The 137469-nt window shown below is 41.9% G+C and overlaps 3 protein-coding genes across 7 annotated transcripts in view; 1 reads left to right on the top strand and 2 right to left on the bottom strand.

Moving 5' to 3' along the window:
• Positions 1–16892: 16892 nt before the first annotated feature.
• LOC139374924 (storkhead-box protein 2-like) lies at positions 16893–81365 on the bottom strand. 2 transcript variants are annotated; one of them, XM_071116162.1, is made up of 4 exons: positions 80332–81365; positions 44997–45149; positions 32081–34505; positions 16893–18003 (listed from the first exon to the last, which is right to left on the bottom strand). In XM_071116162.1, the coding sequence occupies exons 1-4, from the start codon at positions 80651–80653 to the stop codon at positions 17799–17801; spliced, it is 3105 nt and encodes a 1034-aa protein (XP_070972263.1). In that variant the 5' UTR covers positions 80654–81365; the 3' UTR covers positions 16893–17798. The 2 variants fall into 2 exon arrangements, with proteins under 2 accessions (XP_070972263.1, XP_070972264.1); XM_071116163.1 differs by lacking the exon at positions 80332–81365 and adding an exon at positions 57505–58759.
• Positions 81366–94715: 13350 nt separating this feature from the next.
• Positions 94716–110615, bottom strand: LOC139374923 (ATP-dependent RNA helicase DHX15). The gene is made up of 14 exons (XM_071116161.1): positions 110416–110615; positions 108777–109113; positions 107885–108078; positions 107120–107279; positions 105769–105987; positions 105357–105524; positions 104976–105062; positions 98873–99022; positions 98488–98596; positions 98072–98263; positions 96278–96400; positions 95729–95919; positions 95402–95571; positions 94716–95191 (listed from the first exon to the last, which is right to left on the bottom strand). The coding sequence occupies exons 1-14, from the start codon at positions 110475–110477 to the stop codon at positions 95074–95076; spliced, it is 2280 nt and encodes a 759-aa protein (XP_070972262.1). The 5' UTR covers positions 110478–110615; the 3' UTR covers positions 94716–95073.
• Positions 110616–117998: 7383 nt separating this feature from the next.
• LOC139374921 (uncharacterized protein C4orf54-like) overlaps positions 117999–137469 on the top strand; it is a 33911-nt gene continuing 14440 nt past the window's right edge. For 2 of the 4 annotated variants that reach the window (XR_011627743.1, XM_071116157.1), the window contains exon 1: positions 117999–122972. Coding sequence is in view for 3 of the 4 variants with exons in the window: in XM_071116157.1 (XP_070972258.1) it covers positions 118360–122952 (4593 nt within the window). In the remaining variant the exon portion in view is untranslated. Of the gene's footprint in view, positions 122973–123162; positions 123179–137469 lie in introns of those variants that run through there. The other 2 variants (XM_071116156.1, XM_071116158.1) reach the window with 2 other exon arrangements.

The following is a 137469-nucleotide window of genomic DNA, read 5'->3' as shown; positions in this document are numbered from 1 at the left end:
GGCCAATTCCCACGAGTGTAAGGGGTTACACTGTTCCTAGGCCTTCATTGTAAATAAGAATATGTTCTTAACTTACTTGCCAAGTTAAATAAAGGTTTAAAAAAATTACCAAGAGTGTTTAAATCTATATTTTTCATAGTAGTCTATTTACCACCAGAAACCAATGCTGGCACTAAGACCGCAATCAACGAGCTGTATAACATCACCAACAACCACATCACCAACAAACTAGCGTGGTCCAAACACACCAACACATTCGTGAAAAGGGCACGACAAAACCTATTCCCCCACAGGAGACTGAAAAGATTTGGCATGGGTAATCAGATCCTCAAAACTTCTACAGCTGCACCATTGCGAGCACTGGGTGCATCACCACCTGGTATGGCAACTGCTCTGCCTCCGACTGCAAGGCGCTACAGAGGGTAGTGCGTACGGCCCAGTACATCATTGGGGCCAAGCTTCTATACCAGGCTTCTATACCAGGCGGTGTCAGAGGAAGACCCTAAAAATTGCCTAAGACTCCAGCCACCCTAGTCATAGACTGCTAATCAAATGGCTACCCAGACTATTTGCATTGACCCCCTCCCTTTTTTACGCTGATTAGGCACATTGTTACAGAGTACAATTTATTGTGATAGCAGTTTGCAGTTTATATTATCCATCTGAACTGTACAGTTCCCTTGATGTGCCATGTTTGAAGTCCCCATCTTGTGACTGTCAAATTTGTATAGTGTAACGGTTCTCTTCGTCATCTGAGGAAGAGTAGTCAAGATCGGACCAATGCGCAGCGTGGTATGTGTCCATGTTATTATTTAATAAATCAACTGAACAACAAAACAACAAAGAGCGTGAAACGAAACAGTCCTGTAAGGTGCAAACACACAAAACAGAAAACAACTACCCACAATTCAAGTGGGAAAAACAGGCTACCTAAGTATGATTCTCAATCAGAGACAATTATTGACAGCTGCCTCTGATTGAGAACCATACCAGGCCCAACACATAGAAAACCAAAACTAGAACAACACATAGAATGCCCACCCCAACTCACACCCTGACGAACCTAAACAAGGAACTAAGCTCAGGATGTGACAAATCATCACAATCATCACACACAACATCTTCCCAAACATTAGGCTACTGTTCTGGTCCTCACTTCTTTTTATTTTCAACTCTCCATTTTGCAGCTTTTCTCTTATTGAATTACAGTGTCCCATTTGTCTCAGTGAATCGATGTTAACTTTTTCTGCCCAAGTTTCCAAAAGCATGTGGAAATTGACATGTATTTAGTGCGTGTACAGTTAGGCCCAAGCTTAGACTAACATGCTGACCACACCACCCGCATCACTCTGCAAAATAAATGTACACATACATGTTATTCAAACATTGCACCCACACTGCTCACGCGCATTAACGAGCGTCAGCGTAGCCAGACGCTAACATAAAACTTGGTTGTATTTGTGATGCAGTTGAAAACAATTGAAACAAAGCCATGACCTAAGCACTGACTATTTATATTTGGGATAGAAATATGTAAACCGTCATAGCCTCTTGATCACATTTATCATACTGTAATCGTTTTGAATTTCACTTAGTTTGTGACTTCTCGAAGCTCCAACAGTCATTGTTACAGTTTTCGGTTCCTCTTTATAATAAATGGTGCTAGAATCATATATTTACATTATAGTCACATAGATAGGTAAAGCGTAACTACAGATTAGGCACATTGTTACTGCAATTTATTGTGATAGCAGTTTACAGTTGTGTCATTACACATTTGGATATTCACACATTAGATTAGCAAACATTGTATGATGTAGCGATGTGCATCCTAATGGTCAAAGTAATTAGGCCTACCATGTCAATAAATTATTATATTTCATTTTAAAGTAGGACCGTTTTTCATATTTACATTGTCAAATTTCATTGCATGAAGTTTTTATGGATTTTTGGTGATATGGTTGTCCATAGAGAAAAATGTATCTATTACCTTTGTCCATAAGCTGTCTCTGTACAACATGATTATAATGTTCCCTCTAATTTTTTTAATCACTGAGCAAATTTTAGGTCTGCTGAGCCCGAACTTTAACATTGAGAAAATTCTGTACATTTACTGTGAACACTGAGGCTGTACCCGCTTTAAGTTAGTTTTAACAGTGGTCAAGTAGGCTACTGTGGCTATTTGATCATAATGTAGACCTAACATGCGCACAGTTTAGAGGGAACATTGATCATGTCTATTTTACGCTAATGTTAGTTCTATTGAGTCCAATGAAAAATGACTCTGCTCCATTGTCATATAAACTGTGCCATCCTAATTCCATATATCATATTTTGTCTAGTCAGTACCACCTGCTGTCTTCAGAAAATAAAAGTAGTTTTTTGGAGTTTGTAAAATTATTTCACTCTTACTTCACCTGTTAAATGACCATGTGAATATTGTTTTTATTTTACCTTCATTTTAACATAAGACATATTGAGACCAAGGCCACTTTTTGAAATGTGTCCTGCACAATACAACACAAATTATACATATACATACATTAAAATACAAAAACACAGTCATGGGAAGTACAAGTAAAACATCCCAAATCTCTCAGAAAAACTAATAATTACCCAATCAATACGGAACGGCACAAGAATATTAAGATGGACTCTATTTCGAATTTTGTTCCGGTAATACTGTATTAAAACTAAAAGCAGATTTACCAAGCTTGGTGGAGACCCTACCCAGCTAGCAATAAGGAATCGGCACAGAAGTGGCCCTCTTCCGGGGGGCCGGAACTGATTGAATCGGCCCGGAATCGGGTGTCGGACTCGGCCCAGAATCAAAATGAATGACTGCCCAAAATTGGTCCAAGTACAGGGCCGTTTCCATCTACCAGAATTCAGCCGAGTTTGCCGGAATCCTACCAGAATCCCCCCAGAAGCGGCCCGATGCAAATTTTAATTAATGTATACAAAATTACCCGATTTAGTCATTTTAAATATTACTATTATACATTTTATACATAAAATCTTACCCATCCACAATTTATTTTGTCTCAGATACACCTGGTGACCGTGTCAGCGTGCATACGCCTAGCCCGCCACAGGAGTCGCTACAGCGCGACGAGACAAGGACATCCCTGCTGGCCAAACCCTTTCCTAACTCTGACGACACTGGGCCAATTGTGTGTCGCCTCATGGGTCTCCCGGTCACGGCCAGCACGGATCTCAAACTAGCAAATGCAGCTTGCACTGCGAAACAGTGTCTTAGACCGCTGCGTCACTTGGGAAGTTCCATCCATAAAGTTTTTAATGCTTATCAATTGCCTTGCACAAAGTACCAAATAGTAAAATATTACACAGGACTTCTAAAGAATTTCATTTAAACGTTCATTTTATTTTTTGATCACAGAAACAATGAGAAAACATTTTAATTATATAAAGCAGCCCGTGTAATCATCTGCCAGAGAGTAGCCCCAATCGGCTCGAGCCCCAAGTAATAAATATGGGCCAAATGAACTCTCACCAGAATCGGCCCAAACCCCAAGTAATGTATACATTTGGGCCAGATAACTCACACTGGAATCGCCCGAGCTCAATCCCCGCATCCTAGCCATAAGTAATACTGCCGAAGGCGGCCCAGACTCGGGCCACATGACGTCAGCCGAGTGCCCCGACTCTCAGCCAGAATAAGCCCAGATCCACTGTGCTAGCTGGCTAGCCCTCACGAGTTAACCAATCCTGTGAAGGGTTTAGGCAACTCAGGTGTCTATACGTCAAGAGCAAAATTAGATGAGACGGAAGTTTATGAAGTAGGGCCTTGTAAACAAAAATGGAGTAATGAAGAGATATTTGGGTCTTTAGTGAAGTCCAGCCAACCTTTTGATAAACCTACAGGATGCAGTGAGTATCAAAACTGTCACCTGTAACAAAACACGCAATATAACCCAACAGTAGGAATATTTGTGCAAAGTTTGGGGTCCAAACTAGGATGCGATTCAATCCGATTATGTTTGTAGACAATGCATTTTTAAAGGCAATGTTCCGACATTCGCGAGGATTGTATACACATTTAAAGGTCAAGCTCGCTATAACGCGGATCAGATTGAATCCTGGCCCTAAACAAAATACCTTTCTGATTTTGATGATAACAAGAGGGAACTGGTGCTGCTACTTGTGCCACAAGAGGTTGCTGTTGCTGCAATTTCTGTGGGCTGGAGTGAAGATTATGTTTTAACGGCCACATTAAATTTCAATACCTAGCCCCTTTGGTCTCCACAGATCTGATAGGGCTGGGTACGTGAAAGCAATATGGAGGAATCCCCACTCTGCCTACTGCAGGTCTAGGAACACCATCACTATATTGCTTACCCTTATCTAGTACTTTCCGGTCTTTAATACTATACAGGTAGGGGCAAGGGACTGAAATGGGACTGGACCCTCTTATTAGTTTAGTCATATGGTATGGTGACATCACTAACCTCTTACTGCAGTAATGGTTCATTCAAGACAACTAGGAACTCGGGAAAAAACAAGGTTGAATCATGACGTCAGTCATTTTCAGGTCGGAGCTCGGAATTCTAAGTTGGATGACCGTTCAAAACTAATTTTACCAGTCGGAGCTCGTTTTATTTCAGAGTTTCCAGTTGTTTTGAACGCACTGAAGTTGGTTGTCTGAGATTTTCCAGTTCTGAGTTGCCAGTTCCCAGTTGTTTTGAATGCGGCATAAAAGCATTCTGCTTCAGTCATCGGATAGAAGTACTGGAAGGAGATTGGATTTGAGACTGAGGCCGATATTGTTCATGTTCCCCGGCTCAGTCGCTGCATGCATCAACCAATGTCTGCATGCCACGTCATTGACTGTGCAGTTGGGCACCAACTGCACAGACTTTCCGACCTGAAGATCACTGACGTCATGATTTTACCTTTTTTCTGAGTTCCCAGTTGGTTTGAAAAGCGGAGTGCTATAACATATGGATCACGTTACCCTTTGGGACCTTGCATACATTAACCAATGGTTGCTTGCCACGTCATCGACTGTGTCATCGATTGTGTCATCGACTGTGATATCGACTGTGTCATCGACTGTGATATCGACTGTGTCATCAACTGTGTCATCAACTGACAAATTGCTATAACATAATGTGGTTAGCTGATACTTAAAATACCTATCCAGGTGTTGTAAGATATGGAATGAATCAGCAATGCCTGAACAGAGGAACATGAGGTTTAACTTTGAGGGGAGTCTGCTATTTTATTACAGTACCCAAAAAGCCTTATTCTAAAGTGTATTAAATTACTTTTTTTCCTTATTAATCTACACAGAATATCTTATAAATGACAAACCGAAAACAGGTTTTTAGACATGTTTGCGAATGTATAGAAAATAAAAAAACAGAAATACTTTATTTACATAAGTATTCAGACCCTTTGCTATGAGACTCGAAATTGAGCTCAGGTGCATCCTGTTTCCATTGATCATCCTTAAGATGTTTCTGCAACTTGATTGGAGTCCACCTGTGGTAAATTCAATTGATTGTACATGATTTGGAAAGGCACACATCTATATAAGGTCACACAGTTGACACTGCATGTCAGAGCAAAAACCAAGCAATGCAGTCAAAGGAATTGTCCGTGGAGGTGTGAGACAGGATTGTGTCGAAGCACAGATCTGGGGAATTGTACCCAAAAATATTTGCTGCATTCTTAAATGGAAGAAGTTTGGAACCAGCAAGACTCTTCCTAGAGCTGGCCGCCCGGTCAAATCTGGGGAGAAGGGCCTTGGTCACGGAGGTGATCAAGAACCTGATGGTCACTCTGACAGTGCTCCAGAGTTCCTCTGTGGACATGGACGAACCTTCCAGAAGGACAACCTTCTGCAGTACTCCACCAATCAAGCTTTTATGGTAGAGCGGCAAGACGGAAGCCACTCTTCAGTAAAAGGCACATGACAGCCAGCTTGGAGTTTGCCAAAAGGCACATAAAGACTCTACACCATGAGAAACAAGATTCTCTGGTCTGATGAAACCAAGATTGAAGTCTTTGGCCTGAATGTCAAGTGTCATGTCTGGAGGAAACCTTGCATCATCCCTACGGTGAAGCATGGTGGTGGCAGCATCATGCTGTGGGGATGTTTTTCAGAGACAGGGACTGGGAGACTAGTCAGGATCAAGGGAAAGATGAATGAATGGAGCAAAGTACAGAGAGATTGTTGATGAAAACTTGCTCTAGAATGCCCAGGACCTCAGACTGGAGCGAAGGTTCACCTCCCAACAGGAGGTGAACAAGACAACGCAGGAGTGGCTTTGGGACAAGTCTTTGAATGTCCTTGAGTGGCCCAGAGCCCGGACTTGAACCTGATCTAACATCTCTGGAGAGACCTGAAAATAGCTGTGCAGCGACGATCCTCATCCAACTTGACAGAGTTTGAGAGGATCTGTAGAGAAGAATGGGAGAAACTCCCCAAATACAGGTATGATTGTAGCGTCATACCCAAGAAGACACGAGGCTGTAATTGCTGCCAAAGGTGCTTCAACAAAGTACTGAGTAAAAGGTCTGAATACTTATGTACATTTCATATTAATGTTTTTTATTTTAGAAATGTGCAAAAAAAAAATTTTAAAACTGTTTTTACTCTGTCATTATGGGGTATTGTGTGTAGATTGATGAGGGATAAAACTATTTAATCCATTTTATAATAAGGTTGTAACGTAACAAAATGTGGAAAAGTCAAGGGGTCTGAATACAGGCTAATTGCCTGTGAAACTGAGACAGTCAGAATATGTTATGTGAGTCGTTAAAGGATAGTGCACCCAAATTAAATAAATACGTGTTGGTTTCCTTACCCTGTCAGCAGTCTATGGACAAGGTATGACAGCAAGGTATGACAGCAATCCATGCTTTGGATTTGTTTACCTGGCCACTGTTTCCAAATGTTAAATTAGGCCTAGATTCAATCAGATCAAGCGCGAGCGTTATCTGGCGATAGCCGACACCCGCATAGCTGATGTTTTGGCAGTGTCGGAGGTAGAACTGCGTTGGACCTGTCAAATCGTGGAGCAGCTGCTCTTGTGATCATTGTCACAAAGCCACACCCGCCCCACTCACGTTAGAAGTTCAGAAAGAGAAAGTGTAGGCTATATAGAAATAATGAAGCTCAATTGAAAATAAGTTATCAAAATAATAAGGATTTCTATCAGCCTAATCGAGGTGTATATTACAAGTAACATCAATAGGCCTTCTAGGAAAGTGCGTTGTTGGACCTTCACTTCATATCTGTACTTTTCTAGGACTTACCTCTATTTTTTGTAACATATTGTATGAATGGGAATTCTAACATACACTACATACACAAAAGTATGTTGGTACCCCTTCAAACTATTTCAGCCACACTTGTAGCTGACAGGTGTATAAAAATCGAGCACACAGCCATGCAATCTCCATAGATAGGCAGACATTGGCAGTAGAATGGCCATACTGAAGAGCTATGACATTCAACGTGGCACCACCGCAAATTTCTGCCCTGCTAGAGCTGTGCCGGTCAATTGTAAGTGCTGTCATTGTGAAGTAGAAACATTTAGGAGCAACAACGGCTCAGCCGCGAGGTGGTAGGCCACACAAGTTCACTGAACGGGACTGCCGAGTGCTGAAGCGTTAGTGAGTTGCAACACTCACTACTGCGCTCCAAACTGCCTCTGGAAGCAACGTCAGCACAATAACTGTTTGTCAGGAGCTCCATGAAATGGGTTTCCATGGCTGAACAGCCGCACACATGCCTAAGATTATGAAAGCGTCGGCTGGAGTGCTGTAAAGGTCGCCGCTATTGGATTCTGGTGTAGTGGAAATGCAGTCTCTGTAGTGATTAATCACGCCTCACCATCTGGCAGTTCGATGGACAAATCTGGGTTTGGTGGATGCCAGGAGAAGCTACCTGCCCGAATGCATAGTGCCAACTGTAAAGTTTGGTGGAGGAGGAATAATGGTCTGGGTCTGTTTTTCATGGTTCAGGCTAGGCCCCTTAGTTCCAGAGAAGGAAAATCTTTAATGCTACGGCATACAATGACATTCCAGATTATTCTGTGCTTCCAACTTTGTGGCAAGAGTTTGATTCACCATGACAATGTCCTGTTGCAGATGACAATGCCCTCGTGCCCATAGCGAGGTCCATACAGAAATGTGCAGTTGCAAACCGTAGTCTGGATTTTTTATGGCAGTTTTGGAGCAGTGGCTTCTTCCTTGCTGAGCGGCCTTTCAGGATTAATTCTATATAGGACTCGTTTTACTGTGGATATATATATATATATACTTTTGTACCTATTTCCTCCAGCATCTTCACAAGGTACTTTGCTGTTGTTCTTGGATTGATTTGCACTTTTCGCACCAAAGTATGTTCATCTCTAGGAGACAGAATGCGTCCTTCCTGAGCGGTATGACGGCGTGGTCCCATGGTGTTTATACGTGCGTACTATTGTTTGTGCAAGTGAACATGGTACCTTCAGGCATTTGGAAATTGCTCCTAAGGATGAACCCGACTTGTGGAGGTCTACAATTTCTTTGCTGAGGTCTTGGCTGATTTATTTTGATTTCCCCATGATGTCAAGCAAAGAGGCACTGAGTTTGAAGGTAGGCCTTGAAATACATCCACAGGTACACCTCCAATTGACTCAAATTATGTCAATTAGCCTAACAGAAGCTTCGAAAGCCATGACATAATTTTCTGGAATTTTCCAAGCTGTTTAGAGGCACAGTCAACTTCGTGTATGTAAACTTCTGACCCACTGGAATTGTGATGCAGTGAATTATAAGTGAAATAATTTGTCTGTAAACAATTGTTGGAAAAATTACTTGTGTCATGCACAAAGTAGATGTCCTAACCAACTTGGCAAAACTATAGTTTGTTAACCAGACATTTGTGGAGTGGTTGAAAAACGAGTTTTAATGACTCCAACATAAGTGTATGAAAACTTCCGACTTCAACCGTAAGTTGGAGATGTCAGCTTCATCCACCAACCAGCCTGGTCTCAGAGCATTTCATATTATTATGTACGTAAATTTGCCAACACTCCTTTTAGAATATGTTACGTTTTCATGGTATGGTTTAATGTGTAGACGTCCATCATCTATTCCGTAAGGTATGTTACGAATAACAATTTGTATGATATGTTACGAATTGCAATTCGTACAATATGTTACAAATTCCAATTTGTTCTGGCTAATGTTAGCTAGGTGGCTATCGCTAGGTGGTAAACGTTAGTTAGGCTAGTGGTTAAGTTTAGGGTTATTTTACCTTTATTTTTTTTATTTAACTAGGCAAGTCAGTTAAGAACAAATTCTTATTTTCAATGACGGCCTAGGAACAGTGGGTTAACTGCCTGTTCAGGGGCCGAACGACAGATTTGTACCTTGTCAGCTCGGGGACATGAACTTGCAATCAAAGTTGTACAAAAGTAGCAACAAGTAGTAACTACTTGCAAAGTTGCTAATTAGCTCAAATTGTCCATGACGAGATTCGATCACTCAACCTTCGGGTTGTTAGACATTTGCGTAGTACATCCATTCAACCACGCTCCTTTCATTTTTGACTTAAGTAACTTTCTGTCTTCTGTAACCCTACCAAACATAATGGATTTTTATTGATAATTGTCTTCCTCCTGTTGAATCATTGTGAGTGACCCCTCGGAGCTCTCGGCCTCTCATGTTCTCCCACCCTCTCCAGACCGGTTATATGTACAACACAGAAACAGGGCAGAAAGTTGCAATAGGCCCGTGCAACCCAAGGTTTGATTTCCAACATAAACATAAACCCTCTTAAACCTACCAAACGTAACATACTGTATCATACTAATTTGAGTGTCTGGGATTTATCGTTTACTATGTTACGTCTAGCCTATGAGAGCAGGCTGCACCAACAAGCTTTTCAAGCATTATCCATTCATTGGACACAAGACCCCACCTGCTCTTTATTTTAATTTGAGCAGCAATAGCTGCACAGTTGAAACAGGGGGGAATATGCCCCTAAAATGCATTCAAAACACAACTTTGGATCATCAGAGAGTGAATGATCCATACGCCGTAGTGGGAGGTTTTATTGAAATGTCTGTCATTTACAAAGTTCGATATTGATGTCGTTATATATGGTCACTCGATACAAGTTCATTTCTTTGCACTGAAACATTGGAGATAAACAAATGAAAAAACAAACATCATAGAAGAAGTGCAGTAGAGGATGACCCACACTGCAATGTCTGAAAGCAGAATTCCTCTTTGTCCCATCGTAATCATCATCATCATTCTTCCCAATATGCACATTTAGATACATACTGCCATATCTTCTGCAGTTGTCTAATGTTTGTGCCAATTATTCACAGGGGTGTTTATATTAAGGCAGCATACTTCAATGCAAGGGGGAAACAACGTAAAAATGTAGTTAGTTTTATGATGTTCAGTCTGTACAGTAAAATAAGTGGTTGATGTTATCAACATCATTTCCATATAATGTTTTCATTGGAGGAAGTGTTGTGCTCCTATTTGGTCTACTAAAACGTTATAGTTTATTGACAGTGCACAAAAGTCCAGGTCTGCAAATGAGGACGGTAAAGCAGAGATGCACTAAACTTGTCTAATTTATCACTGATGAAGGATTAGGTCACACTTCAGAAGAATGCTTGACCATAATAATGTAGCAGCTACATTATAGCTGGATTAACAAATGGTCCACTAACTATGAAAAAATGACTGTTGTAAGTGGCTTTAGTGTAAGTAAATGCATTTGATTTCCCAACTTACTCATGTAACAAGCCTGTCATGTAACCTAACTCCTTTGTCCCTCTTACTACCTTCAACTCTATTGTTGAGTAAGTAAAGGTTCATTACAATTAACTTCTTATTGACATATTCATGAATCCTGCGACTCCGTCAGTGAACTATTTGGTAATGTGTCACTAATGAGTTGTTGTCGAACAATATTATACATTTCCTTGGAGTGTTGCCTTTAAATGAGCTTTAAAGTGCTACGTGGTTTAAATTGAACTGAAACCTTTTCTTACTACGATCCAGGCCGTATCACAACCGGCCGTGATTGGGAGTCCCATAGGGCCACGCACAATTGGCCCAGCATTGTCCGGGTTTGGCCGGTGTAGGCTGTCATTGTAAATAAGATTTTGTTTTTAACTGACTTGCCTAGTTAAATAAAGGTTACATTTCTAATTACTACAGTGGGAAGAAAAAGTATGTGAAGCCTTTAGAATTACCTGGAGTTCTGCAAAAATTGGTCATACAATTTGATCTGATCTTCATCTAAGTCACAACAATAACACAGTCTGCTTAAACTAATAACACACAAACAATTATATTTTTCATGTCTTTATTGAACACACTGTGTAAGCATTCACAGTGCAGGTTGGAAAAAGTATGTGAACCCTTTGATTTCATAACAGGTTGACCCTCTTTTGGCAGCAATAACTTCAACCAAACGTTTTCTGTAGTTGCGGAGGAATTTTGGACCATTCCACTTTACAAAACTGCTTCAGTTCCACAATATTCTTGGGATGTCTAGTGTGAACCGCTCTTTTGAGGTCATGCTCAATCGGGTTGAGGTCAGGACTGACTGGGCCACTCCAGAAGGCGTATTTTCTTCTGTTCGGGCCATTCTGTTGTTGATTTACTGATTTACTGTCTTTTGGGTTGTTGTCCTGTTGCATCACCTAACTTCTGTTGAGCTTGTGGACAGATAGCCTTACATTCTCCTGCAAAATGTCTTGATAAACTTGGGAATTAATTTTTCTGTCGATGATAGCAAGCTCTATTTTGACAGTACCACTGTGGAACATCCAGGTGCTCTGTTGCGAACTTCAGACATGCAGAAATAGTTGTTTTTTTGACAGCAGTGGCTTCTTCCATGGTGTCCTCCCATGAACACCATTCTTGTTTAGTGTTTTACATATTGTAAACTCGTCAACAGAGATGTTAGCATCTTCCAGAGATTTCTGTTCATCTTTAACTAACACTCTAGGATTCTTCTTACAGTTTCTCATCATCTAGTCACTTGTGCACATCATTAAAGCAATTTCTTATTCCTTTGAACAAATTGCCATTGATAATGTACAAGTGTCAGCTTTTTTCCACATTATCAATTGCTCATGTCATGTTGATCAAAATATAGTAGATGGTTCTCTGTTGAATAGTCTTACCCCTCAAAACATCTAGAAATTAGTTCCTTCCATAAGCCTTCCAATTTGAGATTACAGCTTTCACTGCTGTGTTTTTAGATAATGTATTAAATACTTTTAGGAGTTAAGTGCTGAAAATACAACTATTGTTGTGACTCTAAAGGTAGCCAAAAGGTGACTTTAAAAAAAAAATTTAGCATAGTTTTTGTCTATGTGAAAGTGTGCGATGCATCACTGCATTTTTCCCCACATAGGACTGCAAGATTACCTCAAACCGGTGGCAGAGGACGCCTTTTCACACCTCAACAGGAGGAGGCTATTTGCACCATAGTCCTAGAAAACAATGCCATGAGACTCAGGGAAATACAAAGGACCATTATAGAAGACAACGATGTCTTTGAAAACATCCATACGGTTAGCATCTCAACCATCGACAGGGTGCTGCATAGAAACCAGATGAGTATGAAACAGCTGTACTGTGTTCCATTCCAAAGGAATGAGGACAGAGTTAAGGAGCTACGGTACCAGTATGTACAGGTAAAACATATATTTATGTAACTACTTTACAGCAACATTTGCTAGTGATACATAGCACAGTAAGCATAAACTGCACACATTTCCATTGCTGTGGAAGGAACATGCAATATATGTACATTTTATGTCACTCTTCCTTACCAAAACAAATTCAACTGTGTTCTGGGATATAGCGTATAATGGAGTTGGAATCAAGTGAACCCTCTCACAACTTTGTATACGTGGATGAGGCTGGCTTCAACCTGACCAAATGCAGAAGGCGGGGTCGGAATATCATCGGTCACAGAGCTACTGTGGATTTGCCAGGCCAACGGGGAGGAAATATCACCATGTGTGCTGCTATTTCGGAGCATGGTGTCCTAACCCATATCCCCCTTATAGGGCCATACAACACCCAGCATCTACTCAACTTTTTAGAGACTCTCTACAGGGCTCTCATCCCTGATGATGAGAGGGGTCTGTTTAGAGAGGATTTGCCAAAGTATGTGGTCATTTGTGATAATGTGAGTTTACATCGATCAAACATCATAAGGCAATGGTTTGTGACCCACCCGAGGATGCTCATAGAATTTCTCCCACCTTATTCATAATTCCTTAACCCAATTGAGGAGTTCTTTTCAGCATGGAGGTGGAAGGTGTACGATCGTCAGCCACACACACAGATGACCCTGCTGGCTGCAATGGATGCAGCATGTGAGGACATCACAGTAGACGCCTGCAGAGGATGGATAAGGCATTCCAAAAAATTCTTTCCACATTGCATTGGAAGGGAAAATATCCGGTGTGATGTGGATGAGAATATGTGGGCCGACAGACAGGAACATCTGGATGTGTAGAGACAGCACAACAGTGCTGCGGGCAGAGTTGTGCTTTAGGGGTGGTTTCCTGTGTTTCTTTCTAATTTAGTTTGTTTTCCTTTTTGCCCCTTGGGTTGTCCAGTCTCTTTCAATCAATAACCCACATACAGTAATATGTAAATAGTACTGTTGAAATTGATATATGCCATAGAAGTGCAGCCTTGTGCATTTTCAATACAGTAACTGTCATCCAAACTGTAGCCTAAGTTTACATCAGGTAATACTGTCAAAGTACACAGTTACATTGACTACATGCCTAAACATTTTGACGACCTTGTTCGTGAACAATGACTCAATGACTTATCATTCTGATGACACTGACATGATCATTGGCATGAATATTTACTTTTGAGAGATGTACTAAGGATTTTTAGTGACTGACTAGCTTTAGAAACATATCTATTGTATATTGCAGTTTGTACAAATTGTTCTGAGAAATGCACTTATTATTTTGCACATGTTAGGGATGATGTGAAAAATGCACCAAAGCGACTGAGAAACTGTAACCTCATTGAGCATTCTGCGCTGTGTTATTGCAGTCATCTTTGCAGGACGGCCACTCCTTGGGAGTAGCAACAGTGCTGAAATTTCTCCATTTATAGACAAATTGTCTTACCGTGGACTGACTTTTAGAGATACTTTTGTAACCCTTTCCAGCTTCATGCAAGGAAACAATTCTTAATCTTAGGTCTTCTGAGATCTCTTCTGGTTGAGGCATGGTTCACATCAGGCAATGCTTCTTGTGAATAGCAAACTCACATTTTGTGAGTGTTTTTAATGGGGCAAGGGCAGCTCTAACCAAAATCTCCAATCTCGTCTCATTGATTCGACTCCAGGTTAGTTGACTCCTGACTCCAATTAGCTTTTGGAGAAGTCATTAGCCTAGGGGTTCACATACTTTTCCCAACCTACACTTTGAATGTTTAAATTATGTATTCAATATAGACAAGAAAAATACAATCATTTGTGTGTTATTAGTTTAAGAACACTGTGTTTGTCTATTGTTGTGACTTTTCATCTGATCTTCATCTATGTCAAATTTATGCAGAAATCCAAAGGGTTCACATACATTTTTTTGTCATTGTACGTGAAAATAATGTAGGAATCTGGATCCAGTCATCCTTGCGCCCATGACTTTCCTTTAGCAGGTACTTTACTTTGCCAGATGTACAGTAATAGCTCTCTAATATGCCTTGGCCAAAAGCATAGCTTACCCCAAAATGGAGTACCATAACATTTGTCTGGTTTTCTTACTGACTTCAAAGATTTTCAACAATCCAAAAGCATCACTTGTAGATGTTCTCTAGTATAGGCTATTGTAAATGTATTTTCATTGCTAAATGTCTAACTTTGAACGTGGCATTGCATTCCCTTCTTTAAAAATAATTTAAATAAAAGGACATACAGTATAATTATCTCATTAACTTTGGCTAGTATAGCTTATAAGCCATGAAATAAATGTCTTTAGATAAGTTACCAGCAGTTTCACCTTAATGTTTTAGTTAGATAAGATGCCCATTAGACCTTCAGGGCTAATCATCCTAAATTATGTAGGTAATGTTTAAACATTTTCTGATTGTTGCTCCCATCACAACATTTATTTGTAAGCAGTTAGAAACTTTTACAAACAACCCTCGTTATCTATAACTTCCTAAATGTTGCGTCCTGCCTTTGGTGAGCAAGACTATCAATAAATGAGTATAGACTAAGGAAGACTCCTGTCAATCAAACAGGCTACCAAAAGGCCAGAAATTGTTCCCGTCCCATTTCTGATAGCAGACATCATACTAAAGACACGTCAGAAAAACAAAACTAACTATTTACGGCCACAGCAACTGGCTTGAATAGCAAGCTAGTTTTGTATGGTGGCTGTGAACAAAATCTCTGATTATACTGATTAATCTACATGATCCATTATTTAATCTTTCCCTTTGTCTCCACTCCGTCTCACTGTTATTAACTCGATAATATTCTAGGATTTCACATAATCTTTTATCAAGTGTGATCCTGTGATCATCCATTGGACTAAAGTTACCAGACATTGATTAGTGATTGACATAGCCTTTGTGATGTATGACATTCATGGGCATATTGATATGTCACTTGTTTTATAATGAACACATTTTTGTCATGACAAAAATTAAATCTTCTAGCCTTACGATCGTCTCAGCGGGCTAAACTGGTTGTATTGAGGTCAAGTCCACATTTTGTGAATTTGTGATGTCATAGTCATAATTTGTGATGTCATTAGCTAATGATTGTAAAATTATGTTTTTATAGTTTTCTTTAGCTACCATAAAAAGACGCCTTTACCTCGTATTCCGGTTATGCAGTCTTTCCCAGGCATCTTGATGTTAAGAAAAAGGTATCTTTAACTGGTTGTAATCAGGTTGTATGACATAACTTTAATCACATTTCAACCAACATTTTTGACCACTGGGAGGAGACTGCATAACTTTAAAAAAAGAGTTTCAAAGTAGAAGTGAATACAATTGTACAATTGGATGTGTAATTCATTAATTAACCACTATCATGCAAGATTGATAAACTTACTGTGTTTTATGGGCACCATAAATATTTAAATTCCTTCAATAATGCACATTGCAATTCTGCATGTGGGGGGTAATTAACTTAACCCCTAATGTAGCTTTGATACTTGTTTCAGGACAATTTACAGAAAAGTAAAGTCCTTTCAAACCATTGCCTTTAATTGTCAATCATGCTAAAAAGCAGATCTTCAGCATTAAGGATGGAATCGAGCGTTTCATATAGAAATCTTAGCACCTGTACAAGAAAAACAAATTCCCAAAACACAATACTTACAGTATTGTGATACAAACAATATTGTGAATAAAAGAGGCAGGACTGCAATAACTCTTCACTATTCTCTTGCAAGGTAGCCATCGCTATTCCGCATGCTCTAATATTTTTGTGAGATTTTGCAATTTGCAAGACAATTTAGTAGCTGGTCAATTTCATAAAACAACACTTAAGGAGAAATACAGCAGACATAAGTTGTATAAATGCCTTGATGGCTCTGACAATGATAGTGATAAACATGTTTAGGGAGACAAGGTGTTTGTCTGTCCTATACCCCTGGGATATATAGTTACAATTTGCACCCGCTGCAACCATTTTATGGTCCATCTATGCACACTCTGGCAAACATGTAGTGAAAAGGCAAACACATCTGAAACAAACAGAAAAGTCAAGTCCTTTCAAACCAATTACAACACTCAGAGAGCCACTGATCAGCAAGGCAAACTCCTCACACACCACCAACAAGATCACAGAGTGTGTGTGTGCGTGTGTTCAAGAGAATAAATTCTTATGACCTGAGATTATGTGTTGGATAAAGAATTTTTTCAATATTTTTTTTATTTAGTCATAAATACCACAGAAAAGGCACATTAGTGCTCCAGGATGGAAACTTAATAATTCAACTAACAATGTAAAACAACCGTTTCCCTTACTAAATTGTCATTATTCATTTGAATGATTTCGTTTCAGTCACTTAAATATAAAAAAAGTTTTGAGTATACATTATTGTACTTATGAATAAATGATACTGTATGGATAGAACTACAATAGCCTATTTTGCTTTGCACTACACAAATTGGAACCTCTGACATTTTGCCTTTCCACCTCCTTATCTCTTCCTTCATTATTTTTAATACTGTGCATCAACATCAATATACAAATAAGATAACTCTCCTGATAAATTATTTATAATTCTTGATAGAAAACATTTCATTAGACATGGATTGGAAATAACACGTAAAAGTATAGATTTTCCAAAATGTGACTACATTTCTCTAATACCAACATTGAGGAATCTGGAAATCTGTCCCAAAAACAAAATTAAGTCGATATAATCCAAATCAAGATAATTCCTGATTGGCTCTCTTGCAATGGGAGACTAAATGAATCAAGGTCAGGATAGTTTCTTTATTTTGTGGTTGTCATTTTGTTTGTTTGTTTTTTGCAGTGAAGTTTTGAAGCTGTGGGAACAGTCTCTGGAAGCCATGCCTGTGTGGTTAACAGTCCCAGTAGTAGTTGGATTTTCTGGGGGTTGGGTGAGGGAGGGTGGACATGTGTGTCTGGATGGGTGAGGAGAAGGTGGGGGCACAACGTGACCCAACTTCTGCCTTCTCCACCCCCCCTATTACCCCCAATGGTCCGTCCCTACCATAACCTTAATAATCCACGTCCTCCATTTCAGGCCTTGATGTATGTCTGTCTGTATGTCAGGTCAGACGCTGGTGATGGATGCCAGGCAGGTTGAAGACTTCTGCAGTTTCTCAGGCTGTGCGGCATGGGGGGGTTCTGGGATGGTGCGAAAGCTGAAAGGCGGACCGATGCTGGTGGTGCCCATGTGGCCCGGACTCAATGCTGGATTCTGTCGTCTATTGCTCTCCATGATGCTCGACGTGTTGGAAGCCAGGCTTTCACGTGTCCTGTCACGACAGTGAGACGGAGACACATCCGTGGAGTAAAGAGAAGGAGAGGACAGAAAGAGAATTAGAGGATGGGGACAACAGAGACTTGCAATAAGTGGGAAGTAAACTAGCCACTGCCACCAACAGCTTTTCATTTTCTAACCAAAAATTTGATTGTGTAGCTTTATGACTTAGTTGAAAGTTACTTGGGGAGGATTTGGGCATGCAATTTAAACCATGCTAACTTGGGGACATTGTGTTTTGGTTAGAATAATATTAGCGGTTGGTGGCTAGTTTATATAAACCAAAGCTTGGATTGCAGTCTCTCCTTGCCCAAAGACTTCTTTCAAGGTAATGTGTACATTTGAAATTTGACTATCTCAAACCCTGGCCAGATCCAGCCCGTGACACATTTCTATCTGGCCTGGGCAAATGATTTGGGTTGTCAATTCATTTTGGCACAGCCAACATGCTGTGCACCAATGGCAGTGCATTGCCACACACTTTTCTTCCTTGACCCACACACACACCTCCTTCCAGACCCACAGACACACATACACCTACGAGCCAGCCAGTGTGCTGTATCATATCATCACTAAACATTTGAACCATTCCCAATTCTTCTCCTTAATGGCACTGATTGAATCTTCTACCGGCCCGAAAGTTTAAGCGTGTTGTTATTGCTGTACTACAGAAAGTGTCATATTGGTTGACAAAAAGTTACACACGTCAGTATAAATTAGGACACACGTGAGTATGATGAGTTAACAGTTTATGAAATTACAACCTGATACGAAATTGTGCTGCTTAAGTGTGTCCCGTTTATAGAATGCATCGGAGGGAAAGTGCACAGACACATACCACATCCTAGTCTACTAAAATGTTGCAGTCTGGCTTTGGTTTTTAAAGCTTGACGATGAATAACCAAAAAACTAAACCTGCAAAAAAACACCATACAAAGGGTAAAGTACCTAAGTAAAAAATACTATAAAGTACTACTTATGTAGTTTTTGGGGGTATCTGTACTTTACTATTTATATTTTTGTCTCCTTTTACTTCACCACATTCCTAAAGAAAATAATGTATTTTTCCCTTACACCCAAAAGTACTCGTTACATTTTGACAGGAAAATGGAACATCCCTGGTCATCCCTACTGTCTCTGATCTGGCAGACTCACTAAACACAAATGCTTCGTTTGTAAATTATGTCTGAGTGTTGGAGTGTGCACCTGGCTAAAAATAAAATAAAAAAAATATGCCGTCTGGTTTGCTTAATATCAGGAAGTTGAAATGATTTCTAATTAACTTTAACTTTTGATACTTGAGTACATTTTAGCAATTCCATGTACTTTTGATACTTAAGTATATTTAAAACCAAATACTTTTAGACATTTATTCAAGTAGTATTTTACTGGGTGACTTTCACCTCTACTTTAGATATTTTCTATTAAGGTATCTTTACTTTGACTCAAGTATGACAATTGAGTACATTTCCCACCACTGCCATACAGCAATGCTGCATTCAACCGAACTGGTGATCCATGCAGCAAGACAAATGTAAAACATGTTTAAAGTTTAAATACTACAACAACCGAACTACATTTTTGTTTGTTTTTAAATAGTTTTTGATAGGGTCGTAGCATATTATGCACATCTGCAAGCATAGCAGCAAAGGCTGGACAAATATTTTTTCTCTCTTTTGTTTCATTTCTGTTAAAATGCTATATACAGAATTCAATGTACTTTTTTTAATGGACATTATATAAAAGGGGCATATAGGTTATGTCTGGACTGTGAATTTGTGTTTTTTCAATATGGCCCTTGGAGGTGATTGAGTTTGACACCCCTGACATAATACATTCATTAGTGCCACATCCATAAGGAAGAGTTCCAAACAACAGGACAAAGCAGCAGAGACTACAGCCAAAGTGTAGAGGCTTCAATCAGGGTGTATATCTGGTCAAATTAAAATCAGTTTTTTGGGGATAAGCTACATTAACAGACACATTGAAGTTTTATGTTTCAATTTGGCATCATAATCAACAGGACTCAAAACACCATTTAGATTAACGCTCACATCTGCTTTATGTAAATGATTAAAGCTGTAATCCTCAATGGTGAAACTGCCATGTCCATTTCAGATATTACAACAACACAGTTTTCCCTCAGACGTCATTGCATGTGAGATAGAACAGCGAATATGTGCAGCAATTGTTTTTACCATGATGCTCACCTCCATTTGGATGCTCTTCTCCTCCATTTAGTCAACAAAACAAAAAAACAATAACAAATGTACCTGGGGCGACCAGCGGCACTGTAACATTGACATCTGCAACTACCACTAAATGTCACTACATACCAGTAAAAGCAAAGTTTTACAAGTGTAAAACATAAAATTCTGCTCAACACTGCTGGTTAGCATTAACCTCTAAAATATTCACACACCTTGACTTTGTCCACATTTTGTTGTGTTACAAAGTGGGATTAAAATGGATTTAATTATATATATTTTTGTGAAGGATCTATACCAAAATACTCTAATGTCAAAGTGGAAGAAAAATTCTAACATTTGTAAAAGATTAATGAAAAATAAAACACTAACAAACATGTTAGAATCACCTTTGGTAGCGATTACAGTTGTGAGTCTTTCTGGGTGTCTCGAAGAGCTTTGAATACCTGGATTATGCAACATTTGCCCATTATTATTTTCAAAAATCTTTAAACTCTGTCAAATTGATCATTGCAATTCAACAATTTTCAGGTCTTGCCATAGATTCTCAAGCAGATCTAAATCAAAACGAACTCAGCCACTCAGGAACATTCACTGGCTTCTTGGTAAGATACAGTGTAAATTTGGCCTTGTGTTTTAGGTTATTGTCCTGCTGAAAGGTGAATTAATCTCCCAGTGTCTGGTGGAAAGCAGACTGAGCCAGGTTTTCTTCTAGGATTTTGCCTGTGCTTAGCGCCATTCCGTTTCTTTTTTTATCCTGAAAAACTACCCAGTCCTTAACAATTACAAGCATACCCATAATATGATGCAGCCACCACTATGCTTGAAAATATGGAGAGTGGTACTCAGTAACTTGTTGTAATGGATTTCCCCCAAGCATAACACTTTGTATTCAGGACAATATTACTTTAGTGCCTAATTGCAAACAGCAGATGCATTTTGGAATATTTTTTATTTTGTACAGGTTTTCTATTCACTCTGTCAATTACCTTGGTATTGTAGAGTAACTACAATATTGTTGTTCCATCATCAGTTTCTCCTATCACAGCCTTTAAACTCTGTAACTGTTTTAAAGTCACCATTGGCCTCATGATGAAATCCCTGAGCAGTTTCCTTCCTCTCCAGCAACTGAGTTAGGAAGGTCACCTGTACATTTGTAGTGACTGGATGTATTGACACACCATCCAAAGTGTAATTAATAACTTCACTATGCTCAAAGGGATATTCAGTCTTATTTTTTTACCCATCTATCAGGTGCCCTTCTTTGCAAGGCATTGGAAGACCTCCCTGCTCTTTCTTGTTGAATCTGTGTTTCAGGGACCTTACAGATAATTGTAGATGAGGTAGTCATTCAAAAATCATGTTAACCACTATTAATGCACATAAGAGTCCATACAACTTATTTTGTGACTTGTTAAACTTCTTATGGCTGCAGGGGCACTATTGAGTAGCTTGGATGAAAGGTGCCCAGAGGTGCCCAGAGTAAACGGCCTGCTCCTCAGTCTCAGTTGCTAATATATGCATATTATTATTAGTATTGGATAGCAAACACTCTGAAGTTTCTGAAACTGTTTGAATGATGTCTGGGAGTATAACAGAAACCATATGGCAGGCAAGAACCTGAGAAGAAATCCAAACAGGATGTGAGAAATCGGAGGTTGGTATATTTTCAAACCATTCCCTATTGAAATCCCATTGCGATATGAATGAAGACTCATTCCTAGGGCTTCCACTAGATGTCAACGGTCTATAGAAATTTGAATGAGGCTTCTACTGTGTTGTGGGACTGAATAAGAGGGGAATGAATCAGACTACTGGCAGAGAGCCAATTCCAGGTCACGCGCATACCACATGATATCTTCCTGTGTTCCGTTCCTCCTCAAGACACAAAGGAATTCTCTGGTTGGAACTTTATTGAAGATTTATGATAAAAACATCCTAATGATTGATTCTGTACTTACTTTGAAATGTTTCTTCAACCTGTAATACAACTTTCTGAAGATTTTGTACCAAACGCGCAAACAAAAGTAGCTAATTGGACATAAATAACGGACATTATCGAACAAATCAAGCATTTATTACGGCCTGGTATTCCTGGGAGTGCATTCTGATGAATATCAAAGGTAAGGGAATATTTAGCATGTAATTTATGGTTTATGTTGACTCCAACATGGCGGCTAATTTGACTATTGTTCCGAGCGCCGTCTGATTGTTGCATGGTTTGCTTTTTCCGTAAAGTTTTTAAATCTGACACAGCGGTTACATTAAGGAGAGGTATATCTATAATTCCATGTGTATAACTTGTATTATCATCTACATTTATGATGAGTAATTCTGTTGAATCGATGTGGCTATGCAAAATCACTTGATGTTTTTGGAACTAGTGAATGTAACGCGCCTATGTACATTTTTTTTATATAAATATGAACTTTATCAAACAAAACATACATGTATTGTGTAACATGAAGTCCTATGAGTGTCATCTGATGAAGATCATCAAAGGTTAGTGATTAATTTTATCTCTATTTGTGCTTTTTGTGACTCCTCTCTTTGGCTGGAAAAATGGCTGTTTTTATTGTGGTTTGGTGGTGACCTAACATAATCGTGTGTGCTGCTTTCGCTGAAAAGCATATTTGAAATCGGACACTGTGGTGGGATTAACAACAAGACTACCTTTAAAACGGTATAAGATACATGTCTGTTTGAGGAATTTTAATTATGAGATTTCTGTTGTTTTGAATTTGGCGCCCTGCACTTTCACTGGCTTGCAGCCCAAAAGAGGTTTTAAGCTAATTTTTACTCCTGCATTTATTTAGACTTGCCATAACAAAGGGGTTGAATACTTATTGACTCAAGACATTTCAGCTTTCATTTTTTTAACCAATTTGTAAAAATGTAAAAACTATTCCACTTTGACATTATGGTGTATTGTGTGTAGGCCTGTGACAATTTTGGGGGGGGACATAGACTTCCAGTCATTGCGCTAATGCTAGTTAGCATTGGCTCATGAAACGACCTTCAACTTCTTTAAGATATTACCTGTTAGATACTGCTGCGCTGTCGGATCTAGAAGCATTTACCATTCCAGTGTTTAATTGCTATATTGTAATTACTTCGCCACCATGGCCTATTTATTTCCTTAACTTACCTCATTTGCACTCACTGTATATAGACTTTTTGTTTTATTTTGTTCTACTGTATTATTGACTGTATGTTTTGTTTATTCCATGTGTAACTCTGTTGTTGTATGTGTCGAATTGCTACGCTTTATCTTGGCCAGGTCGCAGTTGCAAATGAGAACTTGTTCTCAACTAGCCTACCTGGTTAAATAAAGGCGAAATAAAAAAATAAAAAAAAAATAAAAAATAAGCATTTCACTACACTCACAATAACATCTGCTAACCACGTGTACGTGACCAATACAATTTTATTTGAATTTGATTTGATACTGGATATACAAACATAAGGATGGTTTGAATTTGAGTTTATTTTTACAGGAACAGTGCACATTAATCAACGTTTCAGTAAAAGTGCCGGTTTTAGCCAGCCGGCTAATTTTCAACCGCAGTCCCTTGGGCAGGATACCCTGGTCGTGGTATCCACGAGTTCATCTGACTCCAGGGAAGTAGATCGTTGGCAAAATCTAGAAGTATCCCTTTAATACCATTCTAAAGACAGCTGCTCCAAGCAGGTGTGTGTGGTAACATAATGCATGGATAGGATGGCCAAGCCACTTGCATGCTATTACTGTGTATATTGCTTGGAATGGAAATGTCTGTTCTACTAATGCTAATACCCTTGGAAAGAGGACACATCACAAACATCAAAATAAAACCTTAGCGGAGCCACCTTATCCTTTTGGGAGGCAGCATTAAGTTTGCTAGAAAATAGCGGTACATTACCTGACTAACTAAGTAAGTGAAATGTTTTGCCTCGAAGATAGTTAGCTGTGTCAGCTTCCGGTTGAGCAATGTAGAAATAAGCTGTACAAGGTCTCTCCAGCAACTTCTGTAAATAATCCTACGTTTCGCCTAAATTCATACTTCTTATTTATTCCTTTACACTTGTGTGTATAAGGTAGTTATTGTGAAATTGTTAGATTACTTGTTAGATATTACTGCATGGTCGGAACTAGAAGCACAAGCATTTCGCTACACTCGCATTAACATCTGCTAACCATGTGTATGTGACCAATAAAATTTGATTTTATTTTATTTTATTTCTCATGACCTCAAAAGTCATTTTAATTACCAGGTAATAGAGCGTACCTAAGTTAGCATGCGCAAACCAGTCACACGCTTTGGAAAATCGACGGAAAAAACGTCACACTCGACCAAATCAACTTCAGATATGATCCCAACTTCATTGAAGGCTTCAATAGCCACTCCTGGCAATACGGCTAACCCGATAACACTGGAGATCCTTGCCAGAGAGCTGGCGAAATCACGTGAAAGTTTGGCAGCAGAACTCACCGAATTGCTGAATAACTCCCTGGTTGCTGCACTGACTCCAATTCAGGCAACTGTGGAAACCATCTGGGGTTCTGTGGCATCTCACACTACCACACTGGCCGAAGTTGAGGCCGGGACACAGCGACCAACTCACTATTCTGGAAACCAGGCTTGACGATCTGGCCGCCGCCAACAAGTCTCTGCAGCTACAAGTGGAAGATTTGATGTCATGTTCAAAATGCCAGAATATCCACGTGATTGGACTGCCAGAGGATTCTGAGACAGGATCTTCAACTCAGTTCATGGAGGAGCTGTTCAAGGAAATTTTGGGCGATGAGGCTTTTCCCAATGTCCCTGAAATCGATAGAGCCCACTGCAGCCTTGCACCGAAACCTCGCCCAGGCAGCCGACCGTGTCCCATCATAGTGCGGTTCCATCAATACAAAGGAGCCTGTCCTTTGGTGGGCAAGGGAACATAGTGACATCCCCTTCCAAGGCCACAAGATCACGTTTTATCAGGATTTCAGTTCTAGCCTGGTGAAGTAACGGGCCGCATTCAACGACATCAAGTCCATTCTGTACAAGAAGGGAATCCACTTTGGGGTGATTTATCCTGCCCGTCTTCGTGTCACCTTTAACGGCAAGGTCCATTTTTCGAAACTCCTGAAGAAGCTGAGTCCTTCTACCGACAGCACATACATTGAATTCCTGAATTGGGATGATTTCTCACCTGCCTGTATTATGTGGGTAACATTAGTTCTAGTGACCGTGTGGACACTAGGCTACATACATTACCGGTCAAAAGTTTTAGAACACCTACTCATTCAAGTGTTTTTCTTTATTTGCACTATTATCGACATTGTAGAATAATAGTGAAGACATCAAAACAATGAAATAACACATATGGAATCATGCAGTAACAAAAAAAGTGCTAAACGAATCAAAATATATTTTATATTTGAGATGCTTCAAATAGCCACCCTTTGCCTTGATAGCTTTGCACAATCTTGGCATTCTCTCAACCAGCTTAAACTGGAATGCTTTTCCTTCACTCTGCGGTCCAACTCATCTCAAACCATCTCAATTGGGTTGAGTTCGGGGGATTGTGGAGGACAGGTCATCTGATGCAGCACTCATCACTCTCCTTCTTGGTCAAATAGCCCTTACACAGCCTAGAGTTGTGTTGGGTCATATTGTTCTGTTGAAAAACAAATTATAGTCCCACAAAGCCCAAACCACGTGGAATGGCGTATCACTGCAGAATGCTGTGGTAGCCATGCTGGTTGTGTGCCTTGCATTCTAAATAAATCACTGACAGTGTCACCAGCAAAGCACCCCCACACCATCACACCTCCTCCATGCTCTACGGTGGGAAATACACATGCAGTGATCATCCCTTCACCCACACAGCGTCTCACAAAGACGACGGTTGGAACCAAAAATCTCAAATTTGGACTCCAGACCAAAGTTCCACCAGTCTAATGTCCATTGCTCGTGTTTCTTGGCCCAAGCAAGTTTATTTTCTTATTGGTGTCCTTTAGTAGTGGTTTCTGTGCAGCAATTAGACAATGAAGGCCTGATTCACACAGTCTCCTCTGAACAGTTGATGTTGAGATGTGTCTGTTACTTTAACTGTGAAGCATTTATTTGGACTGCAATTTCTGACACTGGTAACTCTAATGAACCTATCATCTGCAGCAGAGGTAACTCTGGGTCTTCCTTTCCTGTGGCAGTCCTCAAGAGAGCCAGTTTCATCATAGCGATTGATGGTTTTTGCGAATGCATTTGAAGAAACTTAAATTTTTAAAAAAATGTTACGTATTAACTGACCTTCATGTCCTAAAGTAATGGACTGTCATTTCTCTTTGCTTATTTGAGTTGGTCTTGTCATAATGGACTTGGTCTTTTACCTATCTTCTGTATGCCCTCCCTACCTTGTCACAACACAACTGATTGGCTCAAACGCATTATGAAGGAAAAAATTCCACAAATTAAGTTTTGAGAAGGCACAAATGTTAATTGAAATGCACTCCAGGTGACTGAAGCCTCATGAAGCTAGTATAGAGAATGCCAAGAGTGTGCGAAGCTGTCATCAAGGCAAAGGGTGACTATTTTGAAGAATCTCCAATATAAAATATATTTTGATTTGTTTAACACTTTTCTGGTTACTACATGATTCCATATGTGTTATTTCAAAGTTTTGATGTCTTCAGTATTATTCTACAATGAAAATTGTTAAAATAAAGAAAAACCCTTGAATGAGTAGGTGTTCTAAACATTTTGACTGGTAAGTATACATCTAGGGCCATCTATTGATCAGTTTCTTAGGGAAACAATCCGGCAGCGTAGCCTAGTGATTAGAGCGTTGGACTAGTAACCGAAAGGTTCCAAGATTGAATCCCCGAGCTGACAAGGTACAAATCTGTCGTTCTGCCCCTGAACAAGGCAGTTAACCCACTGTTCCTAGGCCGTCATTGGAAATAATAATTTTTTTCTTAACTGACTTGCCTAGTTAAATAAAGGTAAAATAAAAAATATGCTAAAGCTTGCTGGCTACAGTAAGTATGTTTGAAGCAGCACATAACTCGTTTGTGTTGTTGACAACTACATACTACGCTGTCTCACACTGCTCTTTAAACGTCCATTTGATCTTGTTCAGTTTCTTAATCAAAGGCAATCGCTTTTAAAAGCGCAGCATTTTGATTTCTTTCTTTTTACTAAAGCTTTGAACTTGCTGCACCACTAATGGCAATCTATAGCCTACATTGCAGTTTGGCAGCCTTTAGATCATTTTGGATACTAATGTTACTAGCTAGTTAGACACCGATCCTGTCCACCGTTATTTGAATTGTATTTTTTACTATTTTTTTTAATGGACATTCTGAACTACCGTGGCTTACGTTGGCCATAGTTGGTGATGTCGGTCACAGACAGTCCTCAGTTACATTCCCTTTTTCTTTGTCTCCACTACGACATTAGAGTCTAATAATATCACTCCTCTCTTCCAACTGTACTCTTGTTGTTTATTTGTTGCACTAGCTGAAGAGTTTAGACCCACGGTTTGTTTGCTTAATTGTACATATCCAAAATACTAGTTGTCCGTTTGTATACTTTTATTGAATTGTTTCCTCCTTTTAGGACATTTAACAATTTAACAATTCAGGGGCCGATCCTTTTCATAGCCTACTGGTTAATTTAAAATGTTTCTCATTACTCAGCCCTGTGGCGACACCTAGTGGACTACATTTTATTGCCATTGAAATGCCACCGATCGCATCTTCTTTCCTAGGTTGCTTTTGACCTCACAAAAGAGTAGGGTAATCAACGGATGCTGAGTAAAAGAGAATTCCTGCTACTCGTCTCGTTTTTTTTTCTTCTTTGAAGTGTATTGCCCTATCATTTTTATTTTTGTGTATGTTTGGAATGTTCGGGATGGTGAGAGGGCTTTATGTTGGCATTATCCAAAGATTCTTGTGCTCTGCTTTTTTAGAGGATTTGTATATTTCTTTTATGCTGCTCCTCTCTCAATCTCTCTTTTCCTCTTTCTTTTTCATTTGACTTCTCCTCTTATGAAGATTAATGTCTAGTTCAACAACAAGTCAGGGTGGTATCTTGGGGCTTCCAGTCAGACTGGTGACATGAAACATTTGCGGTTGTGGGGGGGAAATTAAGCGTGCCAGAGTATTTTCACATCTGAAGAGCCTGGATACTGATATTGCATTTCTTCAAGAAATGACCATACTTAATTGCGTAAAGCATGGGTTGGACAGGTTTTTCATTCACATGTTTAACGGCAAAGTCAGAGGAACAGCAATAGTGATTCACAAACGAGTACAGTTTTCACCCTCACAGATCATTTCAGATCCTTATACAATTGTTAGTGGCACCCTCTTCCAAACCCCTGTAGTACTTGTGAATGTTTCGCCCCTAACTGGGATGACACTAGATTTATGACGTCTCTTTTAGCCTCCCTTAACTTCTCTCCTAAGCCCCACCTGTAACAACCACCTATTTTTACCCTCCAAACCCCACCAGGCTTTTTTGGTTTTGTGGCATGAGAGCGGTTTGGTTCGTTTCAAAGATGTATTTTTAGACGGGACGTTTGACAGTTTTAATGATCTCATCGCTAAATCTAATCTGGCTCATTCTTTTTTTCTAAATCTCATAATCTTTTCCGCTATATTCAAGCCCGTAACTTTGTTCGCTCTCATTTTCCCACCTTTCCTCAAACTGCCTCCCAAGACGTTGCTAGAGGAGATTTTGTCCTTCCTGTGGAGTCGTTTAGGTCTGATTTATAGATTATATGACATTGTGCTTTCCTCTGAACACTCTCCAATAAACTAAATCAAGACTGGGGTAGTGAACTTGAACTTGACCTGGCAGATGACTGGTGGGAGGAGGACCTTCTTAGGGTTAACTCCACATCCTCATGTGCTCGGTTAAGTTTCATTCAGTTCAAAGTCTTGTACAGACTTCATTACAACAAAGAAAAACATAGTCAATTCCTCCCAGACACAAATGACACGTGATAGACGTTCATTCTCTCCGGCAGACCAAACTCATATGTTTTATTCGTGTTCTAAGCTGTCAGAGTATTGGTCATCCTGTTTTAGTACTCTCTCTAAAATTTGAGATACTGACCTGTAGCCTTGTCCTCTAATAACGTCTGACTTCAAGTGTAGCTAACATACACCGTAGCCAAATACATTTAAACTCAGTTTTTCACAATTCCTGACATTTAATCCCAGTAAAAATGCCCTGTCTTGGGTCAGTTAGGATCACCACTTTATTTTAAGAATGTGAAATGCCAGAAAAAAAGTACAGAAAATGATTTATTTAAACTTTTATTTATTTCATCACATTCCCAGTGGGTCAGAAGTTTACATATACTCAATTAGTATTTGGTAGCATTGCCTTTACATTGTTTAACTTGGGTCAAATGTTACGGGTAGCCTTCCATCAGCTTCCCAAAATAAGTTGGGTGAATTTTGGCCCATTCCTCCTGACAGAGCTGGTGTAACTGAGTCAGGTTTGTAGGCATCCTTGCTCGCACACGCTTTCTCAGTTCTGCCCACATATTATCTATAGGTTTGAGGTCAGGGCTTTGTGATGGCCACTCCAATACCTTTACTTTGTTGTCCTTAAGCCATTTGCCACAACTTTGGAAGTATGCTTGAGGTCATTGTCCATTTGGAAGACACATTTCCAACCAAGCTTTAACTTCCTGACTGATGTCTTGAGATGTTGCTTCAATATATCCACATAATTGTCCTTCCTCATCATACCATCTATTTTGTGAAGTGCACCAGTCCCTCCTGCAGCAAAGCACCCCCACAACATGATGCTGCCACCCCTGTGCTTCACAGTTGGGATGGTGTTCTTCGGCTTGCAAGCCTCCCGCTTTTTACTCCAAACATAAAAATGGTCATTACGGACAAACAGTTCTATTTTTGTTTCATCAGACCAGAGGATATTTCTCCAAAAAGTACGATCTTTGTCCCCATGTGCAGTTGCCAAACGTAGTCTGGCTTTTTTTATGGCAGTTTTGGAGCAGTCCTTGCTGAGAGGCCTTTCAGGTTATGTCGATATAGGACTCGTTTTACTGTGGATAAAGATACTTTTGTACCGGTTTCCTCCAGCATCTTCACAAGGTCCTTTGCTGCTGTCCTGGGATTGATTTGCACTTTTCGCACCAAAGTACATTCATCTCTAGGAGAGAGGACACGTCTCCTTCCTGAGCGGTATGACGGCTGCGTGGTCCCATGGTGTTTATACTTGCGTACTATTGTTCGTACAGATGAACATGGTACCTTCAGGCATTTGGAAATTGCTCCCAAGGATGAACCAGACTTGTGGAGGTCTACAATTTTTTTCTGAGGTCTTGGCTAATTTCTTTTGATTTACCCATGATGTCAAGCAAAGAGGCAATGAGTTTGAAGGTAGGCCTTGAAATACATCCACACATACACCCCCAATTGATTCAAATTATGTCAATTAGCCTAACAGCTTCTAAAGCCATGACATAATTTTCTGGAATTTTCTAAGCCTGTTTAAAGGCACAGTCTTGTTAACTTAAGTATGTTAACTTCTGACCCACTGGAATTGTGATGCAGTGAATTAATAATCTGTCTGTAAACAATAGTTGGAAAAATTACTTGTGTCATTCACAAAGTAGATGTCTTAACTGACTTGCCAAAACTATTTTGTGTTAATAAGACAAAAAAAAATAAAAAATAATGACTCCAACCTAAGTGTATGTAAACTTCCGACTTCAAATGTATATTTGGAGTTCCATCTCTGTTGCCTAGTCTCACTAAAAGTAAAGCGGACGTTGTAGCCTTTGCTTCCCTTATAGCCCGTCTGCAGATCTTGCTTTACTGGAAATCCTTCAAACCTCCCACTATATCATCTTGGTTGAAAGATCTAATGTCTTTTCTACACTTAGAAAAAATGTAATACACTTCGAGAGGCTCTACTGATAACTTTTACTTGAGATGGCAGCCTTTAATTTCCTTTTTTGTACAGTTGCCCTCTATTGATCAGGAGTAAGAATTTTGGCCAACAGGATACACATTGTGTACATGTATATGTGTACTTGTGTGCTTATGTATATTTATATATTATCTCTAATTGTAAATTAGTTAAAAAAAATGTTAATGTATTGTATTAAATACTGCATTATTGACTGTATGTTTGTTTATCCCATGTGTAACTCTGTGTTGTATGTGTCGAACTGCTTTGCTTTATCTTGGCCAGGTCGTAATTGTAAATGAGAACTTGTTCTCAAATTGCCTACCCGGTTAAATAAAGGTGAAATAAAAAAATTTAAAAAATGTATGCTGCTTTTGTTGTTAAAGGGAGGAAGGTGTTTCAAAAAGTAGAGATAAAAGGACGTATCTGTTCAATTTGTAATTTGTATTGCTTTATATGTCCAATAAAAATATATATATATAAAAAATAAAAATAAATGTTGTGTCAAAAACATATGTATTTATTTGGACAGTAAAGCTAAAACTTTTAATTTGGCTCTATCCTTCAGCATTTTGTATTTGAGATCAACAAGTGCCTTCCAATGCGTTTGTATAGTAAACTTTTGAGGAAATTGAATACACTATAAGTGAATTTGTCCAAAAACTCAGGACACCTTCAAATGGAGGGACTAGATACATAAAGTGCATTCGTTATCTATACGGTAAAACAGATATGTATGAAAATACCCTTGAATAAAAGGTGACATTTTGTACTGTCGCCTCATATAAAACATTTGATCTCAAATCCGTAGCGGAGTGTACAAAAATTACAAGTTGTCTCCAGCTGTTTACATTTGACAGACTGTGATGATATCCACTTTCTATGTGTATTCTTTGGTCATAACCCTCTGGTTGCTGTAGTGGACAAACTGGGTTCAGCTTACCTTGGGGAGTTGAATCCACTGTCTACAGTCACACTGCTGCTGTCCATGCTATCCAGACGTGCCGAGTGTGCTGACTTCTGGCTGCTACTGTTCTCTGTCTCCTTGGGGCTGAGCAGTGTGAGGTTAGTCTCAAACTTGCGCTGCAGATCACGCTCCTTCTCCCGCTCCAGAAGCCACTGCATGGTTCCGACTTCACCCTCCCCGTGCCCTTTGACCTCTGTCGCCACTAACTCCTCCCGTGAGGCCTCCTCCACCACCACCTCCTCCTCCTCCTCGTCATCGTCCGACACATTGTAGTAGTCAAAGGCGGCCTCGGAGGCTGACGGGACCGCTGGCTCGGAGCCCTGGAGGCCCAGGGCGGAAGCGGGGGAAGCTGCTGAATTCGAAGGCTGCTGGGCCTCTAGATTGTCAAGAACATCGGCTGATTTGATGTGTGGGGTCTTTCGCAGGGTGCCCGACTTGGTGTAGGTGCCCTCCACGTAGCCTGCAGTCAACGCGTTGTGTGGAGGCTTGAACAAAGTGTCCTTGCTGAAGATCTCCTTCCTCTTGTCTGCCCCACCACCACCGCCTCCCCCTCCAGGGTCTACATTGTGTTGGTGTTGTATCAAACGTCCATTAGGCATGGGCTCTGGGGTCTGGCTTGGTGTTGGCCGTTTTGAGCCGTTTTGTCCCTTTGCCAAAGAGTCCTCTTTGTATTCCATTGTGAGGGGAGAGGTAAGGTGAGGGGTGTGGCGATCAGCCGGAGTGCCCTTCCGGATTCCCTCAGACGAGGTTAACGTGTCGTGGTCTGCTTTTGACAGAGGTGAAGGGGCGGTAAGGATTGTTTCGTTCGACGTATTGCACTGGAAGTAGTCGTCCGCCGAGGGCTTGGGCGAGAGTCCCTTCAGATCACTGTAGGCCGGCAAGCTGTCTCTGCTCTTGTTCCTTTCCAGTGGGCTTCGGATCCTAGACTCGTCCAAGCTCCCCTTTCCTAAGCTCCCCTTCCCCAAATCAGGCACATACATTTCAGAGTTGAACTTGGCAGCCGAGAACGTGATCCTTGAGTAGTGGGACGACTTCTGGGAGGCCCGCAAAGTCCCATCATCTGTGTAGTAATGACTCCGCTCGTCGGGACTCCGCTCATAGTCCTCTGACATCCCCAAAGAGGTGCTCATTCCGCCCAGAGGGCTCAAAGCGTTATCCATGGAGCGGGACCTCTCCTTAGCCTGATCGGGCATCTCGTCGCGCGACTTCCTTCCTTCTTGAGTTTGACTGTGGCTTCGGTGCACTCTCCCGCTGGATGTCCCACGCGAGGGCTCGGGGAAAGGCATCTCTGTCCTCCTTTTCGCCAACTCTCCGGACACGTCCCACTCTGGGGTGACGGGGAAGTGGGACTCTGTGATGTTGGGGTTACTGTGGACTATGTAAGTCCCGCCGCTTCGTTTGCGCTCCAATGTGTACATGGCCTCACGAGGGGAGCGCACCAGCGAGTGGCTGAAGAAGCGGCTGTAATCCCTGTCCACCATGGCCATGTCCAGGTTGGAACTCTCGGACGGGCCACCCCGGGAGACGCGAGCCTTGCTGTGTGAACGGGACTTGCCGTGCGGCACCCGACGGTGACCACGACTCCTCCGGCCGCGTGCACTGTGCTCAGCCGAGCTGCCTGCTTTTCTCCTCTGGGCACGCTCCTCCTCCAGCCTCTTCATCACGGCCGTGTGGCGTGCCACATTCTCCACCGTCAGGTCTGGGTTGATCCGCCGGATGATCTCCATCTCCACAGTGCGGGGGATGGTGATGGCAGGCGCGTCCTCATCGCGGAGGGGCCATTCCTCTGGGGGGAACTGGGCCGAGAACGTGGCCAGCTGCCTCAGCTTGTCTTTCTTGAAGCTCAGCCTGAACAGTTTCAGCCCAAATTTCTTTGATTGCTTCTCGGCACTGCTGCCACCACCACTGCCCTCCTTTTTTTTGGTCAGCGTGTCAGTCTTGTAGGGGAAGGGGGCATTGCTCTTGCTCTTGTCCATCAGAGGCTCTTGCAACTGTGACGTCTGAACGGGAGCCGGAGGCGGCTCAGGGTAGGAGGGGGGCTCTCCCCGAGGCTCCTTGGGAGACTTCCTCTGGTAAGCCGGGGCATGAGGAATGGGTGTATCATCGCGGTACGTGTTGTAGGAGTCACCGTGGTTCTTCTGGTTGGGCCTCTCCCTCGTGCAGCCCGGGGTGGAGGGCGTGATGGTGCCCGACTGTGGGGAGGTACACTGCTGCTGCTGTTGTTGTTGCTGCCGGTCGTCCAGGTGGTACCACTTGCTGTTGGATCGGATGAGGTTGGGGGTGATAAAGTAGGCCTGGGGAGTGACAATGAAGTAGCCCTCAGGTGTTGGGTAGATTTTCCTCTCTCGCACCAGCATGTTTAGGGTGTGTCGCAGAATTTCCGAGCTCGGTGTCGGAACACCTGAGGGAAACACAGGGGGAAAGAACAGTTTTACAGTCACATCAGCAGTTAAAAACCAAAGTTCTATGACTTACATTTCAAGAGTGAAGTGTTTTTAGGTGGGACTTGCAAAGCAAAAGTCTCAACTTTAAATCTTCGTCATACTTTTTACCATTATTATTTAGGTCGCTTCTCCCCTTACCACAACCACACAAAATAGCTAGAAAATAATTTCAAACTTTAAAATGTGTAGATTGGTCAGGAATAGTGTGCTTACCTACAATTTATTGATATATTTTATACTTTTTAAGTTATACATTTTTATTGTTCTTATTTTTGTCCTCCAACCACTTTCATGGCAATTCCTCATAATTCTAAATGCAACTATTGACACAAATCCTCTATTTTGACCACTTGGCCAATAACTTAGACAAAAAGTTAGAGCATATGAAATCTTCCTTTACTTCTCTGCTTTTCAAATCTGAATGATGAACAAAAATATTCTGATAAAAAGTTACCGCTGTTTTAGTAACCGCATCAACAGCTTTTGTAACTTTTTATAAATAACTGAAATGTTGACCACTTTCCAAAAAAGCTATTCAAATTGGAAAGTGGATAAGGAATAGCTTCTACCAATCAATAGATAGAGCTGTAACCCATCAACCTCTCTCTTTATGGATGCAGTAAGTTATGTCAGAAGCTAGCAGATTCATTGCTTACCAACAACAGCTGCACATTTCAATAGCAATACATCACGTTTTAAAGTTCACTTTCCTTGCTTTGTCTGACAACACTATCATGAATCTAGCAAATATGTTTGTGGTTCAGAGTGCAGTATTTATTTAGTTTCAAAGCACACATCTTTGTTAGAATGTTCCTCATACTGGCTGTAGCCAAGGCAACTGTTGCCTAGCAAACGGATAACAATTGCCACCATTCACTCTAGATTTTTCACCCATCACTTCTCATTGCACTTCTTTCAGTTTTCAAAGACAGCAAAAGTAGTTTAGACACTGAACACAACCACACAACTACTGACCACAACTATTGACCACACAACTACTGACCACAGCCACACAACTATCGACCCCAACACCACAACTACAGACCATAACTACTGACTCAACTACTGAACACACCTGCTGACCACAACCACACAACTACTGACCACAACCACACAACTAATGACCAAAACTACTGACCACAATCACTGTCCACAATCACACAACTACTGACTGCAACCAACTACTGACCACACAACTACTTACCGCAACTACTGAGCACAACTACTGAGCATAACTCCCGACCACCACTACTACCTACAACTACTGACCACAACACACCTACAGACTAACTCTTGACCACAACCACACAACTCCCGACCACAAATACTGACCACACAACTACTGACCAATCACTAAACTACTGACCACAAAACTACTGACTACAACTACTCACCACAACTATTGACTACAGCCACACAATTACTGACTACACAACTACTGAACACAACTCCTGACCACATACTGACCATGACCACATAACTACTGACCACAGCTACTGCCCACATCTAATAACTAAAACTCCTGACCACAACTGACCACAATCACTTAACTACTGACCACAACTGCTGACCACACAACTACTGACCAATCACTAAACTACTGACCACAAAACTACTGACTACAACTACTCACCACAACTATTGACTACAGCCACACAATTACTGACTACACAACTACTGAACATAACTCCTGACCACATACTGACCATGACCACATAACTACTGACCACAGCTACTGCCCACATCTAATAACTAAAACTCCTGACCACAACTGACCACAATCACTTAACTACTGACCACAACTGCTGACCACACAACTACTGAACCACAACCACACAATTACTGACTACACAACTACTAACCATAACTACTGACCCTAACTACTGACCACAACCACACAACTACTGACCACAACAACTATTTACAAAAACTACTGCCCAAAACGTAATGACCACAACTACTGACCTAAACTACTACCCACAACCACACAAATAATGCCCACAGCTACTGACCACAAAAAACACAACTACAGACCATAACTACTGACAACAACTACTGAACACAACTCCTTACCACGACCACATAACTACTGACCTAAACTAGTGACCACAACCACTAAATTACTGACCACACAACCAAATAACTACTGACCACAACCACAAATGCTGACTACAACTACAGACAAACCACAAAACTACTGACTACAACTACTGACCACAACCAAACAACTACTGAATACACAGCTACTTATCAAACCACTGACCACAACTATTGACCACAACTGCTGTCCACAACCACACAAAACTACTGACCACAACCACACAACTACTGAATACACAGCTACATTTGAAGTCGGAAGTTTACATACACCTTAGCCAAATACATTTAAACTGAGTGTTTCATTCGTTCTTGACATTTAATCCCAGTAACAATTCCCTGTCTTGGGTCAGTTAGACCACCACTTTATTTTAAGAATGTGAACTGTCAGAATAATAGTAGAGAGAATGATTTATTTCTGCTTTTATTTTTTTAATCACATTCCCAGTGGGTCAGAAGTTTACATACACTCAATTCGTATTTGGTAGAATTGCCTTTAAATTGTTTTAACTTGGGTCAAACGTCACAGGTAGCTTTCCACAAGCTTCCAACAATAAGTTGGGTGAATTTTGGCCCATTCCTCCTGACAGAGCTGGTGTAACTGAGTCAGGTTTGTAGGCCTCCTTGCTCGCACATGCCTTTTCAGGTCTGCCCATAAATGTTCTATTGGATTGAGGTCAGGGCTTTGTGATGGCCACTCCAATACCTTGACTTTGTTGTCCTTAAGCCATTTTGCCACAACTTTGGAAGTATGCTTGGGGTCATTGTCCATTTGGACCAAGCTTTGACTTCCTGACTGATGTCTTGAGATGTTGCTTCAATATATCCACATAATTGTCCTTCCTCATCATGCCATCTATTTTGTGAAGTGCACCAGCACCCCCACAACATGATGCTGCCACCCCCTGTGCTTCATGGTTGGGATGGTGTTCTTCGGCTTGCAAGCCTCTCCCTTTTCACTCCAAACATAACAATGGTCATTATGGCCAAACAGTTCTATTTTTGTTTCATCAGACCAGAGGACATTTCTCCAAAAAGAACGATCTTTGTCCCCGTGTGCAGTTGCAAACCGTAGTCTGGATTATTTATGGCGGTTTTGGAGCAGTGGCTTCTTCCTTGCTGAGCAGCCTGAGGGGCCTGAGGTAATGTCGACATAGGACTAGTTTTACTGTGGATATAGATCATTTTGTACCTTTTTCCTCCAGCATCTTTACAAGGTCCTTTGCTGATGTTCTGTGATTGATTTGCACTTTTCGCACCAAAGTACATTCATCTCTAGGAGTCAGAACGTGTCTCCTTCCTGAGCAGTATGACGGCTGTGTGGTCCCATGGTGTTTATACTTGCGTATTATTGTTCGTACAGATGAACGTGGTACCTTCAGGCGTTTGGAAATTGCTCCCAAGGATGAACCAGACTTGTGGAGGTCTACAATTTTTTTCTGAGTTCCTGGCTGATTTGATTTTCCCATGATGTCAAGCAAAGAGGTACTGAGTTTGAAGGTAGGCCTTGAAATACATCAACAGGTACACCTCCAATTGATTCAAATTATGTCAATTAGCCTATCAGAAGCTTCTAAAGCCATGACATCATTTTCTGGAATTTTCCAAGCTGTTTAAAGGCACAGTCAACTTAGTGTATGTAATTTTCTGACCCACTGGAATTGTGATACAGTGAATTATAAGTGAAATAATCTGTCTGTAAACAACTGTTGGAAAAATTACTTGTGTCATACACAAAGTAGATGTCCTAACCAACTTGCCAAAACTATAGTTTGTTAACAAGAAATTTGTGGAGTGGTTGAAAAACAAGTTTTAATGACTCCAAGTGTAAACTTCTGACTTCAACTGTACTTACCAAACGACTGACCACAGCCAATGAACTACACAGCTACCGACTACAACCACACAACTACTGATCACAAAACTACTGAACCGCACAAGTAATGACCACAAAAGCACAAATGCTGACCACAACCACACAAGTACTGACCATGTCTATACTGTAGGGTCTGAAGAACCTGCAACACAACTACAGAACTACTGACCACAACTACCGATCTGGTCTGCACTAGCTCTGGCCCCAGCTCTGGTCCTGGGCATAGCTAGCTAGCTCTGGTTCGCACTAGCTCTGGTCTCCACTATAAATTATTACTACTTAAATGAGAATACATTAGCATATAATACCCAACAACAATAATTGTAACTCTTGAATAGTTCAAGCTAGAGACACCAACCCAATGTTCAGGCTGTCCTATCCTACAAACCAATCAAATCATTCAATCAATCTTTTCATCTATCTACTTTTTCAACCATAACCAGTCACTCAGGGGGCTCCCGAGTGGTGCAGCGGTGTAGGGCACGGCATCTCAGTGCTAGAGGTATCACTACAGACCCTGGTTCGATTCCAGGCTGTATCACAACCAGCCGTGATTGGAGTCCCATTGGGCGGCGCACAATTGGCCAAGCATTGTCCGGGTTAGGATTTGGCCGGGGTAAATTGTAAATAAGAATTTCTTTCTAAACTGTCTTGACTAGTTAAATAAATAATAAAAACCACTGTAGACACAACCACCATCTTTCACATGTTCAGGCTATCCTAATTTCACATTCTTTAAAAAGTTGTATCAACTATAACTTTATACATTTGCATACATTTCTATAAAATAAATCACCACCAGTAACTCTTGAACAGTTCAAGCGAGATACACCAAACCAACGTCCATATGTTCAAGCTATCCTATCTTTTCATCTACTTACTTTTTCCAACTATAATCAGTCACCATCATTACTACTGCAGACACTACCACGACTATAACATATTTCGAAACCACACATACTTCAAAAGAAGCTGGCACCACACACACACACACCACATTTTCTTCAGGAAATGTACTTTTAGCCAAAAGCTAGCTATCAGTAGGTCTACATACACAGTTCGGAAAGTATTCAGACCCATTGACTTTCCCCACATTTTGTTACTTTACAGCCTTATTCTAAAATTGATTAAATATTTTTAATCATTAATCAACACACAATATCCCATAATGACAAAGCAAAAACAGGTTTTTAGAATATATATTTTTTTATATATGTATTCACACCCTTTACTATGAGACTCAAAATTGAGCTCCGGTGCATCCTGTTTCCATTGATCATCCTTGAGATGTTTCTACAACTTGATTAGTGTCCATCTGTGGTAAATTCAGACATGGACATGATTTGGAAAGGCACACACCTGTATGTATAAGGTCCGACAGTTGACAGTGCATGTCAGAGCAAAAACCAAGCCATGAGCTTGAAGCAATTATCCGTAGAGCTGCGAAACAGGATTGTGTCAAGGCACAGATCTGGGGAAGGATTCCAAAAAATGTCTGCAGCATTGAAGGTCCCCAAGAACACAGTGGCCTCCATCATTCTTAAATGGAAGATGTTTGGAACCACCGAGACTCTTCCTAGAGCTGACTGCCCGGCCAAACTGAGCAATTGGGGGAGAAGGGCCTTGGTCAGGTAGGTGACCAAGAACCCGATGGTCACTCTGAAAGAGCTCCAGTGTTCCTCTGTGGAGATGGGTGAACCTTCCAGAAGGACAACCATCTCTGCAGCACTCCACCAATCAGGCCTTTATGGTAGAGTGGCCAGACGGAAGCCCCTCCTCAGTAAAAGGCACATGACAGCCTGCTTGGAGTTTTCCAAAAGGCCCCTAAAGGACTCTCAGACCATGAGAAACGAGATTCTGTGGTCTGATGAAACCAAGATTGAACTCCTTGGCCTGAATGCCAAGCATCACACCTCAAGGAAACCTGGCACCAGGTGAAGCATGGTGATGGCAGCATCATGCTGTGAGGATGTTTTTCAGTGGCAGGGATTGGGAGACTAGTCAGGATCGAGGGAAAGATGAACGGAGCAATGTACAGAGAGTTCCTTGATGAAAACCTGATTCAGAGCACTCAGGACCTCAGACTGGGATGAAGGTTTATCTTCCAACAGGACAACAATCTTAAGCACACAACCAAGACAACACAGAAGTTGCTTCGGGACAAGTCTCTGAATGTCCTTGAGTGGCCCATCCAGAGCCCGGACATGAACCCGATCGAACATCTCTGGAGAGACCTGAAAATAGCTGTGCAGCGACCCTCCCCATCCAACCTGACAGTGCTTGAGAGGATCTGCAAAGAAGAATGGGAGAAACTCCCCAAATAGCGTCACACCCAAGAAGACTCGAGGCTGTCATCGCTGCCAAAGGTGCTTCAAATAAGTACTGAGTAAAAGGTCTGAATACTTATGCAAATGTGATATTTCATTTGCAAACATTTAAAAAAAACAGTCTGCTTTTTCATTATGGGTTAATGTGTGTAGATTGTTGAGGGGTAAAAAAAAAAACTTAATCCAATTTAGAAGTAGTCAAGGGGTCTGAAAACTTTCTGTATTCTACATAGTTCTTCAATAATCACAAAAATAATTTAAAAAGCGCTTCCATCACTAGAGCTGTCATCATATTTCTCTACCCAAATAATGGCCTACAACTTTCTAATCATTACATCATTCAACTCAAAACATACTTCAGTCACACTGAAAGTTTTATATTATTTATAGTTTTTTTCCATTTGATAACAATAATTATCACAATGTTAATCAAATAATGTTTAAAAAGGTGCATATCTGCTTCAGACTCAAGAATGCCTAAACAAACCAAAGGCTTTAATGTTTCTTATTTATTGTCAGAAGCAGAACTCACAAATAACATTAACTCCAAAAAAATGAAGCTGTGAAGCCTTACAAGTCATGAGCAAGAAATATATATATTTTTTTAAATAGCAAAAGTCAATAAGCATTATAACTGTTAGCCTAAATAGCACATTATCATTTATGTTGGGGTAGTTGTCTTACAAGTTACAAGCAAGAAAGAAAAGTACGTCTACTGTCTCTAGCTTTAATGATAATTATCACAATTTTAATCAAATAATGTTTAAAAGGATCCTTTCTGCTTCAGACTCAAGCCTGCATGAACAAACCGAAGGCTTTAATGCTTCGGTTTATTTGATGGATCTTCCACCAGTCCAGTGGACTGGATTCACTGTCAGCATCAGGAGACTGAGGGTAGCAACTGAGTTCCCTTTCTACCAGCTGGATTTCAGTAAGACCTGTAGTAAGAAAGTTTTTTGAAAAAATGCCCAGTGACTTTCACTTTTTAGCTGGCAGTTGTGGTGAAGCAGCAGCAACATCTCCCTGTGCTGGGCTTGGGTTTTCATGTCCCTCATTGACCATCTCTGAGACAGCTCTTGCTTTTATGTGGCCCACCTCCTCCTCTATGATGTAATGTGTTTTAAACCGAGGGTCGACCAACGAGGCTAGTCCAGGAGGTCATATGTGGCTAGGTCATCATATGTCTCATTCAGATAGTCCATGACTATTGTTTTGATGGTTTGGGTGAGCTCTGTTTCACCGTCATCAGGTTTCATGACCTCTGTATTGAACAGGTGTAGTACTGGCTTCAAGTAAGACACACTGACATAAGACTCACCAGACAGAGTATCTGTAAATTCTAGGAGTGGGGTCAATGCCTGGTTGATGGACTCCAGAACATCTATATCTGTATAGGTGGGAGCTTAATGTCTTCTTGTCGCTGCACAAAACCTGTGAAATGGCTTTCTCCTGCTCCAGTACTCTTTGCACCATCTTTTGACGTGATCTCCGCCAGGTAGGGGACTCTGTCACCAACTTGTGCTGGGGTAGGCTGTGTTCTTTTTGAGCAACTGCCAGGCCTCTCTTCTTTTTCCACTAATAGGAAAAGGCACCTACCACTTTCTTACACACTCCAATTGCTCGATCCACCCGTTTGTCTCTACCCACTCTCTCTAAGAGAAATCAAGACATTTTAATAAAATGTTAAAATCACAATAATCACTTTTAATTATGTACAAATTTAATATTTAACTTGAATCAGTAGATGAAAATTTATATACAATATAAATAATTGACAAGGTTACTTACCAATGGCCAAGCGCAGACGATGTCCATAACATTGCAGTCCGGTCCATTAGTTGATTTGAGCGGCCTTCATTCGCACCACTATCCGCTGTTATGCAGACCTGTCTGTCTTGACAGAGTCCCCAGGAGGCGAGAGCGTCAATGAGCCCCTCTGCTATAGCTTCACCCATATGGTCTTCGGGAAAGTATGATGTTTGAAGGCATTTCTTTTGAAGATTCCACTCTTTGTCAACATAGTGGATAGTGAGGCTAATATAAGGCTCTGGCATGTGACTAGACCACAGATCGGTGGTAGTAGCAAAATACATCAAATCTGTCTTGAGCCGTTCCTCAACTTTTTACCTACATTCGGCGATTCAATTAAATTGAAAAGCCTCTTGAAACGTTCCTTCTCGACTGTGTTAATTGGTAGCATGTCCTTAGCGATGCAATGTATAATAGCATTTGTGATGTCTATGTGACTTTTTGATGTTTGCTCATAGGGTATAAATGCTGTCAGTGTTGACTGCTTTGGGTGAACATCCCTCGATTGGCTGGTGCTTGAGTGGCGTTTATCAATACCGTTGCATAAACAAACTTTCTGCATGTTCCAAATAGTGATTTTGCTTCAAAAAGGTGAAAAGGGTTTGTCGTATTACCAGACTTGGTAGCCACCGGTCTACGGCACAATTTGCGCCGAACATTGCTCTGCTCTTTGTCGGACTTCAAAAAGCCAAACCACTTCCAAATAACTGAAACAGTTGAACCCTTTTTATCAATAACGTCTTTGTTGGAAGCTGCTCCTTCTCTATCGCTATCACTGCCACTGTTCTCGCCAACATCACTCATTTTTCATGGGTAATAGTTACTACTCCATCACTCTAGGTGCTAAGTGGTTTTTAGTGGGCGTATACCTCTCCACGTGACAGTCGTGAAGAGGGCATGAGACTCCAGCCACCCTAGTCATAGACTGTTCTCTCTGCTACTCTATGGCAAGCGGTACCGGAGCGCCAAGTCTAGGTCCTGAACAGCTTCTACCCCCAAGCCATAAGAACATCTAATCTAATCAAATGGCTACCCAGACTATTTGTATTGCTACTCTGTTATTATCTATGCATAGTCACTTTAATAACTCTACCTACATGTACATATTACCTCAATTACCTTGACCAACCGGTGCCCCCGCACATTGACTATGTACCAGTATCCCTTGTATATAGCCTCGCTATTGTCATCTTACTGCTGCTCTTTAATTATTTGTTACTTTTATTTCTTATTTTCTGTAGGTATTTTTCTTAAAACTGCATTGACCACAATGCCCCTGACCAACAGGGGCTTGTAAGTAAGCATTTCACTGTAAGGTTGTATTCTGCGCATGTGACAAATACATTTGAATCACAGAGATACCGTGATGAGATTCTGAGGCCGATTGTCGTGTCATTCATCCGCCGCCGTCACCTCATGTTTCAGCATGATAATGTATGGCCCCAAATCGCAAGCATCTGTACACAATTCCTGGAAACTGAAAATGTCCCATGGCCTGCATACTCACCCGACATGTCACCAATTGAGCATGTTTGGAATGCTTTGGATTGACGTGCACAACAGTTCCCGCCAATATACAGAAACTTCACACAGCCATTGAAGAGTGGGAGAACATTCCACAGGCCACAATCAACAGCCTGATCAACTCTATGTGAAGGAGATGTGTCACACCAGATACTGACTGGTTTTCTGATCCACACCTCTACCTTTTTTATTTTCTTTAAGGTACCTGTGACCAAAAGATGCATATCTGTATTCTCAGGTCATGTGAAATCCATATATTAGTGCCTAATTTATTTATTTAAATGAACTGATTTCCTTATATGAACTGTAACTCAGTAAAGCCTTTGGAATTGTTGCATGTTGCGTTTATATTTTTGCTCAGTATATAACGCTGGAACCCTGGAATGAGTGAAGGGGACAGGGATTTTGAATGCCTTTAACAAACTGCCTCTCGACAACTATCAAATGGGCCATGAATGCATACACTACCATAAGGACATTGTGTGTGTGTGTGTGTGTGTGTGTGTGTGTGTGTGTGTGTGTGTGTGTGTGTGTGTGTGTGTGTGTGTGTGTGTGTGTGTGTGTGTGTGTGTGTGTGTGTGTGTGTTTTTTAAGGGGTTGCATGGGTTGTGTTAATTAGGGCACGCAACAGAAAGTGTTTCAAAATGTTTCACAATGGAATTTGAAAATGAACGTTACTTATTGGAGAAGGCAAGGCAGTTCCTCCCTATTTCAGTTTGTTTATTCCATTTTGTGCCTAATCAACACAGCCTCAACATACCCATAGACTTAGTAATTGCGCTAACGCTATAAATTTCACACTGTAGCTACTGTACCTGGGAAGCAGGTGGCGAGGTGTTCCATCAGCGCCTCCTGGCTGACGGGCTTGCGAGCAGAGTTCATTGCTGAGATAGCCAGACACAGGATCTCCCCCAGTGGGATGAACTGGGACTGGCTGATAGGAGACATGCTGATGGGAGACACATCACCTGCAGTAGGGAGAAACAGACTAGTCAGTGAATGAACTGTGGGTCTCAGAGTAGGAGTGCTGATCTAGAATCAGGTCCCTCCTGTCCATAATAATCTTGTAATCACTATGATTTAAAAGGCAAAACTGATCAGCACTCCTACATAATATAGTCCCGGGATTCAGTAACTGACCGAATCTGAATTGTAGCAAAGCTCAGCAGTCTCCTCCCAGAACTAGTATCGCTTCATATGGTTATAATAGCGCTATTATTTTTAAGTAATGTCAATTAAAGTGGCACAAAGGTGATCATCTGTAAGGGAGATTGGGATAAATTGAGCTCCACTCTCCCCTATAAAATATCCCTGCCTTCTCTCACCACACATTTAGCCAGATCCCACCATATTAAAAAGCATGAGCCTTCAGAAACCCAAGCGTGAATACTCTGAGCCCGGTTTTAAGTGAACTAGTCCTCGCAAAGACAAGGGAGGTGTAACCAATCACAATGAAGTTCGGCATTCACCAGTTTTCAAAGCTCTCCAACGGTAATGCACACACATTCTCTCAAGCAGTTGTCTAAGGCACTGCAGCTCAGTGCTAGAGATGTCACTACAGACCCTGGTTCGATTCCAGGCTGTATCACAACCGGCCGTGATTGGGAGTCCCATAGGGTGGCACACAATTGGCACAGCGTCGTTAGGGTTTGGCCAGGGTAGGCCGTCATTGTAAATAAGAATTTGTTCTTAACTGACTTGCCTAGTTAAATAAAAGGTCAAATAAAAAGCCAACAAACACTTGGTTAACTTGCCTAAATAGATTTTAAATACATTAACGGCAACATAAATATATACATAATCCCATTTGCTATAGACTTTGGGATATATTAACCCGTTTTCAAAAGACACTACAGTTTTAAACTGTTTTTATGTACAGAGGGAGGAGACACGAAACTGCTCCCAGACTGAAGATTAGGCAGACCAACTTTCCAAATAGTGGAGAAGCACTCAAAACCCACTAGTTGTTCTTTCAAGGAAAATAATTTAAAAAAATTAAATCTGAAGACCTCTCGTATTGCCCACCTTACTACAGTTGCAGTAAATATTTGTATGAATTCGACAACAAGTAATAAATGGAAACTTGATTAATATCACACCTTTTTCTGAAGTGGATGGTTCCACCCACTACTCTGCCCGTGAACGGTGAAGTTCTTTGATATTTACATTGCGTTCGAGCAATGTTGATGGAAACTCTACATTTTCACGCGTATACAAAACATTGAGGACACCTGCTCTTTCCATGACGTAGACTGACCAAGATAATCCAGTTCAAAGCTATGATCCCTTATTGATGTAATTTGTTAAATCCACTTCAGTCAGTGTAAAAAATATATATATATATTTAATTTAACTAGGCAAGTCAGTTAAGAACAGATTCTTATTTACAATGAAGGCCATCCCCGGCCAAACCCGGACGACACTGGGTCAATTGTGCGCCGCCCATCCCAAGATGTGATGCAGCCTGGATTCAAACCAGGTGCTGCAGTGATCGCTTGCACTATGATGCAGTGTCTTAGACCACTGCGCCACTCGGAGCCAAATAAAGGGTGAAGGGAAGGAGACAGGTTACAGGTTAAAGAAGGGTTTTTAATCCTTGAGACAATTGAGACATGAATTGTGTATGTTTGAAATTCAGAGGGTGAATGGGCAAGACAAAATTGAAGTCAACTAGACAACTACTAGCACACAGCACAGATCCCCATGCATACCCCACAAGACAAGACACCAGAGGTCTCTTCACATTCCAAGTCCAGAACAGACTATGGGAGGCACACAGTACTACATAGAACCATGACTACATGGAACTCTATTCCACATGAGGTAACTGATGCAAGAAATAGAATCAGATTTAAAAACAGATAAAAATACACCTTATGGAACAGTGGGTACTGTGAAGAGACACACACGCACGGGTACAGACACAGGCATATGCACACAAACGCTAGCACACGCACTCAACACACATGTATATTGTAATATTGTTGTATGGTGGTATTATACATTTTGTATTGTAGATATATAGTGGTGTAATAATGTATTTTTATGTACTGTTTTCTATTTTGTTTTGTGTGTGATAGTGCCTTAATGTGTTTGGGCTCCAGGAACAGTACAGTGCCTTGCGAAAGTATTCGGCCCCCTTGAACTTTGCGACCTTTTGCCACATTTCAGGCTTCAAACATAAAGATATAAAACTGTATTTTTTGTGAAGAATCAACAACAAGTGGGACACAATCATGAAGTGGAACGACATTTATTGGATATTTAAAACTTTTTTAACAAATCAAAAACTGAAAAATTGGGCGTGCAAAATTATTCAGCCTTTCATACTTTGCTACTTTGTAGCGCCACCTTTTGCTGCGATTACAGCTGTAAGTCGCTTGGGGTATGTCTCTATCAGTTTTGCACATCGAGAGACTGACATTTTTTCCCATTCCTCCTTGCAAAACAGCTCGAGCTCAGTGAGGTTGGATGGAGAGCATTTGTGAACAGCAGTTTTCAGTTCTTTCCACAGATTCTCGATTGGATTCAGGTCTGGACTTTGACTTGGCCATTCTAACACCTGGATATGTTTATTTTTGAACCATTCCATTGTAGATGTTGCTTTATGTTTTGGATCATTGTCTTGTTGGAAGACAAATCTCCGTCCCAGTCTCAGGTCTTTTGCAGACTCCATCAGGTTTTCTTCTAGAATGGTCCTGTATTTGGCTCCATCCATCTTCCCATCAATTTTAACCATCTTCCCTGTCCCTGCTGAAGAAAAGCAGGCCCAAACCATGATGCTGCCACCACCATGTTTGACAGTGGGGATGGTGTGTTCAGGGTGATGAGCTGTGTTGCTTTTACGCCAAACATAACGTTTTGCATTGTTGCCAAAAAGTTTAATTTTGGTTTCATCTGACCTTCTTCCACATGTTTGGTGTGTCTCCCAGGTGGCTTGTGGCAAACTTTAAACGGCACTTTTATGGATATCTTTAAGAAATGGCTTTCTTTTTGCCACTCTTCCATAAAGGCCAGATTTGTGCAATATACGACTGATTGTTGTCCTATGGACAGAGTCTCCCACCTCAGCTGTAGATCTCTGCAGTTCATCCAGAGTGATCATGGGCCTCTAGGCTGCATCTCTGATCAGTCTTCTCCTTGTATGAGCTGAAAGTTTAGAGGGACGGCCAGGTCTTGGTAGATTTGCAGTGGTCTGATACTCCTTCCATTTCAATATTATCGCTTGCACAGTGCTCCTTGGGATGTTTAAAGCTTGGGAAATATTTTTGTATCCAAATCCGGCTTTAAACTTCTTCACAACAGTATCTCGGACCTGCCTGGTGTGTTCCTTGTTCTTCATGATGCTCTCTGCGCTTTTAACGGACCTCTGAGACTATCACAGTGCAGGTGCATTTATACGGAGACTTGATTACACACAGGTGGATTGTATTTATCATCATTAGTCATTTAGGTCAACATTGGATCATTCAGAGATCCTCACTGAACTTCTGGAGAGAGTTTGCTGCACTGAAAGTAAAGGGGCTGAATAATTTTGCACGCCCAATTTTTCAGTTTTTGATTTGTTAAAAAAGTTTGAAATATCCAATAAATGTTGTTCCACTTCATGATTGTGTCCCATTTGTTGTTGATTCTTCACAAAAAAATACAGTTTTATATCTTTATGTTTGAAGCCTGAAATGTGGCAAAAGGTTGCAAAGTTCAAGGGGGCCGAATACTTTCGCAAGGCACTGTAGCTGCTGCCTTGGTAGAAGCTAATGGGGATCCCTAATAAATACAAATAAATACAACTGGGGGAAGCATTGTAGTCAAAATGGGCCAGCATCCCTATGGAACGGTTTCGACAAATTGAGGATGTTCTGAGGGCAAAATGGAGGGATGCAACTCAACATTAGGAAGGTGTTCCTAATGTTTGTTATATATAGTGTACCAATAAATACTATTTATCCTTGGTGTTGCTCAGTATCAGCAGCCCAATTATATATTGGTAATGGACCAAATGCTTATGTGACTATAACCATGTTTCCATTCAACCATTTTTATGCGAGTCAAGTACGTGTCGGATAAAAAATATTTTTTACATCTCTATAGGCCTGACGGAAACACATTGTCAGTAAACTTCCCTAAATGTTGACAAAACAATATACATTCAACAGGGAAGAATAATGTTTTTGTCAGTGAAATAGATCATGCAACAATGGCAGTGGAAAAACTTTTTTTAAATTCTGTTGTTGATAGAATAACTGTCAAATAAACTACAGTCACGTGATGCTATGTGGTCCACTGACTATGACTTGGAAAAGAATGCAGTTTATTAGGCTACAGATTAAATAAATGATGATGAACTTTACATGGTGATGAAAGTGCACAGTGATGAGCTTGATACTAATTTCCAATAAATATCAAGGGTCTTCATTTGTATGCTTAATTTGTGTTTGGCTGCCAATTGAAAAAATAAATATTATGTTTCTGTTATCCACAATCTCAAAATGTACCCTCTGCACTATATTTGCGAGCTATAGGCAAGAGTGCATGTGCATTGGCAAATTTGCCATTTATCGCAAGGCTTTTTGTGGCAAAACCATTGACAGAATACAACATGGGATAGAAATACAAAACTTCTGTTTTTATTCAATAAATGAAAAGTTATAGGACAAAGTATTTTTTTTAAAGTATTTATTCATTACACACAGCTTGCTATTCGCAACAAGCCAGTTTGATGGAAACGCACCACTGCTGGTAAATGCACATATCTTTTTGTGGGTGGAAACCTAGCTAGTGACGAAAACTGGAAGAACAAAACTATTTTCACCATATTAGCTGAATTTCCATCCAATTGGCGACAGATCTTCAGGCTGAATATTTAGAAATCGGCATTAAACAATATGGGCTGTGCGTGATGATGTAGTGCGCATACAAATGTATTTTTCTGTTCAATTCCCACGTACCAAAAAGACCCCACCATGTCGAATGAACAAATTGTCGACATTTATAAAATTGTACCGGCATTTCCTGTTTCACAGCCTATTTTTTTCATGCTTCGGGTAATTCATCCACAAGAAATGGTTGGAAACCTGGTAATTGATGCTAACACAGTTCCAATGACTAAAACAGGGCAGTTAAGCTTGACATTCATTCATTTATTCTTGCCGGGCAGGACACCAGTGTTTCTATTATTCACCTGTCACATTTGACCAAATTTCCTTCATTTTTCAGATGCCATATAGAATTTACAGCTTCTCGTAAAAGCAAAACAACGTAACTTGTACAGTAACAACTGGGTTCTTGCATTGTCATTACTAAGAACATCAACAATGACAACTCCGCTGCCTGTATACAGTCCATGTTTGAAGAATGCAGAGAAGAGAGGGCTATTAGTGCTTCCATCTGTCAAGCTCCTCTCTGCTACCCTTTTATACAATCATCCTGAGGAAATCCTACAGAGGTTAGTCAGTGACGTCAGCATCTGGGATGGTCAGAATGAGGGTGATTATGTTTAGCCTAGTTCAGTACATCAAATCCTTTATTGATGTACTGTAACTTGAATATTTGAATGAGAGTTCGGAGTTGCACGTAACTGTAATTAGGATTTGGCCCGAAGTGAATAAGAGAGAAAGAGAGAAAGAGATATACAGTACCAGTTCCAGAGGCTTAAGAGGCGTCATCTTAGTGGCTGACTGATTTTCCACAACTCAAACAGCTGACTGGAGGCGGGGAACAAGGGCTTACTCACGCAGCCTCCTCCCTCTCCTCTATACATATTACTACAGAGAGGGCTGGCTAACACCACAGCACTACCATGGCCTCATTTCTCTACCCACGCCTCAAATGCAGCTGGGGCCCAGGTCCACACGGTCCTAGCCAAGAATTGAGCCAGAAATAACATTTAGCCTTCAGATGCTTTTGGGAAACCGGGCCCAGCTCTACTTCACAAAGATAAACAGACAGTCAAATGTTAGATTACAAGCACATCTGCTTCTGCATTGCTTACAGTGCCTTCAGAAAGTATTCATACCCCTTGACTTATTCAACATTTTATTGTGTTACAGCCTGAATTAAAAATGTATTCAATATTTATATTTACATAAGTATTCACACCCCAGAGTCAATACATATTATATTCACATTTGGCAGCAATTACAGCTGTGAGTCTTTCTGGGTAAGTCTTTAAGGGCTTTGCACACCTGGATTGTGAAATATTTGCACATTATTATTTATTAAATTCTTCAAGCTCTGTCAGGTTTTCACAGCCATTTTCAAGTCTTGCAATAGATTTTCAAGCCGATTTAAGTCAAAACTGTCATCTTGGTAAGCAATTTCAGTGTATATTTGGCCTTTTGATTTAGGTTATTGTCCTGCTGAAAGGTGAATTTGTCTCCCAATGTCTGTTGGAAAGCGGACTGAACCAGATTTTCCTTTAGGATTTTGCCTATGCTTAGCTCTATTCTGATTAAATACAATTATTGCACACAGAGTAAGTCCATGCAACTTAATATGTGACATGAACTTTTAGGCTTGCCATAACAAAGGGGTTGAATACTTTTTCACTCAAGACATATCAGCTTTTCATTTTTTATGGATTTATAAAAACATTTTAAAACATAATTGCACTTTGACATTATGGGGTATAGTGTGTAGGTTAGTGACACACAATCTCAATTTAATCGATTTCAAATTCAGGCTGTAACACAACTAAATGTGAAAAAAAGTGAAGGGGTGTGAATACTTTGAGGGCAATGTATTTTAATATTTATCATTGAATAGTTTCAGATTGTGGTTATTTTATGGCCTCTATGTATTATACCCAGCATGGCCATCTAAAGTACCTTGCCTGATCTTAAGTGTCCCCATCTTAAGTGTCTCCTCAATGATTTAAAAAGGAGTGGTCTGGTGTGAGAACAATAGTGGAATTCTATCCAGCCTATTCCTTCACCAGTCCAATGCTTTTAGATCCATGATGGGGAGTGTAGAAGTGCACACTTATGGAGAGAGGTATTGAAACGCAACCATAGAAAGGTATGCTTTGACCACTAGGGGCCCATCTGTGGAGGGTGGCGAATCGCAGGGGGTAAAGCAGTTGCTGCAGTCCGCGATGCTTGTTTATGGCTGAGAACTTGTGTTAAAATGTATGGATTGATATGCTACATAATTCCCCCAAAACCATCCATAGCAAAACATGATATTACTAGCCGTCTACTTAAACCTGTACCTTAGAGCCTGCTGCCCTATGTACATAGACATGGACCACTAGTCACTTTAATAATGTTACATACTGTTTTACTCATTTCCCACAATAACATGTGCTAAATATGTACACTACCGTTCAAAAGTTTGGGGTCACTTAGAAATGTCTTGGTACACCAAAGCTAGCCTAGTACCTTATGATAAGCTGTAGACCACATCTACCAAGAGAGTTCTCATCTATATTGTTCGTAGCCGTCTATTTACCACCACAAACCGATGCTGGAACTACGACCGCACTCAACCAACTCTATAAGGCCATAAGCAAACAAGAAAATGCTCATCCAGAAGCGGATTACAAAAGGGAAACCCAGACACGAGCTGCCCAGTGACGCAGGCCTACCAGACAAGCTAAATGCCTTTTATGCTCACTTCGAGGCAAGCAACACTGAAGCATGCACGAGAGCACTAGCTGTTCTGTACGACTGTGTGATAACGCTCTCGGTGGCCGATGTGAGCAAGACCTTTAAACAGGTCAACATTCACAAAGCAGCAGGGCCAGATGGATTATCAGGATGTGTACTCAAAGCATGCGCGAACCAACTGGCAAGTGTCTTCACTGACATTTTCAACCTCTCCCTGACCGAGTCTGTAATACTCGGTCAAGCAAACCATCATAGTCCCTCTGCCCAAGGAAGCGAAGGTAACCTGCCTAAATGATTAAAGCCCCGTAGCACTCACGTTGGTAGCCATGAAGTGCTTTGAAAGGCTGGTCATGCCTCACATCAACAGCATCCTCCCGGATACCCTAGACCACTCCAATTCGCATAACGCCCCTTAACAACTTCTACCCCCAAGCCATAAGACTGCTGAACAATTGATCAAATGGCCACCCGGACTATTTACATTGGATCTGTTTGAGCGCTAAGCAAATTGGATTTGGTCCAGTATGCCTGGCATGCTGGCCTTGATGTAGGCCCTGACCAGCCTCTCGAAGCACTTCATGACGGGGCAATAGTAATTTGGGCACTGGGACGATGGCGGTCTCCCTGAAGCAAGTGGGGACTACAACAGGTTGGTCAGCACTGGTCAGCACTGGTCAGCATTGTAAGTATTCACTTTAAAAAATATACTTAAGAAATTAGCCCTTTTTCTCCCCAATTTCATTGATTATCAATTGTTAGTCTTTATTGTCTTGTCTCATCGCTACAACCCACGGGCTCGTGGGAGAGACGAAGGTTAAGAGATTAAGAGACGGTTAAGAGCCATGCATCCCCCGAAACACAACCCAAGCCGCACTGCTTCTTAACACAGCGCGCATCCAACCCGGAAGCCAGCCACACCAATGTGTCGGTGGAAACACCGTACGCCTAGCTCACCTGGTCAGCGTGCACTGCGCCTGGCTCGCCACAGGAGTCACTAGTGTGCGATGAGACAAGGATATCCCTCCCGGCCAAACCCCCATCTAACCTGGACAACGCTAGGCCAATTGTGTGTCGCCCCATGGACCACCCGGCCACGGCCGGGGCTGCGTCAGAGCCTGGGCTCGAACCCAGGGTCTCTGGTGGCACACTGCGATGCAGTGCCACTGCGCCACCTGGGAGGCCCCAGTATCCACTCTTTTTAGAGTTTTCCTCAGGTCAGCCACAGAGAGCGATACCTTTGGACTGAAAGCCTCTGAAAGTTATTGTCAGTCAGAGGATTAGAGGGTGAACCAGGCGGGAGATTGGAAACCAAATAGTCAATAATATTCTCTAGTGCCCGACGTGGGGTAGTGAAATTGCAACCAAAACAATTGCTGAGATGTTAATTTTCTAAATAATAGCTTGCTAGCACTGTAGCTTACTCTGGATAATTTGCAGTTCTGAAGAATGGATAGGGTGGTGGTTGTTTTTGAAAAATTACATCTATTCACAACCAATCAGCCAGCAGCAATATCCAAGCAGCGCACCACTCATACCTACTCTTCAATATAAACTTCTCTAGGCTTTTAAGAACAACATGAGCGAAACCTGGCAGCTGAGGCTAGTATGAATGGGGTCAACTAGGCCACACAAAATTCTGGGTTAGAGGTGACATAGTTATGACCCAGATTTTGGTGTGAAAGGTAGGCCTCTTTCTACAACTAAAAAGGGGCTAGTATAGTTCTTATTTCCTCTATGATTTTGTGGACTTTTCAAATTCTGAATCAGCTAACAACAATCAGTTGACAGGGGTGAGAAACCCTGTCAAAGATATTCTTCTCTACAAATGTAAGTCTTACGAAAGGTCTGTGAGTAATGGTTGATTATCATATGTCACTTATTCAAATTCATCCCGTTACATGTCATTAATTATTCAAGAACAATCCAATGAGATTCGTAGTTGATCCCTAAAACATTCACCTACCTAATTGCTGGTTTGGCTTTCTGTTTCTACAGATCACCCATCTCCACCCACCAAGTGAGTACAGACTGACACAGGACGTCCATGGACATTGATTATTGGTTGAAATGAGGTTGGTCCACCCTGGCCTTTATTGGGTTGTTGATTTATGGGCTGGCCTTGATTTGGCCCAAAAATAGTTATCTATGTTTGGTCCATTTAGTCCCAAATGGACTGGCCTTGACTTGACCCATTGAACATGATCACTGTCAGTTCAAAAGCTTTTAAGTGCAATAATTCAAATTCCATAATTGAATCTCTCTAAAGTCGAAATTTTAAAAAGTTCACTTCATTCTTAAACTGGATGTCAATAGAAAGTCTGGCAGAGTTGTCATTATAACGTCTGTAAAATACATATTTAAAACTATTTCACATAGAACTGAAAATGAACGTGACTTAAATGCCAGACATAGACGGCTTTTTATTGTATTGTCAACTATATTTTGCTTAGAGGACAGGAACCACCAGAAACTTGTTTGAATATTTTAGAAATGCATCCTTACTTCCTTGTTTTCTAGAGGTACACACAAATAAGTAAGTAAGGTGCCATCCTATTACTTTCACAGATCCAACCAATTCAGATCTGTGATTACTTCAAGGACGGTAGGAGCGAAGTATTCATACAGGTTCCAGTTGTCATTAATCCAGAGCATCCCAAACATGTTCAATGGATGACATGTCTGGGGAGTATGCAGGCCAAGGAAAAGTGGGACATTTTCAGCTTCCAGGAATTGTGTACAGATCCTTACGACATTAGGCCATAAATTATCATGTTGAAACATGTGATGGCGGCGGATGAATGGCATGACAATGGGCCTCAGGATCTCGTCACGGTATCTGTGCATTCAAACTGACATCGATAAAATGCTATTTTGTTTGTTGTTCGTAGTTCATGCCTGCTCATACCATAATCCCACAGCAACACGGGGCACTCTGTTCACAACGTTGATATCAGCGAACTGCTCGCCCACACGATGCCATACATGCTGTCTGCCATCTCCCCAGTGTAGTTGAAACCGGGATTCATCCTTGATTCATCTGCAACGTGCCAGTGGCCATCGAAGGTGAACATTTGCCCACTGAAGTCGGTTACGATGCCAAACTGCAGCCAGGTCAAGACTCTGGTAAGGACGATGAGCACGCAGATGAGCTTCCCTTAGAAATCCCTGCAGAAATGATTTGGTTGTACAAACCCACAGTTTCATCAGCTGTCCAGGTGGCTGGTCTCAGACGATCCCGCAGGTGAAGAAGCCGGATGTGGAGTTCTTGGGATGGCGTGATTACATGTGGTCTGCGGTTGTGGGGCTGTTTGGACGTACTGCCAAATTCTCTAAAACAACATTAGAGGCAGCTTATGGTAGAGAAATGAGCATTCAATTCTCTGGCAACAGCTCTGGTGGACATTCATGCAGTCAGCATGCCAATTGCACGCTTCCTCAAAACTTGAGACATCTGTGGCATTGTGTTGTGTGACAAAACTGCACATTTTAGAGTGGCCTTTTATTGTCCCCAGCACAAGGTGCACCTATGTAATGATCATGTTGTTTAATCAGCTTTTTGATATGCTACCCCTTTTAGGTGCATGGATTTTCTTGGCAAATGAGAGATGCTCACTAACAGGGATGTAAACACATTTGTGCACAACATTTGAGAGAAATAAGCTTTTTGGAACATTTCTGGGATCTTTTATTTCAGCTCATGAAACATTGGACCAACACTTCACATGTTGCGTTTTTATTTTTGTTCAGTATAGGTCGCTGATCTTGGCTAATAAATTAGCTAGCTTGTCAAGCAAGGGGACCATGTAGCTAGTTAGTCTGTGATGAAACATTACAATTTAAACAAGTCACGCCAATGAAAATCAAACTCCCAGCTTAGAATATTTTATATTTCATGCCAAAACATCTCAAAAATGAATTGTATTGCACAACAATGACTTGGTTTTAAATTACTTTGGGATGACTTCTATATTAAATTTAAAATATGCTAAACGGGGGAGGATAAACAAAAACAACGTGTGGATCGTAAATCCTTGTACAGACTGCTTTAAAGGTAAGGAAACAAAACAACTAAATATGCAATTTAGCTGAAATGTCCCTTTAAAATGTACCACACTGTCATTAAAAACAGAGACCATAAACTACATTTTCACTTATACCCCAAATCACAGTCCTATCTGACACTTCACACAACAATACTAGATGGACAAGCATCTCACAGAAACATGCATGACATATGGATATGCAGATCCCTTACGGCTCAACCCATGAATCAAGGGGAAAGAAAAACCTGTGATAAGAGGGTTTCAAAGATTTAGCTCCAACAACATCCCATTGCTTCCCTTTTCAGCCATTGGTTGTATTAAATACTAATATTAACGTTCTAATTTATAAATAATCAACCGCCACGATGCAATATCCTTGCCTTGGACTATTCAATTCCAATATTGTCTTTACCCTTTAACTATGTTACTTCAACTTAAAAATAAATAAAAAAATCACATTACAGAACACAGACGCTCACAAACTACCCTTTGTTCTCACATATTCCATACCAATAGATACCCCCTAGTTGACTTGGTATCATGTTGTCTTGGAAGAAACCAAGACGTTACTAACCCTCACGTACAACTTTACACACGCTTGCCAACATCGGAGAAAATGGTGAGTTAGGGATGGTAGTGGTTGTGGTTGTTTTGGGGGTTGGTGTCAGACTCACCTGGCATTTGGTAGCCCTGTGGGGGGCCTGGTGAGATGTGGGGTGGAGGAGGGGGAGTGTGGTGGTGTTTCTGCTGGAGACGGAAGTCCTTCTCGCTCCGGGAGCGGGTGCGCTCTGACAGCCGCTCGGACAGGTCCGAACTGGGCCAGGCCCGCCGCAGGTTGGTGCTGCGGGTATTCTTCATAGCGACCCCAGGGGCAAGCGGCCTGCCACGGGGGCTACTACTGGGTTCGGGGGGAGGCCAACCTGAGGCTTAGTGCCTCCCCCACATCAGCAGGGTCGCCCCGTGCAATGGATCAGGCGAGAGACATGACGGAGGACCAGCGTGCACGCTTGCATACACACACACGCACGTTTAGTCATTCACATCCACAGGCAAGCTACTACCGCCGCCTCTCAATCCAGACTGCGGTGGATTGGCATCTGCTGCGTTTTCCCGGGCTGATCCATTGCGGCGGTGGTGGTTGCGCCAGGCATCACCCTTTTTTTATGTCAGCGATCAGTCCGAACCACCATTTGTAGCATCCCTGTTCGCATGCGTCGGGAGGCGCATTACGTAGCCGCTATGCTGCGGAAGGGGAGGGGATGGCAGGGGTAAGGATGAAGAAAATGGGGCATGGGAAGCAAGGAGGGAGGATGGCGAGGAGAGATGGAGGTGTGGGAAAGGAAGGTTGGAGGGGGTTGGTTCAGGTGAATGTCGTTTTTTGGGGGTGGAGGGGAATTGGGGGAGGGGTGGAGGGGAATTGGGGGAGGGGAGGGGAATTGGGGGAGGGGGTGGAGAGGGAATAGATGGGTAGAGAATCGGCAGTTTAGCTGTAGAGGCTGTTCTCCGACAATAGCTCAATTCACCATGGGAGCTATAGGCAGAAAACAAAAGAGCCCCCCTTTGAGGAAAAAAAAGAGAAATAATAGCGCCCTTTACCCTGACCTCCACTGAAAAACTCTACAGATTGCAGAGTGTAGCGGAGGCCAAATCCACCGCGCAAGACCCGCTCGTCCTCGACGACACCACACCTGGAAAGGGTGGGGAGAGAAAAAAAAGGCGCATAGAATGGAGCGCATATAAATAAAACAAATCCCAGAATAGATATCCTCCTCTCTCGTGAAAATCCAATACGAGAATCCAATCCTAAAAGGCTCGTTATATCATCCATTCATTCAACCAACAGAGCTGCAGCTAACTCCAGTCAACGGCCAATGTATTTCAACGCCAACCACCGCAGCTGCCGCTGCTCCCAGAACCTCAAGAAAGAGTGTGTGTGCGCGCGCGTGCCTGCCCACTGCGCGAGATTGTGCGTGTGTCTGTGTCTGGGTGACTGAGATGATGGGAGGGGTAGAGAGAGCGAGTGAGAGACCGAGGACAGACGTATAGCGGAGAAGAAAGAAAATAACAACATTCACACACACAAAGATGCAGCAACCACATGTGTCCTGCAAGCAATTTATTCCAGTTGGATAAAGGGACTAATGAAGAGAAAGCCTCTGGTTGAATGTTTTTTTTTAACCAACCCCTCTCTCGTTCTCTCCCTCCCTCTCTAACTCTCTCTCCCTCTCAGCTGTGCAGCGCCACTGCAGGAAAGGGGGCAGGATAAGCATGAGACCCTCTCCCTCTCTTCCCCTCTTGAGACATGTCCCATGCTAATTGAAGAACTGTCCTGCATTACATGCAAACTGAACAACCCCCAAAGCTTGGCTCCACCCCCAGCTTCTGGCCCAGCCTATGAAAGCTCTGCTACTAGATTGACAGAGAAAGTGCTAAAATTGTTAGCACCTCTATATCACCACTGTATAACAATGAATGGTATTAAAAAATACAACAGAAACACCATCAAGGATTTGCTTCATCCATATTCACATCGATTTCACATTTCTTATTTCTATTCAAATCATTAAATGTTTTAAACACTTTCCTTCAAAAGTCATGCTTAGGACTTCTTTCCCCTATTCCCACTTGTAAGTGACACTGAAGACAACTTAAAGGGGTCCCATCTTGATCATACAGTAAGACCTTATCTACATTTATCTAGTCTACAGAATACCATTTTTTTGTGTTTAATAAATGTCGTAGTTCAACAACAACATTTGGTAGACCAGTCAGTCCTTAACTGAGGTTTGTATCTTTGAGGTGATAGTGATTAGAGGCATGAGGATACGCAGCTTCCCCCCACCCACAAAGACCCCATACACACTCAGGTTGAACAACTGAGGTACAACTGATATTTTTGTGACACAATGGAGAGTTTGTCTACACACAAAATGTTTACACAACCATTGTGCAGTGTCTCCACAACACTTGTGTAATTAGATCAGACAAACTCTGTTGTATCACAACAGTTGTGCCAGATGTGTTGTACATCAGTTGTACAACTTGAGTATGTACAGAGCCAAATGTCTTTAATCCCTTTCCCCTCAAAATTGAATTTTTTTTGTATTTCAAGGATCTTAATAATTAATGGCAGAGATGAACTAATGAGATCACAGAGGCTTCTACACACACACACACACACACACACACACACACACACACACCTAATTAGATGAAACTTTTTGGGGGGCGAATTCAATGTAACATTGCTATTACCAGGCATCATCCTCCATGACTCCTAGCGTGAACTCTTGACTATTCTGAAAATTATAGGACTAAAACCACATGCAATGACTTGCAATAAACTTAATTCAGCACCAATGATTATATTTAATCACAATTGTAAACCAATATGTTATTTATGCAAAAAAAAATAAACAAACTCAAAATAACATGCATGAATTTGGTTTTACCTTTCCAAATGTCAGGGGCACACATGGCATTCAGACGTTTTTATCTCAATATCAAATCATTTCTGGGTAACAATTAAGTGCTTTACTGTTATTTTCCTTAAAATGGTCAAAAATAAACAAAAAACACACAAAAAAACTATTTCGCAAGCAAGAATTTTGCTTGGACTGTCTGGGAGTGGTCCTTAAGAGTGATTGACCTAACTGCGCTCATAAAATGATGGGTTCAACTGGAGTTCTTCTAAAATCCTCAAAGATCCCCAAAGAACCTTAGGGTTCTTCGCAATGAAAAACAGCCCCAAACAGTTCTTCAAAGAACTTCTTAGGAGGTGGGGTTCATCGAGGAACCCTCATATTTCCTGAACTATATTCTGTCTCATATATTGTATATTGTTTCACTTTTGTGAGAATGAACTAGCTAATGTTAGCTTCGTTGACGTTAGCTAGCTAAGTTAGCTGGCTAATCAACTAAGTAACATTAACTAACTAACGACAGTGACCTGTCCAGACGAGATGTTACAACGAACTGAATCGGTCAATGGAGGGCTTCCTCTTTATATAGCCTGCTACAGCATGCAATACTATTAACTCACAAGGGGGCATAACATTACATGTACAATACTATCCCATTTTGGAAACGTTACATGTATAAAATATTGAACAATGTGTACAAAGATCGCTTTAAATCTGATATTAGGCCTGTAATGGCAGTACTTTTACTGTATGGCAATACTGTATTGGCGAGTGCTTTCTCCAATATGTTCTATTTTGCATTAAATTGTATGTCGATGCCATTTATCTTTCAATATTTATTTAATATATACACTAGCGTTCAAAACTTTGGGGTCACTTAGAAATGTACTTGTTTTTGAAAGAAAAGCAAAAAAAATTGTCCATTAAAATAACATCAAATTGATCAGAAATACAGTGTAGACATTGCTAATGTTGTAAATGACTATTGTAGCTGTAAATAGCAGATTTTTTAATGGAATATCTACATAGGCGTACAGAGGCCCATTATCAGCAACCAGATAGGAGTCGCCTCTTCACTGTTGACTAGCGTGCTAGCGTAGTGGCGGCTTCCCTGTTCCATCTACTGCTGCCCCCTGGACACTATGATCACTTGGCTACATAGCTGATGCCTGCTGGACTGTCCATAAATCACGGTCCTCCATTCTGTTTATTTATGTTTTATCTGTCGGCCCCAGCCGCGAACTCAGGCTCTGTGTGTAGTTAATCCGACCTAGTCATCGCCATTTTACCTGCTGTTGTTGTGTTAGCTGACTAGCTGTTGTTGTCTCACCTGTTGTTTTAGCAAGCTCTCCCAATCAAGACCTGCGATTACTTTATGCCTTGCTGTATGTCTCTCTCAAAAATCAATATGCCTTGTATACTGTTGTTCAGGTTAGTTATCATTGTTTTAGTTTACAATGGAGCCCCTAGTTCCACTCCTCACACCTCTGATACCTCCTTTGTCCCACCTCCCACACATGCAGTGACCTCACCCATTATAGCCAGCATATCCAGAGATACAACCTCTCTTATCATCACCCAGTGCCTGGGCGTACCTCCGCTGTTCCCGCAACCCACCATACCCCTGTCTGCACATTATGCCCTGAATATATTCTACCACGCCCATAAATCTGCTCCTTTCATTCCTTGTCCCCAACGCTCTAGGCGGCCAGTTTTGATAGCCTTTAGCCGCACCCTCATCCTACTCCTCCTCTGTTCCTCGGGTGATGTGGAGGTAAACCCAGGCCCTGCATGTCCCCAGGCACCCTCATTTGTTGACTTCTGTGATCGAAAAAGCCTTGGCTTCATGCATGTCAACATCAGAAGCCTCCTCCCTAAGTTTGTTTTACTCACTGCTTTAGCACACTCTGCCAACCCTGATGTCCTTGCTGTGTCTGAATCCTGGCTTAGGAAGGCCACCAAAAATTCTGAGATTTCCATATCCAACTATAACACTTTCCGTCAAGATAGAACTGCCAAAGGGGGAGGAGTTGCAATCTACTTCAGAGATAGCCTGCAAAGTTATGTCATACTTTCCAGGTCTATACCCAAACAGTTCGAACTTCTAATTAAAAAAATTAATCTCTCCAGAAATAAGTCTCTCACTGTTGCTGCCTGCTACCGACCCCCCTCAGCTCCCAGCTGTGCCCTGGACACCATCTGTGAATTGATCGCCCCCCATCTAGCTTCAGAGTTTGTTCTGTTAGGTGACCTAAACTGGGATATGCTTAACACCCCGGCAGTCCTCTAAGCTAGATGCTCTCAATCTCACACAAATCATCAAGAAACCCACCAGGTACAACCCTAAATCCCATTCCCTGATCCACCTCTACGCAGACTACACCATTCTGTATACTTCTGGCCCTTCCTTGGACACTGTGCTATCTAACCTCCAAACGAGCTTCAATGCCGTACAACACTCCTTCCGTGGCCTCCAACTGTAAAACCAAATGCATGCTTTTCAACCATTCGCTGCCTGCACCCGCACGCCCGACTAGCATCACCACCCTGGATGGTTCCGACCTAGAATATGTGGACATCTATAAGTACCTAGGTGTCTGGCTAGACTGCAAACATCTCCAATCCAAAATCAAATCTAGAATCGGCTTTCTATTTTGCAACAAAGCCCCCTTCACTCACGCCGCTAAACTTACCCTAGTAAAACTGACTATCCTACCGATCCTCGACTTCGGCGATGTCATCTACAAAATAGCTTCCAATACTCTACTCAGCAAAGTGGATGCAGTTTATCACAGTGCCATCCGTTTTGTTACTAAAGCACCTTATACCACCCACCACTGCAACCTGTATGCTCTAGTCGGCTGGCCCTCGCTACATGTTTGTCGCCAGACCCACTGGCTCCAGGTCACCTACAAGTCTATGCTAGGTAAAGCTCCGCCCTATCTCAGTTCACTGGTCACGATGGCAACACCCACCCGTAGCATGCGCTCCAGCAGGTGTATCTCACCGATCGCAAAAATCTCTGAAGTTGGAGACTTTTATCTCCCTCACCAACTTTAAACATCTGCTATCTGAGCAGCTAACCGATCGCTGCAGCTGTACATAGTCCATCGGTATATAGCCCACCCAATTTACCTACCTCATCCCCATACTGTTTTTATTTGATTTACTTTTCTGCTCTTTTGCACACCAGTATCTCTACCTGCACATGTTCATCTGATCATTTATCACTCCAGTGTTAATCAGCTAAATTGTAATTATTCACTCCTATGGCCTATTTATTGCCTACCTCCTCATGCCTTTTGCAGACAATGTATATAGATAATTTTTTTCTACTATGTTATTGACTTGTTTATTGTTTATATTTTACTCCATGTGTAACTCTGTGTTGTTGTCTGTTCTTGGCCAGGTCGCAGTTGCAAATGAGAACTTGTTCTCAACTAGCCTACCTGGTTAAATAAAGGTGAAATAAAATAAAAAATAAAGTAAATAAAAATCTGCCAAGATTGCCCTTTTTGGCTCTTGCCAATTTGCATCCTCCCGCATGTCCACAACATAGGATAACATCAAAGGAAAAAATATTCATCTTTAGCAACGACGCTTATGCTGTGGGTAAGTAAACTAAACCAATATTTTGGCTAGTTATACAGTACATAAAGGGACACTATATATTATATTTATCTTGTGCCCCCAACTTTAAACACACTTTTGGACATGCATGAATTGTAAGTCAAGCAAACAGGTGACCCAGCTGGCAAAATATGGCACATTATGTACATTTCTTGTTGAAAGGACGTCATATAACCTGATCCTATAACCTGATCCTATAACCTGATCCAACAAGTCTCTGTTACAACCAGTTTTGCCTGTCGGGAAAGTTTGATACTCACCAATCTGATCTTCTTAAGGGTAGGACCCAATGACTGTATATATGAATGGTCAAAGCCATCGATCACGTGACACCATTCATTCCTTTCTGAAGACTCAATAGACATTGAAGCCAAATTAAGTAAATTAAGTCGGTTCAGATGGCATCTCATGGAGACATAAAATGTGCAGTTTGAGCTCCAGTAAGTGACGTTGCAGGGTAGCTCAGTGCTGCCACCTCTCATTGATTAGCAACTAAATTATCCTTATAACTTTTTCTGTTTGCAATTTTAAAATAATTAGGTTCAGGGACATACATTTGGTGTATTAAAAGCAATTATTGGTGCCATGATAATCTTCAAACCACTTTTTTATTTACACAAAGATTGTGTAAATATAGTGAATTTTTCCATTCACTATAATAGGGGATCCTGTTTTCTGCTAACAATGCCTGCAGTACCATGGTCAGCCTTGAACTCTGTGGCTTCAATGAGAGGAGGCAGTAGTTATCTCATGGTACGGCCACACAGATTTTGTGTCTGCAAATTCCGATTAAACCAATGTTTTTTTAATATGAGTCATCTGCTGCCAGATGAATGACACCAGAGACGATTGTCTATAAAATAGTCGCACAATATGTCTGCCTTAAAGTATGCAACTAGTCCCAAAAAAGTAGAGATGAGTTGACAGACAAAAAGGACCACAATGTACATCATATACGATTTTATCCGTGCCCATGCATCTCGGTGTGGCCGTACTTGTAGGCCATCGGCACACTGGGATTTTGTGTCTGAGATTTTCGGATGAAGCCAATGCTTTTTCAAAGACAGTCCGTCGCCAAATAGTTGACTTGAGTTGTACTTTTGGTGGGTAGGAGCGTTGGGCCAGTAACCGAAAGGTTGGTGGATCGAATCCCCGAGCTGACAAGGTAAAAATCTGTCGTTCTGCCCCTGAGCAAGGAAGTTAACCCACTGTTCACCGGGTGCCGAAGACGTGGATGTCGATTAAGGCAGCCCTCCGCTACCTCTCTGATTCAGAGGGGTTGGGTTAAATGTGGAAGACACATTTAAGTTGAATGCATTCAGTTGTACAACTGACTAGGTATCCCCTTTCCCATTCCCTTTTGACTGACAAAAACGGACAATGATGTACGTCATATACGATGTCATCCGTGTTCATGCGTTTGAGTGTGGTCATAGCCTCCTCTCGATTAACTACCCTACTTTCCCTCTAATGGTAGTACATGACCTGACATGGTCCTTGCCATCACAGCCTGTGATAACATGTGGCAACACCATGTCAGCAGAAGAAACCCTATGACTGACTGTACAATATGCCTAAAATACACAGCCATTGACACTTTTGTCACACTTTCAAACATGTTTTGGGTTAGATAAATTGATCAGTCACAGATTAGCCTTCCACCTACAGTACCAGTCAAAAGTTTGGACACACCTGCTCATTCAAGGGTTTTTCTTTATTTTTACTATTTTCTACATTGTATAATAATAGTGAAGACATCAAACTATGAAATAACACATATGGAATCATGTAGTAACCAAAAAAGTGTTAAACTAATTTTATATTCTCTGATGACAGCTTTGCACACTTTTGGCACTCTCTCAACAAGCTTCACCTGGAATTATTTTCCTACAGTCTTGAAGGAGTTCCCACATATGCTGAGCACTTGTTGTATGCTTTTCAACTCAGCCCAAACCATCTCAATTGGGTTGAGGTCGGGTGATTGTGGAGGCCAGGTCATCTGCTGCAGCACTCCATCACTCTCCTTCTTGGTCAAATAGCCCTTACACAGCCTGGAGGTGTGTTGGGTAATTGTCCTGTTGAAAAACAAATGATTGTCCCACTCAGTGCAAACCAGATGGGATGGCGTATCGCTGCATAATGCTGTGGTAGCCATGCTCGTTCAGTGTGCCTTGAATTCTAAATAAATCACAGACAGTGTCACCAGCAACACACCATCACACCTCCTTCTCCATGATTCACGGTGGGAACCGCACATGCAAAGATCATCCATTCACCTACTCTGCGTCTCACAAAGACATGGCAGATTTTTTTACAAAAATCTCACATTTGGACTCATCAGACCAAAGGACAGATTTCCACTGGTCTAATGTCCATTGTTTCTTGGCCCAAGCAAGTCTCTTCTTTTTATTGGTGTCCTTTAGTAGTGATTTCTTTGAAGCAACTCGACCATGAAGGCCTGAAGGTCTCCTCTGAACAATTGATGTTGAGATGTGTCTGTTACTTGAACTCTGTGAAGCATTTATTTGGGCTGCAGTATCGGAGTCTGGTAACTCTAATGAAGTTATCCTCTGCAGCAGAGGTAACTCTGGGTCTTCCTTTCATGTGTCGGTCCTCATCATCATAGCGCTTGATTGATTTTGCGACTGTACTTGAAGAAACATTCCGGATTGAGTGACCTTCATAATTTTTTTTACCTTTATTTAACTAGGCAAGTCAAGTAAATGTTTTGGTTACTACATGATTCCATAGTTGATGTCTTCACTATTATTCTTGAATGTAGAAAATAGTAAAAATAAAGAAAAACCCTTGAATGAGTAGGTGTCCAAACTTGATTGCTACTGTGTACTTATTCACATCCAGTTCTTGTAGGAAATGCAAACTTGTAGCGTATGAGTTTTAAAAAGGCGTTTAAAGTTTTAAAATTTCCACTTTGTGACGTTTCAGACTTGATTTGCCATAACCAAAAATGTATCAACCCCTACAATAATCCATATAACAATTCACATTTCCTGTTGCTTCAGGATTATTTTCCTGCTGTAGCAAACTGTCTCAAAGTAAGATCATACCTCTGTACGGCCAACGACAATAAGTTTCCACAGACTGACACTGCGACTGTGCATTGATCAGCCAACCACTCCAGAAACGGAGCCTTCCTTAAAGCATGTTTGTTTTTGTTGAAAACCCTCAAAGGGCTCTTTTGAGTGTGAACGCAAACCCCAGCTCACAATGGAGCCCCCAGTCATTGTCTCTATAGCATGGCGGCCATTGCTTGCTGCAGAGCCTGCTGACTCATGAGTATAGATGGAGGGAGAAATGAAGGAGGGATGAGGGAGGGAGGGGGATAGAGGGGACAGTGTCAAGTTTGCTGAAGTTCATTCATACCAAAGAGAAAAGAGGAGAGGAAGAGAGGAGGGGGGAGACGCAACAAGCCAGCCATCTTATTTCTCAATCGCGCTGCAACAGTAGCCATGACAACCCAGTCCGATGATCTCATAGCTGCTACCGAGTGCCATCCCTTAAAAAGAGCCAAGAGTTGTTGTTGGAGCTATAGACACGGAACAGACCACAGACAGAGCCAGGCACACAGCAGACGCACAGGAAAAGCAATACAAAAACTGACACTTTGAAGCTGCTGTATGGGAAATATGTAGAGTTCTGCAGAACACAGGCATTGTAGAGTACAACAATGTTCAGATCAATTCAGTTTCATACCAGTGAGCCAGCTATGGATCAAATACACGTGCTGTATTTGAATTACATGTAATGACTCATTTGAAACAGCATTTGTTGTGTATATGGACTGTACTTTCATACAATATTCTATTAAATACATACTTTGCAAGCATTTGGGATCTCTTTCTATTGTTGTGCGTGTGTGTTAAAGCCAAAGTCTGTAAAAAAATAAATAAAAAAAAAGTCTAAAATTTCACGTAATTTCAATTGAGGAAACACTGTAAACCTCTAGAGTTGTTTAAAGAATATGAATTAATAAATTAATACAACTCTCTTACCTGGTGATAACCAAAGTTATTTATATTTTTGTTGTCTTACAGCACTTGAACAGTTTGCAAACAGATGATGACTATTAAATCACAACAAAAAGTTATATTTCTATGAAATGGCATTCATTGAGCACAGATCGGGCCCTATTTGCAAGTGAAAATGTAGTGTGACGCATTTGCAATGTTTACATTTTGATTGGTGGTCAGGCCCACTCTTTGATAGTTGGTCCACCTTACAGTGTGCCTAGTATTTTCACTTAAATATGCATCTGGTCACACAGAACTCAAAAGATGGGCCACTGTTCATATGCAACCAAGTATTGAGCCCCCTGGTGGCTGCTGACCAAACGCAAAGGTGTGAATACATTAGTGCACACTGTAGCAAACCGTAGCAAAACGTTTTGCAAGAAAAATGTGTTTCTTAATGAACAAATTCAGCTATGTCCCTCCCCATTTCGGCTTCCGTTTGATTCCAAGTGAATAAATACATCCCGGGTGGTGTTCAGTAAGCACAAAACAGTGGGAAAAACTGTGAAACAGGAAGTTACTACCTGAATCTCTCCAATATTGACTTGCCTAGTTAAATAAAAATACAGTAAAAAAAATCATTAAAAAAATTCATTTTCCATTGCAGGGCTATGCCCTAATGAACATGACCCTGGCAGGGATCCCTTAGTTGAGTCATCCCCTTAGCTGGTGAATCAGAAGTACATGTACAGTGTTAGACGAGGTCTTAAAAGAAACATTGTACACTTGGCCTTGATAATCATCTTCAGGTTTTAACAAGGTGACTGCAGCAACAAAATGCAATACTAGCAATCTCACACTGCTAAATGAATAGCCTAGGGGGCCTGTTTTCCAGACAGAGATTCTCCATTCAGAATGCTTTTCAGTCCTGAACTAGGCTTAATCTGTCCAGTTTACAGGACACAGATTAAGCTTTGTCCTGGACTAAGAAGCATGTTCAATGGAGAATATCTAGACTTCTATGAAACATACACTATAGGTCAAAATATGGTAAGCATTAGGCTAGGGACCAATGTACTGTTGGGCCGAAATTAAAAAGAGTATGTGTGTGAGAAAACAAAATACTATTTATTATGCTTAATTCAATGTGCAACCACACCTGAAGAGCTACTGCTACTTGATATCAGCCAATGAGGTCAGTGCAGCTGCAGCATCAACTTCCCTCTATGGCTTTGTCAATGTGGGTTGCCTGGGCAGAAAACAATTACAATTCAACACATTTTGTTGCCATGACAAGCGAAGAAACTTTTGCCAGTTTTTATTCCAAACAAACATCCACACACATTTTTTTTTTAAAACATGTACTAAAAAACATTTCCAAATGCAGTACTTCTAGTTTTCAGAGTATCCCCATTTGCTGGCATTATCATAGTGAAGGAAGTGTTCTAATGAGGGTAAATACAGAACCCTTTCCATTCCACATCAGAGACATCCAGGGTGTAGACTATTATTTACAGGTCTGTAATGTTGTCTTTCAAAACTGCAGTGAACGTTCAAGTAGAAACAGGTTAGGGGTTGAGAAGGCCTTACGAATTAAAAGCATAATTCCAACACCTTTATTTTCAAAATAATTCTCAGTTTCCACATCGACCTTGCTCCAAGCCGACATGTCATGAGGCATAAGGTACTACATCTCTGAGAAACTAAGTTTTCTCCAAGATGTCACACATCACTACTGTATAGATCGCCATAGATTTGGTGTGGGCAATCTGTGGGTGAAGGTTTTTGGTCTAGCCAGCAGTAACACACCTGATTCTATGAATCATCCAATGAATCATCGTCTTCCATGAAGGCTCATCGTCTTCCATTAAAACTTAGATTTAGTGGAATCAGGTGGAGCCTGCCCCCACATTGGCCCCTCGCAGGGTAAAATTGGCCACATTTTCTCCAAACCTTATGTTTATTTTCACATAGTTGTGTCTCAATAGGGCACTAGGCTCTAAATAGGAGTTGAGTGCAAGTGTTGGGTCACTCTGAGGAAGACATCAGCTTGACATCGAAACTTCAGTCATCTGTAACCTGCTCATCATAACAATGGATTAAAGCTGTGAAAAATAAATTAACCTCTGTATTTTTTGTTGAGTACTTTCTCCAAATCCTTTGTTCAACCCAAGTGTTCAATTCACTTTAAATGTCTGTTTTAAAACACAATTTGAGAATATTATACCATTTTTTGCATGCACAAATCATTTCAAAGTAACTAGATGAAGTTATGTGGTTATGATTGTTGCCCTTGTGAGGTAACTAAGGGATCTGGGAGTAATGTCTAATGTATTTACAGCCAGGAAAGCAATGATGCATACCCCACAAGACTTGCCACCAGAGGTCTCTTCACAATCCCCAAGTCCAGAACAGGTGCACAGTACTACATAGAGACATGACTACATTGAACTCTATTCCACATCAGGTAACTGATGCAAGCAGTAGAATCAGATTTAGAAAAACAGGTAAAAAATACCAGTGGTGTAAAGTACTTAAGTTAAAAGACTTTTAAGTACTACTTAAGTTGTTTTTTGGGGTATCTGTACTTTACTATTTATATTTTTGACAACTTTTACTTCACTACATTTCTAAAGAAAATAATGTACTTTTTACTCCATACATTTTCCCTGACACCCAAAAGTACTCGTTACATTTTGAATGCTAAGCAGGAAAAGGGTCCAATTAATTATATGATGTAGTGTTTTATCTTTTGTTTTATGTGTAATGTAAGTGTTTTAAGGTGCTGGCAGCAGCTAACGGGGATCCCTAATAAATACAAATACAAATGATAGAGCAATGAGCAGCAGGCGACAAAAAGCTTGGCATTGTGTGACCCATCCAAAGCTTTTGTTATATAATTGTGATCCACCAAGTAAACACACATCTGTAGAAATAGACAGTGCTAAATAAAGTTTCCTACATAAAATATACTGTATATTTCAACGTTTTTTTCCCCCATCATGACCTACAAGTAGTATCCAAGATGGCGTAGCAGTCGGACATCTTCATCCTCGTCTTGTCGTATATATCTTTTTATATATTTTTCTTCGCATATCTTTTTTATATTTTTCTAAACCTCAACTTCAAAATGCTCTCCTGCAACCCGCCTCACCCAATGTGGTGTGGATAGTTTTTTTTCTAAAATATTTTTATTTACCACGGAACCGGAATCCCCCAACAGAAGCTAGCCAGCTCACTAGCTACTAGCTAGTAGTCAGCTAACCACTGCTAGCGGTCATCACCTTTAGCTCGGAAAGCTCTCGCCAGTTTGTACAACGCGATTCAAACCAAATCATACCGAACCTATTTTCTCTCCATATCCCCGGGTTCCTACCGCTAGCTAGCTGCAATCTGAGTGACTACTCCTGGCTAATGTCTCTGTCCCGAAGCAAGCACCAATTAGCCTGAAGCTAGCCGATGCCCATCTCCCGGCTAGCTGAAGAGGCCCATCAGCCACTCCTGGGCAACAATACCCGGATCCCTTCTACTGCCGGTACGGGGCACAGAACCCCGCTGATCCTTCACGACTAGACTACCGACGCAATCTGCTGGAGGGGGTTCTCAACTGGCTCCTAAGTCGCGACGTTCCCTGAATGCCCATCTGCTAGCCTGCTAGCCGCGGCCCGCTAGCTGTCTAGAGCATATTAGCCTGTTAGCTAAATAGATCCATCGGCCAATTTCTTGGGCCACTATACCTATTTTTCCAATTGGACTTGGACCCCTCTGCTACTCGGAACCCTACTAATCCATCATGACTGGTCTATCAACGTCACCACACGCGGAGGCTAAAACCGACTTTCCTCCGTCGCGACGTCCCTCTAAGGCCCTCCTCATAGCTTGCTAGCCCCGGCCTGCCAGCTGTCTGAACCGCCGTGTCTCCAGCCAGCCCAACCACTCACTGGACCCCTATGATCACTCGGCTACACATGCCTCTCTCTAATATCAATATGCCTTGTCTATTACTGTCCTGGTTAGTGATTATTGTCTTATTTCACTGTAGAGCCTGTAGCCCTGCTCAATATGCCTTAACCCTGCTCAATATGCCTTAACCAATCAGTTAGTTCCACCTCCCACATATACGGTGACATCACCTGGTTTAAACGTCTTTAGAGACGATATCTCTCTCATCAATACTCAATGCCTAGATTTACCTCCAATGTGTCTCACATCCTACCATACCTTTGGCTGTACATTATGCCTTGAATCTATTCTATGGTGCCCAGAAACCTGCTCCTTTAACTCTCTGTTCCGAACGTACTAGACGACCAGTTCTGATAGCCTTTAGCTATACCCTTATCCTACTCCTCCTCTGATCCTCTGCTGATGTAGAGGTTAATCCAGGCCCTGCAGTGTCTAGCTCCACTCCTACTCCCCAGGTGCTTGCATTTGTTGAATTCTGTAACCGTAAAATCCTTGGTTTCATGCATGTTAAAATTAGAAGCCTCCTCCCTAAGTTTGTTTTATTCACTGCTTTAGCACAATCTGCCAATCCAGATGTCCTAGCCGTGTCTGAATCCTGGCTTAGGAAGAACACCAAAAACCCTGACACTTCCATCCCTAACTATCACATTTTCCGACAAGAAAGAACTACCAAAGGGGGCGGTGTTGCAATCTACTGCTGAGATAGCCTGCAGAGTTCTGTCTTACTATTCAGGTCTGTACCCAAACAATCGAGCTTCTACTTTTAAAAATCCACCTTTCCAGAAACAAGTCTCTCACCGTTGCCGCTTGCTATAGACCACCCTCTGCTCTCAGCTGTGCCCGGGACACCATATGTGAATTGATTGCCCCCCATCTATCTTCTGAGCACATGCTGCTAAGTGACCTAAACCGGGACATGCTTAACACCCCGGCCATCCTACAATCTAAGCTTGATGCTATCAATCTCACACAAATTATCAATAAACCCACCAGGTACAACCCCAAATCTGTAAACACGGGCACCCTCATAGATAGCCTAACCAACCTGCTCTCCAAATACACCTCTGCTGTTTTCAACCAAGATCTCAGCGATCACTGCCTCATTGCCTGCAACCGCGGTCAAACGACCACCCCTCATCACTGTTAAACGCTCCCTAAAACATTTCAGCGAGCAGGCCTTTCTAATCGACCTGGCCCGGGTATCCTGGAAGGATATTGACCTCATCTCGTCAGTAGAGGATGCCTGGTTATTCTTTAAAAGTGCCTTCATAACCATCTTAAATAAGCATGCCCCATTCAACAACAAAAAAAATAGAACCAGGAACAGAAATAGCCCTTGGTTCTCTCCAGACCTGACTGCCCTTGACCAGCACAAAAACATCCTGTGGCGTTCTGCATTAGCATTGAATAGCCCCCGTGATATGCAACTTTTCAGGGAAGTTAGGAACCAATATACACAGGCAGTTAGGAAAGCTAAGGCTAGCTTTTTCAAGCAGAAATTTGCATCCTGTTGTACAAACTCAAAAACGTTCTGGGACACTGTAAAGTCCATTGAGAATAAGAGCATCTCCTCCCAGCTGCCCACTGCACTGAGGCTAGGAAACACTGTCACCACGATAAATCCACTATAATAGAGAATTTCAATAAGCATTCTTCTACAGCTGGCCATGATTTACACCTGGCTACCCCTACCCCGGTCAACAGCCCTGCACCCCCCACAGCAACTCGACCAAGCCTCCCCCATTTCTCCTTCCCCCAAATCCAGATAGCTGATGTTCTGAAAGAGCTGCAAAATCTGGACCCCTAAAAATCAGCCGGGCTAGACAATTTGGACCCTCTCTTTCTAAAATTATCTGAAGAAATTGATGCAACCCCTATTACTAGCCTGTTCAACCTCTCTTTCGTATCGTCTGAGATTCCCAAAGATTGGAAAGCTGCCGCGGTCATCCCCTCTTCAAAGGGGGAGACACTCTAGACCCAAACTGCTACAGACCTATATCTATCCTACCCTGCCTTTCTAAGGTCTTCAAAAGGCAGGTTAACAAACATATTACCGACCATTTCGAATCCCACTGTACCTTCTCCGCTATGCAATCTGGTTTCCGAGCTGGTCATGGGTGCACCTCAGCCACCCTCAAGGTCCTAAACGATATCATAACCGCCATCGATAAGAGTGCAGCCGTATTCGTCGACCTGGCCAAGGCTTTCTTCTCTGTCAATCACAACATTCATATTGGCAGACTCAAGAGCCTTGGTTTCTCAAATGATTGCCTCGCCTGGTTCACCAACTACTTCTCTGATAGAGTTCAGTGTGTCAAATCGAAGGACCTGTTGTCCGGACCTCTGGCAGTCTCTATGGGGGTGCCACAGGGTTCAATTCTCGGGCCGACTCTCTTCTCTGTATACATCAATGATGTCGCTCTTGCTGCGGGTGATTCTCTGATCCATCTCTACGCAGACGACAGCATTCTGTATACCTCTGGCCCTTCTTTGGACACTGTGCTAACTAACCTCCAGACGAGCTTCAATGCCATACAACTCTCCTTCTGTGACCTCCAACTGCTCTTAAATGCAAGTAAAACTAAATGCATACTCTTCAACCGATCGCTGGCCGCACCTGCCCGCACGTCCAGCATCACTACTCTGGACGGTTCTGACTTAGAATATGTGGACAACTACAAATACCTAGGTGTCTGGTTAGACTGTAAACTCACCTTCCAGACATACATTAAGCATCTCCAATCCAAAATTAAATCTAGAAGAATCAGCTTCCTACTTCGCAACAAAGCATCCTTCACTCATGCTGCCAAACATACCCTCGTAAAACTGACCATCCTGATCCTCGACTTTGGCGATGTCATTTACAAAATAGCCTCCAACACTCTACTCAACAAATTGGATGCAGTCTATCACAGTGACATGCTTTTTGTCACCAAAGCCCCATATACTACCCACCACTGCGACCTGTACGCTCTCGTTGGCTGGCCCTCGCTTCATACTCGTCACCAATCCCACTGACTCCAGGTCATCTACAAGTCTCTGCTAGGTAAAGCCCCGCCTTATCTCAGCTCACTGGTCACCATAGCAGCACCCACCCGTAGCACGCTCTCCAGCAGGTATATCTCACTGGTCACCCCCAAAGCCAATTCTTCTTTTGGCCGCCTTTCCTTACAGTTCTCTGCTGCCAATGACTGGAACGAATTGCAAAAATCACTGAAGCTGGAGACTCATATCTCCCTCACTAGCTTTAAGCACCAGCTGTCAGAGCAGCTCACAGATCACTGCACCTGTACATAGCCCATCTGTAACGGTCGTTGTATGAAGAAGGTGTGGACCAAAGCACAGCGTGGTAAGTGTTAATGTTATTTTTATTTAAACTGAACACAAAACAAAATAACAAAGAGAATGACCGAAACAGTTCTGTCTGGTGCAGACACAAAAACAGAAAACAACTACCCACAACCCATAGTGGGAAAACAGGCTGCCTAAGTATGGTTCTCAATCAGAGATAACGACAGACAGCTGTCCCTGATTGAGATCCATACCCGGCCAAAAACAAAGAAATACAAAAACATAGAAAAAAGAACATAGAACTCCCACCCTAGTCACAACCTGGCCTAACCAAAATAGAGAATAAAAAGCCTCTCTATGGCCAGGGCGTGACACCATCCAACTACTTCATCCCCATACTGTATGTCTTTATTTATCTTGCTCCTTTGCACCCCAGTATCTCTACTTGCACATTCATCTTCTGCACATCTACCATTCCAGTGTTTAATTGCTATATTGTAATTACTTCGTCACCATGGCCTATTTATTGCCTTTACGTCCCTTATCCTACCTCATTTGCACACGGTATATAGGCTTTTTCTACTGTATTATTGACTGTATGTTTGTTTATTCCATGTGTAATTCTGTGTTGTTGTATGTGTCAAACTGCTTTGCTTTATCTTGGACAGGTCGCAGTTGTAAATGAGAACTTGTTCTCAACTAGCCTACCTGGCTAAATAAAAGTGAAATAAAAATATAAAATAATTAAGCATGTTTCTGGACGGTACCCAGTCTTAAGTTGCAACCCTAGAGAGGAATTCCTCTCAACGCATCAGTGGGGCTCCAACCCACCTCTTGGGAAAATCTGTCAGACTAATTCCTGTCACCCTTTTGGAAATACAGCCAGAGTCATTCCTGTTACCACTTGGGATATACTGCCAGAATAATTTCTGTGATGTCTATTGTTTCCCCCAATTCTCTCTTCCAGGCCCCTCCTCTTCCTTCCATCGGGGAGAGTGCTTCAGTGTTTAGCATGGTTCCTTTCCTGAACAGACACTCGACTTTCCTTCCTGCATGGGACACTTCTCGTAGCCCCTCTGTTAGAAGCCTGCAAATGGAAACAAAGGGCTTTCATTCAATTAAACTTGTAACCAGATTTCCAGTTGAAATGTTGAAAAACAACAGGCTTTCCACACAGCGAGAAAAAGCATGTTTCAATCCACTAACAATAGTTTTCTTTTGGTTTCAATCTGAAAACATTGTTTCTTTGAGTACAGGAATGCACATTTTGTTTTGGATGTTGTTTTTTGACTTGACCTGGAAACCAGTTAAAAGGTTTAATCGAATAGGGCCCACAGTCACAGCTTCTATGGGCTTTCCTGCTGAGGTGGGACGCACCTTTCCTTCCTCAATTCAACGGTTGTGTGTGGGTTTTAACCTTGAGAAAACCAATGACAACGAATACCATATGACAAACAATTGGCATCAAATATAAATTTCAAGTTTTGTCTGGTTAAAGCGAAAATGTAAAAACAATAATTGATGTGATTTTCGATCTTCTACAAATGGCAAGCCCACCCCACATGGCTTGATCAACTTAAACCCTTTGGTTTTCAGGCCTTCAAATGTCGAGTGCATGGACATCTAATCACATCACCGGTAGGACAATTGATCCTTGATCTGCATCTAATTATTATTGGCCTATTAGATTTATTTGATGTCTGACACGACTATTGTTCACAATTGCACCTAACAGAAACTGACAAAAAACAAAAACTCTGGCAGGTGAGATAACCCTTGTTAAAGGGATACTTCAGGATTTTGGCAATGATTAAAAATGATCTACTTCTCAAGAGTCTTGTGGATACCATTTTTATATCTCTGTGTCCAGTATGAAGGTAGTTAGAGGCTGTTTTGCGAGCCAATGCTAACTAGCGTTAGTGAAATGACTGGAAGTCTGTAGGTATCTACTAGCATGCTGTGTGTGTTCAGAATGGAAAGGGGGAGGAACAAGCAGACCTCAGATATACATGTACAGTGGGGCAAAAAAGTATTTAGTCAGCCACCAATTGTGCAAGTTCTCCCACTTAAAAAGATGAGAGAGGCCTGTAATTTTCATCATAGGTACACTTCAACTATGACAGACAAAATGAAAGAAAAAATCCAGAAAATCACATTGTAGGATTTTTAATGAATTTATTTGCAAATTATGGTGGAAAATAAGTATTTGGTCAATAACAAAAGTTTATCTCAATACTTTGTTATATACCCTTTGTTGGCAATGACAGAGGTCAAATGTTTTCTGTAAGTCTTCACAAGGATTTCACACACTGTTGCTGGTATTTTTGCCCATTCCTCCATGCAGATCTCCTCTAGAGCAGTGATGTTTTGGGGCTGTTGCTGGGCAACACGGACTTTCAACTCCCTCCAAAGATTTTCTATGGGGTTGAGATCTGGAGACTGGCTAGGCCACTCCAGGACCTTGAAATGCTTCTTACGAAGCCACTCCTTCGTTGTCCGGGCGGTGTGTTTGGGATCATTGTCATGCTGAAAGACCCAGCCACGTTTCATCTTCAATGCCCTTGCTGATGGAAGGAAGTTTTCACTCAAAATCTCACGATACATAGCCCCATTCATTCTTTCCTTTACACGGATCAGTCGTCCTGGTCCCTTTGCAGAAAAACAGCCCCAAAGCATGATGTTTTCACCCCCATGCTTCACAGTAGGTATGGTGTTCTTTGGATGCAACTCAGCATTCTTTGTCCTCCAAACACGACGAGTTGAGTTTTTACCAAAAAGTTATATTTTGGTTTCATCTGACCATATGACATTCTCCCAATCTTCTTCTGGATCATCCAAATGCTCTCTATGAAACTTCAGACGGGCCTGGACATTTACTGGCTTAAGCAGGGGGACACGTCTGGCACTGCAGGATTTGAGTCCCTGGCGGCGTAGTGTGTTACTGATGGTAGGCTTTGTTACTTTGGTCCCAGCTTTCTGCAGGTCATTCACTAGGTCCCCCCGTGTGGTTCTGGGATTTTTGCTCACCGTTCTTGTGATCATTTTGACCCCACGGGGTGAGATCTTGCGTGGAGCCCCAGGTCGAGGGAGATTATCAGTGGTCTTGTATGTCTTCCATTTCCTAATAATTGCTCTCACAGTTGATTTCTTCAAACCAAGCTGCTTACCTATTGGAGATTCAGTCTTCCCAGCCTGGTGCAGGTCTACAATTTTGTTTCTCGTGTCCTTTGACAGCTCTTTGGTCTTGGCCATAGTGGAGTTTGGAGTGTGACTGTTTGAGGTTGTGGACAGGTGTCTTTTATACTGATAAAAAGTTCAAACAGGTGCCATTAATACAGGTAACGAGTGGAAGACAGAGGAGCCTCTTAAAGAAGAAGTTACAGGTCTGTGAGAGCCTGAAATCTTGCTTGTTTGTAGGTGACCAAATACTTATTTTCCACCATAATTTGCAAATAAATAAATTCATTAAAAATCCTACAATGTGATTTTCTGGATTTTTTTTCTAATTTTGTCTGTCATAGTTGAAGTGTACCTATGATGAAAATTACAGGCCTCTCTCATCTTTTTAAGTGGGAGAACTTGCACAATTGGTGGCTGACTAAATACTTTTTTGCCCCACTGTATCCCAATTAAACAGAAACAACTTTCCTAGACTTCTAACTAGTCTAAGTAACCATGGCCATCCCACACATCTATGGGAGAGGTTTATGCAGAATAAAGTACTGAATGTGATACGTATTGTGGGCTGAAGTACAGCCCACACACACAACACTATCAGAAAATGTCCAACAGAGCCACATACAAAATAGAATGACTTACCATTGGAATTAGAAATATTTGGAAAATTCTGTAATCTGTCCGTGATTATAAGCCCCATTTTAGTTTCTCCAGACATGGGAGTATTAGACCAGCTTACTCCAACCAAACAAACTTAATAGGTTAGACCAACTTGTGACTCTGAACTTTGCTATCCAAAGCCAACCATTGTTTTCCATTTCAAAAGCTCTATTTCCTCACCTTTAAGTCAAGTCATTGTGCGTGTGATTATTGACTGTTGTGAATATGAATTAAACTTCCAGCACTCAGTAAGACATGAACCTGATACAGTATGACTGTGTTTTGTCAGATGAAAGGTGTGTCAGCACACAGTCTTCCCCATCCGTAGTATGTTCAGCACTGCGCCGGCCAAGCAAGACTATTAGCACTAGCAACTTGCATGAGCATTAATATAGAGACCTCATTAGATTAGAGACTGTATTTGTCTGTGGATATTTATTAGCTATCAGGGAAACATTCCAAAGCTTAACAATGCTTGCTGCTTCGATGGTAAGGTCAGGGAGGACATGGTATCCCCGTCCATGGACAAATAAGCACAGAATATCCCACTTTTTCTCAATCAATATTTGACTGTTTGGCAACTTTCCCATCCCTTTGAAATTGTTGTGGTCGAGAGAGTGAGTAAGAGAGAGAGATGTTTACATGGTCCTGAACTTTGTCTCTTCCCAAATCCTGATTTGAGTTAGGAGCAATTGTGACAAAGCAATGGTGTTTCCCGATAGGTATTTGTTTTCTTGCTTACAGTGCATAAAAAAACACACACAAATAGTCTTACTCTCCCTAAAAGCAGATTTTGTTCAGACTTTCAAAGCATTTATGAGTGAGCGACTAGACACAACCTTGAACTTCACATGTCCCCAAACGTCATCATATACACACACACCACTGTGCATATCTACTGCTCTGATTGTTTAACTGAAATACAAACATATCTCACTAATTTAAGTCCCATCACACATATTTCCCATACTAGCTGAACAATGGTGAGGAAAGTGGGAATTAAGCAAACCACAGGGAGGGCTATATATTCAAATGTATTTTTACTCTTCTGTTGGTTCTCAGTTACCCCTCATAGGCGCCATGAGTCTTGCACATTCCATTTGATCACATCCCAATGGGCACAGATGTCAATTCGACCCTTATTCTACAATTACGTGGAAACAACGTTGATTCAACCAGTGTGTGCCCAGTCACAAAGGCCTACTGTTATCCATTAAAGTTGAGCCGCACTATCCTATTGTGCAGAGTGGATCACCACAGTGTTCAGATGACCTGAAATGTACCTTTAGCTACTCAATAAACCAAACAAACAAGTGACAACCTGCCTGGATGGATATTATGATGATAATCACTGGTAGCCTTTAAGATTCATTAAGTACAGTCTTACCGATGCACTTGATCTCGAACCCTCCGGGCGGTTTGAGGGCCCGCCTCGTCCATCCCTCTCTGAGCCCCTCGAGGTGGTGTTCCTTCCCTTGGATTAGCAGGACATCCTGGTCAATCCAGCCTAGGAAGAAAGTCTCCGATATCGCATCGGTCACTTTCTTATTCCAGAAGTGCTGCATGTTGACGGCTTTGAAATCGGCAAATATCTCGTAGCCCGTGTGATGTTGCTGGAGCTTGTCGGTTACCGCGGGCGACTCCTCGGCGCCAACCCGAGACAGCACTATGCCCAGGGAGTGAGGCGCGATCTGCAGAAATGTATCCATATCTCAAATTGCTTCGTTCTCCGCTACACCATGAATGACAACAACGTCCAATTTCTCAGAGCAACATGTTTTACAGTATGTTTTATTCCGTACTTTGATATATTTCCAAAACGAGCACATCTTTCTGATGTTTCAATCTTGATTTAGGTCTATTGAAAACTGTAGGTTACCACACAAACCTGACAGCACACATTTGATCTGCATCACGCAAAATGGAAATGTAGGCTATAGCCTATTCTTACAATAAATGTTGTCACTATCTGTGTCCAAAAACGAATCTCAACATGTCAAACGTTTTTATCAGGCGACAGTAGCATACCAATTTAACAGACAAATGAACTCTCAAACCCAAGCTTTCACATATGGCCTTTCAAAGAAAATAGGTGAACCGATTATTCCATGACCCACTTCCCAAGACGGTGAGAACCCCTCATCTGTGTGTGTACATCGATCGATCAGTGCACAGAGATTATAGCTCCAAGTGCAGGCGATGACTTCATCGTTCTGCCGTTCATGACTTCATTTGGTGCGTAAAGGCAGCCTCCCTCCCATTCAACGAGGGCGCACCGCGTCTCCGCATTCATCCAAAAAGGAATAAATAATCCAAACTGGGTTACACTTTCTTCTGTTCTGTGTAAAACGCCTGACACATAGCCTAGTGTATACCATTCTCATTCAACCTCTCGGTTCTTTGAGAAGATAGAAGCCAATTCGAAGAGGAACAGGACCACCAAATATTTGACCGTAACTCCACCTACAGCCAACCCTCTGAACATTATGAGCTCCATACCGGGGTATTGCAACAGGTGAACATAAAAATATTTGACAGTCAAATGACAGGCGATGGAAGTATAGACCAGCTGTGTAGGCAGACTGGTCTCATAGACTAGACGTAACATAGTAAATGTAAATGTGATATGTTACCGTTGGTATGGTTACATAAAATACAAAATATTTTTATAACTAACCCAAGATAGACCAGATCCTGTCATTTCCAATGGGAGTAAATTAATCATAGTGGGAAGAACAAGCAATGAGGTGGGTAGAGCCAAGCACGAGCTAGTGAGATCCTATGAATGCGTTCTAGTCTTTATTTGCGAATTTCCATTAGGGAACGCCTACTCTGTGAAATGTGCACGTGCAATAACTCAATTCGCCCTTGCACTCCTTCTAAACAATGCCTTTTTTAGATACTTTGGCAAAGGGTAAAGTCTACAAAACCAAAACGCGGTATCCTCTGTTTGATACAGATTCTAGTACTGGAAACATTAAATTGTTTGGATATGAAATGTTTCATCTGTAAAACAAAATAAATGGCAGAATGTTAGCCAAAATCCATTTTGCTCCATCTTCTCCCACTGCTGGCCACTGGGTTTCCTCTCATCTCCATATTTGGTAGTGAGTGGAAATGCCAACCAGATGATTCACATTTATACATCTGGTGAAATATCCGTTGCTCTGATGAGGTCATAACTGACCAAATGTGTTAGCCTATATGGCCAAAAATAAAAAGGTGAAATGAGGGAACATCTTTTTGTCATTTCTTGAACTTGGGATTTCGTTTCTTGATCTTGGGATTTCATTTTAAGTTATTGTCATATATGGCAGAGCGCCCAGCTATTAAAGCGAGAGAGCGCACCTGTTACTCACTCCCTAACCTTAGCCCTTTTAGCTGCTAACCCTAACTTTAACCCCTAGAGCTAATGTTAGCCAGCTAGTTAACGTTAGTGACCTAGCCACCTATCTAACGTTAGCCACAACAAATTGGAATTCGTAACATATCATACGTTTTGTGAATTCATAGTATATTATATGTTTTGCAAATTTGAAACATATTGTATGTTTTGAAAATTCGTAACATATTGTACGAATTGCAATTCATAACATATTGTACTAGCTGCAATTCGTAACATATCATAACGATATATAATTTGTAACATATCATATGAAATGGATGATGGACATCCACAATTAATACAAAATGGAGTGTCTCGGATTTACATACAGAATCATATGAAATGCTCTGATTCCATGTTGGTGTAAGCTATGTAGGCTAGTGATGATGTTTACTTAGTAGGCTAGGCTACTGTAGGCTAGTGATGATGTTTACTTAGTAGACTAGGCTACTGTAGGCTGGTGATGATGTTTACTTAGTAGGCTAGGCTACTGTAGGCCAGGCTACTGTAGACTTAGTAATTACTTGCATATTTGAGCAGTTTTGTAGGGCTACACAAGTGAACTAAGGAATAGTAGGCATATTCCTCTTGTGGAATTACAAAACACAACTCAATTATGCAATTAAAAAGCAATTACTCAACTGAGCAAATTGATCAATATTAGTAGTGGCCGGCCAAAATTAATAGCAATTCCATCTATCTGGTCTAAAGAAAAAAAGGTCAAGCTAAAATGCTGAAATATCTGCAGCACTACAGAATTAATGCCTTTGTACGTGAAGGAATTTAATTCCTTGAGAGAAAATATTGAAAAATGGAACATGAAAATGGTGTTTGAAAGTAAATTTGCTTATTTACTGTCAGAGTCCACGCCAACCCAGACACTCTCCATTCAAGCAACTGCTTATTCCTGATTCTCTATTGGTTATTGTCCTAGAAATTCTAAACAATATAACAATATTTCACATCATGACCAAAGTTAGAAAGAAGTACTTGCCACTGGCATTCAGGTAAAAAGTATTAAAAAAGTATTCAAGGGGTAGGCTTTATTTCAATAGTTGAGAGTATTTAATACAGTATCTTACAGACGGCATATTTAAAAAGGGATCATTCTTACAAATGCATGAAGCAGCCTCAGGTCACAAGATACGTTTTTAATGAGTTAGGGTTGAAAAGAAGGAAAGTATCACTTTGTCCAAAATGTATCACTTCGTTCTAACTTTTTTATGTTAGGTGTGTTCACACATCCCAAGCTTAAGAAATATTATGTCTAACATTGTGTTTCGACAATACTGTGACCACAACAGCTTATTATAACTTGAAAATCAACAATACAATAGCAATATACTGTATAATAATGTTTATGTATTTAGGTGAAACTCATAGATGATACATTTGGATTGAATTGCATTTATATATCACTTTTCACTAAGTTCCAAACCTTTTATTATTGTAAGAGAGGGACTCTCGTAGTGTAGCGGTCTAACGGTGGTCTAACGGTGGTCTAACGGTGGTCTAACGGCGGTCTAACGGCGGTCTAACGGCGGTGGGTGGTCTAACGGTGGTCTAACGGCGGTCTAACGGTGGTCAAACGGCGGTCTAACGGCGGTCTAACGGTGGTCTAACGGTGGTCTAACGGTGGTCTAACGGCGGTCTAACGGTGGTCTAACGGCGGTCTAACGGCGGTCTAACGGCGGTCTAACGGTGGTCTAACGGCGGTCTAACGGTGGTCTAATAGTCTAAGCCACTGCATCCAGAACACACACTCTCTCCTCTACCTTTCCTTTCTACAGTGCCTTGCGAAAGTATTCGGCCCCCTTGAACTTTGCAACCTTTTGCCACATTTCAGGCTTCAAACATAAAGATATAAAACTGTATTTTTTTGTGAAGAATCAACAACAAGTGGGACACAATCATGAAGTGGAACGACATTTATTGGATATTTCAAACTTTTTTAACAAATCAAAAACTGAAAAATTGGGCGTGCAAAATTATTCAGCCCCCTTAAGTTAATACTTTGTAGCGCCACCTTTTGCTGCGATTACAGCTGTAAGTCGCTTGGGGTATGTCTCTATCAGTTTTGCACATCGAGAGACTGACATTTTTTCCCATTCCTCCTTGCAAAACAGCTCGAGCTCAGTGAGGTTGGATGGAGAGCATTTGTGAACAGCAGTTTTCAGTTCTTTCCACAGATTCTCGATTGGATTCAGGTCTGGACTTTGACTTGGCCATTCTAACACCTGGATATGTTTATTTTTGAACCATTCCATTGTAGATGTTGCTTTATGTTTTGGATCATTGTCTTGTTGGAAGACAAATCTCCGTCCCAGTCTCAGGTCTTTTGCAGACTCCATCAGGTTTTCTTCTAGAATGGTCCTGTATTTGGCTCCATCCATCTTCCCATCAATTTTAACCATCTTCCCTGTCCCTGCTGAAGAAAAGCAGGCCCAAACCATGATGCTGCCACCACCATGTTTGACAGTGGGGATGGTGTGTTCAGGGTGATGAGCTGTGTTGCTTTTACGCCAAACATAACGTTTTGCATTGTTGCCAAAAAGTTACATTTTGGTTTCATCTGACCAGAGCACCTTCTTCCACATGTTTGGTGTGTCTCCCAGGTGGCTTGTGGCAAACTTTAAACGACACTTTTTATGGATATCTTTAAGAAATGGCTTTCTTCTTGCCACTCTTCCATAAAGGTCAGATTTGTGCAATATACGACTGATTGTTGTCCTATGGACAGAGTCTCCCACCTCAGCTGTAGATCTCTGCAGTTCATCCAGAGTGATCATGGGCCTCTTGGCTGCATCTCTGATCAGTCTTCTCCTTGTATGAGCTGAAAGTTTAGAGGGACGGCCATGTCTTGGTAGATTTGCAGTGGTCTGATACTCCTTCCATTTCAATATTATCGCTTGCACAGTGCTCCTTGGGATGTTTAAAGCTTGGGAAATATTTTTGTATCCAAATCCGTCTTTAAACTTCTTCACAACAGTATCTCGGACCTGCCTGGTGTGTTCCTTGTTCTTCATGATGCTCTCTGCGCTTTTAACGGACCTCTGAGACTATCACAGTGCAGGTGCATTTATACGGAGACTTGATTACACACAGGTGGATCGTATTTATCATCATTAGTCATTTAGGTCAACATTGGATCATTCAGAGATCCTCACTGAACTTCTGGAGAGAGTTTGCTGCACTGAAAGTAAAGGGGCTGAATAATTTTGCACGCCCAATTTTTCAGTTTTTGATTTGTTAAAAAAGTTTGAAATATCCAATACATGTCGTTCCACTTCATGATTGTGTCCCACTTGTTGTTGATTCTTCACAAAAAAATACAGTTTTATATCTTTATGTTTGAAGCCTGAAATGTGGCAAAAGGTTGCAAAGTTCAAGGGGGCCGAATACTTTCGCAAGGCACTGTATATCTATCCTATCCAATAAACAAAACAAAGACATGTGACGAGTGCTACTTTCACTGCCAAAAATAAGAAAAAAAGAAGGGGACTCTCATTCAAAGCAGGAATGCCATTGTGTCCTCAAAAGGAAATAGAGAATGTCAGTTGTTAAGTGTTGTGTTTGTATATACTAGTGTGGAACCTGATCGTGTTCCTTTTCAGAGTGCTCCTTTTTTGGGGCCACAACAAAAACATGTACTGTTGGGGGAACACTGATATAGAGTGTTCAACTTCCTTTGTTTAGTTTTTTACGTTGATGGTCAGTAGGTCTGCCCCAGATTTTAAATCAGACATACTGTAACTAAACATTCATAACTGTTGTTATTATCTGATCTAACATAATTCATCTAACAATTGGTCATGTGTGCTGTTTTGAAACAAGATTTGAGGAGGGAATAATGATTTGTCAGGTATGATATACACTCAGTGAACAGTAGGATCAAGTTACCTCTGAATAAAGCTGTGGAATGTTTCTCCCTTGATGGACCTTTTTTTTACTATTATTTTTTAATATTAGATTAGTTTTAATATTGCAGATATATTGTAGCTTCCATCAATGTAATTGTCTGCATCACTTCTAATCCACCATTTATTTTTTGGCAAATATATATACACTGCTCAAAAAAATAAAGGGAACACTAAAATAACACATCCTAGATCTGAATGAAATATTCTTATTAAATACTTTTTTCTTTACATAGTTGAATGTGCTGACAACAAAATCACACAAAAATTATCAGTGGAAATCAAATTTATCAACCCATGGAGGTCTGGATTTTGAGTCACACTCTAAATTAAAGTGGAAAACCACACTACAGGCTGATCCAACTTTGATGTAATGTCCTTAAAACAAGTCAAAATGAGGCTCAGTAGTGTGTGTGGCCTCCACGTGCATGTATGACTTCTCTACAAAGCCTGGGCATGCTCCTCATGAGGTGGCGGATGGTCTCCTGAGGGATCTCCTCCCAGACCTGGACTAAAGCATCCTTCAACTCCTGGACAGTCTGTGGTGCGACGTGGTGTTGGTGGATGGAGCGAGACATGATGTCCCAGATGTGCTCAATTGGATTCAGGTCTGGGGAACGGGCGGGCCAGTCCATAGCATCAATGCCTTCCTCTTGCAGGAACTGCTGACACACTCCACCCACATGAGGTCTAGCATTGTCTTGCATTAGGAGGAACCCAGGGCCAACCACACCAGCATATGGTCTCACAAGGGGTCTGAGGATCTCATCTCGGTACCTAATGGCAGTCAGGCTACCTCTGGCGAGCACATGGAGGGCTGTGCGGCCTCCCAAAGAAATTCCACCTCACACCATGACTGACCCACCGCCAAACCGGTCATGCTGGAGGATGTTGCAGGCAGCAGAACGTTCTCCACGGCGTCTCCAGACTGTCACGTCTGTCACATGTGCTCAGTGTGAACCTGCTTTCATCTGTGAAGAGCACAGGGCGCCAGTGGCGAATTTGCCAATCTTGGTGTTCTCTGGCAAATGCCAAACGTCCTGCACTGTGTTGGGCTGTAAGCACAACCCCCACCTGTGGACGTCGGGCCCTCATGGAGTCTGTTTCTGACCGTTTGAGCAGACACATGCACATTTGTGGCCTGCTGGAGGTCATTTTGTAGGGCTCTGGCAGTGCTCCTCCTGCTCCTCCTTGCACAAAGGCGGAGGTAGCGGTCCTGCTGCTGGGTTGTTGCCCTCCTACGGCCTCCTCCACGTCTCCTGATGTACTGGCCTGTCTCCTGGTAGCACCTCCATGCTCTGGACACTACACTGACAGACACAGCAAACCTTCTTGCCACATCTCACATTGATGTGCCCTCCTGGATGAGCTGCACTACCTGAGCCACTAGAGTGAAAGCACCGCCAGCATTCTAGTGCTGGCAGTGTGCTACCACTAGAGCGAAAGCACCGCCAGCATTCAAAAGTGACCAAAACATCAGCCAGGAAGCATAGGAACTGAGAAGTGGTCTGTGGTCCCCACCTGCAGAACCACTCCTTTATTGGGGGTGTCTTGCTAAATGCCTATCATTTCCACCTGTTGTCTATTCCATTTGCACAACAGCATGTGAAATGTTTTGTCAATCAGTGTTGCTTCCTAAGTGGATAGTTTGATTTCACAGAAGTGTGATTGACTTGGAGTTACATTGTGTTGTTTAAGTGTTATCTTTATTTTGAGCAGTGTATATATTACACTGTACATACTGTATACATACATACAGTTGAAGTCGGAAGTTTACGTACACATCGGTTGGAGTCATTAAAACTCATTTTTCAACCACTCCACAAATGTCTTGTTAACAAACTATAGTTTTGGCAAGTCGGGTTAGGACATCTACTTTGTGCATGACACAATTCATTTTTCCAACAATTATTTACAGACAAATTATTTCACTTATCATTCACAATTCCAGTGGGTCAGAAGATTACATACACTAACTTGACTGTGCCTTTAAACAGCTTGGAAAATTCCAGAAAATGATGTCATGGCTTTAGAAGCTTCTGATAGGCAAATTTACATAATTTCAGTCAATTGGAGGTGTACCTGTGGATGTATTTCAAGGCCAACCTTCAAACTCAGTGCCTTTTTGCTTGACATCATGGGAAAATCAAAGGAAATCAGCCAAGACCTCAGAAAAAAAAATGTAGACCTCCACAAGTCTGGTTCATCCTTGGGAGCAATTTCCAAAAGCCTGAAGGTACCACGTTCATCTGTACAAACAATAGTACACAAGTATAAACACCATGGGACCACACAGCCGTCATACTGCTCAGGAAAGAGACGTGTTCTGACTCCTAGAGATTAATGTACTTTGGTGCGAAAAGTGCAAATCAATCCCAGAACGACAGCAAAGGACCCTGTGAAGATGCTGGAGGAAACAGGTACAAAATAATCTATATCCACAGTAAAATGAGTCCAATATCGACATAATCTGAAAGGCCTCTCAGCAAGAAAGAAGCCACTGCTCCAAAACCTCCATAAAAAATCCAGACTACGGTTTGCAACTGCACATGGGGACAAAGATCGTTATTTTTGGAGAAATGTCCTCTGGTCTGATGAAACAAAAATAGAACTGTTTGGCCATAATGACCATTGTTATGTTTGGAGGAAAAAGGGGGAGGCTTGCAAGCCGAAGAACACCATCCCAACCATGAAGCACAGGGGTGGCAGCATCCTGGTTTGGGGGTGCTCTGCTGCAGGAGGGACTGGTGCACTTAACAAAATAGATGACATCATGAGGACGGACAATTATGTGGATATATTGAAGCAACATCTCAAGACATCAGTCAGGAAAGCTTGGTCTCAAATGGGTCTTCCAAATGGACAATGACCCAAGCATACTTCCAAAGTTGTGGCAAAATGGCTAAAGGACAACAAAGTCAAGGTATTGGAATGTCCATCACAAAGCCCTGACCTCAATCCCATAGAAAATTTGTGGGCAGAACTGAAAAAGCGTGTGCGAGCAAGGAGGCCTACAAACCTGACTCAGTTACACCAGCTCTGTCAGGAGGAATGGGCCAAAATTCACTCAACTTATTGTGGGAAGCTGGTGGAAGGCTACCCGAAACGTTTGACACAAGTTAAACAATTTAAAGGCAATGCATGTAAACTTCTGTATGTAAACTTCTGATCCACTGGGAATGTGATGAAGAAATGAAAGCAGAAATAAATAATTATCTCTACTATTATTCTGACATTTTACATTCTTAAAATAAAGTGGTGATCCTAACTGATCTAAGACAGGGAATGTTTACTCTGATTAAATGTCAGGAATTGTGAAAAACTGAGTTTAAATGTATTTGGCTAAGGTGTATGTAAACTTCCGACTTCAACTGTACATACATGTACATACATACAGTGCCTTGCAAAAGTATTCGTCCCCCTTGGCGTTTTTCCTATTTTGTTGCATTACAACCTGTAACTTAAATTTAATTTTGTTCGGATTTCATGTAATGGACATACACAAAATAGTCAAAATTGGTGAAGTGAAATGAAAAAAATAACTTGTTTCATTAAATTCAACAAAAAATACACCGGAAAAGTGGTGCGTGCATATGCATTCACTCCCTTTGCTATGAAGCCCCCAAATAAGATCTGGTGCAACCAATTACCTTCAGAAGTCACATAATTAGTTAAATAAAATCCACCTTTGTGCAATCTAAGTGTCACATGATCTGTCACATGATCTCAGTATATTAATACCTGTTCTGAAAGGCCCCAGAGTCTGCAACACCACTAAGCAAGGGGAACCACCAATCAAGCGGCACCATGAAGACCAAGGAGCTCTCCAAACAGGTCAGGGTAAAAGTTGTGGAGAAGTACAGATTCGGGTTGGGTCATAAAAAAATATCTGAAACTTTGAACATCCCACAGAGCACCATCAAATCCATAATTTTTTTTAAATCGAACGAATATGGCACCACAACAAACCTGCCAAGAGAGGGCCACCCATCAAAACTCATGGACCAGGCAAGGTGGGCATTAATCAGAGGCAACAAAGAGACCAAAGACAATCCTGAAGGAACTGTAAAGCTCTACCGCGGAGATTGGAGTATCTGTCCATAGGACCACTTTAAGCCGTACACACCACAGAGCTGGGCTTTACAGAAGAGTGGCCAGAAAAAAAGCCATTGCTTCAAGAGGAAAATAAGCAAACACATTTGGTGTTTGCCAAAAGGCATGTGGGAGACTCCCCAAACATATGGAAGAAGGTACTCTGGTCAGATGAGACTAAAATTGAGCTTTTTGGCCATCAAGGAAAACGCTATGTCTGGCACAAACCCAACACCTCTCATCAACCCGAGAGCGCCATCCCCACAGTGAAGCATGGTGGTGGCAGCATCATGCTGTGGGGATGTTTTTCTCTCTGGTCACCCCCAAAGCCAATTCCTCCTTTGGCTGCCTCTCCTTCCAGTTCTCTGCTGCCAATGACTGGAACAAACTACAAAAATCTCTGAAACTGGAAACACATCTCCCTCACTAGCTTTAAGCACCAGCTGTCAGAGCAGCTTACAGATGACTGCACCTGTACATAGCCCATCTATAATTTAGCCCAAACAACTACCCCTTCCCCTACTGTATTTAGTTATTTTGCTCCTTTGCACCCCATTAATTCTATTTCTACTTTGCACATTCTTCCACTGCAAATTTACCATTCCAGTGTTTTACTTACTATATTGTATTTACTTCGCCACCATGGCCTTTTTTTTGCCTTTACCTCCCTTATCTCACATCATTTTCTCACATTGTATATAGACTTATTTTTCTACTGTATTATTGACTGTATGTTTGTTTTACTCCATGTGTAACTCTGTGTTGTTGTATGCGTCAAACTGCTTTGCTTTATCTTGGCCAGATCGCAATTGTAAATGAGAACTTGTTCTCAACTTGCCTACCCGGTTAAATAAAGGTTCAATTTAAAACTAAATATAGGTTAAGAACTTTTGTGAAAGAACACAGTTTGAAAGATATGGCAAATAGAAATCAAACCGGATGGACATCAGAAATAGATGGGAGAGGTTGAGGGTAAAGGAAGGACAGGAGTAAAAACAAACATAATAGAACTATTGTAAAATAGACTGTGACCATAAAATGTATACAGTATGTATAAGCTGGAAGTAAGAGGCCTAAGTGTTGTTGTTCACTAGTTTACTTCAATTAGGGGAGGGGTGGTAGGGTTAAAAAGTAATAAAGGAAAATATATATTTTTAAATATATGTATGTATGTACATTGGCTTGCGACAGTATTCACCCCCCCCCTTGGCATTTTTCCTATTTTGTTGCCTTACAACCTGGAATTAAAATGGATTTTGGGGGGGTTGTATCATTTGATTTGCACAACATGCCTACCACTTTGAAGTTGCAAAATATTTTTTTATTGTGAAACAAACAAGAAATAAGACAAAAAAACAGAACTTTAGCATAACTCTTCACCGCCCCGAAGTCAATACTTTGTAGAGCCACCTTTTTCAGCAATTACAGTTGCAAGTCTCTTGGGGTATGTCTCTACAAGCTTGTCACATCTAGCCACTGGGATTTTTGCCCATTCTTCAAGGCAAAACTGCTCCAGCCCCTTCAAATTGGATGGGTTCTGCTGGTGTACAGCAATCTTTAAGTCATACCACAGATTCTCAATTGGATTGGGGTCTGGGCCAAGAAATTGAAATGTTTCCCCTTAAACCACTCAAGTGTTGCTTTAGCAGTATTCTTAGGGTCATTGTCCTGCTGGAAGGTGAACCTCTGTCCCAGTCTCAAATCTCTGGAAGACAAACACGTTTCCCTCAAGAATTTCCCTGTATTTAGAGCCATCCACCATTCCTTCAATTCTGACCAGTTTCCCAGTCCCTGCCAATTATATATATATATTTTTTTAAATTTCACCTTTATTTAACTAGGCAAGTCAGTTAAGAACAAATTCTTATTTACAATGACGGCCTAGGAAAAGGGACTCCCAATCACGGCCAGTTGTGATACAGCCTGGAATCGAACCAGGGTCTGTAGTGACACCTCTAGCACTGAGATGCAGTGCCATAGACCACTGCGCCACTTGGGAGCCAGTTCATCACCTCTAGCGTACCTACACCGTGGAAATACAATACTGCATTGTGCCTGTTCCCAGTGGAAAGAGAACCCCCCCAATGGTTTTTAAAAAGGCTCCACAGGCTATCATTTTTAAGGAAGCTCCTTTGATGTCTGCTCAAAAATGGTCAAAATGTATTTTAATAGTGTTGTGGCTAGTGTACTGTTTTATTGTGTAATCTGCTGGGGGGGGGGGTTAAACACTAGAGAGGATGCAAACAGGCTAAACAAAATCATCAAGAAGGCTGGATCTACCATCAGGACCAACCAGGACAAACTAGAGCCCATGCTGGAGAAGCGGATCCTCAAAAAGCTTAGAAGTATAGAGGCCAACACTAGCCACCCCCTCCACAGTAACTGGCTGGAACATCGCAGTGCGATGGCAGGCAGATTTATTTTACCCAAGGCTAAAACAGAATATTTCTACAGATCCTTATTACCATATGCCATGAGGCTTTTTAACACAAACACCTAGTTTTTTTAAATATCCATTGATGATGTGCTACTTTTAATGTCTGTGTTTTATGGTGTATTTACTGGTAATTATGTATTGGCTGGTACAATTACATTTCCCCCCTGGGGGATTAATAAAGTACTATATCATCAGCTGCTGAAGCCCTATTGGGTTCATCACAGTGACGTCCACTGTAATGGACCTTCTCATGACAGTACAACGTTTCGTAATCCCAGACACTCAACAACGGGAAACGCTAGACAGAGAGCAGATGAGGGACACATAGCCATGGAAAAAGGTAGCGGCATATATGTTTTATTGGAAAAATTACTTCTCCGCTAGTTGTAGGTTACTATTCAAGATACATTGAAATAGCAAAGACACCCATAACCACATCAATGGATTACAGTACATTTTTGCAAGTGGGCGTTGAGGTCCTGGTTAAAGAGAACACTCCCCAGTTCTCCGCAAGATCCATTTGCCGCAGAATGACTTCACACGTGATCAGTAGCCAATACCACACACAAAGCATCATTGAGGCCAAGAGGGCAGTGAAAAACAGTCAAGGGACTGTTGAAAAAGAACAAGGATCCGTACAGGGCTGTTAGCTTACAGGGTCACAGCACTGCATCATGGGACATTGCCTGCCGAGCTCCCTATTGCCTGTCTCGCCAGCTCAGCCCCTAATGGCCTAACTGGAAGGCCTTCGCTAAGAGGGTCAAACAGCTGAAACCAACACAAACTGTAGACTTTAATCGGAGACACCAGGCTGCGAGAAGGTGTGTGGATTACAACCTCAAAGACACGAGCACCAGTGCTGCAGAAAGCAGATGCACCACACTTCCATGTGGTGGACACAGGCTCAGCGGAGAAACTAGACACACCTCTGAGCCCTTCCAGACTCAGCCAACACAGAGGGGGAAGGAGAGAGAATGCTCAGAGCCACGTGAATAGAATATGTTGGGGGGGGGGGGGGGACCTATACCCAGCAAAAAGAAAGACTATACAAGAGTTCAAACTGTAATTTCATGCTTTCATACAGTTTCTGGACATGAAGTAGCATTGTAAAACACTTGTTTTCAAATTGCATTGAAGTTATTTTTCAATGTTATGAATGTTGACTTCTTGTTCATCGGAGGGGGGAAGATGTAGTAGTTATAACATGCACAGACTTAACTAAGTAAACATGCCGAAGCTAGAACCTTGTGGTGACATTTTTTATACACAGGGAGCATCAATGTACAAGTTTAGGATTAAAATGTCATGTTCAGCAATGCTAATGTAAGGTATACTCAGGAGTGAAATTTAGGTGGTATGGTCCGGTGTCCCGGCGAAATAAATAGTGGGGGTACACCATACCAGTAAAATATAAGCCTATCACAATAATTAAAACAAAATGTTGAGAAAACTATAGTCAATTGCGCCATTATTTAACATTACCGCATGTCAGCGGCATGAAAATGAGCAAATCTATTTCAAAACGTGCGATAAACTCTCCCAATTGCATGGTGGTTCTACGAGAACACTGAAGTGTTACCAAGGCGGAGATATGGAGACATGTGGCCCAGACAGAGAAGTGGACACATCAATTCATGCTGTAAGTGTAGTGAGCCTAATGACAAATCGCTGAATATCAATGCACGTTAATGTTTTACTAACAGATGCCGATTTCCATTCATCAAATTGCGGGTGCACAGTGCACTGTTTGGATGCTGGTTATTATTTAGTGAGTGGACAAAGGTACACGGGTAGCCAACAGGAGAGTCTTCTGAAGTGATCCACTTTCACCCCTGGGTATACATAATGTATGTTATTTACAGGTTATTCATTTATAGTTAACAAACAAATATTTTAGACAATCAAAGACATTGTCAACGACCATGAGCTATTATTCATTATTTTATTCAAGTCGAAGCTCCTTTATTGAAGAAACAAGGACAACCTAGGCAAGTACACTTTTTTTCTCAGGGTTCACAATTTCCTAGAGGAACATCAACAATATCCACATGAATGCTCATGCTTAACATGTTAACTGTATTCCTTTTGAAAATCTCTAATCAGAATAGTCTAATATTTCACCATTGATATCAATTTCATAAATGCTTACAGTTGAATGGACAGAAAAACAACAAAAAGTTATAAAAATCATATCTTGAATCGAGAGAAACATTAAGATAGAAGATAGGATACAAACTTTAAAGTATGAATTGTGCCAAGCTCTTTCAAGGATGTCTTCCTCTCTCCAGTCGCTGTTAATCAGTACTGGGAATACTCCTTGGTCTGGAGTTTGGCAACAATTCGCTCCAACTGCCTCTTGGCTTCACACTGTGGGAAGTTGCCCATTTCGTAGTACTGAGGAGCAACCTTCACCAGCCTGGGGAGACGAGATCAATTAAATCAAAGTCGCATAATACAATCAAAATATCCAATAAAAGCATTAATTAAAAGCCTATGTTTAAGTGTTAACGAGTAAGTCATAAGACATGAATATTGAAACGTTGACGCTTATCAAAAACCCTTGTTATTCGCTAATCGTTTTGTTTGTGTGGACATTTGAGTTAAGACTTCATGACCACAAACGTACCATTCCGGTTTGATATCCGAGCAGGTGCGAATGTAGTTCTTGGTGGTGAGGACAAACTCATTGTAGAGCACCCATTCTGGCTTGTGGTCCAGGACGGTAGACGGGTGTAGCTGGACCACCTGGTTGTCCTTGACTGTGAGGTAATGGCCCGTGCGCTCCAAATGAGCCACCTAAGCAAACAAGAAAATATTATATCATTTCAGAAAACACGCACACAATGTGAGATAAATCGCATTTGTTCACTTAACGATGAATATCAGGGTTAGGCTCAATTCCATTTCAATTCAGAGAGTTAATTGAAATGGAACCTGCCCTGCACAGACTGACCTGCATGAAAAAGCCTGTGACGAGCGCTCGGCGGATGTTGATGTAGTAGTCTCTGCTGGTGAATTCGGTGCTGCGCCGGGGCAAGTTGAAGCGGTCCATGATCCGGGACAGCTGCGAGCGCACGTTGTCGGCAGACATCAGCGAACGGTAGTTCACAAAGTTGTCGTAGCACCATTGTGTAGACTCGTGGTCTGAGAAACGACAACACCGATCAACCAAAGTTACAGGCAACGGCAAGTAAGCCTCATGTTTCACAAAGTGACTTAAAGGGACATTGCACTTAAAAATCACAATTCAAAAGTGAGCCTTCTGTTGAGAAGTCCATGGCCATATCCGATTACCCATATTTGCGCCATGTTATTTCCAGATTTGTGGTGCTTATCTTTAGACTTTTATTCATTAGGGTTGGTCCACACAACCCATTGCGTAGGAAGTGGACTCACTTTTGAGGTCTGAAACATATGACAAACCTTGATTTTGGAGTCTAATCTGTCCCCTTGATTTTTTTTAACCCTATCAAAATAAAATGTTTGTGGCACCCATGCTTACTTTGTTTGAAGGCGTGGTAGACGTTGAGGAGCGTCAGGTGGTCTCCGTCAATGTGGGCGAACCGCATCTTGGACTCGTCCGCCGCCTTCTTAGCCTCGGTGGGGCGGACGAAACACTGCGGGACTAGACAAGGTTGGTATGGGCCCCAACACAGACGCCCATAGGGATAAGTCAAGCATTCACAGAACAGAGGAACAAGGCCTATTGTAGCTAGAAAACTTCACAGAGAGCATAGGGGGGCAGGACCAAGTGGTGTGTTTATGGGGGGGGGGGGCTCTTCCGACTGCATGATGACTGGCTACTAGCTTGTCAAGGGGGTCAACACCTAACCACATCTGCAAAACAAAAGAGGTTTCACACACCTGCAGAGCGTTAAAAGAGCATTGAACTTGAGAACAGTGTACTTACTGTATATATAACATTCAAGAGAATCCAAGTCCATTTCACATTCAAGTCAATGGCTACATAAAACTGCCTTGACATTATAAAAGGGAAATAGATGTCCTTATATGATGTCACTACCGACATACAGATTTATGTGGAAGAGGAACATCAATACGTCCAAATTGGGAGTTTTTGAATCATTGCTCATACATGTTTAAAATGTGTATTTGACATTCAAGGTCGCCATTTCACATTCACAGACCAAATTCAACAGGTATTTCAGGAAACGTTACAAGAATCAAAAAATGTATGGCCTTTGTATTGAACTGGGATTTCTATGAATCTCCTAAATTGATATTGAATTGATCACAACCAAATCACAAATGTGTATGAGTAAAGCACGAGGGGAATGCCAATTTGAAATACTGTGAAAAGTCCAAACACTGAACATATGACAAAAACATAAATCTTGCCATATTGAACGCAAATAGTTTCCCCCCAGTAGTAAAACCAAAACCAACACTGGCCAAGAAAGCTTAAATATAGCCTAATCAACCACCCACATGCAGATAACAAATAATCCTGTAAAATTTGAAACCTCACTTAAAACAAAAATAAAAACCAGGCCTTGATGAAAAATTATTTTAACGACTAAGAGCATGACAACATCTTGACGATAAAAAATAACATTGCATCGTGTACTGCCGGTGCATTTGGGCCAATAATACATCAAAGAGACACCATTAAAGCAGCCATAGACAAACCACTAAACAAATGCAAAGAGGCAATGTTGAGGCAATGTTTTAGACCCATCTGAGAACACAACATTGAGGTGGCTGCCCTGCACAATTGCACTAAGGATAAACACTCCCAGATTTCAAGCAGTTGGAAGAAACCTAGTCAACTTTTCAATTTGATACGGAATACAATTGGTTCAGTTAACTTTTCCATCAACCATTAAATTGCTAATGGTCATTATCAATCAAGGATCTAACCAGTAAGCCATCCAAATTCTTTGTGTAGACCCCCAAAAAAGTGTATTTTTCCCTGGGGTCCGCTAAGGCAGAAGTTTCCCACCATTGGCTTTTTGTCATCTCAAATTTTGTTTTGAGATATACTCGTTGACTTGATCCCTCCATATAAATCAAATACTTTCTAGCATCTTTGCTAACTAGACCTGCAAGCCCCCTTAACTGGGGGCCACATCTTTACTTTTCAAAAAAAAAGAATTAACTCGTCTACCATTAGGAATTAACAAATATCATTAACAAAGCACTGAGGAGACGATAAATCTAGAGATCTCCATCTTGCATTAAATTGGAACCCACAGTGCTAAGAGGGTGTCAACTGGTGCCAAGGGAGGGCACTGGGCGACTTTGGATGCCAGCCATCCCGGCCCTGGGCCATTACCTGACAGCATGGCGGTGATGGAGAGGATCTCGTTGGAGCAGTTGAACTCGCAGCTGGCGATCACCATCTTGGCCAGCTGGGGGTCCAACGGGAACTCTGCCATCATGGAGCCCAGCTCTGTCAGGTCGCCGTCGTCGTTGAGCGCCGCCAAGTAGTTGAGCAGCTCCAGCGCCCGCATCAGGGTCTCCGGGGCTTGAGAGCACAAGGGAGGAAGCAAGAGGAGCAAGTGATCAGTACCGCATGTCACTTTTACTTTTCTGGCTGTTAATCAATCAACAAATTATATTTTATGATAACTTGGTTGGTCATGAGGTAAATCAAGAAAGAAGGCTGCCAGTCAGTTTCAATTGAAACAGTTTCAAACTAAAGTAGCACTTCCAACAGACAGGTATTCCAGCAAACACTTGGCTCCCCACCTGGTGGGTCCATGAAGTCAAAGTGCACCAGGTCATCGATACCCAGCTTCTTCAACTGCAACACGACAGAACCCAAGTTGGACCGGAGAATCTCGGGATACGTGTTGTCCTGTAGTGGAATGGAAAACAGTCAGATCTGTAGAACATGAAGCCATTCTACTGGTATCATATAATCTGTTGTGTAACATGTGTTTAACAAGAGCTGAGCGTATTGGCCAAAACAGGCTTCTGTAAAATGCCCAGCACCACACGAGATACTTTAGACTATAAACATTTCCTTAATAAATCCATTGTCCTCAACATTACCCATAAGATAACAATTTATTCAATAGTCCATTCAACCATGTACTTTGCCCCAACATTTCTACAATCCAGGACAGTTCACCTGCATCTCGGTCTTGTAGGCTTTCTCAGTGTATAGACGGAAAGTCTTCCCTGGCCGTGTCCTGCCAGCGCGGCCCGCCCTCTGCTGCGCCGAGGCTTTGCTGATCGCCGTGACCAGGAGAGACTCCACCCTGATACGAGGGTTGTACACCTGTGGGTTACAGAGTAGACAACATTCTCACTCAAGTCTTATTTTATTCAAATTGGTGGATGTGGATTCCACGTTGGTTAATGTTAACTCAAAATGACAACTAGGTTCCAGTTTAACAACATTTACTTCACCGTATGACCACAGTACATAGTCGCCATCACACTGAAGCCAGGTCCATCTCCAGTGAGACTAACTGCGCAGGCGTACTGATAACAGTGATAGGACCGTAATAACAGAAATATAGGGACACCGTTAAGCTCATGTTTTCAATCTCCCACCTTTTCTTTTAAAAAATAAAACAAAATAATTTAAAAAAAGTCATAAGTAGTATTTAAGTTCCCCATTACAAATGGATTGTTTGACAAAGTTTTTATTTTTATTTTGCAAGCTGCCACTTTCCATTACTGAGTGCCTTTCGGAGCACAAGACCGGATGCTCCCTTTTTAGTTAGACAGTCAGCAAGCTGTTCCTTTGTGGCAGACCGGGAAAACAGCTTTGAGGTGTGGAATCACAGTTCACTCTTAGCTTCAGGCGGAGGTCAGATGTGAATGTCCCTTGACAGTTGTTTCCCTGCAAAAATGCAGATTTGATGTCTATGGAATGAAGTTTCCATTTTTTCTGGCAGATCACTGTCAGCAGCAATCTGAGTGACTCTGAGGCGCATGTCGTGAGTCTTTTGGGAGTTCTTTAGCAGCCAGAGCCTCAAAACCTCTAGCCACTAGACGTGCTTTAGGCACTATTCCATCTAAGGATTCTTTAAGGGTACACACCCACCTTGATGAGACATATTTTTGGCCAATGTCTTTGACTTCCTCAAACACACCTCCAATTACTGAGCTCATCTAGTTTAGCTGTCAAATGACACGTCCTTTGTTTCAAGTACATCATAATTGAAAGTCATTCTGTTTTTCAAAATGTTCTATTGGTTCAATTCTGAGATTATCTACAAGTGCCAGGTCAGCTGACCCTGTTGTACCAGAAAGTGCAGCATGTTCAGAGTACTCCCATTTGTACCAGTTCTGGTGTTTTCTGTTGGCTTTCCCTGCTCGTCTAATGACTGTTGCTGTGTGTGGAATACCACTTTCTCTGTCCATGTATTTAACAGTTTCCCCAGTTTTCAGATTGGAACAACCATGTTGTCTTAACATGTGGCTGTTGAATGTTTTCCTCATTTGAACACAACATTATTACCCGTGTCATGGTTGAAGGTCTCTGCTCCATTTCCTGTGTCAGTTTCAGTGTTCACATCATTGGATGTGGCATCTGGTAGGTTTGGGTCTGTTAATGTGTCCTTTTTGTCATTTTCAGTAGGAGGCTGATTCTCAGCAACAGCCCCTCAAGCTTGTTGATCATTTACATTCTGCAATCTTGAGTGATGCACCCTGACGATTGTGCCTCACAAATATCACCACACCATCTTGGCCAATGACTACTCCCGGTCCTTTCTACTCTTGACAGGCAACTCGTTTGTGGTACACTTTGTTTCCAGTCTCGTATTTCTCATCTGTGGGTCGAAGCTGTTTACACAGAGCCCTACGAATTCTATCTGAACTCTGCTTCAGTGAATGCTTTTCTCGCTGCATGTGGTGCTGAAAAGGTGCTGTCCCACCCATGCACTCAAACTGGTCCCTTCTAGTGCTGGTGGCTTGTCAACCTGTACAGAGGGAAGATTCGGGTTTTGCCCCAACACTAGTTGTCATGGGCTGTAGCCATTAATATTGTGCATTGAGTTTTTTGCCATCAAAAGCCCAATCTAGGGCTGTTTTCCAGTCACATCCATTTTCTTGATTCACTTGCAGCATAATCTCTATGAGTGTCTGATTAGGTCTCTCCAGAAGTCCATTTCTCCATGGACTGTACGCAGCAGTTGTCTTTACTTCCATGTTGAATTTCATTATTATTGAATTCTCCTCCATTGTCTGTACAATTTCTGGGGCGGGACATGCACACTTATCCAGGAATGAATGACGTGCTTGACGATTTCACTGGGTTTCTTTGTACTGACGCGTGTGAAGTGGTCGATTATGTGAAGGTACCACACACACTTGGTCCTAGCTCAAGTAGATCTACAGCCACCGTTTCATTGTACTTGGAAGCCATTGACAAACCAACAGCTGGTCTGGGCAGCATGTCTCACAACTGTTAACTATCTACCATTGAATGGAAATACTCTCATCAACATTATTCCCAGAACTGCCAAATCATTTTTGAAGTCTGTCAACTGTAGCATGTCCAAACTATTTGTGAAGGTTTAACAATACTTTGTGTTTTTCTCTGTGGTCATGTTCTCTGTGTCATTCAGAATCTCATTTTTACATGGACTCTGTGATGTCTTTGTCTAAAATGTTTACACAATAGTGGCCTGAGGTAGTAAGTTCAAGGGTCACTGGTTGTTTAAACATCACTGCCTTGTCATTTTTTATGTCTAGTACAGCCCTTGCCTTCTTGAGGGAAGCTTTGCTTAATAATAAGGGGATATCTGCAGAGACCACCTCGGTTTCAATGTGACACTGGGGTCTGACCAATTTTTGCTGGTATCTTGACTCTTGGTAGAATGGACTCTTCCCATCTCCAAATTTGAAAGCTCCGTTGCTTGGTGTGTCAATCATATTTTGTACTTATTTCATATTTAGTCCACTGACATAGCGATTCAAGCCATTTTGCGCCACAAACGGTGCGTGTACATGCAGTATCAAATCACAGCAGATCATAAGAATTCAACCTATAAAGACCTCAGAAGCAGATTCATTTGAAAACAGTGTAATGTTACACTGCTCCATCTCTGTGTTTACATTTTCCTCTGTTAAGAATGAACTAGTTTAAACCTATGGAGGACAGTCTTTAATCCAATGGTAAGTGCTTTGACAAATAGCACATTTTGATCTCCTTCCATATTTGTCCAGTGGATTTGTGCCGGGCTATGGCGCCCTCTTCTGGTCGTCTTGAGAACGTGATATGTTGGCGCCTTTTCTCTGCCGCTCGGTGTAATACGCCGCGTCACTCACTTACATTCCATCTTTTATTGGCCCGACAGACTTTAGTGCTGACTTCACTGACGCAAAAGCACTGTAGGCGCAGTAAAGCCAACTGTTTCTCCCTACCACCCATACAGGCAGTATCTAGCAACTTGAAAGCTAACACTGCATCTGGGAGAACCATATCGTACTTGCGCATCCTATTGTACCTCTGTCTCTGGTAACAACTGTCAAAGTTTGAATATGCCTCGTTGTCACTGTCTTTCTCTTCTTTAGGAAACACAGAACCCAGTGCTCTGATCAAAGTTATCATACCGTCATCCTTGTTCAAATCCTCAACGGATATTTCCAGTGCAGTGTCTCTCGCTACAACCGCAAGTGCTTGCTTTTTCACGTCCAGATTAGAAGTTCATTTTCCCAACTTTAATGACCTCTTCTCGCCGAAGCATGGTGGCGCATTTGAACGTTAGTTATTAGCCCTCCTCTGCTACCAATGTTAACTCAAAAGGTTTCAGTTTAACAACGTTTACTGATCAATCGCTTTAAATTTCGAGGAACGATATTTCTTTAGCATGAATTGTCTTCAAAATATTTAAGTGCGATTTTTTTTCTGAAAGGATCATAAGGGTGATAAAGAACAGAAAACGTAAACAGAGTAGTGGTTGATATGTACTTTTAAAACAGTATTATCATTTCTAAAAAAAAAAAAAATGTTTAAAAGATTGTGCTTTCGTGATCCGTATTAAGATCAAATTGCACTCAGCGCCTTGAGCAGCGCTCTCCATTGACAGACTAGGGAGAGCAGAGTGCCGACCACTCTACTAAAGCCAAGGTTAGCGGAGTAAAAGTTTGAGGGAAACGCCACTCACCTTGATTCTTTCAGCGTTTGCCAGTCTTCCCTGCTACCACTTCAGTCATGGTGATCTGCCGCTGCTGTGGGAACTGTTCTAACATTCTCATATGCTTTGCTGATTTGAAGTGACTGTTGATTTTCGACTTTCTCGTGTTCCAGAACAACGTTGCATGGAGTGCAAAACAATTTCCCCCTACTTTCATGTAAAACATTTGGAAATTGTTTCGCATGGTCTTTAGTTCTTGTTTTTGTTGGCAAAAGAGATGGATCTATGTTCATTGTACTGCCTGCCTGCCTGCCAGCAACCTGCCATCAACTTCGCAAGTGAAAACGCTGACAGGCCAGTTGGCTTGTGGTTGGATTGGACCATTTTCCACAGTAACAGTGCATTAATTGGTCTAAATTACGAACCCCCTTTTCTTTGGACCATTTTATGCGCTAAAAGTGCGGGGATTGGTCCAAATTGCGAGCTCTCGCATAATATGCGCCAATTGCGAAATTCAATGCAAAAATCAACCAATCGCAGAATCCTGGAGGGACTGGATAATACAGAAAACTTGCCCAATATGGTTTGGGCCATGCTCTACAAACAGTTTGCTGAAATTGGACAGGTAGGTTATATGCTAAAGCCAGAATTTTTATTTGATAATTGGCAGCCAAGCAAACCGGTCATGTCACCAGCATTATTCAAATGCTAGCATACCCTTGATATTTAGTGATGATTAACGTATGCAAATTTCAACTTTATAATGCGATCCAATTCATCCAAAAGGTGTTCGATGGAGTTGAGGTCAGGGCTCTGTGCAGGCCAGTCAAGTTTTTCCACACCGATCTCGACATACCATTTCTGTATGGACCTCGCTTTGTGCACGGGGGCATTGTCATGCTGAAACAGGAAAGGGCCTTCCCCAAACCGTTTCCACAAAGATGAAAGAACGTAATTGTCTAGAATGTCATTGTATATTGTAGTGTTTATATTTCCCTTCACTGGAACTAAGCGGCCTAGCCCGAACCATTAAAATAGCCCTAGACCATTATTCCTCCTCCACCAAACTTTACAGTTAGCACTATGCAGTCGGGCAGGTAGCGTTCTGGCCGTCGACAAACCCAGATTTGTCCGCCGGACTGCCAGATCGTGAAGCGTGATTCCAGAGAACACATTTCCACTGCTACAGAGTCCAATGGCAGCGAGCTTTACACCCCTCCAGCCGACACTTGGCATTGCGCATGGTGATCTTAGGCTTGTGAGCAGCTGCTCGGCCACGGTAACCCACTTAATGAAGCTCCCGACAAACAGTTCTCATGCTGACGTTGCTTCCAGAGGCAGTTTGGAACACGATCGTAATTGTTGCAACCGAGTGTAACGGTATTGGTTCCGACCCTCTCCTTTACCCATCGCTCCACAAAAGCCGCAGCCCTTGCAGAGCAAGGGAAACAACTACTTCAAGGTCTCAGAGCGAGTGACGTCACCGATTGAAACGCTATTAGCACTCGGCAGTCCCGTTGTCATTCCTAGACTTTTCCACTTCATAATAACAACACTTACAGTTGACCAGGGCAGCTCTAGCAGGGCAGAAATTTTACGAACTGAGTTGTTGGAAAGCTATGACGGTGCCACGTTGAAAGTCAGTGAGCGCTTCAGTACGGGCCATTCTACTGCCAATGTTTGTCTATGGAGAGTGCATTGCTGTGTGCTCGATTTTAAACACGGGTGTGGCTGAATGGGGTGTCCACATACACTTCATGGCCAAAAGCATGATGTTTTTAAATCAATATTTGCACATAAAAGTATTTCCACTGCAATTGTTGTGAAATCTATTTCAGCCAAAAAAAAAGATCCCATCTTGTCTTGCGTATTTCTGTTTCTCATTCTGTTTCTCGGAGGTCTGTCATGAGTTGTTTAAAGCGTCAGGTAATTAATCCGCATGAAATGGTTGGATGGAAACCTGGTTACTACTATCATTTTTCTATCTGCATTGTGCTTAGATTGTGGACTACAGAAAGTTCAAGTGTCACTTATTGAAAAAGTACAAGTTTTAGTACTGGTGCCAGGTATTCCCTCTGGGTTTGAGGGAATACGAGGTAAGGTAAAAACAATTATAGAGGGAGAGGAGTAGCAGCCTACCTTTTGCTTGGCAAAACCGGGATCAATCACAAACACCACTCCGTCAATGGTAAGGGATGTCTCAGCAATGTTTGTGGAAACCACAACCTAGGGAACATGCATTGGGGTTAGCACTAGCAGACAACTGAAAGACTTTCTATACAAACTTACATCATAAGCCATTGGAAATCTTTGGTGATAAATGAGCACCAATGTTTGAAATCTGGGTTGTATTCAGTAGGGCACCCCATACCAAAACATTTTGAAATGAAAAACTAAAATCTGTGTTCTGATTGTACAAGTTCAGGAAGTACCTTCCCATTTCACTCAGTTTCAAAACTTTTTCTTCCTACTGAACACAACCGTGTTTTTATAGTCCGGGCATGTTCTGCTGGTCAGTACCTTTCTTCCTATCGCACCGCTGGGCTTCCTGGGGGGTGCGGCCTCAAAGATTCTTTGTTGCTGCTGGGGAGGCAGTGTGGAATATAGTGGAATGACTTTGATGTCTCCGACTTCAGGTCCCAAGTCGTCGATCTCCCGTTTGATCCGTTTACAGGCCTCGTCAATTTCCTGATAGTTCAGAGTCAGACAATATTCATGTTGAGCAGCAGACAGGTACCCTGAAAGTTAAACCTCCCCCAACCATTCAACTTATATTCAGGTGACAACCTTGGTGTTGTCAGCATCACGCTTCAACACTGAACTAAACCGTCTTGACTGCATATGAGAAGGGGTAGAGGTATAGCCTTTGACTAGTGTCCAGTGAACCAACTCAAACTATCTGGATTGCATTTGAGAAGGAGTGGAAGTATACCTCTTGTCCAGTGAGGAACAGCAGACAGTCCCCCTCCTCTTCCTCACACATGTGGATCTGAACGACCGTGCGGATGGCGGCTTCCAGGTAGTCCCGCTCCGGCTCAGGGGTGTAGAAGATCTCCACGGGGTGTGTGCGTCCGGGAATAGTCAGCAGTGGACAGCTGTCAAAGTACACTTGGAACTTCCCGGCGTCTAACGTAGCGCTCATCACAATCACCTGGCAAAAAACATATTCCTGTTAATGCTTTGTGGTTAAGAATTGTTGCAATGCCACTTTGTGTACAATAGTGAAATCATGACTATGGGACCCAAAGAGGGACACATCTACATTTGAATAGGGATCTAAGATGGACGAGCAAATAACTAGGCTAAATGACATTGGGACTAACTAAGGTAAGTGAAAAGCAATCCAAAAACATAACCTTTAAAGAGCGAATGCCTTTAAAAAGCAAATAAACCCCTTTGAAAACAGCCTGTGACATCGATAGTAGTCAGAAACAGTTATTCTAGTGTTGTCTAAAACAGTTTGGATAATCCGTGCATCAATGGGTAAACGAAGGTTGGGTTTTGATTTGACAATGTCCATTTGCCCACTAACATGGGGTAAATAGCTGTGGTGATTGCTCTTGATCCAATAGTATAGACAGTGAGACAGACATACCCAACAGCTCTGATGTTGTTTACATAAAACACGTTGTACATTTTTTTATTGACAATTACAGCACAAACACCTTAGTTAGATGTAAAATTGCGCAACTGAAGGATCCTCTGCAAAAAAAGACTAAATGAATGAACAGATTTCTTGAGTTACGGTATCTTAGAGTCATTCTGGGGATTTTGCGGATATTAAATAGGCTTCAGTGTCTACAGTGTCTCATGGGCGACAAACATTAACCAAACGCAGAATCTGTCAGGAAACACCAAGACAGAAATCTCATTTTTTCTAATGAACAACAGAAAAACATGTGCCAATCCTCATATTCAGTGGCTCTTTAAGGCCTTTTGTACATTCATGGGGACTGGGCTACACCAGGGGTTATTTTTGGACTTGGAAATAGTTAGCGGTAAAGCAACATTTACAATTCATATGTGATATTTTATGTTCAATACCATTTTAACTGCATCCAAACACAAGCCAATTTAGATTAATTTGATTAATTAGTTTAATCTCCAGAATTGACTAAATGCAAATGATAAGGATATCAACCCTGGTATATGCCCTCTTTCTCATTTGTCTTTCCTTGATTCCCCACCGCTTTCTCAAAACACAGGAGATTCAAATCAAGGTAATGAGGAATCGATGAAAGACTTGAGCCCCCCCCCCCCCCCCCCGGACTCAGAGGCTGTACCTTGAGGTCTGACCTCTGTCGGACCACCTCCTTCAGGACTCCCATTAGGATGTCTGTGGCCAGAGTTCTCTCGTGGGCCTCATCCAGGATGATCACGCCATACCGCTCCAGCAGGGGGTCGTTCATGGCTTCCCGAAGCAACATACCGTCTGTCATATACCTTAAAAGGGGAAAGGATACACATGGTTTGAAACATAGCAGATGCTGACCTAGTGATGGCTTGAACTCCAAAATGTGTGTTCATTGATCTTACGCCTCCTCAAAATGAATACATAAACAAACAACCTTTGCTCCCTTTTAGTCTGCAGCTGTAACACTATACCAAATACTTTTTGACCACAGTAGTCCAAAATAACTTCATTCTTATTAAAGCATGTCCAAAGAAATTTGACTGAAGCCGTGTGTATTGAATTGAATTAACTGGCTATAACCCAAATGCTTGGATCGTGTATTGTGGGGGTATTCAATTACAGTTCTGAAGGGCCAAAATGCTGCGTTTTTGTTTTACCTATGTTGTGTCCAGTAGGCACAAAACAGGAGAAAACTCTTGAACTGAGTGAAACGGCAATTGGTACCATCTGAAGTTCTCCAATAACAAATGCTCATTTTCTAATTCTGTTGAATAACGTCTTGCAGCGCTTTGCTACAGGTGTGCCCTAAAAATGATGATCCTGGTAGTAGGCGAGAATGAAAACCGGAAGTGTTTAGGCCTGGAATTGAATAACCCTGATGTAGCCTCTACTAACCAGACAAGCAGTTGCTTACTTCAGTATGGTCTTGGCGGAGCTGCAGTCCTCAAATCGTATGGAGTATCCCACCTCTTGGCCCAGCATGACGTCCATCTCGTCGGCCACCCTCTGGGCCACGCTCATGGCTGCCACCCTCCTGGGCTGGGTACAGGCCACTGCCTTCTTGGGGCCACCCAAGCCCTTCACCATGTCCACACACCACTGGGGGATCTGAGGAGGGGAAAGGGAGGGCATGTTATGGATGGTTCTGTCTGCTGAAACAACAAACATATTCCAAGGTGCATTGGTTTGGAGGGGGAGAATTGACTGGAATGCCAAATTACAAATCGCCCCTATACACTACCTCTTCTGTGTTTGCAGATCTGAGGGAACAAAGTAGGTGTAAACACATTGATGTAATCACTTGGCCTTCAATGGCATGTGGAGGGAGGGGGGGTATTGCTTACTATACACCTATCTGATTCCATCAGAAAACAAACAGAGGGAACAGGAGATCAAACTAAAAGTCAACCCAAACTGCGTTTTCAGTTTCAAGCGTGAAGATTTGCCAATGCAAAAATGCAAACTAAGCACTTTTGCAAAGTAGAAACACAGAAAAATTTAAGGCTGGGGTTGACATTAAGGGTTTCCCTATTTCCCAGGACAGGTGACCTGAGCAGTCACACAAGTTTCCCCAATGGGCAGAAGATAGCATTTTGGTTATCGGTAACCAAAATGCTAAGAATTCTAGTAGTTTAGTCTTTCTGATTCCTCCCATGTGTAGGTGAAAATAACTTCATATTTTCAGGGGCAAGTGATCGTAATCTTTCGGACAACCCCCCAAAAATACTCTTGTCTTGCCCAATCGGCAAGAGCCTTTTAGCCCTTAATGTCAATCCCTGTTTAAGGACCTTCAAACAGAACTGCACCTGTGTGGTTTTCCCGGAGCCCGTCTCTCCGACAAGCACGAAGCTCTGGTGGCGTGCCAGGATGTCGTTGAAGCGCTCCTTGTACTCCCACACAGGCAGCTGCAGCCTCTTCTTCAGGATCTCATAGTAGCGCGGCGTGTGGGGCAGGTTTGTGAATGGGTTGATCTGCTGCTGCATGGCTGTCTGCTTGAGAGGCAGCATGCCTCCCCCGGCCATCATGGTGTTGGGGGGCTGGACAGAGGGCTTCACATCCCTATCTCGGTCCCGGTCCCGATCTCTGTCGCGGTCCCTGTCTTTAGAGCGTTCGTCACGGTCCCTGTCGCGATCTCGGTCTTTCCTAAAAAAAAATTAATATACATAAGTCAACGATTGTATATTACTTGAAATAAAGTACACTTTAATGTAGTGGGACATTTACAAAATGTGCATAATGACAAAAACAAATTCAGTCATATTTCGGGTTATGTCTATAAGAACTATTACTCAAGAATCAGTGGATTTATATTATTCATTGACCATTCTACAGCAGGACATTTGACAGATTACCATTTAATGGAATCCAAATATTTAAGTGTTTCTCCTGGTCACCAAAATACTATTGTATGTAGATTAAGTGATAATGCAAGTTTGATGAAATATTAGAAAACGCAAGTGTTTGTTATTTGGCTATAGAGGTGAGCTGAGAGGCTAGTTCCTGAACTTGAGAAATAGGCTGGCCAATTAATTGGCAAATAAAACCCAACTCCATGATTAAAGGAATACATTTGTTCTTGTAAGTTGCCCACAAGATCCAACCGAAACTCAACCCCTCTGAATCAGAGAAGTGCCACATTGGGCACCTGCTGTTGTGGGTGATTAATTGCCTTGCTCAAGGGCAGAACGGCAGATTTTCACCTTGTCGGTTAGGGGATTCAAACTGGCAACCTTTCGGTTACCTGCCACCCAGCTCGTGTACATAAACGGAGTTGAGCGGGGACGTGGGCTGACTGGAGCTCCAATGACAATGTGTGGCATATTTCTATTTAACTCCGCAAGTCAGTTAAGAACAAATTCTTATTTACAATGACGACCTACTCAAGCCAAACCCTTAACCGCTGGGACAATTGTGCGCCGCCCTATAGGACTCAATCACAGCCGGTTGTGATACAGACTGGAATCGAACCAGTGTCTGTAGTGGCGCCTCTAGCATTGAAATTGGGTGCCTTAGACCGCTGCGCCACTTGGGAGCCCAATTAAGGGCTATTTTTGGGGTGCCATGGTTTTTTATAAAAACTCGATTTTATATAACGTCGGAGCTCCAGTCCGCCCACTCAACTTACTTGATGTAAAGACATCGTCGAATCGAGTTAACGTTACTTGGCTAGCCAGTTTACTCTGTATAACGTCAGCGCTAGGCCGCAGAACATCAACACGTGTCTTATCAACATGACTACACGAGCGTCACAAGCTGATTAACATAGGAAGCTCGCGGATATGTAGCTAATCGTTCATCATCGCCACAAAGTAGCCAGCTCATAAATGATAACTAGCAAGAAGAAACATTAGCCGGTTGATAGCTAGCTAAACAAAACAAGCTAGCCGTTCGCTGGCAGCAACTTGCTACCCGAAAGAGAGTAGATGCATGAAACGAGAAGCTTACCCATCAGATCTCTTTTTATTTGAGTAGTCATCGCCTAAATCTAAACGGTGTCTTTTAGACATGATGAATAAGCATAGATTTAAAAAATAAGGGTATATTTAGCTACTTTCCTTACAACCGGCTAGCTACGGTGATCCGCGCGAGGAAGCAAATTCGGGTAACCCGGAAGCAGTTTGTTTTAGCTCGCTGGTTATGGTTCTGCTGAGGGTAAATCCACAGATAGATGACACAAATATTTCACTGGATGTATAAATGTGAGACATCCGGTTGGCGTTTCCTCTCACTACCATATTTGGTAGTGAGAGGAAACCCAATAGCCGGCAGTGGGAGAAGATTGAGCTAAAAGGATTTTGGCTGACATTCTGCTAATCTTCTCATAAATTAAACATTTGATCTCCATACAGTTTTCTGTTTCCAAAACTATAATCTATAACAATCAGAGTTAGTTAATCTCATACAGATGTTACTTTAATAAGAGAATACAGATCCTGGAAAATAAGCTGTCAATATCACAACAAAAAAACAGGCAAATGCAAAGTAGGCATGCTGCAAGACTAAAAGCCACCAAAACCAAGTACATCATCATCTTATAGATTGGAAAAACAAAAATGGAGGACATAATTGACAAAAACCTTAACAGTCTCTGGCAAAAACTGGCATTGCGTAAGGACTAAGAGTCCTCTTACTTAGATCTAGTACCTTTGATTGCATCATGGAAGGCCATGTCGAGCGCGCCTACCCCCTCATACAAAAAATGATAAGGAAATGCACCATGTGTAGAATGCGACCACAGCTTAGAAAAATACATGGTGAAGTTAACGAACCAAAAACCATAGCACAACGAAAACAGAAGGGTTTCACTGGATAGTACTTTTCTTTTGGTGCCTGCAATCTCAACGCTGTGCGTTACAGGGAAGACATCTTCCTCCCTCATGTGGTACCCTTCCTGCAGGTGTAACGGATGTGAAACGGCTAGCTAGTCAGCGGTGGTGTGCGCTAAATAGCCTTTCAATCGGTGACGTCACTTGCTCTGAGACCTTGAAGTAGTTGTTCCCCTTGCTCTGCAAGGGCCGCGGCTTTTGTGGAGCGATGGGTAACAATGCTTCGAGGGTGACTGGTTCGCGCCCCGGGTATGGGCGAGGGGACGGTCTAAAGTTATACTGTTACACAGGCTCATCCTGACATAGCCCTCCAGCATGTCAATGCCACCAGCCATACTGCTCATTCTTTGCGTGATTTCCTGCAAGACAGGAATGTCAGTGTTCTGCCATGGCCAACGAAGAGCCCGGATCTTAATCCCATTGAGCACGTCTGGGACCTGTTGGATCGGAGGGTGAGGGCTAGGGCTATTCCCCCCAGAAATATCCGGGAACTGGCAGGTGCCTTGGTGGAAGAGTAGGGTAACATCTCACAGCAAGAACTGGCAAATCTGGTGCAGTCCATGAGGAGAAGATGCACTGCAGTACTTAATGCAGCTGGTGGCCACACCAGATACTGACTGTTACTTTTGATTCCCCCTTTGTTCAGGGACACATTATTCTACTTCTGTTAGTCACATGTCTGTAGAACTTGTTCAGTTTATGTCTCAGTTGTTGAATCGTATGTTCATACAAATATTTACACATGTTAAGTTTGCTGAAATTAAACGCAGCTGACAGTGAGAGGATATTTATTTTTTGCTGAGTTTTATATACACTTTCATTCAAAACTTTGGGGTCACTTAGAAATGTCCTTGTTTTTGAAAGAAAATCGTTTTTTTGTCCATTAAAACAACATAAAATTGATCAGAAATATAGTTTAGACATTGTTAATGTTGAAAAGGACTATTGTAGCTGGAAACGGCAGATGTTTTATGGAATATCTACATAGGCGTACACAGGCCCATTATCAGCAACCATCACTCCTGTGTTCCAATAGCACGTTGTGTTAGCTAATCCAAGTTTATCATTTTAAAAGGCTAATTGATAATTTGAAAACCCTTTTGCAAATATGTTAGCACAATTGAAAACTGTTGTCCTGATTAAAAAAGCAATAAAAAAACTGTCCTTCTTTAGATTAGTTGAGCATCTGGAGCATCAGCATTTGTGGGTTCGATTACAGGCTCAAAATGGCCAGAAACAAAGCACTTTTTTCTGAAACTCGTCAGTCTATTCTTGTTCTGAGAAATGAAGGCTATTCCATGCAAGAAATTTCCAAAAAACTGAAGATCTCGTACAACGCTGTGTACTACTCCCTTCACAGAACAGCTCAAACCAGAATACAAAGAGGAGTGGGAGGCCCCGGTGCACAATTGAGCAAGAGAACAAGTACATTAGAGTGTCTAGTTTGAGAAACAGACGCCGCACAAGTCCTCAACTGGAAGTACCATTAAATAGTACCCACATTTCCACAAACTTCAGTGTTACCTTTCAAATGGTACCAATAATATGCATATCCTTGCTACAGGCATAGATTTGGATATGTCATTTTAGGCGAAAATTGAAAAAAGGATCCGTCCCTTTTCTTCAATTTGTGGAATTTGTTTTCAATTTGTGGAAATGTGAAAGGAATACAGGAGAATATAACACAATAGATCTGATAAAAGATCATACAAAGAACAAAAACATATTTTTTTACATATTTTTTTGTATCATCATCTTTGAAATGCAAGAGAAAGACCATAATGTATTATTCCAGCCCAGGTGCAATTTAGATGTTTGCCAGTAGATGGCAGGTTAATGGATAGAGGGCAGGTCGGGGAGAAATGACCCCTTTCTCCACAAAAAGAGCAGAGGCCCAGATTCCTCCTTCTCCTACGCCTTGGGCAAATGTGCAGAGCCCACCACCATCGGCTCTGGCCACGTAGCAGGTGTAGCCATGGGCTCCGGATTTCACGCAGGTCTTTGACAGGACCCCAGGAGGTTGTCCAAACAAATCACCACGCTGATGAGCTGGTCGAGTGACAGGTTGTCATCACGGCAGGCTTTCTCCATCTGTACCTCCTCCCGCAGTCCGATGCGGAACACGGTAACCAGAGCTGACTCGTTTCATCCGGTGGAGGCCTCGATCTTCCAGAACTCCAAAGGGAACTCCGAGGCGGTCCTTGATCCCTGGTCCTCTCGGCCCTCCACAGGTTGATCAAACACTGAGCAGAAGAGGAGGGTGAAGCGCTCGTAGGACTCGACCTCGGGTCCGCCTGTTTCCCAGAACGCAGCACTCCAGTCCAGGGCCCGTCTGGTCAGGCCGAGATGGCAACCCTGTCTCTCCTGGAGGCAGCCTCGGCGTAGCTAGTGAGGTACAGGTCACAGTGCAGAAAGAAGCCCTTGCATCTCGCTGGTGCGCCGTCAAAGGGACAGGGGTATTCCGCGGACCGGCTCAGATGGGACGGAGGCTGGTAGTGGTGTGGGGACTGGTGCCGGAACCGGTGCTGGAGACTGGAGGGACTGCACATTCTCCTCCAAACGCAGAATGGTTGCCAGCACACTGTCCATGGCACTGCCGAGTCTGGAGAGACAGTCACTCTTGATGCTGGACTGTCTCTACGATGGTTGACAGCTCAGTCTTTCCTGCTGTCTCCATTTAGTAGGTTGGTTATTCTGTCACGCTGTAAAATGATAGGAGACAAGTGCAGGAATACGTAATAAGGGTTTTTATTTTCTCCACCCAAACAAAAGAGCAAGGTGTAAACCTCTCAATAATACACGGTACGAGACCCGTAAAACAAGTGCACAATAACACGTAGCATGGAAGCCGATACAACAGCACAGGTGCTCACAAGACCAACGGACATGCTAACAATAACCGACAAGGACAATGGGGAACAGAGGGCACATATATACACATACTAATCCGTGACAACACCATAGAGACAAACTCAGTCAAGGCCCTACACCTCTCCCTCATGTTATCAAAGCTAGAGGGAAAGGAGGCGGGTGTCAAGATTTTAAATATACCCTATGAGTAACAGGAGCTGTTGTGCTCCCACATGCAGAATTTGGCCGTGTTCGAGAGCATCAAAACCGTGATGTATCATGGGTAAATTGTGACTGGCTGATCTACAAATAATAATGAGTTGTTAGTTATGATGTAAGGTGATTTGTAGATCAGTCAGTCGGCAGTTGCATGCACTGGCGGCTGCCTTCCTTTTGCTTTCCCCCTTCACAGAACTGACCAGACAGTATAGGTGAAACCAAAGCAATATGGCGGAAACTAGGTGGTGCTATTGCATAACACCCACCTAGCTGTATCAAGGTTGTGATGACAAGTGAACGAGAGCAGAGGCGAGTGGGCATAGTTTGGAATGGAATGAGGCCTGTTTCTAACCCCATGCCCCTCAGTTTGATGTCAAGTTAGAGGCACCAGGGGGACAGTCGTTCCTTACGAGGCTGTGCCTGTGCCTCATCTGCATATCCTGTTTACTTTCATTTATTGTGGTGTCATGACGTAACCTGGGGAGAGGATCATAGCCCCCTCCCCCTCTCTCGCCACAGTTTTATGACTTTACGACAGGTCATAAATACCTGGTAAAAACTGCCATGCAGTATTTAGGGAGAGCGACAACAAAGACCTTATTTTGTTCAAAACTCCTATATCCTCAAAATGGGAGAACTAAACAATATTTATATTTTTGAGAATGTGGGAATGGTCCGTGGACACTTAAGGGACAGTTATGACAAGTGTGTTTCATTTGGTGATCTCATGGAGGACAGGAAACACACATAACTGTATCACTTAAAGTGTACATTTCCCAGCTGTCAGGTTTACATCTAAATATTGTGAAACGTATGTGATTAAAAATGAAACTATTCGTGAAAAGATGTAATGTGATGTTAACCTTCTAAATGAGAGTATGGGTTTTCATATAAAGTTAACAAAATCAATGGCCACGCCCACATGAGCATAGACATTAAATCGGCGTCATGGAACCTCCCTTTTCTACTCCAGAGTATAAGATCCCCCGTGACCAAATTTACATTTCATGCCAAAGAGACCCATGGTAAGCCGGGTTTCTCGATTGGTTAAGAACTCAGAAAAAGCTGGGACATAAGAGCAAGGAGTCTGCAGATAGAAATGACGTAAATCTAGAGTGAGAAAATAGACAACCGCTGAAGCATCTATTCTGTACCGAATGGTACTCTGGTACTCTGAAGTATCCATTCTAACCACCAACAATCACGAAAGACATTGTGACTTCTGAGAAAGTTAACTAGAGAATCTGATGAACTCTACAAGACGATTGAGTGTTTAACGGAGAGACAACAATGACATACAGGCGTAAATATGTACATTGCAATTTATTCTCGAATGAGCGGCCGTTCATGTGCAAAGGATTAGCATTCAATGAATATAATTATAGACTGTGTGTAGTGAATCCATTTTGTCTTTCCCCACCCCTTTCCTTTGTTTATCAAGCCGTCATATTGGCTTAGCCCACTAGGGACTTTTCTATCATTGTTAGTAACCAATATCTACTGTTTGTTTGTTCTGTAATTCTGTGTGATTATTTAGTTAGTTAGGAAATTAATAATTAAGCCAATTTGTATATCGCTGATTCATGATTTTGGCTAGGGTTTGTGCAGATATCCAAGGGTTTGCGACGTTCAGTAATGCACATTGAGGTAATAATAATAATTAATTCATAGAACACTAATTGATCAGATATTAAAAAATTACAACTTTGTAATCTCAGCGTTTTCCGTGGTGCCCCGACTTCCTAATTAATCAATGTTTACATGATTAGTTTAATGTAATAATTAAACCTAGAGAACTGATTTGATATAAATAAGTCTTCACATTTAATGATAGTCACAGACACGACAGTGGTTTCGGAAAAATAAGAGGTGTGTGTGTGTGTGTGTGTGTGTGTGTGTGTGTGTGTTCACAAATTCTTAACAGGGCATTCTTAGCATCTTTTATAAGCACTACATAAATGCCTCAGAAATCTTGTTTTGGAAAACAGCTGAGGGATGGGGCTGTAAAAATGCAGCCACTCTCAATTTCATAGACAGAGCTATGGATGCAAGCATCGACCATCCTGAGATCCAAATGATAGTTTCATCCTTTAAAAAAAAAAGTTAAACAGTACTTGATTGCAATTAGGCCTACATTGTTTACAAACAATTGTGTAAAACAAGCTTACATAATAGGGTAGACAGTTGAACTAAAGTCATGAGACATTTATAAGCTGTATTCTTCAAGAATCAATGGCTATATAACATTAATTAAAATAATGTCTTATTTCTCCATTAGGCCTACTGATTCATTACTGACCTCTGGGCACCAGTCAATGATTGAAAAGTCAGAGGAAGACAGATCAACAAAGGAGCTACAACAGTAAAGCATCCATTCAGAAATCGTGCCAGTGAACATCAATGTTTTATATTTGAATAATGGTTATTCTGCAGAAATGTGTTTGATGTCCACTGTCCCAGATAATGTTTTTTGTCCATACATACTGTATAAGATGAGAAAAACATATACCATTGTTGACGCATTGGATTTGGGTGAGTCTCAGTCCTTGCAGTGAGTTCCACGATAGAACCTATCGGACAACCTTCCTGGTTCTCTCTATTAAGAGTTTGCAGCTGTTGGAAATCGTGGGTGGAGCATTGATAACATTCAGCTGTCAAAAAATATTTTAAGTCCAATGTATTTGCAGCTACCACATAAGGCCGGTTTGATTTGGGGCCAACTGATCTATTTCATGCTCCTTTCCAAACAATCATAATGTCTGAAAATAAGAGCAGAAAGATATTGACTATTCGGGAGTGGTATTTATCAAGCAGCATGTAGCTGTTTCGGCTTCTAGTAGCCTAGCAATTATGTTAATTTGTTAGAGACATTGATGCTATGCATTTCTGATTTAAATCAGCTACCTTGCCCATGAATTAACAAATGCACATCTTCCCTTTCTTTAGAAAATCTTTCCTTCCGAAATGTATTTATTTATTTATTAGGTATTTATTTAGAAAGTATAGAACGAAAGAAAGAAAGATCTGGATAGAAGTTTTCGCTGTTTTCTAGGAAAATTAGCTGTTGTTCTAGGAAAGGTGACGCACATTCCATGTCCTTAACTGCATTTCGGAAGCTACAGTAGCTGATGCGACAATTCTCTTGAAAATACGAGGCAGCTAGCGTTGAACCACTTTAACATACTTCTAAAATAGTTTTTTAATTAGGAGTTAAATTAGGACCTAATATTTTTCCAAAAGAGTACTATGCAGTCATCGAGTGCCTGTGCTGTGCGGCACTGAGGTTTAGTCCCGTGCACGGCTGATAAAAATAGGCGTCTTCCATTCCGTTATCTTTTATTTCCTATTTGTTACATATGCAAGTGTTTAAGGCAACACTATAGAGTTTGATTTTTACGTTTTAGTATCTAATAGACTGCATGGGCGCATCAAATATTTACTAGAAAATACAGTAACACGTTGTGCGTAAGTAAATCGCTGTGCGTAATTTATTGTAATTTGGCACAAGAGAGATCCTGTTCACGCGCATTCCATGAGGGTCGTTAAATCCACATAGTCATTCGTCTCTCTCTCTCTCTCTCCCACTCACTCACTCACTCACTCGCTCTCTCTCTCTCAACCGCGCAATTGATTGTGCACCGCTACGTTATCAAAGAGAGTAGCATCAAGTAGATTAGCATGTAGACCTAAAATCGCACTCTGTGACGAAGGTTTGACCCCAGCCTTTGCCAATGTAGCTGACATGTCATCCGAAATGTCACTCGAGCGTTAAACAGACAACTGTCGTCGAGTGAAGCGGTGAAGAGCAACAACTCCATGTGCTGATTACGGACGTCGGAATATACAACAGAGTGCGGGGATTTCGAGGGCGACTAGACTGACCCCCTCTCACTCTCCCTCCCTCATTCCAGTCTCTCCCTCGCGCAAAGTTTTCCGTCCTGTGACAGGATAACATCACTACAAAGAGCATTTCTGGCAGTAAGAAACCGCACAAATGGAAGCAGTTGAGAAAACTCTCACTTACCGAGACGACACCGGACCTTATAGAAAGCTGCTCCCTGGAAATGAAGACAAAAACCAGTGCAACACTAAGGCAAAAAGTGACGAATCCAATTATGTTGATTTGGATGATTTACTTGATATGAATTCAGAGTGCACAAAAACTGTTAAAGTGACTTTCACCGGTGACGGTAACCAGCTTGCAGTTTTCAAATGCAACAGTGATACGTCCGGAGAGAGGAGCCCCGGGGTTCGCGAGATTGATGACAATGTGGATCAAATCTATGAGGAAACATCGAAGGACAGGTGGGCAGATAGGCCTGTCTCGGAAGATCCCCCCATGGACACTTATTTGACAGAATTTAACAGCAATGTGGACTTGGGGAATGACAATACGACAGAACCCCAGAGCGAAATTGTGCCTCGTCATTATAATGTCCCTGGCGAGTGTGAGGAGTTACAATACACAGACATGTATTTGAACAGTAAAACCGAATCGGACGACGGTGAGAGCGAGGTATTGTCAGACCATTGTGCGCCTGATACGGTGATAGACGAATCGCACTACATTACAACGCACGAAATCCAACTGACAGAGCTTGACCATGATGTCGATTATGATTTTGGACGGGGAAACTGTTGGGATATTGAGGACGATAATCTGGTTTATTCATTTGTGGATTATGCCTCTTTTGAAAGCGATGAAACAACGGAGGAAACTTTGATAGGCCTAGTGGATGGCAGGAGCCAGGCGAAAGTAAAAAGCAGCAAGGCGCAATGTAATGTGCACCAACGTGTTTCTGGTTGTGCAGTTGTCAGCACTGAGAGTGAGTTTTGTGACTCTGACAAATGCCCCAGCTCAGATGAAAGCATTTGTAAAAAACAAAACAGTAGTGGGAATTCGGCGGGGCAAATTCACCTGTCAATCAAGACGTCATCAAGAGCAATAAACGACTCTAACAATATCATTGAGAATGAAAACATTTGTTATAATACCAAGCACATGGGAAACAGGAGTCACTTCTTTTTTACAAGCACTGACGCCAGAGCTGAAGCCTTGTGTGATAGATCCCAATATTTTATCCCAGCCCCGGGACGTCAACACTTTGCAACTAAATTAAGAGGGAAAGATGTTAACGAATATTCCAGCGGTGCGTCAAGTTCGATTAGTGAACTGGACGACGCTGATAAAGAAGTGCGTAATTTAACCGCCAAATCATTTAGGAGTTTAGCATGTCCCTATTTCGATGCTATAAATTTGAGCACTTCAAGTGAGTCTTCAATGTCAGAAAATGGGCTTGGCTTAAACAAGTGGTCAGCTTTCGTTGACCTTAAATATGGTAATATGTCACATGGCAATGGCAGAGAGCAAAATCTAATCGCCCATAAGAGTGCAACTGCAACTTTTGAAATGAGCAAGAACGCAGACTATAAGAGTATACATGGTATTGCCATAAGCAATAAGAAAGTACCCCAAACCAAGATGTTTTCTTTGAATACAAAAATATCTAGTCCACAACATGCATCTTCCTCTACCCAAAACGTAGAGCTTACAGGCCCATTTGAACCAGGCAGTGAGGTTATCACTTTGACAAAGACATTTAATTTTCGCTGTAATGTTGAAGCGGGGTCACCTGAACCCGGGAAGTCTCCCAAATATTCAGAAAATGTGTCAGGAGCACGTTCCATGGATGAAGTTACCGGCACCTTGCCAGCCAAGCCAGGATATGAAGTGAGCTACCAACACAGTGACGCGGGTGATAGCATGGAAGGCACACATAAGAATGCAAGTTTCGCATCAAGTCTCTTAAAAAATGTAATTTCCAAAAAAATGCAATTTGAACAGGAGCGTAAAATGGAGAGGGGGGAGATACGCCCATGCTTTCAATGCAAGGATCATGATGGGATAAGGGAGAGGGATACAGAGAGAGGCGTGCATAGTCAATCCACAAAATCGGGTTCGGGATACACAACCAATTCTTCGGATGAACAAGGGGCTGTGCACAGTAGACCTAATTCATGTGACCTCAAGGAAGAGCGTACAAGAACATTAGCAAGCTTTCAGCCCATAAATGAGGCAAGACTAGATTCTCAAAGGGATGCATGCGAGCCCACAAGAGGATCCCTGAGCCATAGCCAAAACAGCGCATTCAAATCATGGAGGGATGGTGAGCCAGAGCCCCAAGATGAACATGAAATTCGTACCGTTTTAGATGGGACACACTCCACAACAGATAACACGGTGGAAAGGGAGTTAGACACCAGGTCTGTAAGTAGCAAGCTAACTAAATTGTCACACTTGTTTGTTCCAAGTTCCCATCGTCTCCCTAAAGATACGGAATTGAAAGAACAGGTGTCAGACAGTACTTTACTCGGTGCGCAAAAAGAGCAACAGGGGGACCGAGAGAGAAAGTTTAGACCTGACAATAATGCAGGAATCGTGAAAGGGTCAAAGGCACCCGAGATAAAAATACGCCTGAGGAGCGTAAAAGAAAACAAATGCAATCCGCTAAATATTGACAACTTGTTAACCCCTAATATAAGTTATCCAATAAAGTCAGCAGGTGACTCCAAATGTCAGGTGCTGCCAGCGTCAGACAGAGTGCCACAATTTACGGTTAGGGATATAAGAGACAATAAGTGCAAGTTTCAGACGCCAATTCATCAGGTAAGAGACGTACGTAAATTGGTCAAGAGTTCATATCGTTTAGTCTCAGTGGATAACAGCGAGAGTAAAGGCGCAGTCGCCCCTGCAACTGCCTCATTACGCGAAGATAATAAAGCTTCTAAGAAACTACCCGGTAAAAAATCGCCTCCCTCTTCAATTGTAATAAAATGTCAGTCTGTAAATACAAATAGCAGTACTAAACAAGGTGTGCTTGTAACCGAGGCTCCAAAGCAGAGACAAATTGAGAACGATAGGTCATCCCCAAAACCATCTCCAGACTGTGCCAAAAATGAACCCACGTCGCTGCACAGGGCGACGGGCAGACCTCCAATTGGCTTCGCTAAACACCCCAACACAGATCAGTCCGAGGCTAAACAGAAGCAGGAAAAAATGGTCGAGGCAGGTGAACGCAAACCGGAGTCGAAAATACCAAAACAGGTGGCGTTAGAGAAACTAAAGGCGGCCGTTAAAACAATGGAACAGCTTTATGTTTTTGACAGAAATGAATGGAAGCGCAAGAGCCAGGCTCCCTGGCCTATTACAGACAGTCATGTTCTGTCACTCATTGCTAAAGAGGAGCATGGTGGCCCGGAGGAGCTAGGTTCAGCAGGTGACAGAGAGAGGCTTATTACAGAGACAAACACAGACAGGTTGCCAGAAACATGCAACATTCAAGAAGAGAAAGGTTGTCTAAGAATAATCCATGTCCCATTCACAAAGAACACATTTAAAACCCAGTCACAACAAAGTAAAATGTTTAGCAACAAAAGTGTGTTTCATTTGGGGAACAGCATTAAGACAGCTGTCAGTAGCAACAGCTTTGCTCCATCACATGCAACCTCTATGGTGAAAAGCATTAGCACTAAGACCCCGAAAGCTCCACTCTCATTGAAAATATGCCCCCCAAAACGAGCGCTGGTGGACAGGGGAAGGTTTAAAAGCAGCTCCACCACAGAGACAACACCACAGCCTATCAAATCTGGCAACCCAGACTCTGAAAACTACTTAACAATACCTGTAGAAGGCCGGTGTGTCGGTCAAGTGAAACTGCCCATTCAAGAGCAGATATTCCCAAGCAGCCCTGCTGCCAGTCAACCTGGCATCACCGACATCAAGAGATCCGAGCATAATTCTATCCAGTCTCTCAAACGGTCCCCTGTTGTCATGGAGACGCGGCCCCCGGATACCCCCACCATCCCCACTACCGCCACCATCTACCACCACTCTCTACCAGTGCTCAAGCAAGGAGCCCCCCAGCCGCAGGTGTTCTGCTTCTCCCCGTCCATTGCCCCCTTGCCCACAACCCCTTCGATGGGAGACCCCTTCCAGCCTACCCAGAGGAAGATGCTCTTTGATCCCACCACCGGACAGTACTACCTGGTGGACACTCCGAGTGAGCCAGTCACCCGGCGTCTCTTCGACCCTGAGACGGGCCAGTATGTGGATGTGCCCATGCCTATGCCTATGCCACAGCTGCAGCCAGTGACCCCCATGTCGGTGTCCCCCCTGGCGCTGAACACGGGAGGGGTGTACTCACCCAACTACATGATCTACCCGGGGTTCCTCTCACCCATGCTTCCTGCACAGACGGTGATGACACCCCAGGTCGCATCCTGCGTGGCATCCCAATTGGACGACGAGAGCGGGAATACTGCTCACAGGAAATACACCCTGGTGCGTGGGGGGGGACAGGAGGGTAACATGACGGGGGCAGAGAGCCCCTACTACAGTGCTACTGGAGGGTCAGTGCCAGCATCAGTGCCCGTCACCTTGGGCCACCACGTCACCACCCGGGGGAGTGCGGCCTTGTCAGAAGGGAAACCACCGGTCATCAGCATCACGTCCCAGCAACGCCCGAGAATCATTGCACCACCCTCCTTCGATGGGACGACCATGAGCTTTGTGGTGGAGCATCGGTAACCACCAAGGGAATATACACAGTGAGTCACCTTGAGTGTTTCCTTCTCACTCATGCTTGTACCATATCTAAGCTGTACAGTCTGTGGCTGGAATACAACCTTAAATTACTTGTATAAATATTGACAACATGCAAAGACCCCAATCTGTATTGGAATACCACCAAGCATGCCATTAACATGTTTACATAGTGTCTTTGTTTACAATCTACAGCCCCTTTAAAATCCACTTTTTGACAGCATATTCAGCAGGTGAGTATTCTCTCTGTATGGCCCTGATTCCGATTTAGGAAATTAAGCCTTTCTTACGCATGCCTTTCCTACGTACTTCTCAGTAGTTGGTATTCAGATGTACCTTATCGTAACGTGCTTTGCAGGTGTGCTTCCCTTGCGCATGCTGAATAAATGTAATTCAACCGCTGAAAACCCTCCGACTTGCTGGCCAACAGATTTTCTCTTGGAGTTTTCATTCAGTAGGGCTTTCAGGTCATTTATCTTAAACCGTCCCTTTAAATACGGTGTTCCTTGTAGTTCGAATTTTGTCGACACTCAATAGAATATCTAGAGATTACGGGTTCAGAATATTACGGATCAATGAAAGAACACCATCTAAATAGGCTATGTGTATTTAGTCTCAGTTTCAGCACCAATTGGTAGATTAAAAAAATACTCTGATCTTTAGATGATTTAGATTTAGGAAAGTATTTATGAATCATAAAAGGCTTGGAGATTCTTTACTCACGAAATAAAGAAAACGATGGTTTGATTAAACATGCTCTGCCATTTCCCAACTTCTCAGAGCATTTCTCAGAGCATTGCGTATTATTCTGTATGTAAATCCGAGACACTCCATTCAGTATGATATTTTAAGTTTGGTATGGTTGCGTAAAATAGATGGTTAGTTTAGGCAAAAACTAAAGTAGGGTTGTTGGTCGGGGTGGATGGGTGTGCGTATAACTCGAATGTTTAGCAACCCAAAGGACAACTTTAGAATTTTAAACTACTTACTACTTTTTAGCTACCTTGCAACTACTTAGCATGTTAGCTAACACTTCCCCTAACCCTAATCTTAATCCTTTTATCTAACCCTTCACCTAACCCCTAACATTAGCTAACCCTATCATTCGTTGTGCAAAGTCGTAAGATATTGTACGTTTTGCAATTCGTCACATATAATACAAATTGTAATTTGCAACATATCATATGGAATGGGTGATGGACATCCACAAATTAATACATACCATATGAAACATTACATATCATACATATCATATGAAATGCTCTGAGACCAAGTTGCATTACCTGGTTGTTAAAATTCTAATAGTTCGGCTAATTTAAGTTTATGTGACATAGTGTAGAGAATCATTGTACCATTTAAACCACTTTAAAATATATTTTCCATAACCAAAAATATTGTATTTTCAGCTCTTTGAAACGGGTGTACTAAACCGAAAGAGAAAGACACAAAAACAAAACTTATGAACTGTAAGCATAAGAAATAGCACACATAGAACATATGTACCACTTCTTAGACTTGCTTTCAATGAGAATGACAGATCAATAACACACCTGTTTATGTGAATTTGGCCAGGTTGCCCAAAAAGTTACACATTGCAGCTTTAATTCTAAAAATTGCCACATTCAGTTTTTCAACCCATGATAATGTTGAAATATTAGTGTACATAGAATTATAATAGGGAGAATAGTGTACAATAGTAGGCTATTGCCTGCACTAACCATGGAACTGTGCAATGGCACGGCCAAGTTGTAACGAGTGCGCTGAGAGTCGGGAAGCAAGTTCAGTGAGTGTTTTAATAAAATAAACAGAAAATAATACAAAACAAGAAACACACAGCACACAGAGATGAAACAGAAACAATAACGCCTGGGGAAGGAACCAAAGGGAGTGACATATATAGGGAATGTAATCAGGGAAGTGATGGAGTCCAGGTGAGTCTGATGACGCGGAGGTGCGCGTTACGATGGTGACAGGTGTGCGCCATAAGGAGCAGCAGCCTGGTGACCTAGAGGCCGGAGAGGGAGCACACGTGACACAAGTATTGCGCAATGCGTTGAGTTCAAACTGTTACGGCTTGGTCTGTGCTCCATACCATAGTATTTTAATTAGCCTACATGTCTTTTTTTTTTTACATTATGAACTGTGACTAATGATCCTCAGCAACAACCACCCCGCCATGGCGAATGAAGATAAACGAAACAATGTAATTAAATGGAATGATAACGTAGGCTTTACCAACTGAAGGGAACTAACAGTAAATTGGCAGTTGAATATGTGTGGTTATTAGGCCAACTGATGGTTGATACTGACAGTGGCTAAATATTTAACATGATAGAAATAGGAAACAGAGACAGTCAAGGTAGCCTATAATTTAGACATTCAAGGGTGCCCATCCCTGAAAGTTAAAAGGCTGTAAAATTTCAATTCTGCATAATGGCCCAGCATTTCATAAACCTTTCTGTGAGAAAGTTGATATGTTTATATGATTCAGTTTGCTGCCTTATGACTGGTGTCACATTTGTCTCCAGCGATTATAAGTTAAAATAGATCTAAAACAAGTGTAATTTATATTTACAATTCCCTTAATCAAACGGATTACTTATTTACCAAGCTATATCAAGTTGTAAATTACAGTGCATGGAGAATGCTGTTATTTCAATTGGAAAAAAATCTTGCAGATGCTATTTACACATGGAACCATCAGATTCGCTCGACCTTATTCGTGGTTTCTGTGCGGGTAAAGGTGGTGTAATTATGAGAGAATTAAGTCAAGGTCAAAATACGATGTATCTGTAGACACAGCTCCGCCACACCTCCATTTCTTAGATCTCCACCCCGAACGAATATCAGGGGAATAGCATTCTATACTCATGCTTAAATTCAAGTTCAGAATATGCATAGAGAGAAAAGTGCATAAAAACGGAATTACGGTACATTTATGCGCACTTAACTCGGGTCGGAATCAGGCCCTATGAGATTTGTATTTTTTTTTTATCCACCACTTGAGAAATAATGGTTAAGATTTGGTTTGAGATTTGTGTTGTGAAATGAAGAAAATTCATAACTTTTAATATGAGCCAATTTACAATTACCAACAAGTGGATTAAAGAGATTGAACGAAATATTAAGCACTTACACATTTGTAACATATTATACGAATTGGAATTCGTAACATATACAAATTGCAGGGGGGGGGGGGGGGTATTTTTTTACATTTAAATTGTAATTTAAAAAATTGGTAAGTGGGTTTGCGACAATTTTCATAAAGCCTTTCATAAAGAATTGAATTAATGCTCCATTATTGCATTAGTATTAAAAGTGCCACGTCCCCCCTCACCCCCTCCCATCTACTTGGAAATGTAAAATGAATGAGGAATGTTAGATTAGGAATTAGTATAATGAATGATGAGACCAGATTGACTTGGCACAAGGAGCATCCTGTTCCCTTGTGATGAATGACGATCTTATTAACCTTTTTTACACTTTTCTTATGATATAAATCCCCTGAATTGTATTTTTATTTTACGTTGCTGTCTCCAATCAGGCCTTTCAAGTTATCGAGTTTGTTTATTGAAATAAGACACAGACAGGTGAGGAAATGTCAATTGTTTTGGATATATTTTACCTTAGGATCGCTGGAGACAAATGTGTAGCCAGCCATATGGTAGCTAACTGAAGCATATCAACATTTCAACTTTTCCACAGTGAAGTTTATGAAATGCTGGGTTTATTACTGGCAAGGATGACATTTGGAGACCTAAACTATAGGCTTCTGTAGCCACGCGCACATTATATTAAAGGGGCAAACCTACCGAGTTGATTTATGATTTCTAGTATGTTTTAATTATATCCCTGGGCTTTTTACTGTATTTAAAAAAAACGGTATCAGGCTAAACAATTAGCCATTTTCGGTAGCCACCATCAGTTATACCCACATACTGTATATTTATAACTGTCACTTGAGTGCTCATTTCCTTACATTTAGCATCATTCCATTACATACTTAGTTTACTTTTCTTTCCTCTGTCACATTTGTGTGGTTGTTCCTGAGGATCACCGGCAATAGTGGCTCATGTTAGTCTAACGTATTACAAGTTGTGCAGTTATTTAGGACTTGTAGCTCACATATGTAGCAGTTTAAACTTGTAGCCAGCCTGCGCACAGTTCATGACGACTGGACCGTTGTCATCACAGTTCCATGATTAGTGGGTATTATTAGGGTATTATTAGTGCATAAAGGCTTTCCAAACCTGTTTTTTATTATTATTCATGAATATTTTCCTAACGCTAAATAAATAATATACAATATCAGAGTATTTTTAAATCTACCAATTGGTGCAGAAAAATAGACGAATATGCATGTATTTAGGCCTACATGGCTTTCTTTCATTGATTTCATTTATTATTTATTTAACCTTTATTTAACTAGGCAAGTCAGTTAAGAACAAATTCTTATTTACAATGACGGCCTACCCCGGCCAAACCCGGACGACGCTGCGTCACCCTATGGGACTCCCATTCACGGACAGTTGTGATACAAATCAAATTTGATTGGTCACATACACATGGTTAGCAGATGTTATTAATGCGAGTGTAGCGAAATGCTTGTGCTTCTAGTTCCTACATTGCAGTAATATCTAACAAGTAATCTAACAATTCCCCAAGAACTACCTAATACACACATATCTAAAGAGGTTAATGAGAATATGTACATATAAATATATGGATGAGCGAGATGGGTAATGTAAGATATGTAAAACATATTAAAGTTACATTATTTAAAGTGTCCAGTGATTGGGTCTCAATGTAGGCAGCAGCCTCTCTGAGTTAGTGATGACTGTTTAGCAGTCTGATGGCCTTGAAATAGAAGCTGTTTTTCAGTCTCTCTGTCCCAGCTTCGATGGACTTGTACTGACCTCGCCTTCTGGATGATAGCGGTGTGAACAGGCAGTGGCTCAGGAGGTTTTGGCTTTGATGATCTTTTTGGCCTTCCTGTGACATCGGATGCTGTATGTGTCCTGGAGGGCAGGTAGTTTGCCCCCGGTGATGCGTTGTGCAGACTTCACTACCCTCTGGAGAGCCTTACGGTTGTGGGCGGAGCAGTTGCCGTACCAGGCTGTGATACAGCCTGACAGGATGCTCTCGATTGTGCAACTGTAAAAGTTTGTCAGGGTTTTGGGTGACAAGCCAAATTTCTTCAGGCTCCTGAGGTTGAAGAGGCGCTGTTGCGCCTTCTTCACCACACTGTCTGTGTGGGTGGACCATTTCAGTACATCTGTGATGTGTATGTCCAGGAACTTAAAACTTTCCACCTTCTCCACTACTGTCCCTTCGATGTGAATAGGGGAGTGCTCCCTCTGCTGTTTCCTGAAGTCCACGATCATCTCCTTTGTTTTGTTGACGTTGAGTGAGAGGTTGTTTTCCTGACACCCCACTCCGAATGCCCTCACCTCCTCCCTGTAGGCTGTCTCGTTGTTGTTGGTGATCAAGCCCACTACTGTTGTGTCGTCTGCAAACTTGATGATTGAGTTGGAGGTGTGCATGTCCACGCAGTCGTGGGTGAACAGGGAGTACAGGAGAGGGCTGAGCACACACTCTTGTGGGGACCCAATGTTGAGGGTCAGCGAAGTGGAATTGTTATTTTCTACCTTCATCACCTGGGGGCGGCCCGTCAGAAAGTCCAGGACCCAGTTGCACAGGGCAGGGTTGAGACCCTGGGCCTCCAGCTTGATGATGAGCTTGGATGGTACTATGATGTTGAATGCTGAGCTGTAGTAAATGAACAGCATTACATAGGTATTAGTTTTTGTCCAGATGGGATAGGGCAGTGTGCAGTGTGATGGCGATTGCGTCATCTGTGGACCTGTTGGGGCGGTATGCAAACTGAAGTGGGTCTAGGGTGGCGGTGATATGATCCTTGCGTAGTGCCTTAGACTGCTGCGCCACTTGGGATCCCTAATATTCTGAACCGTTTTCTCCATATATTGTAGTATCGTCCGCAGAGAAAATTCTAATTAAAGGCACACCAAATTTAAAGGGGTGGCTTTAGATAAATGTACTGAAAACCCTATAGGTTCAAAACGTTGGTTGAAAATACACTTGCACTTACGAGTTTAGATGGTTCTCGAATTAATCAGGTCTCTGCATATAAATACTTAGGGACATGTTTGGATGATAAACTGTCTTTTAAAATGCTTGTTGATGAACTTTGTAAACGGCTGAAAATCAAACTAGAATTCCTCTATAGAAACAGGACATGTTTGTCCTCTACAAATAGAAGACAAATTGTGCAAGCTACTTTTATGTCTGTTATAGATTATGGGGATATTATTTACATGCATGCTACGGCATCAACACTTAAATCGCTGGATGCTACTTATCATTGCGCACTTAGGTTTATTACGGGTGCTAGCTACAGAACTCACCACTGTGTTTTATATCAAAATGTGGGTTGGACTTTCCTGTCCGTGAGACGAGAACAACATGCTCTTGTGTTTGTCTATAAAGCACTTCTGAATAAACTACCTTCTTATTTATCATCACTCATCAATATTAGAATTAGAATTCATAAAACCAGGTCTCAAGCATGGATTACACTTGAGGCCCATGCGATTTCCACAGAGTTGGGTATGGCTGCCTTTTCCTGTTAAGCTCCTTGCCTATGGAATAGCTTGCAGACTAAACTTAAACTTGAGACTCTTGTCCCCCTTGCCCATTTTAAATATTTATTGGAGGATTGTTATTGTGGTATTGCTTGTAACGGTTTCGTGTAATGCAAGTTCTTGTGCTGTTAGGGTAATACCTTTTGTGTTATCTGTGATCGTTTTGTTTGTGTTGTTTAGTGTGTAAAAAATTTGTAAACATGTATACACAGGGCCCAGCTGTAAAAGAGACCTTGGTCTCAGTCTGTGTTCCTTGTTGAAATAAAGGTATAATAATAATACTGAATGAATACTCCACGAGAAAATCTGTTGACCAGCAAGCGGGAGGGTTTTCAGCAGTTGAATTACATTTATTCAGCAAGCGCAGGGGAACCACGCATGCAAAGCCTGTTACTCACCTACATAGGGTAAGTCTGAATACCAACTACTAAGAAGTACGTAGGAATGGTGTGCGTAGGGAAGGTGTACATTTCCTACAGTAAGTCTGAATCAGGCCCCAAATGAGTTATCTGGTATTATAGTTTATCAGTGCTTCTAAGTAATCAGTCACAGACTGTACTTTATGGTAGTATTTCCAGTAGTTACCTAGTGTTTACTAGAAGATTATGTAGTAACAATACTTTCTGGTACTTTAAATAATTATACACAATTGGAAGGCCTACTTGATGTTGCTTGTTTTAGTGAATTCTAAAGAAAGAAAAATTTTATTTCTGTGTGATGTTTTCAGTTTGCCCTATACTTTCGAAGTAACATATTCAGAAAGCATCTCAGAGTAGGAGTGCTGATGTACAATCAGTTTCTAATTTAGATCAAAATGTTTAAAAATTACATTGACTGGAAGGACCTGATCCTAGATCAGCACTCCTACTCTGAGACACATTGTGAATAAAGGCCAATGTCTGTACCGTTAGATACAGTGCCTTACTACTGTCTCGTTGATGGTAGGTAATGAGTGATAACAGAGATTCCTAAAGGGATAGTTCACCCAAATTACAAAATTACATATTGGTTTCCTTACCATGTAAGCAGTCTATGGACCACCATGCTTTGGTTTTGTTTACCTGATCACTGTTTTAAATACTATTTTTTTTTGCATTTGTGGCCCAAATCCAATGCAAGTCAATAATATCATATTATCATTTTCGCTCTTCATATCCAATCAAGTATTAAAAAATGTATTGTGGAACTCAATTAAGTTACATATAGTTTCAACTGTTTCAACAGAAACTGAACTGATAAATAATCACACAGGATAGCACATTGTATGTCCAGTGTTGGCCCGAAATTATTGACACCCTTGATAAATATGAGCAAAATTGACTGTATAAAATACATAATTAAATTATGGTATACTCCAAAAAAATGTACATATTATTTTATACTAATACAATTTCTCAGAGAACAAGATTTTGTTTAACACGTAATACTTTTTATCTCAAAAAGGTAGGGGTAAAAATGATTGACACCGCTGTTTTCAATACCTTTCAATACCTCACCTTGTGAGGTTAATGACACTGAGCCTTTTTCTATTGGGATGTATCAAACTGTCGCACGCAACATATACCCATGTTTTCATTGATAAATCAGAGCCATATTAAATTTTGCGGGAATACTAGGCGCACGCAAGGTCCAAGTACACCAAGACAGTCGTGAAGAGGGCACAACAAAACCTATTCCCCCTCAGGAGACTGAAAAGATTTGGCATGAGTCCTCAGATCCTCAAAGGTTCTACAGCTGGACCACTGGTTGCATGGCAACTGCTCAACCTCCGACCGCAAGGCACTACAGAGGGTAATGTGTGCGGTCCAGTACATCACAGGGTCCAAGCTTCCTGCCATCCAGGACTTCTATACCAGGCGGTGTCAGAGGAAGGCCCTAAAAATTGTCAGACTCCAGCCACCCTAGTCATAGACTGTTCTCTCTGCTACCGCACGGCAAGCGGTATCGGAGTGCCAAGTCTAGGTCCAAGAGGCTTCTAAACAGCTTCTACCCCCAAGACTCCTGAACATCTAATCAAATGGCTACCCAGACTATTTGCATTGCCCCACCCCCTCTTTTACGCCGCTGCTACTCTCTGTTGTTATCATCTATGCATAGTCACTTTAATAACTCTACCTACATGTATATATTACCTCAATTACCTCGACTAACCGGTGCCCCCACACATTGACTCTGTACCAGTACCCCTTGTATACTTTTACTGCTGCTCTTTAATTTCTTGTTCCTTTATTTCTTATTCTTATTCGTATTTTTTAAACTGCATTGTTGGTTATGGGCTTGTAAGTAAGAATTTCACTGTAAGTTCTGTTGTATTCAGCGCATGTGACTAATACAATTTGATGCAATTTGATTTGATTTAATTTGATTTAGAGTATTTTTTGTGAGCACACACCTTTGATAAATGAGGCCCCAGGTGTTTACATTTGTTTGATTACATGGAAATAAATATCTTTGGCCATGCATCCCAGTGATGGGTTTGGCACCAAATAACCCATTCCTACTGTAAAATATGGTGGTGGTTCTTTGATGTTATGGGGCTATTTTGCTTCTACTAGTTCTGGGGCACTTGTTAAGGTCAATGGCATCATGCACTTTACCCAGTACCAGGACATTTTAGCCAAAAACCTGGTTGCCTCTGCCAGGAGGCTGAAACTTGGCCGCAAGTGGATCTTCCAGCAATACAATAACCCTAAGCCACAGGAAGTACAGTAGGGGTGCTGAGGGTACTGCAGCACCCCCTAATCTTTTTTTTTAATGTTATATATTTTTTAATACAAAAAAAAAAATTCTCACACTAATCCTGTATTAGTGGACCGATATAGCCGTCTGTAGTTCTGGCTAAAACACATTTTCAGTGCGGTTATCCTGAAAAGGTATTGAAAACAGGGGTGTCAATCATTTTGACCCCTACCTTTTTGAGAAAATTTACTTGTTAATCAATCTCTTTCTCTGAGCAATTGTATTCGTATAAAATAATATAATTTCCCAAATATTTTAAGCATACTTTATAGCTCAGTATCTGAATAGTATTTATTTAATAATAAGTATATGAATAGCAAGATTGCTAAATAGTCAATGAATAGTCAATGAATGGTACCCAAACTATCTCCACTGACTCTATCTCCACTGACTAGCTAAGTGCTAGTCCTTGCTAACTGCTTGCTTGCTAACCTGGTCTGCTAACTGCTAGCTTGCCTGCCCGGTCTGCTAACTGCTAGCTTGCCTGCCCGGTCTGCTAACTGCTAACTCTTGCAAACTGCCTGCTTGCTAACCCGGTCTGTTAACTGCTAGCTTGCCCTGGTCTACTAACTGCTAGCCCATGCTAACTGCTTGCTTGCTAACCCGGCCTTCTAACTGCTAGCTTGCCCTGGTCTACTAGCTGCTAGCTTGTTTAGCTCCGGCTTACTAACTGTTAGCTTGTTAGCCTGCTAACTGTCTGAATCGCCGTGTCCCCAGCCAGCCCAACCACTCACTGGATCCATATGTTCACTTGGCTACGCATGCCTCTCTCTAATATCAATATGCCTTGTCCATTACTGTCCTGGTTAGTGATTACTGTCTTATTTCACTGTAGAGCCTCTAGCCCTGCTCAATATGCCTTAACCAACCATGTTGTTCCACCTCCTACATATGCGATGACATCACCTGGTTTAAACATCTCTAGAGACTATGTCTCTCTCTTCATTACTCAATGCCTAGGTTTACCTCCAATGTACTCACATCCTACCTTACCTTTGTCTGTACACTATGCCTTGAATCTATGCTATCGTGCCCAGAAACCTGCTCCTTTTACTCTCTGTTCTGAACGTGCTAGACGGCCAGTTCGTATAGTCTTTAGCCGTACCCTTATCCTACTTCTCCTCTGTTCCTCTGGTGATGTGGAGGTTAATCCAGGTCCTGCAGTGTCTAGCTCCACTCCCACCCCCCAGGTGCTCTCATTTGTTGACTTCTGTAAACGTAAAAGCCTTGGTTTCATGCATGTTAACATTAGAAGCCTACTCCCCAGGTTTGTTTTACTCACTGCTTTAGCACACTCTGCCAACCCAGATGTCTTAGCCGTGTCTGAATCCTGGCTTAGGAAAACCACCAAAAAACCTAAAATCTCCATTGCTAACTATAACGTTTTCCACCAAGATAGAACTGCCAAAGGGGGCGGTGTTGCAATTTACTGCAAAGATAGCCTGCAGAGTTCTGTATTACTTTCTAAGTCTGTACCCAAACAATTTGAGCTTGTACTTCTAAAAATTCACCTTTCCAGAAACAAGTCTCTCACTGTTGCCGCTTGCTATAGACCTCCCTCTGCCCCCAGCTGTGCCCTCGATACTATATGTGAACTGATTGCCCCCCCATCTATCTTCTGAGCTCGTGCTACTAGGTGACCTAAACTGGGACATGCTTAACACCCCAGCCATCCTACAAACTAAGCTTGATGCCCTCAATCTCACACAAATTATCAATGAACCTACCAGGTACAACCCCAAATCAGTAAACACGGGCACCCTCATACAGTGCCTTGCGAAAGTATTCGGCCCCCTTGAACTTTGCGACCTTTTGCCACATTTCAGGCTTCAAACATAAAGATATAAAACTGTATTTTTTTGTGAAGAATCAACAACAAGTGGGACACAATCATGAAGTGGAACGACATTTATTGGATATTTCAAACTTATTTAACAAATCAAAAACTGAAAAATTGGGCGTGCAAAATTATTCAGCCCCCTTAAGTTAATACTTTGTAGCGCCACCTTTTGCTGCGATTACAGCTGTAAGTCGCTTGGGGTATGTCTCTATCAGTTTTGCACATCGAGAGACTGACATTTTTTCCCATTCCTCCTTGCAAAACAGCTCGAGCTCAGTGAGGTTGGATGGAGAGCATTTGTGAACAGCAGTTTTCAGTTCTTTCCACAGATTCTCGATTGGATTTAGGTCTGGACTTTGTCTTGGCCATTCTAACACCTGGATATGTTTATTTTTGAACCGTTCCATTGTAGATTTTGCTTTATGTTTTGGATCATTGTCTTGTTGGAAGACAAATCTCCGTTCCAGTCTCAGGTCTTTTGCAGACTCCATCAGGTTTTCTTCCAGAATGGTCCTGTATTTGGCTCCATCCATCTTCCCATCAATTTTAACCATCTTCCCTGTCCCTGCTGAAGAAAAGCAGGCCCAAACCATGATGCTGCCACCACCATGTTTGACAGTGGGGATGGTGTGTTCAGGGTGATGAGCTGGGTTGCTTTTACGCCAAACATAACGTTTTGCATTGTTGCCGAAAAGTTCAATTTTGGTTTCATCTGACCAGAGCACCTTCTTCCACATGTTTGGTGTGTCTCCCAGGTGGCTTGTGGCAAACTTTAAACAACACTTTTTATGGATATCTTTAAGAAATGTCTTTCTTCTTGCCACTCTTCCATAAAGGCCAGATTTGTGCAATATACGACTGATTGTTGTCCTATGGACAGAGTCTCCCACCTCAGCTGTAGATCTCTGCAGTTCATCCAGAGTGATCATGGGCCTCTTGGCTGCATCTCTGATCAGTCTTCTCCTTGTATGAGCTGAAAGTTTAGAGGGACGGCCAGGTCTTGGTAGATTTGCAGTGGTCTGATACTCCTTCCATTTCAATATTATCGCTTGCACAGTGCTCCTTGGGATGTTTAAAGCTTGGGAAATCTTTTTGTATCCAAATCCGGCTTTAAACTTCTTCACAACAGTATCTCGGACCTGCCTGGTGTGTTCCTTGTTCTTCATGATGCTCTCTGCGCTTTTAACGGACCTCTGAGACTATCACAGTGCAGGTGCATTTATACGGAGACTTGATTACACACAGGTGGATTGTATTTATCATCATTAGTCATTTAGGTCAACATTGGATCATTCAGAGATCCTCACTGAACTTCTGGAGAGAGTTTGCTGCACTGAAAGTAAAGGGGCTGAATAATTTTGCACGCCCAATTTTTCAGTTTTTGATTTGTTAAAAAAGTTTGAAATATCCAATAAATGTTGTTCCACTTCATGATTGTGTCCCACTTGTTGTTGATTCTTCACAAAAAAATACAGTTTTATATCTTTATGTTTGAAGCCTGAAATGTGGCAAAAGGTCGCAAAGTTCAAGGGGGCCGAATACTTTCGCAAGGCACTGTAGATGTCATCCTAACTAATTTGCCCTCCAAATACACCTCTGCTGTTTTCAGTCAAGATCTCAGCGATCACTGCCTCATTGCCTGCATCCGTAATGAGTCTGCGACCAAACGACCACCCCTCATCACTGTCAAACGCTCCCTGAAACACTTCTGCGAGCAAGCCTTTCTAATCGACCTGGCCGGGGTATCCTGGAATGACATTGACCTCATCCCGTCAGTAGATGATGCCTGACTATTCTTTAAAAGTGCCTTCCTCACCATCTTAAATAAGCATGCCCCTCTCCAAAAAATGTAGAACTAGGAATAGATATAGTCCTTGGTTCCCGCCAGACCTGTCTGCCCTTGACCAGCACAAAAACATCCTGTGGCGTTCTGCATTAGCATCGAATAGCCCCCGTGATATGCAACTTTTCAGGGAAGTTGGCAACAAATATACACAGGCAGTTAGAAAAGCTAAGGCAAGCTTTTTCAAACAGAAATTTGCATCCTGTAGTACTAACTCAAAAAAGTTCTGGGACACTGTAAAGTCCATGGAGAATAAGAGCACCTCCTTCCAGCTGCCCACTGCTCTGAGGCTAGGAAACATTGTCACCACCGATAAATCCGCTATAATTGAGAATTTCAACAAGAATTTCTCTACGACTGGCCATGCGTTCCACATCGCTACCCCTACCCCGGTCAACTGCCCGGCACCCTCCACAGCAACCCGCCAAAGCCCCCACCATTTCTCCTTTACCCAAATCCAGATAGCCAATGTTCTGAAAGAGCTGCAAATCTGGACCCCTACAAATCAGCCGGGCTAGACAATCTGGACTCTCTCTTTCCAAAATTATCTGCCGAAATTGTTGCAACCCCTATTACTAGCCTGTTCAACCTCTCTTTCGTATCGTCTGAGATTCCCAAAGATTGGAAAGCTGCCGCGGTCATCCCCCTCTTCAAAGGGGGTGACACTCTAGACCCAAACTGCTACAGACCTATATCTATCCTACCCTGTCTTTCTAAGGTCTTCGAAAGCCAAGTTAACAAACATATTACTGACCATTTTGAATCCCACCATACCTTCTCCGCTATGCAATCTGGTTTCAGAGCTGGTCATGGGTGCACCTCAGCCACGCTCAAGGTTCTAAACGACATCATAACCGCCATCGATAAGAGACATTACTGTGCAGCTGTATTCATCAACCTGGCCAAGGCTTTCGACTCTGTCAATCACAACATTCTCATTGGCAGACTCGACAGCCTTGACTTCTCAAATGATTGCCTCGCCTGGTTTACCAACTACTTCTCTGATAGAGTTCAGTGTGTCAAATCGGAGAGGCCCGTTGTCTGGACCTCTGACAGTCTCTATGGGTGTGCCATAGGGTTCAATTCTCGGGCCGACTCTCTTTTCTGTATACATCAATGATGTTGCACTTGCTGCTGGTGATTCTCTGATCCACCTCTACGCAGACGACACCATTCTGTATACTTCTGGCCCCTCCTTGGACACTGTGTTAACTAACCTCCAGACGAGCTTCAATGCCATACAACTCTCCTTCCGTGGCCTCCAACTGCTCTTAAACGCAAGTAAAACTAAATGCATGCTTTTCAATCGATCGCTGCCCGCACCTGCTCGCCCGTCCAGGATCACTACTCTGGACGGCTCTGACTTAAAATACTTGGACAACTACAAATACCTGGGTGTCTGGTTAGACTGTAAACTC

This window comes from Oncorhynchus clarkii, chromosome 19, assembly GCF_045791955.1.
Source record: "Oncorhynchus clarkii lewisi isolate Uvic-CL-2024 chromosome 19, UVic_Ocla_1.0, whole genome shotgun sequence".
Classification (NCBI taxonomy): domain Eukaryota; kingdom Metazoa; phylum Chordata; class Actinopteri; order Salmoniformes; family Salmonidae; genus Oncorhynchus; species Oncorhynchus clarkii.
This window is presented reverse-complemented; position numbering and strand designations above follow the sequence as displayed.

Excerpts from the sequence above, each read along its gene's own strand:
- LOC139374923 (XM_071116161.1), bottom strand. The coding sequence starts at position 110,477 with ATGTCTAAAAGACACCGTTTAGATTTAGGCGATGACTACTCAAATAAA. Across the intron at positions 105,988-107,119 it reads GACAGAGGTCAGACCTCAAG|GTGATTGTGATGAGCGCTAC; the intron begins GTACAGCCTCTG and ends GTTTTTTGCCAG. Across the intron at positions 98,597-98,872 it reads CCTACAAGACCGAGATGCAG|GACAACACGTATCCCGAGAT; the intron begins GTGAACTGTCCT and ends ATTCCACTACAG.
- LOC139374924 (XM_071116162.1), bottom strand. The coding sequence starts at position 80,653 with ATGGATACATTTCTGCAGATCGCGCCTCACTCCCTGGGCATAGTGCTG. Across the intron at positions 34,506-44,996 it reads CCTCGCCACCTGCTTCCCAG|GTGTTCCGACACCGAGCTCG; the intron begins GTACAGTAGCTA and ends TGTTTCCCTCAG. Across the intron at positions 18,004-32,080 it reads AGTGGATTCAACTCCCCAAG|GACACGTGAAAGCCTGGCTT; the intron begins GTAAGCTGAACC and ends CTGTCGTGACAG.